This window comes from Cervus elaphus, chromosome 18 (assembly GCF_910594005.1).
Source record: "Cervus elaphus chromosome 18, mCerEla1.1, whole genome shotgun sequence".
Classification (NCBI taxonomy): Eukaryota; Metazoa; Chordata; class Mammalia; order Artiodactyla; family Cervidae; genus Cervus; species Cervus elaphus.
Genome location: NC_057832.1, coordinates 72,919,407 through 73,062,375, shown reverse-complemented (window position 1 = coordinate 73,062,375; position 142,969 = coordinate 72,919,407). Strand labels below are relative to the sequence as shown.

The 142,969-nt window shown below is 48.5% G+C and overlaps 1 protein-coding gene across 3 annotated transcripts; it reads left to right on the top strand.

Moving 5' to 3' along the window:
• The first annotated feature begins 31,238 nt into the window (after nt 1-31,238).
• ADCYAP1R1 (ADCYAP receptor type I) lies at nt 31,239-96,507 on the top strand. 3 transcript variants are annotated; one of them, XM_043873151.1, is made up of 17 exons: nt 31,239-31,686; nt 42,731-42,869; nt 44,609-44,714; nt 63,750-63,857; nt 65,920-65,940; nt 67,186-67,227; nt 69,683-69,792; nt 70,433-70,530; nt 71,019-71,151; nt 72,065-72,218; nt 72,642-72,702; nt 73,270-73,339; nt 77,563-77,654; nt 85,336-85,419; nt 88,779-88,908; nt 90,331-90,372; nt 91,592-96,507. In XM_043873151.1, exons 2-17 carry the CDS (start codon nt 42,768-42,770, stop codon nt 91,778-91,780), a joined length of 1,542 nt encoding a protein of 513 aa, XP_043729086.1. In that variant the 5' UTR covers nt 31,239-31,686; nt 42,731-42,767; the 3' UTR covers nt 91,781-96,507. The 3 variants fall into 3 exon arrangements, with proteins under 3 accessions (XP_043729086.1, XP_043729087.1, XP_043729088.1); XM_043873152.1 differs by having other exon boundaries at nt 31,331-31,686; nt 85,339-85,419; XM_043873153.1 differs by lacking the exon at nt 85,336-85,419 and having other exon boundaries at nt 31,331-31,686.
• The last annotated feature ends 46,462 nt before the right edge of the window (nt 96,508-142,969 follow it).

Genomic DNA, 142,969 nt, shown 5'->3' with positions numbered 1-142,969 from the left:
GCTCAGGGCTGGGCTGTATCCGTTTCTGCCCCTAGACTCCAGCACTGGGTCTCCTACCTGGCACAGAGTGGCCATTCGACCACTCATTGCCCAATGAGTGAATGCATCTGGTAGGATGAGCAGAGGAGAGAGGGGAGGGGCGGGAGCCCTGGAGGAAGGGCTGGGTGTGAGGGCCAGTTCCGTCCAGCTGGGTTCATTTCTGCCTGGCGGGAAATATGGGGGTGGTGGTGGGCTCTGAGGATAAGGCTCCCTGCTCTAGTGTGTGGAGCTTGCCCCAGGCTGACTGACAGCTCTGCCTTATTCCTCTCAGCCTGCCCGGGTCTGGAGGTGGAGGGCAGGGGTTGCTCTGGGGAGAAATGGGGGCAGGTGGAGGAAACCAGAGGGAGGACCAAGGGGGCCTGGAGACCAGAAGAAGAGAAAGAGACTCAGAAGGAGGGAGACTGAAGCAGGGATGGGGGATCCGGAGGGTTTCCTCTCCCATCCCCTCATGCCTGGGCTGGCAAAGCACAATCTGCCTGTTTGTGTCTCTCCTTCAGGAACCACTTCCTGTTTCACTGACTCTGGCCATCTCCTCTGCAGACGGGTGAGGACTACCACAGTGCATTCCGTAGGCTGTGGGCTCTGAGGAAGGCACCGATCCATGCCTGGGGTGTGGCTGACCAGATCCATTCAGGCTCACCCTCTCAGTCCTTAGACTCAAGGGGGCCAAGGTAGTGAAGAGCGTGGCACGCTGAGAGATCAGAGGCCCTGTGTTCTAATCCCTGCTCTTGGTAAACTGGCCATGGAGGAATCAGTGTTTGGATGTGGGGTACCGGGGTGTAAGGTGTGGGAGTGGGCTCAGTAGGTGCCTCTATGGGCCAGTTGCTTAAGCACAATCTGCCTCAGTTTGCCCATCTGTAAACTGGAGATAATAATCAGACCATTTCATGGTGATGTTATGACAGTTGAATCAGATAATCCAAGTAGAGCACTGAGGCTGGGACAGCATAAGGTCTCCATAAATATGCTCTATTTTTACTTGGGGCTCTCTGAATGGATTTGGGACAACAGGCAAACATTTAACATCTGCATGTTGGTGATCATATACACCAAAATTGAGAGAATGACCCTGGCTCATACTGCCTGCCAAGGATGGTGAGAGAACTCAAGTTGATGATGGATGGGAAAAGTAATAATTTCCAATAATTCCAATGGCCTCCTCCTTGGTTTTTTTATATTATTTCCAATCCTCATCTAATCCTTTGAAGAAGGTGTAAATGCCCATTATACAGATGAGGAGACTGAGGCTTGGGGAAGGTAGGTGGTTTGCCCAGGGTCACAGGCCCTGCTGGGGAGAGCAGGGAGGGCTCCTCTAGATTCCCACCTGGGGAGGTGTCTAGGGTGAGGGCAGGAGGAAGATGAGGGGCTTCTGCTTCATCCCTGCCCAGTAACCCTCTTCATGTGTCCCACACACTGCTCCCTGCTGATTCGGAACAGCAGGTCTCAGATCTTCAGACTAAAATGGTCTGGAGCGTTCAGCGTACAGTTTAGGAGTGGGTAAGGTGGGGAGGGATGATCAGGATCAAGGAGGAAAAGAGTAGCTTCTAAATTGATGTTCACACTGCCAGGGCCTCAGAAGGCAGCAGTCCCAGGCCCAAGTCCATGTTTGGGGAGGAGGTAAATGCCAGGAGTCAGAGGACTTAGACCCAGGCTCCCAGCTGTAAGACCTGAGCTCCCAAACTGCTCCCCCAAGAAGATGTGGTGCTAAACCCATCCAAGACCACTGGGATCCCAGAGTTTTCCTCTGAGAACAGTAAATGTAGTTGTCCAGGCCAAGGAAAGGTGGAAGGCATGAGCGGTCCCTCTGACTGTTGAAGGAGACCCTGCTCTACACTCCGTCCTCTAAGTCCTGGTCTTCACTTTATTGGACTCCTGGAAAGACTGGGATGGAGACCTGTGACCTATCCTTCAGGAAGCCCCTGGCTGGTGGGGAGACCAGCCTCACCAGCTTGTCAGTCAGAGAAGAGCCCAGACTGAGGTGAGAGCCAGTTTGGAAGGGAGAGCTCAGCCCTTTGGGACAATGGGATTTCAGAGAAGGGAGGCCCGTGGGGGTTGAGGCTGTTGGGAAAATCCTGTAGGAGGGTGGATAGAGCTGGTCTTTCAAGACTTGGACATGGGAACTGAGGCAGAAGAGCCTCATTGGAGGCTTTCGTCTTGCAACTTGAGTTGGGGCGAAAGTTGAGAATGAACTGAGAAAGGATGGGGGAAGGTGAAGGAAAGCTCCACATGATTGGATCAAGAAAGTTGGATTTTAGAGCAAGGGAATGGCTTGGTCAGATTAGCAGGTGGCAAAACTCATTCAATTCCTGGTGGGACAGTGGGTGAGGGTAGAGGCCTGGTACCTGTGGGGAAGATGTTGCAACTGGTAGGAGGTAACAGTCCCTGGCTTGTGAAATTCCTTATGGTCAGAAAAGAGAAACAAAATGCCTTTCTAATGTAAATGAGGGACAGGACTGGTTGGATTAGATCAGGATAGGAGTGATCTTCGTAAAAGAGGCTAATTCTTAACTAGGTTTCAGATTTGGGCAATTAGGTCATTTACAAGGACTGAGAATGCAGAGATGAGCTGGATTTTGGACTGGCTGACTGCCAAGTATCTGTGAGGCATCAGTGTGGAGATGCCCAGTAGACAGCTGGATAGAGAGGAGTGGGGCTCAAATGATGGATTTGTTCTCATTGGTAAATAGACAGGGATACAGGGTGATGCTCAGTGGAGTGGGCATGGGTGTATGGTATGGTATCAGAGTCCATGGGGGACATCTCTACCCGCTTCCACAGAGACTGTGCTATGACTCCAGTTTAAGTGCTGCTGCAGAGTGAGAAGAGGGTGGGGACACAGCCCGGGGCCACCATCGTTTACTGGGGGAGCAGAGGAGCAGTGGCTAAGAGGGAGTGGCTAAGAGAGGAGGGGTTAAGGAAGTTCAGGGTCCTAGTCATAGGTGTCTGTGTTGCCAAGGGGAGTGCAGTGAGGTGTGGGTTACAGCATGGGGTCAGCAGAGCCCATGTTCCAGAAGCCAAGTCACTCCCACTGTGACTGGCTCCCACTGGTTCTGCAAACTGTCCTGGAAGGAATGTGGGGTGCACTACTGTGGGCCCCCAAAGCCCCAGGGATGCCCTCCATCTTGTGCTCACAGGAAGAGGCAGCTGACTAGCCAGCATCTCTCCCTCTCCTAGCCCATTTGTCCCAGGTCTTGGCCATCTGTCTTCTCAGCCCTCCTAATCCCTTTCCTCCCTGCCTCACACTTTTAGAGCCAGAAGACTAGGCCACCCCGGGCCTGAGTGTGTTACCAGTTCCTGCACCCCACTCCAGGGCCCCAGAGCTCCCCCTTTCCAAGGGGGCAGAAGTACCACGCAGACTGAACCAGAATTTTATGCTGCAGTTCCAACCTCCTATAGCATAAACAAGCCATTCCTGGTCTTGTGAGGGAGTGGATAGACTCTGGGGGGAGGCATAGGCTGGGCCAGTTCTGAGGTGATGAAGTGTACTAGTAAGCTGGCCATCGGGACCCTGGCTGGGAGAGCGGATGGTCTCTGCCACCCACCCGATGGCTGAGGGAGGCAGCCAGCACCGGGGGCGTTGGGCAGCTGAAGGCACAGTCCCTGAGGTCCACATAGGGGCGCCTGGAGGTCTGGGCAGCGGCTGAGTCATCTCTGAAGCTGCCGTGGCTGGAACATCCAGTGCCCACTGGTGGACAGGAGCTTATCTGGGCCACCCGCTGCCGGCCTGTGTCTGACGTGATCTCCTGGAGGAGACTGTGTCCCTGGCACTGACCTGCAGCACGGATGCCTTGCAGAGATGGGTGGAGAGGGCGAGGAGGCCCCTGAAATCCGTGGTCTAGGACCAAGACACAAGACTCGGGTCTTAGAGGCACAGGGTGAGTTCTTATTCAAAGAGATCCAAAGTACCTTTGCTTCTATTTCAGCAACCCCTAACAGATAGCTCCAAACTATAGCTCCTTCCTTAAGGGACATTCATATCTCCCAACCTGAGCTCAACAAGATCAGAAATACCTAGCTATGCCCAGAATGGAGGCTTGCTGTGGGTAGGTGGTCTGGCAACATGGAGAGAGGTCGAGAGCTTTAAATATGGAATGATTTGGAGAGTGTCTTGCCTAATGTGGGTTTTCAAACATTTTTAGCAGTGACTCAAGTACATGAAAGTAATCACAGTGACTGCACCAGGGGGTGAGGGGCTGGGGTCCCTGTCGACCCCACAGCAGCCCCTGGAGTGTCTGTGATTAACACCTGCAACTCCAGGTAGCACAGTCTGAAAAGCTGTCTGTATCAGCTTCAATCTCTGCATGATATATTCAGCCTACCTGGTTTACAGATAGGCACGCTGAGACTTGAGGAGGAGGAATGATCTACACGAGGTTGTTTGTGGCAAAGCCGAGGACATGAACCCCGGTTCCTGCATCCCAGCCTGGGGCCTCCCAGCTGCCTGAGAGAACTCCATCTTCCTGACTGCTGATTGGATTCCAACAGCTCTGTTTTAAAGAATAATTTTATTGTCCTAATTATGCATCTCAATATTCTAAACCATCTTACATCTGCTTTGGAAGCAGGCGGAGTGAAGGTCGTCAATGCATATGTAAAATCATTATGCTCCTTTTTTTCCCCCCGTGGGAAGAAATAAAAGGATGAATCTGGTCTGTGCCCTTGATAAGCTCACAGTAGGGGTGGGCTGTTGGGGGAGAGAGGGTGGCAGACTCTAGGTCCACCCTCAGAAGCTGCAGACAGGCTGGGGAGGAGGGCAGTGTGGCAGACACCACCAGGGCATCGTTCTGGCTAGCTGCAGAACAGAGGCATAGTCATAGCTCCTGTGTCTTTGGCCCGAATGCTATTAAGAATTCTGCCACTTAATAGCTATGACCTCAGACAAGTTTGCTCACGTCTTTGTACCTCAGTTTCCTCATCTGAGTGTAAAGATCATAAAAGCACAAACCTCAAAGAGCTATTATGAAATGTATCATGTATCAATTCATGCAAAACACTTAGCACTGCACTTGGCAGGTGGTAAATGCCGCTAACAGTCAGCCGATGATGGTGATATGACTCGGTTCCTGTGGGCTCAGGTGGGGCATCTAGCCTGAAGGAGGGGCTGTGGGGTGAGCTGTCTCAGGGGCAGCACTTCTTGCCCGAGGCTTGGTCATTAGAACCTGATTGAATATAGAGGAAAGTGTGCTGGCCCCAGAAGCAAGAGGCTTGGAACTCAGATCCTTACTCTGCCACTGGGACAGGTCTGTTTCTTTCCTGAGCCTCAGTTTTTGCATCTGTAAGATGGGAAGCCTTATACCAAACACACCATGGTGCTGTGAGTGTTAGATCAGATCAATGTGTGAAATGCTTATCACTTTACCTGGCATGCTGGAAGAGGCATTTGGAAAATATTAGTTCCCCTCCCAAAGAAAACAGGTAGGAGAACCCTGGGTAATGTATCACACAAGATTCCTCTTTAGAGTTTGGGGAGAAGTTGGCAGTGGCAGCACCAGGAGCTAAAAGAGATGGGAGCAGGTGGAGAAATCCGGTGAGACAATGGAAACTTTCATTTTCATTCACTGAGCAACTGGACAAGAACTGTGTCTGGCCCCTGGGCTGGGTCCTGAGCAGATATAATCTCTGCCAATGGGAGCTCCCAGACTGGAGGAAGCTGGGTGAAGATGTCCCCTTAACTGAATACCATGTCAAGTGTAGCTATAATGGGGGCTGAGGGCCCTTTAAGCCGGAGAAGGTAGGGGTTTTGTTTTGTTTTGGTTGGTTGGGGTTTGACAGACAGCTTTTATAGAAGACATTTTGGTAGGACAGGTAGGTTGAAGGGCATGCCACACGCAGGGAGCTCATGGGCAAGGGGACTGGTGGGGAATTATGAAGAGTGTTTGGTAGACTGAATGTTGGTCTAAATTTCGAAGTTTTCTTCCCCAAAAGGAGGCAAGCCTGAAACTCTGCTCCATCCCCAAGGGTTGCTTAGATCACCATATTCAACCAGATCAGAATTTTTTCTGGAGGAATTTCTTAATATACAGACCAAAGCTGTAGGACTGCACAGGGGAATATGGACTGCAAGTTCATCACAGGCCTTGGGAGGGTCCAGAGAAGGCTGTGGTGAGCCTGGGTAGGGTCAGCCTAGGCCTGGAAGTCTTCTTGGAAGAGGTAATACATATGGAAACCTGCCCTTGTGTCAGGAGAAAGCCAAGCTAAACAGATGATCATTTACTTCGTACTGCATATCAGAGCTGAGAGTTTCCCTCAGATTACTTCTCACTAAGAAGACAGGCCTCTTTTCAGGCATGGCAGTTCTGTTTTCCCCAGATGAGGATAATCAGCTTGTTTGGGAGTCAGGCTGACAGCTCAGGCAGCAGGCAGGGGCTGGGGGCGGGAGGCCCTGGGCTGCAGGCAGCTCTGAGGGAACCAAATGATGCTGCCGTCTGGGTGACAACCTGGGGCATGAGGGGATTTCTCTTGGCACCATGCAGGAGTAGGCTGCAGGGCAATGAGCTCACTTACGTGAACCCCAGAGCCTGCCTGGCCGTCTCATGCCTGAGTCCTGCCACCCCTTCCTCCAAGAAAAGACACCCATCAAGATCTATGCTTGGAGCTATGCCAGGTCTTTTCACACCTCCTGCAGGGAAGGACCTGATGCCCCCTCTCCCTCCCCTTCTCTGGGAAGACATCCCTTGCTGATGGCCCCACCCATGTGCCCCCACAACCCTGAGAGGCCCAGCCTCAGACTCCAGCCCAGACAGGAATTTTCATGGACCCATCAACTGGGGGGCAAGGGGGGCACCTGCCAGACTTGGGGTCTCCATAAGCAGGCCATGGATGAGCCACTCTTCTGCTTGAGGGTCGGCTCCAGGCCCTTGTACTGCTCGGCACAGCTAAGCGCTTGACTGGAGAGCTTGAGTACTGAACACGGCAGGGCCGCGGACGGCTATCTTAGAATCACCTTCAGCAAAACAACCATATGTACCCTGAGGACGGCGACCTCGACCTCGTCTCTGCAGGTCTGTGGGAGGCCCCACAGCTGCTTCACCAGCTTTAAGGAGGCAAACCTGGCCATACAGCCTTTCTCAGAGGCTTGCACTTTCCCCTCAACCCAACATACCGTTTGATTTCCTGCTGTGTGGAAGGAAGGGGGTGGACTTGACTGGCTCCAAGGTCCCGCTGCCCCCATCTCAGCACCCCTTCTCTGGTTCCCCTCTCGAGGCCCAGCGTCCATCTCTCAGTGTTTGCTTATTCACTTCCAGGGCATCCAGATCTGGGAGATTTCCTCAGACTCGGTGGGTGCACATGCCGATGGTCCCAGGGAGCAAGGTTTAGTGGGGACCTTTAACAAAGCCTGAGGTCTTTCCGGAGGATGCAAATGGGAGAACTGGCCATGGAGACCTGTATGCCCCTGGCTGTGTGTTCTTGGGTGGTGGCCCCTGGAGGTCTGTAGAGTCCAAGGCTGAGGGGCGGGGCTCCTTGCTCTGTGCTGGTTCCCCCACCAGTGACCCTCAGTGTGTCCGTCTGTCAGGTCTTCCCCCATCGGTGCCTCAGTTTCCCCATCTGTCTCCTGCATGTGGAGGAGGGACCTGCATGGCGTCCCTGCGGCCGTGGCCCCCTGGAGAGGTACCTCTGGGACCAGCGGCCATTGGCCCTCGGTAGCCATGTGAAGCAACTCTCCTTCTCCGTGGTCTCCAAGGCAACACCGAGCTGCCTGCCAAGCTCGCTGCCGAGGGTTGGCTCGCGCACACGTCTTTAGTGCCTCACTGAGATGGCCGATGGCAGGAGCCAGGGCGAGGCCCAGCCTCACCAGCTGTCACAGGAGCAAATCGGACAAAGGCTGAGCAGGGTCGAGGAGGGCGGCGCCGGGGCAGGGGGCCTGGGAAAGCGACGCAGAGGCTGCGCTGCCCTCAGCCTGCCTCATCCTCCTAACACTGCCCTGTCAGTGACCCCTGCTTTCTAGAACACTGCGTTTGGAATCTCAGTTTCCCCATATATCAAAGGGATGGGGGCCAATCTGTAGCCCTTCAGACACTAATGGCCTGAGACAAGAGCCCAGTTGGGATGTCAGAGGTCTAGGGAATGGGCCCTGAACAGTCTCTGGACAGCTGCCCCAGCAGGACTTCAGAGGGTATATCTCTCCATGGCATTTACTAGACAAAGTCTCCAGGAGCATTTGCTCCAAGGTCCAGAAGCTACCCTCTGCTCCTCACTCAACACCCCTTGTGACGAGCCTTCTCCTAGCTGCCACTCCCAGGACTGGCAGGCTCTGGGGGCCAGATTCTTGTTTCTTAGAGTCACTCCTGCATTAAGGCCACTATCCCACTCCCGTTCTGGGAGGTGTGGAAGTTTGAGCTGGCCCAGGGAGTTGGGACCAGAGGGGGATGGACAGAGAGGAGAGTCTCCTACAGATGGTTGCCTTGGTATATGAATAGCTGGGGTGGCGGGAGAAGAGACCTCCCAGCATCTACAAGACAAGGACAGGGAAAGGAGGTGCCATCCCACCCCCAGCAGATTGCCAGGTTCAGAGCACAGAGGCAGGCATTCCCCACCCAGGCTGAGTGCCCTGGGTCCTGGGCCAGGCTTGGGGCACTAGAAGGGACCATCGCTGTTATGGAGAGTTCCACTGCGACTGGGCAGCTGACAGCATTAGGTCAGGATACTGCCAGCCCCAGCGGCCCCTTCGTGTGAAATAGAGAAAGACTCCTTCCCTCGGCAGACCTAGCCCCGCAGTGCATGGATTTCTCTCTTTGCCACGTGCGCAGGTGGCCGTTGCTCAGGGCTGAACCTGAATTGCCATCCAGAGCAGCTGGCCAAGCAGCAATTGGAGAGGCAGTGACGCTTTGACCAAACCCCTGGAGAGTCAAGGGTGGTTCCTGGCACAGCTGTGTGGGGAAGGGTTGGGAACTTGGCGTGAGGCTTGGAGGCTCAGAGAGAAAGGGCATTGGTTCCTTTAGTCCGAGCTGAGCACACTTACTCTGCTTGGCTCCCCTCAGGATGCTGGGAGGACAGTGGTCACCAAGACAGACAAGGTCCCTGCGGTCCCGAAGCTTACGTTTCAGAGTGAAGAAACAGACAACAGTAACCCAGGAAAACACCAGGCAGCGCGCAAAGACTTACACTCTGGGGATGGGGAGTGAGTGAAGAGCAGTGGGAGCTTGGAGGTGGGTAGAGATGTCTGACAGTCTCCATAGAGCCTGTCACTGAGGCCTGAGTAACGAGAAGGAAGGTGGGAGTGGGGTTGCTTCTGGCCTCTAGGGAGTAGAGGTCAGGAAAGAAAGAAAGTATAATCGCTTAGTCATGTCCAACTCTGCGACCCCATAGACTGTAGCCCACCAGGCTGCTCTGTCTATGGGAGTCTCCAGGCAAGAATACTGGGTGGGTTGCCATTCCCTTCTCCAGGGGATCTTCCCCACCCAGGGATTGAACCCGTGTCTCCCACATTCCAGGAAGATTCTTTATCATTGGAGCCACCGGGGAAGCCCCAGTAGAGGTCAAGGACACTGTTAAAAATCCCACAAGGCCCAGGACAGTCCCCACAACCAAGAACTGTTTGCCCCAAAATTTCAATAGTGCTGAGGTTGTGCTCCCCAGGCTGCTGTTCTTTTTGGATAATCCAGGGCCCCTGTACTCACATTTGCAGCACTTTCTCTATATACTCTGGGTTAAAATTCTGTCTCCACCACTTGCCCAAAAAATATCTACGGTGCAGAGGCTGAAAAACTCTGCTGTAGAGGAAGAGTGGAAGCCTTGAGAATACTTAGACCTGCACGGGCCTAGGTAGCAGCCACTGGCCATATGGGGCTTTAGAGCATTGAAATGGGGTAGGCCCAGCTGAGATGTGCTGGGAGTGTAAAACACACAGTGGATTTAAGAAATAGTACAAAAAAGTAATGTAAAATATTCATCTTTTAAAATTAATTATATGTTAAAATCATAATATTTTACATATAGTGGGTTGAATAAAACATTAAAACTAATCCCACTTCTTTTTATCTTTTATAATGTGGCTAGTAGAAAATTTTAAATCATATGTACAACTTCTGTTTGTAGCTCAGGTTATCGTGTTTCTATTGGGTGGTGCTGAGTTGGACAGCGATGATATTAATTGCTTCCTATGTGCTGAGCACTATTCTTTTTTACATACACCATTTGACTTAATTTTCATAATGACTTCATCAGGGATATATTGCTATTATTTTCACTTTCCATGTGAGAAAGCTGTGGCTCAGAGAGGTCAATTAACTTGTCCAAGGGCACACAGGGAGTAAGTGTAGAGCTGATGCACTGGGTTTGTTTTGAACAGCAGGTGGAGGGTGATGCTGACCACTGAGTTGGGGAAGTTGGGGGAGGAAGCAGGCATGGAAGAGGACTCGTGTTCTGAGCGGTCCTGCTAAGCTTGAGATGACTGTAGACATCCAACCGGAGACACCAAGAAGGCAGGGGGTTTACAGGGAGACATTTAGGGTAAAGATACACAACTGGGGGTCAGCAGTAGAAAAATGGAATTTAAAGCCATAGGGGGCAATGTGACCCCGTAGAGAGGGTTTCTTAGGATGGAGCCTGGAGCACACCAACATTCGAAGGGGAGATGTGGAGAAGGAGCCCCAACAGGAGGCTGAGAGAGAGAAACAAGTGAGGCAAGAGGAAAACTAGACAGGGAAAGAAGCGATCTCAGGAAAGAGAGTGGAATCAGGCCGACCTGGGAGCCTGGGAGCCTCTGGTCGGTGGGAGCAAGACAGGAGGAGAACTCACTGGCCCAAGGTAAGACATCTGGGGGACTGGGCTCACCTGTGAGCTGGAGCCCTGCAGGCTGGCCACACCCATGGGTGAGTTCCAGAACTAGACATCCCTGGTCCCTGGAAAGATCAGGGAGGGGCCATGCCAAGTGCCCCCAGCTAAAGTGAGAGCCAGGCCCTGGAGTGTGGGAGTGGGAGCCAGACAGCTCATTTTGTTTGGCAACCAGGAAGTCCTCTCTTATATCTGACTGTAATCCTAGGGGCTTCAAAGTTAGCCTAACAGTTCTTGGTAGCTCAGCTGAGCAGATGCCCTCATACACATCCTTTTTATGGCTGGAGACAGAAAATGCTTCTTCCCCCTCCACCTTCTCATAAATCCTTCTCTCCCGGGCTACTACTGCTTCTTTTGCTCCTCTTTGCAATAGCCCATAAATTTAGCTCAGAGCTCAGAGTTTGGCATTTAGGACACATGGGGAGATATAGGTAGAAACTGATCTGAGCTTCCAGTGTCCTGTCTCTTGTTCTAGAAGCTTCTGGCCCCCAACCTTACTTCCCACTGTCTCTTTCAGTTGATTTGAAAGTTCTCTGTGTCCAGGAATCTGTTCTCAAGAGCACTTGTTTCTGCTTTGGCAACCTCCTCGCTGGCACCTGGCTCCTGACTACAGCCTGACCTGGCTTCTGTTTTCAGTGTACCCACCCTGGATATTTCGGGCAGCCCCCGCCAGGAGCCCATGCCTAGTCTGGGCTCTCCTGTGGCTTCATCAGAGCCATCTCCCCAGTGCATCAGCCCCTGCATGTCCCCAGTCACTAATCTTTTCATCAGCAGCTTCTCTTCAACCGCATTGCCCACAGAACCAAGTGCTTTGTCGATGAAAAACTCCTTTGGGGGCAAACACAGGAAATTAAAGACTCTGAGTGCAGTAAGAAAATCCATTCTTTTTCATAGATTTCTGCAGTCTGATTGCTTCGGCTTCTGCTGAGTGGCTAGGATCTCTTGGTTGGAGCTCACACCCAAGGGGCCTGGCCAGAGGAGGTGATATCGCCAGGAGAGCAGGGCTCTGTTTGAGATTCCACCATCCATGTCCATGCCTCTGGGGCTGTAGGGCTGGCCACCTGGTCAGCAGGATGTCCTGGGCAGGAGGGAGCCTTCAGGGCACCATCAGAGCTCACACCTAGAGTGGATCTACCCATGGCCAGCTGGGAAAGAACATGTTCTGCCAGAGGAGAGCTTTGTGACTCTGAGTGTAAAGTGTCCAGGGATGCGAGGGGACCGTGGCCCTATCTCCTAGTCCCAGTGGGTTAGCGCTGCTCTGTGACTCCACGGCTCAGTCTGTAAAATGAGGGAGTTTGGATTGATGGTGTTTAAGGTCCTTTGGGTATATAATTGATGCAACAAATGCTAGTTGAGCTCTGTCCATGTGCCAGAACTTTCAGGAACCTCAAGCAACAGCTTCCAGGGCTTCAAGTCAATTGGCCTCCCCTCCCCTCCTGAGTCCGGCCACCGCGAAGACCAGATTCAACCTGCTGCTCAGCTCCCAAGCTCACTGGTCCAGACCTTTGGAAGTGCCTGTAACACCAGGGGGCCTCAGGGACACTGGGCTCAGGTGAGTATTGGGTATCTTCTCTGAGAGCCCCCGAGATTCCACCAAGGCCCTTCACTGTGGCTGGGCTCTGCACCCAGAGGAGGAGACTGGGTCACTGAGAAGGCATGCCCGGTGTGGAGTGATGGAAGCAGGGGATGCCCCGCAGGGTGGAGGCAGAGGGCAAGGAGACACAGCCTACATCCGGGACCCCAGCTCACCATCTCTGGGAGCAGAAAGAGGAGCAATGAATGCAGAGGGCCAGCAGAGCAGAATCTGGAGTAGGACGCAGGGAGCACTCTTCAGGTCACTCAGGCCCTGCCACAGGCCTGAGTGTGGGGACTGGGGGCTGGGGTTGCAGCTGGTCCTGGGACAGCCTCCCAACTCAGGGTTCCAGGGAGCGGCCCAGTCCAGACACGGGGAGAGCAACTCCCACAGGGTAGGACAGGCCACCCAGACCCCAGGGGTGCAGCTACGGTCAAAGACGGTGGCTGGACCGCCTGTTAACATCAGGGTAGGGGCTCAGCATCAGCTGCCCACGCCTGTCAGGTCTTCTAGTCCCAGCCAGACCCGGGCTCCATCATCCCATTCATTTGTCCACTGACTCATCCAGGGAACATTTCCTAGTTGTCCTGCTTTTGCCGCTACCACCCTCAACCCCACTGCCTCTTGCCCAGGGGGCTCCTTCCCCACTCACAAGCTGTCGATGCTATTCCCTGTGGGCCCTCCCTTGTGTCAGACAATACTTTCTGGTCGTGTGTCTGACCTTTCACATTTTCTCTGGACACCCCAGGTGGAGTAACTGATTTCTCACCTTGGAGATGGTCATTTCAGGTGTTGGATCCGTAAGTCCTCTTCCTGTCAGCCCATAATATTGCCAGAAATCTCCTGGTTATAGGGAACTCATAGTCCTCAGATTTTACGTTTGTACCACACTGAACAGTCACTTGATTAATGTAAAGGAAAAAGAACTGATAGGCAGCTACTCTGGGTCAGGCCTTTTCCTGATTCATTCACAATTTCCTCTGTGTAATCCTGTCAACAGCAAACATAGCTAATATTTACTATTGGCTACTGCGATGGTCTAAGCTTTATGCGAGGTGATTTGCAGATGAAGAAGCATCTTCTGAAGGATAAGTGCTTAGTAACTTGCTTAGTGTCACATAATCAAAGGTTGGTAGCACTGATATTTGAATAGGTCTGGTGTTCCTTGCCACTTTCCACCTTGACCTCCCAGGACAAACATGGGTCACATGCTGTGGGGGACCCAGACGAGGGAAAAACGTTTGATTTCAAGACAATGCTGCAGCTGGGACATCCTTCTGGGGGACTTCCTATCATGACCTCTACCCTCTTGAACTGCAGGCTCCTCCTGACCAAATGCTAAGGGCTTTCCCTTCATGGCTTTCACTGAAGTCAGGCGCGTTCTTCTGTAAGCATAAGGGTCACTTTCCCCTCTTTGTCTCTCTCCCTCCCTCTGTCTTCCACCAAACCTGGAGAGCAGCAGAGGTAGGGGAGATAAAAGGTGTTCATAAATCCTTATAATTTCATTACTGGCCACTTTGACGCTCACCAAAAAACTTACCGTCTTGGTAGGAATGAGTAGAACTAGGCTATTTTATAGAAGAAAAATCGGAGGCTCAGAAAAACAAAATGTCTGGAAAGAAAGGGAGCAGTAGGTACCCGGAGGGCTCCCTGTGTGTGAGCTCACAGAACAGGCAGCTGGGCCCTGCAGACAGGGAGCCCAGCGATGGCCACAGCCTTGGTGGAGTTCCCCGGGGCAGGGCCTCCACCCCAGCAGGGAAGGTGGAATTTCCTCCCTTGCAGCTTCTGGCCAGCTCAGCTGTGAGGACTGGAGCAGCTTCCTGAGTGGCGGCCAGGCAACCCCAGGAGGGAGGGAGGAAGGGAGAGATGAGAATCCATTTTGTCACTCCAGAGCCTGGTGACGTCGAGAGGGCTATTGCATCGCCTCTTTGCCTCTCCTTGCCTTGAGTCATGTAAGAACTGGGGTAGAGATGGCTGGGCAGTTGCTCTGTGTTGTCTGCTCTTTCGCTTCTCCCAGGGGGTCCAGGTGGTATGAGAGGGCCTGGAATTGATGGGACTGGAAGATGGATTCTTTTGTCATTCTCTACTCCTTCCCTTGGCCATCTCATCCATCCGCACAGCTTCATTACCATCCACACTACTGGTTCTCATCTCTGGCTGCACGTTAGTACCACCAGAGGGGATTTTTAAAGATGCCAAGCCCTGTCCCAGACTGAACAAATCAGAATCTCTGGGGTTGGGCCTAGGTATCTGAATTTGTTAAATGCCCTTGTGCAGTAAGAGCTGAGAACCGCAAATTCGTTCTCTGATCATACTTTCTTCCAACTCCAATCTTTCTTTTAAGTTTCCCACCTGCTCCCTGGACATCTCTTTTTGTTTCCTTCCAGGAAACAACTTGCCCAAGTTACATTCACAATATGGACAAATCCCACCTCGTGCCACCTTGAAGCCTGTTTCTCCCCCAGGATCTCTGTCTTAGTGAGCTTGACCCCCACCATCCAGTGGGGTAAGCCAGTGACCGGATAGCAGCCCTGTCCCTTGTGTCCATATTCTTCATGTCCAACCTGTCGTTCTATGAAGATATGATTCAGCAGCTGTAACAGAGAGACCCAAATAGCAGTGCCCACACAAAATAAAGCTTACATAAAAGGGTGGGTGGAAAATTCAGGGCTGGCATGGCCACTCCATAATCACCAGAGGCCCTGTCTCCCTCTCAATCATGTCTTTGCTCTCCAGCATGAGCAGATTTCTTCTCTTTGTCCAAGATGTTCTCTTTAGTTCCCACTGTCATGTCCCAATTCCAGCCATCGGAAAGGGGCAAGGGAGAAAGGGAGGTCACGGCCCTTTAGGGCACAAGTTGGATGTCATTCACATCACTTCTGCTCATATCCCATTGACCTGAATCTAGACACAGGCCCACACCTGACTGCAAGGAAAAGTGGGAAATGTATCTTATTGATTTCATTTGCTCAGATGGTCTCCGGCTGCTCCACTTCCTCTTCCACCATCCCCTTAGTCCAACCCATAATCTCCTACCTCATCTACTGCAAGAGCCTTCTAGTGGGTCTCCCCACATCCTCCAGCCTGGTTTTAAATGCAAATTAGTGATAAGCTTTAAAAGCAAACAAGACCAGATCATCTGTTCAGCAACTTCCCACTGCTCTCAGGATAAGTCCCAGAGGCCCTCATGATCTCACCTGGTTCTCTGGCCTCAGATCAAGCCTCTCTCCCTTGCTGTCTTCCAGCCATACTGATTTCAGCCCAGTGGGTTGAGAGCGGCTGGCTCCGTCTCTCTGTTCATGGTCCTGGTTCTTGTTGCTTTCTCTGCTGCAGTATTTTCTCCCCACCCTGACCCCCTACCTCCCCTCACTCCCAGCCCCGTCAGACCTTGTCCTTTAGAACCAAGATAAGTGGACCGTTTCTCTGGAAAGCCTCTTGGACTGCGTGGATAAGATCAAGCCACCTGTTACTTGGGCTTACTGTATCATTTTCTTTTATTTCAGTGTCACAGGTTGGATAATGTTGCTTGTGTGATCATTGTTTAACTTTGGTGCCCCTCATCTGACCCAGAGCTCCAGGGGGGCAGGGACTGTTGTGACCCCCGTGCCTGGCATGCTGCCTGGCCCACAATGGTCTTCACTAAATGTTGGCTGCCTGGGTGAATTATGAGGCATGGCAAAGTGTGAAGAATGACTCCCAGGTTTCTGGCTCACACTGAATACCAAATGTGCAGTCAGGGCCCAGGGAGGTGGGTGCAGATTGGAGTAGGATCCCATGTGCAGTGTTGGAAATGGTGGGCCACGGATGTCAACTAGGCTGTTGGATAGTGACCCTGGACTTCCATGAAGATGTATAACTTGAATCAACTGACATTGGATTCTCCTCTTGGTTGAAGGTTATCATGGGTCAAGTCTGCCACAAAAGCAGTCATTTGGTGGGGGCGGAGGGTGGTAAGAAAAGGGGTCCTGGTCTTGTGTCTAAGTTTAGACGAGAGGAATTGAGAAAGAGGTACCAGAAGAACTCCTTAATGCAATTTTCTCTACTGAATTCTATTCTCAAAAGAGCCTGTTCGAGGCCTTAGATTGTCAGGGAAGCTGAGGGTCTGGGTAGCAAGCACAGCGAGCATGGAGGGGCTGGAAAGGTGGGGACAGCGCACACTTCTCACCACGCTCTACACCCATGAGCAGCCTTGTTCAGCAAACACATACGGGATGTGGGATTATCCATGAGGTGGCAGGATCCCCATGAGGCCTGGGGATCAGCCATGATGGTGGCAGTGGCAGAATAGCATAGCTGCTCTTATAGAGCCTCACTCATATCAGACATCACCCTAGGCGCCAGGCATAGAAACACATTTAATCCCTAAAACAGCTCCATGTGCCATTATTCACATTTTACAGCTGGGGAAACCATGTTCAGTTGCTCAGTTGTGTCTGACTCTTGGCGACCCCACGGACTGTAGCCCTCCAGGCTCCTCAGTCCATCAGATTTCCCAGGCAAGAGAAGTGGGTTGCTGTTTTCTTCTCCAGGGGATCTTCTTGACCCAAGGATCGAACCCACAGTCTCCTGCATTGGCAGGCAGATTCTTTACCACTGAGCCACCTGGGAAGCCCAGGGGAAACCAAGGCAATAAAAAAGTCAAAACAAGATCACAGCTACTTGGTGGCTAAAAGAAGAACAACTATAGCCCCTTTGTTTAAAAATGCTTAGAGACGTGAGATTATCTTATACAGTGAGGCTAGATAGTATCACTCCCCTTAGGTAGATGGGGAAGAAGATCTGGAAGCGGTAACACTTTCTAGCTGTACTAATTCTCTCTGTCATTCTCTTGCCCTTTCCCTTTTGCACCCATTATGACTACTCAAGTTTTCTCTGGAACAGGAAAAAACTAGTTTTAAGAAGACAGCTGGTGGGCTGTCTGCATTTCAGTGAAAGGTGAAGGGTGATCATGGCAAAGCTAACTTTCAGCAACCTGCTGGGATAATAACCCTTCACAGAGCTTGACAGTTTAAAAGGTCCTTTATAGAACTCAATCCTGTGAGATAAATAGTATCATCTATGAGGCACATATGACTCCAAGAAGTTAAATGACTTGCTAGGACCGTGGGGCTGGTAAGTTGTGGATCCATTAGAGACGTAAACTCTGTTCCCCAGACTTTCTGTCCGGAGCAGTTTGTTCTGTCTGCATCACTTTCTCCAGATGTCCAGCTTCATTCCCACTTGCGTCTTTCATTTTCCTGGTGGTACATTTTTCTTTTGCCTTTCCCTACCAGGTTTTCTTAAAACCTACTTTTGCTAAATGTCAACAGCTCCATGGATGAATGGCTAATTCATACTAAAGTGTTAATGACTGATAATGGCACTCAGCTATTCCCTCTCCAGAAAGTTTTATATTTTAAGACAATAATGATAACAAAAGCTCCTCTTATGGGTCTTGCCTCTTGGAGTCTTCACAAACAGTTCCTATTGATTCATCTTATTTTTTATTTCAGATCCACCGCTATCCTTTCGCATCTATGTCCACTGTCATAGTCCAATTCAGCCCTTCATCACCTGTCCTCAGGACTACCTCAGTAGGTTCTTAACTGTTTCCCTGCCTCTCATGCATCCTCTATCCTCCTGTCCAAATGATTCTGTTTAGCATGCCTTGCTTTAAACCTTTCCCTGGCTCTATATCCTCCATAAATAAGATCAATCTCTTGGTGTAATTCTTCCTACACATTGGGCTGGGACATGTCTCTCGGCAGTCAGCTGTCAGTCTCTGTGCCACCCAATTTCAGCAAAAACTGCCAAGCTCTCCAAGAGAGTCTTTTCAAGCTCCTTTCATGGGGCTGGAATGAGGGCAAGTGCCCTCTTCTACGTGCCTTCCTTTGGGAGCCCCCACCACAAACACATCCTCAGTAGTTTTAACATGTCTTCCTCATCTTCTCTCATATAGCTTGGAGGTGGTGGTGGGCTGATGTTGGTTAAATAGGTTTGAGGCTCTTCCCTTTGCAGTTACTGCATAGACAATGTCTCTGAATAGTTCTCAAGCGGGTAGAGAGTGGGTAGTGGAGGGTTTTTAATGTCACAATAACTGCGCAATGCCGTTAGCATTTAGAACTGGGGACTGGACTAATGCTTAATGGTGTGCATTTCAAGGCAAAGTCTGGCAACAAAGAAGAAGTAGCCTAACCAGGATGCCCACCATGTGAGGTTATGTGGCAGAGGTATGGGTTAGAAGCAGTACTGTGATCCAGATTAGACTGCAAGGCCTCTCCTCATCAGGCCAGAGCTCTTTGCACTGCATATTTCCTCTACCTTCCAGAAGAAAATGAGTCTCAGTGGAGAGATTTTTGTGCAGCACTGAACAGGGAGGATGGCCCAGAGGATAGAGGGTTTTTCCTTGTGACCCTCATATCTTGTGGTCATCTGAGCCAAGTGAGGCTGGACCTTAGTAGAGGAGCTGCCGCAGCCCCCGGAATATGGGTGATGGTTTCTCGCTTCCTCGTCCAGCTGACTGCAGCTCCAACAGGTTGGTGGGTCCATCTGTCCTTTCACTGCCTTACCTTCCTGGGAGTGAGCAGTGTGCGTGTCAGACATTTTAAAGTGCCTAAGGCGGGGAGCCTCCAGTTCTGCTGGGCACCATATTGATGGGAAGAAGGTAGCTGTCCTTCCACCGTGGAGAAGCTAAAAGCAGAAGCAGGGAATACACAAAGACTCCAACTTATTTGTTATCTGGATTATTACAGAGTTCCTCCTCCAAAAGCACTGGGCTCATTAAGGAAAAACAGTGACCTATTCCAAGACACTAAAACCAGGCCAATCAAAACCAAGATGGTGAGTGACAGAAGGGCAGAGAGGTGTGCAGTTGAGGAAAGAGCAGAGAGGTTGGGAGACCTGCATGAGGCACGTGTCTATCACTAGACTTACAAATGTTCATCGATACCACCAACTTCATTTGTCAAGACCACCCAGGCAAGCATCACCACAGCTATCTCCACCTCCAATACCACCAGCACCACCTCTGCCGATGCTCCTCCGGCTCTCATGCCGCAGTTTGCATCTCCATCCCCAGCAGTGTCTTGATGGGGTCTGGTCCACCAACCTCCTTCCAGGTTCTTCTCATGTTGGAAAGAGCTCAGGTTGGAGCAGGACTACATCTGAACTGAAGCCCTTCCCACAGCAGGGAGGGGAGAGTCCACTTCGTCTGGGCTTTGACAGGGAGATCAGTCCGGGTCTTTTCTAGAAGACCAGCATGTTTTAGAAGCTGTTTCTAGAAGCCAGCATGCTTTAGAGATGTGGGGCTATTTTACGGTTTAAGGAATCCTCCTGGCCTTTGGATTATTTGAGGTGAATTCTATTTTCAGGGATCTGAGGACTCATGAAACATTGTTTGGAGGAAAGTGTAGCTGGGATCAGTGGCACTAGTGGTGAAGAACCCGCCTGCCAATGCAGAAGACATAAGAGACACAGATTCGATCCCTGGGTTGGGAAGATCCCCTGGAGGAGGGCATGGCAACCCACTCCAGTATTCTTGCCTGGAGAATCCCCACGGACAGAGGAGCCTGGAGAACCACAGTCCATAGGGTTGCAAAGAATCGGACAAAACTGAAGCTATTTAGCATGCACGCACGTAGCTGGGATCAGGGCTCAATCTAGAGGTTAGTCTGTAGCTGGGATAGGGGCTTCCTATGGGACTGGGACTGGGGCCTAATTTGAGAAAAGTTCAGGGTTCAGTGTCTAGCCCAGGTCAAAGGGCTGGCTGGGATTGAGTCAATATTCAGGGTAGAAGTAGTGTCCGGGGCCTATTAATTGAACCTCTGTTTAATATGCAGAATTTCTCATCAAGTACCATATAGTCTACCCTAGGTCTACCATTCTACCCTAGGTCAATCCATTTTCTTGAGGGATTCCTCCATTCTCTGCCCCCTGGCCACCTTCCCCCTTTTAGCCCTGGGTCTCCTGGGACTCATAACATAACCACTCTCCTGCTCTAGGGTGTGGACTTCAGAACAGGATGGGGCACCTGTCTGAACCCCAAGCACTGTGCAGCCGGAGCCTGCCTTTGGAGGGGAGGGCAGAGCCAGACCGGGGGCCCAGCCGGCCCTGGCAGCTGGATGGCTAGCTGTAATGGGATTAGGGCGGGCCAAGCCCAGGCCCTGCATGCTGCTCCAATCCCCTCCCTCCCTTTCTCCTCCTGCGTCCTCATTAGGATGCAGTCTTAGGCTCCACCTACCCGGCCAGCCTCATTGTCTCAGCCGGTGCCAGCGCCTAGCAACCCTCACAGGGGAGCCCTTTCCCACCGCTGTCCTGACCCCTCTCCCTGTCCCTCAGCTCTGAACACCAGCGCAACTTACGTTTGTTTTTATCACTGCAAAGAAGCCAACAACGCAGGGCCACATGGTCTCACCGGATTCTCTCAAAGACCTGGTTCTGAGAGCCTCTTCTGAAATTCTGGGTGTCCTCTCCAAGATTCCTGGGTTCTATCAACAAATCTCAGATTACATTCTGAGCTTCCAGAGTTCCACTCTGGAATTCTCCAAGGCCTGGAGTCCATTCTAGGAATCCATGAATTCTAGACTTCCAGGATTTTATGACATAGGTTTCAGACCATTTCATCACAGGGTAGAGTTTGGTTATTATGGGACAGAGTCGCCTTGTGGTTCCAGAAGTGAAGTCTGTGGTCATGAATCAGGGTGACAGAGGTTAGAAGATGATGGAAGTTGCATCTTTATTCTCTTTGAGAATTTCTGAAGTACACAGAGAGACATGAAACCTCTGCCAGAGAAGACAGAAGGTGAGATTCACTCATTGATTCAACAGCTGCTGGAATAAAGCAATGAGCAAAGAAAAGCCCTGCCCTCAAGCAGCTTCCATCCTCTTGGGGGAGACAAATAATTCAACAAATAGACAAATAATATGCAACATATTATTTGTTCCATAGCAGATAGTGATAAGTGCTAGAAAGAAAAAGAAGAACAAAGGAATTATTAACACTTTAGTGTATTTATTCTGTGTTAGACTCTGTTCTAATGTTCTTCTTATTTATTTTTGGCCACATCATGTGGCATGTGAGATCTTAGTTTCTTGACCAGTAGTCTTACCCAGGTCCCCTGCAGGGGAAGCATGGAGTCTTAACCACTGGACCTCCAGGGAAGTCTAATGATTTACATACATTAACTCTTTTACAATCATAATAATGTGATGCTACTGTTTAGTCTCACTTGATAGGTGAGGGAACTGAGGCACAGAAGGTTAACAATTTGTCCAAATGGCAGAGCCAGGATGGGAACCCAGCAGTCTGGCTCTAAAATCTGGGCTTACCCACTGTGTTATAACTCGGGGTCAGGAGCCGGACAGTGATGAATGCAGTGACATTTGACCAGAGCCTTACAGAAGGAGGGGCTTCCCTTGTGGCTCAGCTGATAAAGAATCCACCTGCAATGCGGGAGTCCTGGGTTTGATCTCTGGGTTGGGAAGCTCCCTGGAGAAGGGAAAGGCTATCCACTCCAGTATTCTGGCCTGGAGAATTCCAAGGACTGTATAGTCCATGGGGTCACAAAGAGTCAGACACGACTGAGCAACTTTCACTTACAGCGGAGAGGCAGTGATGCATGAGGACCTCTGGGGAAGGATGCTCCCCTGTGGAGTAAGGTAGGTCCTGTCTCCCACGATGCACAACGTGTTCTCTGTGCTCTGGATCTGGGGGAAAAAAAAGGCTCCCATGGGGATCTGGTGGGAGGGGTAGGCTTGGTGAGATACTTATCTCTGTGGTCATGAATGACCTGACTGCCCAATCCCAATCAGATTCCCCTGCATCCTTTCTCTTGGTTATGCAGACGGGTCCCCTCCTTTCTAGAGAAGTGTCCCCAGAACACAAAGGAGAGAGCTAACAGAGACAGCCCCATGTGACAGGACTAATCAGCTTGCTAATTATGAGTAATTAGAAAGACCTCCCTGCCTTGTCAGGCTCTGGGTGGCCCAGTGTGATGACTTAATCCCCACGGGAAGGAAGAGGGAGCGGCGGGCAGAGTCACGGGGGAAGGTGACCAAGCATCCGCAAGCATCTCCACACACATGGCCTCCTGGTGCTGCTCTCAGTCTATCCCACCTGCAGACACAACAACTCAGCATGGAAAACGGAACCCCAGGGACACGGGGATCAACTTGAGCGAGCTTGAGTCCTGATTTATGATGGTGCCAGCAGCATCTTTGGAAAAATTACTTCGTCTCCCTGAGACTTGGTCTCTTCATCTGTAAACCTGGGGTATTCATCATTCCTAATCACACAGCTTTATGACAATTCAATGAGCTGGTAAAATAACCAAACGTGATGTCTGGCACACAATAACTGCTCAGTTAATGGCAGGACTTATTGTTGTTCCGACTTTGCCATCGGTTGCCTTGGATGACTTGAAAAAGTACTTTCTTTTCTCTAGTCTTGGCTTCCCCACATGCACATTGGAGGCAGGAGTTGGTGATGCACTTATTCAATTGAAAAATATTTCCTGAGCACTGATTTCACGCCAAACACTTGGATGGAACAAGACTGACACAGGTTGTTCCCTCTGAGATCTTTGGTCAGTCGGTTGTTCCCACCCCATCTCTCACATTCAGTCTCTAGATGACAGGGACCTCAGTAGATAGGACTGTAAGGTGCCCTGGGATACAAGCCCACACAAGTCCCTCCTCTCAGATGTGGACAGGACATAGAAATAGAATGGATTTTACTTTCCTGGTTAGGCTAGTTACACGGCAAAGGGGAAAGGATTTTGCAGAGGTTGTTGGGCTTCCCTGGTGGCTCAGATGGTAAAGAATCCGCCTGTAATGCAGGAGACTTGGGTTAGATCCCTGGTTCAGGAAGATCCCTTGGAGAAGTAAATGGCTACTTACTGCAGTATTCTTGCCTGGAGAATTCCCGGGACAGAGGAGCCTGGCGGGCTACAGTCCATGGGGTTGCAGAGAGTCAGACACGATGGAGTGACTAAGCACTCACACATGATGCTTTGACTTTAAATTTGTCACAAGGGAGATTAACCCAAGACAATTTGAGATAATCAGAAGAGCCCTTTAAGAGCGAGTCTAGACTTCAAAGACGGAGGCATCAGTCTCTCTCCTCTTGGCCTTCAAGAAGCAAACTGTCATGTTGTAGAGAGGACCAGATGGGGTCCCGGGAGCTGACTGCTCTGCCCTCAACCATGTGGAATAGAGTCTGTCGACAAGCTTGGAAGAAGACCCTGAGCCTCAGATGAGACCCCAGACCTGACTGACACTTTGATTGCAGTCTTATGACACCCTCAGCAGGGGACCCCACTTGTACTCCTGCCCTAGGGGAACCATGACATAATCAATGTGCATTATTTTAAACTGCCAAGTTGGCGGGAACTTGTTACCCTGCAGTAGAAGCCTGATCTACATACCCCGCCCCTGAGTACCTACAAGGTCTTGGGTCAAGGTCACCCTGCCAGCTCTATCTTCCCAGCCCCCACTCAGGGCCCAGAGCCCCCAGCATCCCCAGCGAATTCCCAGCAGACAAAGCTCCCATCAGCCGTGGCAAAGAACTGTTTCATCAGCTGCCAACCTGCTCCCAAAGTTGGTTGTCAAAGAACGTTCTATTTGCCCTACTTTTAATATAATTATCAGCATCGTTTGCACCACACCGAGTCAGGGCTCAGCCCGTCACAGGCCCCCTATTATCCCAAGTTGCTTTTCTGGGAACGGCTGGATCCATGCCTCACACTTGCTGCCTCCTCCCACATGAATTATCTGTAATTTCCACACCTCCGTGCTTGCTTGCTGGGGTCCTGCGTGAAAGCCAGGACTTGCGCTGGGCCAGGTGCGCTGTTATTTTCCAGGCAGCCAAGTCAGGCTCCGAAGAAACTGGAACAACAGCAAGCAGGACCAGACTTTTTCTCTGGGACCTGCAAGGGGGTGGGGAGGGCCAGCGAGGGGGGTGGGTGTCCAACCCAGCAGGAGCTGGAGCCAGACTGAGGGCAGTGAGCAAGCAGCTAGCAGAGGGCAAGGCGTGAGCAACGTGGCTCTTGAACAGCAGCAGTGAGGCCCGTTTGTAGACTGCCCAGGAAGGGGCCTTTCTCACAGTGGAAGACCACACACCAACTCCAGGGTGTGCCAGTGAAGATGGGGAGGATGGACGTGCAGGGAAGAAAAGAAAGTCCGGTGAATAGAGAATTGGAGATGGAATGGAAATACGCATTCTCCTTCCACCAGAGTTCCCGCAGGGTATTCGGCTCTCGTGGGTAAACAGCTGAGTCCCTGGGGAGGGGACTACGGAAGGTGAATGGGAAACTCTGCTTTACGAGGCGAGCTGCCCGACAGTGATGAAGCTCTGCCTCTGCAGAGGGGCCCACTGCCTGGCTCAATTCTGCAAGAGTGAAAAGGCCTCTCTTGGTAGAGACGGTGTACTTTTGCCCGGCAGATCTGTGGATAGTGCCCGTGTGTGTGCGTGAGAGCATGTTTGGACCCTCGGCGAATGCACCTCTGGGCATACATCATGGGCAGAGAAGCACATGTGCGCCTGTGCCGTGAATACTCCCATGCAGCAATGCATGCTAAGTCGCTTCAGTCGGGTCTATCTCTTTGCAACCCCCATGGACTGTAACCTGCTAGGCGCCTCTGTCCATGGGAATCTCCAAGCAAGAATACTGGAGTGGGTTGCTGTGTTCTTCTCCAGGGCATCCTCCCCACCCAAAGATCGAAACCGTGTCTCATGTCTCTTGCATTGGCAGGCGGGTTCTTTACCACTAGCACCACCTGGGAACCACCCTCTCCACGCAGCAATAAGTATGTGTATTTGGGTGTGTGGGAGGCTTCCCTTGGAGCTCAGCTGGTAAAGAATCCTTCTCCAGGCCAGAGGCTGCAGTTGGGTACTTATGTACATGGGGGATGGAGATAGGACATTTGGCTCTTCACATGTATCTCTCACTTTTGCCTCTTTTTAAAAAACTTTTTATTTTGTATTGGAATACAGCTGATTAACAATATTGTGATGGTTTCACGTGAACAGTGAAGGGACTCAGCCATACATATACGCGGATCCTGCTGCTGCTGCTAAGTCACATCAGTCGTGTTCGACTCTGTGGGACCCCATAGATGGCAGCCCACCAGGCTCCCCCGTCCCTGGGATTCTCCAGGCAAGAACACTGGAGTGGGTTGCCATTTCCTTCTCCAATGCATGAAAGTGAAAGGTGAAAGTGAAGTTGCTCAGTCGTGTCCGACTCTTAGCGACTCCATGGACTGCAGCCTACCAGGCTCCTCCGTCCATGGGATTTTCCAGTCAAGAGTGAAGTAAGCCAGAAAGATAAACATCAATACAGTATACTAACGCGTATATATGGAATTTAGAAAGATGGTAACGATAACCCTATATGCAAAACAGAAAAAGAGACACAGATGTATAGAACAGACTTTTGGACTCTGTGGGAGAAGGCGAGGGTGGGATGATCTGAGAGAATAGCATCAAAACAGGTATATTATCAAGTGTGAAACAGATCTCCAGTCCAGGTTGGATGCATGAGACAAGTGCTCAGGGCTGGTGCACTGGGATGACCCAGAGGGATGGGATGTGGAGGGAGGTGGGAGGGCGGTTCAGGATGGGGAACACATGTAAATCCATGGCTGATTCATGTCAATGTATGGCAAAAACCACTACAATATTGTAAAGTAATTAGCCTCCAACTAATAAAAATAAATGAAAAAAAAAAGAGAGTACTGGAATGGCGTGCCATTGCCTTCTTCCATACATGGATCCATTCTCCCCCAAACTCCCCTCCCATCCAGGCTGCCACATAACACTGAACAGAGTTCATGTGCTACACAGTTGGTCATGGGTGGCTCTCCATTTTAAATATAGCAGTGTATCATGTCCATCCCAAACTCCCTAATTATCCGTGCCCCATCCTTCCCTCCCAGCAACCGTAAGTTCATCCTTTTGTAAGTTCACTTGTATCATTTCCTTTTAGATTCTACATATAAGAGAAGTCATACAATATTTCTCTGTGTGACTTACTTTACTCAGCATGACAGTCTCTAGGTCCATCTATGTTGCTGCAGGTGGCATTATTTTATTTTTTTAATGGCCGAGTAATATTCCATTTTCCTTTTACCTCTTTTGATGACTACTCACAGTTACCTACACTTTCCACCTCCCAGGAAGCACCTCTTCCTTTCTAAGAGTTATGGTTCAGGGGACAGAACTCAGGACTTGAAATCCAGAGACCTGGTATGTGGCCCCATCTCTGATACTAATTAGCTTTTATGACTTTGAGCCAGTCATTCCTGATGAGCCTCATTTGCTTTCTCTGTGAAATGGGATGCTTAACCAGTCAAGTCTGCACTTAGAATTTAGGATTCCCAAATCAGTGACCCCTGGTCTCTTTCTCCTCCTCTGACAGTCCTCCCCTTGCTCACCCTCATCCATCACCATGCCCCGTGGGCATGGAACAGAGAGGACGCAGAACTCCTGAGCTCTGAGGAGCTCCCAGGAGGCTCTGAGAACATGCTTTCCTCCTGTCTGTGCTCCAGGTTTCTGGTGAGGCAGCTTCAAGTATTCTAGAGTTCCTGGAGAACAGTCTGAAAACCATGGGTCTAAGTAGCCTGGTGTTTATTGCCTTGGTTTCTTAGAAAATTTCAAGGGTCCTTGGGGTAGCTGAAAAGGCTTTGGAGGGTACTGGTTTATCCACTGAGGATGCTGCCCCCTGGGTGAGAGGGCACAAGCCTGCTTATGGAATGGTGTTCTCCCTGGAGAGCCCAGGCCTGTACCTGGATGTCCCTACAGACTGCCTATCTGCTGGAGAGGGGAGCTTCGGAGGCACTGGACTTGCCCTACGCACCATCATGGGACTGACCTTCCGAAGCCTCCCTGCTCACCCCGCTGTGTCTCTGGGCCTTCCAGGGGCCACTCCCTGATGTACTTGGGTCGACTCAGAGCCTCCCTGGCTGTCTGACTCCAGCATAGATGCAGGGGGTGACCAGGGGCCCTTCAGTATCAAACCTTCCCCGGAACTATGCACTAGCTTGCGTGAGAAGTGGCCCAGGGTCAGCATTTTGCTCCTTCATAGAAAGAAACCCAGACTCCATAGCCTGCCATGCAAGGCCTAGCACATTCCCCAGATAGGAATTAGATGGGCAAATGCATGGAAGGCAGTTACTTTCCCATCCTTTTCATGGCCCGGAGCATGTAGAAAACAAAAACATATGTATATGAATAGTTCCCAGAGGAAGTAGAAGAGGCTGCTGACGGTTGCTGAGTGCACTGAGGAACGGTCCCTCGACACACCTCTCAGGGTTCCGGACGTGTGAGCATGCCACCTTGTGACCTGCACAAGGAAGGCGTTTAACAGAGGGCTTATGACAGTGGTTCTGAGCCTGGCTGCACATTACAATCCACTGGGGAGCTTAAAAAAAAACCCGTTTGCCCAGGCCTTATCACAGACTGTCTACTGATCTCGGTGGTGAGACCTAGGCACGGGGACATTTTTAAAGCTCCCCAAGGATTCTGTAGCACCGGAGGGTTGAGAAGCACTGGCTCCAGATAAGGTGAGCCCTCAGCAAACGTCAGCTGTTTATTGTACAATAAAAACGCCTCGGTGTCCTCGAATGTGCTGTTCTTCCTGCCGGCGCAGCTGGACTGGTGTGGCTGGCGTGGGGTGGGGTGGGTGGGGGCTGAGAGTCACGGAGGGAACCGGTGCCCAGGAGAGACGATTGCTGGGTAGGGCAGCCTGGCATCCATCTCCCTCTGCCACATCTCAGAAAATTGAATTAAAATCCATCTTTTTCAGCTGCTGCCCGCCTGGCTGGCTGGCTTGTGGAAGGGAGCTGAGGCAATGAGCACCTCAGGGGAGGGAAAAACTGTTGAGGAGACCCCAGTCTCCAACCCCAGGGGAGAGAAGGAAACTCCAGGGGTCCTCTGGGAGGAGTGGGTGGTCTCACGGGTGGTCCCTCAGCCTCCAGTCTCCCTGAATGAAGCCAGGCAGGCTGGGTGAGGAGGAAAAAGAAGGAAGTCTGGTCCTGTCCTTGGGGAGGCCCAGTCTGGGAGACCAGAATTGGCATAGCTCCTGCTGAAGGAGAACCAGGCTTGTCTGGAGAGACCAGAGCTGTATGCCTGCATGTGTGGAGAACAATCCGGGGCATGAGAGGTCAGCCTGCTCCAGAATGATCGGGGCTGTTAGCAAGGTCAAACAACACCAAACTGGGCACATGGACACAAACTTTAGTTCCCAGTCTAAGTGCGTCCTTGGGCTAGTCCTGTGGCCCCTCCAGGCTTGGGTGCTTCATTCATAGAGAAGGGGACTAGTCAGCCTTCCTGGATCCCAGCTCTGATGATACTCATTCCTGTGGCTCATCTAAGCTGATGTTATTAGGTACAGCAGGGATTAGAGGCCATCTATAAGGACTGCAACACCTTGGAGAGAGTAGAGAGGTGCCCTGTCCAGAGCCAACTATAAGAAGTGTCCCTTATGGTGGACCCTGTGTGCCTGGCTTAGCGGGCAGCAGGCAGAGCAAGAGCTGGATTTCTACCCCTACCTGCTCCATGCTGGGCATGGATGGCACAGTGGGACCCAGAGCCCTGGCTGACCCCTAGCTGTAGTCAGCTAGAAGCCTGCCCTCTGGCTAGGAGCCTGACAGCAAAGGGGGAAGAGGTGAAGGGAAGGGATGTGAGTGGAGGATTGCAGGTTAATTCCTGTCCGCTGGCTGCCCAGGCAGAGGGGGGAAGGGATGCTCAACCTGCTCACTGCCTACACCAAGCAAGACACACATCTGGGACACAAGACAGAGAGCAGGTGTTCCAGAGCCCAGAGGGGGACCTGGAGTATGGAAAAGAGAGTAAACATTGAAACAAAGGCTGACTCTGAGCCAAGGGTCCTCATCTAGTGGCCTGACCATGGACATTTCCAAGGACAGCTGGCTTGCCGCAAGTGACCTTCCTCACACTTCGTGCCTCTAATGTCCTGAGTTCCATGCTTCCCTCCTGACTCTGAGACTGCTGTAGCCCCTCCTTTCTCCTCACGTTTCACAGTTTATAGAGCACTTCCACACACAGCATCTCATTTGATCTTCAAACAACTGGGTTGAAGACCGATGAAAGGAAGCTGCCAGGGGTCAGGCAACAATCTAGAAAGGGGTCTACTCAGGTCTGGAGAGAAGTCCCGCTGGTCTTGTCTGTCTGACTTGACCAAGGCACCGAGCCCTCTTCTCTCCAGAGGGGTCTCACTCTTTATTGATACAGATAAGAACTAACATCCTCCTCTTCCAGGAAGCTTTCCTGGACTGAAAGAAATGTGATCCATGCAGACCAACAATGTGGCGTACCAGAGGGGGCCAGGGTTCACTGTGTTGTAGACAGAAACCATCAGTTCACTGAGCAGACTTTCTGGACACTCAGATACTTCCTTTAAGTTTCCCCTTATGGAGTCCTGCTCCATCCTCCAGTCCTCTCCTCCTCAGTTGGGCAAGAATTCCCAAGGAAAGGCTCGTCTCTCTCTCCCTCCTCCTCCTTCTTGAAGCTTCCTCAACAAGATGGCATACCCAAAACTCAAACCCACTTGGAAGGCGAACAACAACTTACTCGAATAAGGAAAGCCAGAGCCTGGTTGCAGAGCTGTAGGCTGGGGTATGGAGGGAGCTCTTCAGATGCTGACATCTGGGGTAGGATGGAGAAACCATGAGCAGGGGCAGGTGGGAGCAGTGGGTTGGCTGGTGGGGGTGGACAGAGGGTAAGTGCTTGGCATGGGAGCATGTAACTAACTGTTCTCAGTTGGGCTTTGGCTTTGCCACCAACTGGCTACCTGACCTTGACCCGATTGGGGCTTCCCAGGTTGCACTAGTGGTAAAGAACTCATTTGCCAGTGCAGGCGACACAAGAGACACAGGTTCTATCCCTGGGTTGGGAAGATTCCCTGGAGGAGGGCATGGCAACCTACTCAAGTATTCTTGCCTGGAGACTGCCATGGAGAGGAGCCTGGCAGGCTGTAGTCCTTAGCGTTGCAAAGAGTCAGTCAGTTCCCCTCACTAAGCCTCAGCTTATCCATCTGTACCAGGAGGAGGTTGAGCAGTATAATAACAGTTGTTCAGGCTCTAAGTCATGTCCGACTCTTCGTGACCCCACAGACAGCAGCAAGCCAGGCTTTCCTGTCCCTCACTGTCTCTTGGATTTTGTTCAAACTCATGTCCATTGAGTTCGTGTAGCAATAGTAATTAATTCATTAGTGAGGAAATAAAATCAGTGAAAACCTACTTAGTCCCGGTCTTGTTTAATGCTGTGAGGAGGTGGGGGGTGTGGGGGGAAGGTACTGTGATGCCCCTATACAGGGAAGTAGCTGGGGCTCAGAGACACCGAGTCCCTTGCCCCAGCTCACAGAGCTAACCCTGGCACAGCCGCGACGGGAGCCAGGCAATCTGACCCCAGAGCACTGTTGTTTTAAGCTGCTGGAGGGCTCCCCTGTAAGGCACCCCATCTCCCTTTTCTGGCCTTAGAGGGGATCACATTTGAAGACATTCGGACAGGCTCCAGGAAGCTAGCTGACGTTCCCAGGCCAGGGCTGTGGGGGCAAAGAAAAATCCCAAGGGGAGTCTGGCATTTGCCCTGTAAGGAAGGCTTCCTGGAGGAGGAGGAACTGGTTCTGACAGGGAATCAGAAGGACGTGGGAGGAAGAAGACTGATGGTTTCTCGCTCTGGGTATTTCGGGAGGGTTGAAAGGAGGGAGGTGAGCCCCGGGACTGAGTCCCGGAAGCCGGGCGACAGAGGGGGATTGTCGCCTCCGCATCCTCGCCCCCAGGTCTCCGCGCCAAAGCTCCTGCTCTGGTCTGCGGCGGGCGGGGTCCGGCTCCCCTAACCCCTCCCCCGGGCGCCCATTGGCCTGCACCCCACCCCCCAGCCTGCGAAGCACGGGGGGAGGCGGTGGTCGGTCGCCTCCCTCCTGCCCCCGGCCTGGCTTCGCTGTGGAGGCGGCGCCTCTCCGGCAGGGCAGACGAGGCTGGGCGGACGAGCGGCGCGGGGCGGGCTAGGGCAGGCCGGGGGCCCCGCGGTCGGGCCCCGGGCGGCGACTGACAGCGGCGGCGGCGGCTCCAGGCGAGCGTGGTCCCCGCGTGCGCACAAGCTCACGCCGCCGCGCAGGGACCCACGGACCCCGGCGCCCGGCGGACACACAGACGCGGAGATCCGGCTCTACGCGCGCTACTCAGCGCACGAGCTCCCCATCTCTGGGCGGAGCGGGGCGCGGACTCGCCGCTGCGCGCCCTCCCCGCGGAGCCTGCCCAGACCCGCAGCCCGCGGCCCCGCCGCGAGGCCCCTGGGTGAGCAGGTAAGCGCCGCCCAGCCGCCCTTGCCCCCCTACGCCCCGTCCGCCCTCCCCTGACTCCAGAACCTTCGCCCCTCTGGGGCCACGGGACCCCCTCCTCCAGCTCAGCTGTCTCCGCCAGCCGCGTCCTTCACCGACGGAGAGCGGGCCAGGGCCAGAGCGGGGCCAACCTCCCGAAACCTAAATGAAGCCCTCTCCCGCCGCTGCTTCCTTCCTGCGCGACACTCTGCCACCCTCCGTCCCGAGCCACCCCCCCCCCCTCCACCCAGTGTCTGGGATCGCGCTCCGGAGAGACCGATCCCTGCAGCCCGCAGGGGGTGGGATCGGCTAGCTCCCGGGCGCCCCTCCTCGTGCCAGAAGGGAGGACCCGGGGCAGGAAGGCACTGCGACCGGAGGGACCCGAGGGACCTGTCTACCTACTCCTGAGGCAGACGGACGCGGCTACGCGGATCCAATCGGGAAGGCAACGCTGGAGGGTTCCCTGGGGGCTGGGTACCGCAGTCTTCACGGGGTGTGAGGGGTGGGCTCGGGACATGCTGTGTAGGGGGTGAAGTACGGGCCAGCGTATATAACGTTCCCGAGTAGTGACACCTTCGCAATGGTTCAAAAGAGCATTGTCTCTGGGTTTCCCGCGGTGCAGAGGCAGGGGTCGGGATGCCTGGGTTTCTGCGGTTCCGCGAGGAAACGGTCCCTGGGAGCCTGTGGAAGAAACGTGTCGTCTCCCCTGGCTGGAGTGGGCCCGCCTGAGATGAGACCCCTGCCCGCTTCCTTAAAGGCACAGGCTCCCGCTGCAGCTGTGGGAGGCAGGGGCTCGCAACCTGGGCTGGCAGGACCTTTGCAGGTTTGCAGGAGGGGGTTCGGGGCGGGTTTGGGGGGGGCGGAAGCGGGGGTGGTGGGTTAGAAGCGGCCGGAGTGCCACTGGATGGAGCTAGACACTCGGGAGGGAGCCCAGCCAGGAACTGATTATATTTCATGTGGAGCTGGGAGTGGAAGCTCGCCCCTAGAAAGTGCTGAGACCCCCTTTGAAAGCTGCTGGGGGAGGGAGGGTGGACCCCTGCCAATTCTCCAGAGGATTTCTATGCTTTTAGTACAGGTGCATCAGTCTCCTTATCTCCTCCAGCACCCTCCTCCCCACTACCAAAAGGAAAGACATGGCATTTGGCTTTTCCAGTGAGCAGCCCTGCCGGGGGGTGGGGGGTGGGGGGGCAGCTGAGGAGTGAGAGGGAGCTACACAGTCAGAGAGGGGCAACTTTCCCTGGAGAGGGGCAGAAAGGCATTCTGAAGGTCAGGCTAGAGGCTTTTGAGTGGCTGTGGGCCTCTGGAGGGGTTAAAAAAACTATATGAGCCTTGGAGGGGTAGGGGGGAGTGGGGAGGAGCAGCACTCAGATTATCTCAGAAGGCCAGTTTGAGTTGGTGTTGGGTGCGGGTGGGGTTGGCAGAACCCCTAGTCCCTACCCAGATGAATCTGGGGCTCCTGCTGCCTTCTGACCTTGGGGAGGACAAGCAGAGGTGCCAGTCGGGACACCAGTCAAAATTTGAGTTTATAAATTAGAAATAGAACACACTGGGGCAGGCCCTGGCTGGATCTTCCAAACAGTTCATCAACAAGTGTGTGTGGGGTGACCAGGGAGGCAAACCCGCTGCCTTCCTGCCCCTGCCGTGGGTCATTCGTCCATGATTCTGTGCCTGGGACAGGATGTATGACTCTGCTCCTGTTTGCGATGAGAGGGAATGTCTATGGGGAGATTCCTGAAGGACCCTTGCCTACGTTCTGGGAACTCATCAGGCTGAAAGATCCATTAAGTGCTGTTTTCTGTCAGGTTCAGGTGGGCAGGGAGTTGATTGGAGAAACACTGGAATCCACCCCTTTTATGCAGCCACCCCTCTCTGCCATGCCCCTACTTTGGGACACCCTCTCAATTCGTGTTGAATAATCCAAATAAAACAAAATGGGGGTTTACAGATCAACATAGACATCTAGAAGGCTAGGGGAGACAAGACTTCAGGCCACAGAGTGGCTTTCTTCCTGGGGATGTGGCCTCAGGTTATGTGTCCCAGGTATCCGGTCTCACAGATCTCCCTGGCCAGGGCCGGCACTAGGTGGGGGACTTGTGCTGTCTGCTGGAGGGCAGAACCAAGGAGTGCCAGTCACAGAGCACAAGCTCAGCTCGGTGCCAGAGAGGCCTCGTCGCTTCCCCGAGAGCCACCCCAGCGTGGAGCCGACACTTGGGGGTGACAGTGGGTTTCCTGTCTGGGGAGGAGAGTGAGCAGAGATCCCATGTCGCACACAGGTAGGCCTGGAGCCCCTGGAAGCCTTGATTACCCCTGAATGGAGGAATCTATGAGTCTGGGGTCTGAATGGGCTGGGACTAGTGGTCTGGCTGCCTGGCAACATGCAGTCTGGAAACTCATCAGCTGCAGCATGCTTGTACTGAGCCCTGGATGCCGTCAGAGGCACGTGGTGGCAGCCACCCCCACAGTGACACACAGGGAGGCAGTGACACACCGCTGGGGTGGCATCAAGGCTTCCTGTGACACCTGCCAGAAAGCCAGGGCAAGCATGCAACAGCAGAGAGCAACATACGTAGGGACATGGGGACACACACACGGACATGGAGACACACCCTCTCACACAAATCTGGACACGCCTGGGGATGGAGGTGTCTGCTCCACGAAGATCACAGTCTTCCTTGATGAGTGTCCACGTGCACAGCATTGACACTGAATGGAGAAAGTGTGTGTGTTGCGTGAGGCTGGAGCGAGGGTTGGCAGGCTTTTTCTGCAAAGGGCCAGATAGTAAATTATTTTAGGCTTTTGCTGGCTGTACACTCCGTTGCAACTGCTTCATTCTGCTGTCATAACGTAAAAGCAGCCGTAGATGCTACTTATGCAAATGAGTGGAGCTGTGCGCTGATGAGCTTTATTTATGGCCACAAATTTGATTTTCACACAGTTTTCCTGTGTCATGAAATATGAGCCTTTTGATTTTTTTCCTGACCATTTGAAAATGTAAAAACCATTTTGGGCTCCCTGACTGTATAAAAATAGGTGACAGGCTGGATCCAACCAGCTGGAAGGGTTTGTGATCTCCTGGGCTATAGGTTAGCAAAGAGAATTTGGTTTAAGAGGTGGAAGAAGGGAGGAGCTTTAGTCCTGGGAGCCCACAGTGCTCTAGGGGGCCCTGGATGCCTGTCTTCACCCTGCCTGGAGCTCAGGGTACCCATTAACGCCTGACTTCAGCATCCTATCCTAGACAAGCTTCTGCTGGGTTCACGTTATACATCTCCCACGCTAAGGACTCCTGGAGACAGTGTTCATGCCTGAAAATGAAAGGATATCATGTCACTGGACTCACCAAACAGGTCCTGAGCCCCTCTCCCATTCACCCTGTTGGCCAAGGACATGCCCACCTCCACCAGGAGGAAAACCCGCAGGGAGACCTGGACATGCCCCTTGTTTTCAGACAAGACTTCAAACTCACAAAGACAAGGATGAGACCTGAAACAGCCCAGGCAGGGGTGAGGGGTTTCCTCATCTAGGGCTGGTAGTTGTCAGAGGAGAGTGAGGCCAGTAGAGGTGGGTGCAGCCAGGCTGGGCTTCCTGGAGGTGGTGATAGGAGGTTGTATTGGCCTTGTGGAATACCTGGACTCTCTCATCCCAGCTCCATGCATTGCCTTAGCTTTCACCTTTCTCCCATGACAAATGGGCACCACAGAGGGCTGGCTGGGGAGTAAAACATAAGAGTTCCTTTGCGGATACCTGTGAATGTTCCAGCTTCTGATTTAAGGCTGTGTGGTAGACTGGGTCCTATTCAGTTTCTTCTTATCCCTCCTGTCCCCTTCTGACATTTCTTTCCTGCTATTTCCCTAGAGGAGGGGCCTGGGAGATCTTTCCCCACTTTCTCAAGTCTCTGAATTCTGACCTCCACTTCCCATTCCAGCTGCCCTTCCCTGCCCAGACCCCCATCTCCTCTACCTGGATTCCAGGTTTTCTGTTTGTGTTTTCTCTTCCACTCAGCTCACCAGCCTTCTGAGGAATACTCCCTAAATGAGAAGCTTAGCACCTCAGTCCCCTGCGTGAAACTCTTCAGTGCCCCAGCCCTCTCTCCTGTAACTAGGCTGCTGCGTCCCTGGCATCCCAGACTGGCACCGACCTTCCACCGTCTCACCACCCCCCACCCTGCTGGGTCCCTCAACACTCTTCAGTCACCTTTCTAAGCTCATCACTAGGCACCCCTCAGAGTTTTAGGGTGCCCACCGAGTGCCTGACTTGTGCCGGGTGCCAGTCAGAGCTGGCCCTCCCTTCCAGGGGTCAGCATCCCCTCCAGAGGGACGGCTGGTTAGCAAGAAGTTGCACTGGTTAGCAGTGCAGATGGCCACACTCTCCATCCCACCTGCCCCGAGCCTCAGCCCCTGCCTCGGAGGTGCACAGTCACCCATCCGAAAACCAGCGCCTGCTTCCTGTTCCCGCTCCCCCACTACTGCCCTCTTTTCCCCACCCACCACCTCCCACTGTCTTCCATCGCTTCCCGCCCCTATTCATGCCTTCCCCTTTCTTTTATCTTCTTCTTTATTTCCATTCTTCTCTCTTCCTCTTCCAGGCCCTGGGGGGCTGTCCCTCAGAGAGGATTCCTAGGACCCTTCAGGGATAGGAGATGTGCCTGGACTAGCTAGTGTGGAAGGGTTTGGCAGCATGACCTTGGGAAAGACTCTGGGTCACTTTGGGCCTCAAACCCTCACCTGTGAAACAGGACATTACTAACAATGGGCGGACTTCCTTGGTGGCTCAGACAGTAAAGAATCCACCTGCAATGCAGAAAACCCAGGTTCAATCCCTGAGTTGGGAAGATCCCCTGGAGAAGGAAATGGCAACCCACTCCAGTACTCTTGCCTAGTGAATCCCATGGACAGAAGAGCCTGGCGGGCTACAATCCATGGGATTGCAAAGAGTTGGATATGACTGAGTGGCGAACACACACACACACACGTGCTACCGGTGCCCATGCGTGCCCAGCCTTTCCTGAGCCCAGGTTCCCTATGTGTAAGAATAGTAGGAGACCTTTTCAGGGACACGACTTCTGTCTCCTGCTGTGCATAGGCCTCTGGGAACCAGACTTTGAAAGGGGAACATCTGAACGTCAAAGAAGAACATTCGCATTAATGATTAATCTGTCCATTGCCAGAACACCCCTCACTGCAGCATTGGGCACTGACCTTTATCAGCTCTGACCTTATTGGTGAGAAAAGAGGTTCTTCTTTCCCAGAAACAAGTTAAGTTCCCTCCATTTGAGGGGTGAGCTGGAGGGGCAGTGTTTCATCTTCCAACCTTCCCTCACTGGTCCCCTGTACTAGGAGGGAGAGGAGGAAGTGGGGGGTGGGTGCTGCTCAGGTTTCATGAGTAAATGGAGCTTGTGTAGAGAAAGGGAGATGAATGGTCCACTTTCTCTGGGTTGTTTTTGATCTGGTGTCCAGGCTTGGCACTGCCCTGTGATGGGGACGGATGCTGAACGGCCAGAGGAGATGCCAATAGGAGATGCCTCAACTCCATGAGGACAGAAGAGGGACCCAGGGCTCTGCAGCTCCACGGAGAGGAAGAGTGAGATGCTGCCCTCCTCCAGTGGGTGCTCCCAAGAGGCAGAAGAACCTGTGCTGCTCAGGGCTGGCCTGGAAGGATATAGTGGAAAGACATCAAAGCTTCCCCTGAGGGCCCTAAAGAGGGCTGAGCTCCCCAGCCCAGGGACTGGACCATCTCAGCAGCGAGGGCTACAGAGAGGGTCGTGCAGGGTTGGCCAGCGTGGGAGATGCTGCAGGGTCTCCACGTCCCCTCCCGCTCCATGCGGAGCCCAGTGAGTCACCGCTGGCTCCGGTGTGCTGACTGATGATGCCGTCTTCCTGTGCGCCCGGCGCGGTGGCTGCTGGGGGACACCTGTTCCTGCCCCAGGCCAGTCACTGGGCTTGTGGGTCCTGAGGAGGGCAGGCCCTCCCAAGTCTGGAAGGGGGAGCCGACTCCCCTGTAGTCTGCATATTCGTCACTCATCTATTCCTGCCAGGCAAGGCTCTGGGACTCTCTTTTGGGTGACCTTGGGAAGTGTCTCCCCCACTCTGGATTCAGTTTCCCCACAGGAGGTTCAGTACCATGGGGAGGTGGCCTTCAGAGTCCATTTCAGGTCTGAAATGCTATGTCTGTCATGAATTCTTCCTAAGGAGGGTGCTTCAGACATAGAAATGTGGGTAGAGGGGTAGCAGATGGCCTCACTAGTCCCAGGGGCTGTGAGAGGGATTGCTATTAGGATACCCATGGATTCTGAGCTAGTCTTCCTTTTAGCAGTAACAGAGAGTGGTGGGAGCATAGGGATGGAGTGCACAAGCTTTGAAGCCAGGCTGTTTCGGTTCCCTCCCCAGTTCTACCACATGCTTGCTGTGTGACCTTGGGGAAGTTGCTTACCCTCTCTGTGCCTCAGTCTCCTCAGCAGTAGAGTGAGGATGATGACGGCATAGGTTTGGGGCAGGTGAAATGAGTTAATGTATATTTATTGTTTGGAAGAGTGCCTGGCATGTACTGAGTGTTTAATAAATGTTAGCCATTAGTGAATAAAAGTGCAGCAGACCTGATGTTCCCATTCTGAATATGACAGAGGGCTTCCCTGGTGGCTCAGATGGTAAAGAGTCTGTCTGCAATGCAGGAGACCCAGGTTCAATCCCTGAGTCGGGAAGATCCCCTGGAGAAGGGAATGGCAACCTTCTCCAGTATTCTTGTCTGGAGAATTTCATGGACAGCAGAGTCTGGTGGGCTATAGTTCATGGGGTTGCAAAGAGTCGGACACGACTGAGGGAATAACATGGGGGTAGAGATGACCGTAGGATGGTTAAAAAAAAAAAACCTGAACACAGGTGGTAAGATAATAATAGTTAAAAAAAAAAAAAAGATAATAATAGTTAACTATGGATAGTCCTTATTGGGAGCCAGGATATACTCTACTGTCTATGGTTTATTGTTGTTTAATTGCTAAGTTGTGTTCAACTCTTTCGGGACCTCGTGGATGATAGCCCACCAGGCTCCTGTGTCCATGGAATTTCCCAGGCAAGAATACTGGAGTGGGTTGCTGTTTCCTTCTCCAGGGGATCTTCCCGACCCAGGGATTGAACGTGGGTCCCCAGTGCAGGTGGATTCTTCATCACTGAGCACCAGCGAAGCCCTGTCTATAGTTATTAACTTACATGAATTGGTTGATGCCTCCTAGTAACGTCTATGAAGTAGGTATTATTATTCTCATTTAACATATAATCAAATTAAGGCACAGAAAAGTTAAGTGGCTTGCCTGAGGTCTTTAAGTTTAAAACTCTAGCAAAATGGTTCTCAAGTCCACCATACTAAATGTCAGTATGTAGTTTAATTGCCTTCAGATCAATTTCAAAAGCCGGTTTATCTCGGCAGAGCCTGGACCCAAGAGACAGAGCCTGGGAATATCGGTGAGCTGGTCATCCTGAGCCACATGTGTGGTGGGGCTGAAAGAGCCAAGCATCCATCCTGAGGGAGGGGAGAGTCCAACCCCAGGCTGCAGTGGCCAGGCTTGCCTGTGGCGCTTATGAAGGTTATTGACAACTTGGGGGAGTCCAGAAGAGGAAAGCAGCCTTGACAGGGAGCAGAGGACAGGGCTGGGAGTGGCAGACCCAGGGGTTACATTTGGAAGGGCTTTCCTGGGACAGAGGACCCCCCCCGCCCCCGCCATGTGGTCCAGATGTATATGAGGTTTGGGGCAGGTGGCCTCACATTGTAAGCTCTAAGCGTTGTACAGTGGTCTTGGGGTGGGGGGTCTGGGAAAAGAGGTGGGCCTGGGATTACATCTTGAGACCAGGTTCCCAGTTGAGGTTGGGGAGGGGGATGATCAAGGCCTGGGAGCCCGCAGGTTCCCTCTCTCCATGCCTTGGTGAGTGATGTCTGTGTCCTGTTGGGCAGAGGGTAGACTGTAGTTGGGGAAGGTGAACTAGAGAGGGCAAAAGTGGGAATCAGGAACCCAGCTCTCGTTGCAGAGGAGGCCTCATATTGAGAGTATCCCCTCTACCCTGAGGCACAGGGTGGGGGTGGGGTGGGGGTTACACCTCTCTCTTGGTTCTCATATTGTCTGAGCAGCCTGGTGACAAAGCAGAGAGCTGGGGGATGGTTAAGCAGTTAGGCTGGGGCCTCTGCTCCAGCTTGTTTTTAATCCACTGCAGGGATAAGCATCCTGCAAGTCAGGGCTTCGTGGGTATGTGTGTGTGTGTGTTTGTGTGTGTGTGTGTGTGTGTGTGGATGTGTTTGTCTATGTGTCTGTGTGTGCATGCTCATATACTCATGTGTGTGTACCTACAGTTCCATCTGAATCCAGATAAATCTGTTGCTTCTAAATAACTGAATGCTTTTGCAGAATGAGTGCGTCTGTGGTTATATGTGTTAATAATCCGATAAAGGTACCTGAAGATGTAAATCTCTGTGATGCATCTGCACATACCTTTGTTCTGTGCTCTGTGAGGGTGCCTTGGCATTTCTGTGAAGGTGTGTGGATTGTCTGTCAATCCCTGAAGGAGTCTCCACCTTCATTATTCCACACTTGGGTGTTTATATTGATGCCTTCAGGTGGGTGCCCTGGGGGTAAAGTCTCTCTCTGTGGAATTGATGTGTCATTATGCTCTTCTCTGTAGACCTGTTTCTCTGTGTGTGTGTGTGTGTGTGTGTGTGTGTGTGTCTGAGAGAGAGAGAAAGAGAGCACCAGTCCTTAAAAACAAACTCCTTCTGCTTGCCTGCTGCCACGCACTTGCCCCCTAGAACAACCACAACGGGGCCAGCCACTTGCTCTTCTTCCAGGCTAACGCTTTTGGTTCTATTAAGTTAAGGTTAAAGCAGAGGCTTATAATCCTGTCTCTGCATGAGAATCTCCTGTAGAATTTAAACAACACTGGTACCTAGGCCCAGCCTGAGGGAATCAGACTCAGTTGGGCAGGGGTATTTTTAAATGCTCCTCAGCGATTCTGCTGGACAGCCCAAGTTGAGGACTGCCATGGTGGTTGACGGAGGTGTGGGGGGCACCAGCCTTGTCCTGGGTGGAAGCCTCTCTGACCCCAGGCCCCATCAGCCGTTGCTCCGCATTGCAGCACATGCAGGAGACTCAGTCCAGATATCGGAGTCTTCCTGCCTTAGTAGCTTTTCTGAGCCCTTAGTCTCCAGCATCTGCTGAGGCACTGTGGGCCCAGCATCCTCTCTTCCAGCCAGTTGTGTAGGAAGCACCAGCTGTCCGAAGACAGGGCCTTGGCCTCCCTAGGGTTAGTGGAGATGACGGATCCCCCTGGGGACCACCAGTGCCAAGTTGTGCCAGAGGCAGCTGGTGGCCCCAGGAGTATGGAGGGTTCTGGGAGGGGGTACAGAGGCTGAAGCCTGTGCCTGGGGTGCTGGGGCCAGTGTTTCCCCAGCCTGCCCAGTCCTTCTTGACCTGCAGAGGAGAGACTGGGCCAGCATCCCTGAGGCCCCTCTGGCCTTCTCAGAGCATCTCTTGGGGATACCCGGGCCCCCAAGTATTTCCAAGTCACCCCCAAAAGGCAGAACAGCAGGTAGGTAGAGAAGGTCCCCCCTTCCTTGAACCTTCCTAAAATTGGTTTTCTTTCTCCTTTTTGGGTGCTTATTTGTCACCAGATTGAGATTGAAGAGGTGAGGAGAGGAGGGAGGTATGAGGAGGCAGAAATTCGGGGGCACAGAGGGCCCTGGAGTGATTGCTGCTCTGCCCATTGATGGGGGTGTGCAAGGACTCATGGTTGGGATGCAGCCCCTTGAGTCTCCCCATGGATGCAACCCCGGCACCTGTGGGTTAGTGGTGGCCCTGATATGGGCCTAGTCAATATTTTTAGTAATAATTTAATAGTAATAATAACTTTTAATTACTGTTTAATACTTCATTGTGTGGCTATGCAGGGGTCTATTAACAGTGCCTGCCTGATGGTTGGCTGCCCCATTTTTTTTTTTTGCTGTTGATGCTATTTTAAATGATGCTGAACATTCTTGCATATGCTTCTTTCTGTACAAGTGCAGTTATCTCCCTGGGATAGATACCCAGATGCCGAATTGCTGGCATGCAAGGCATATCAACTACTCATTGATTTTAGAAGCAGACCAAACTCTTCCTCTGGGCAGGTGCTGGGGCTCCCTCAACCTCCTCACTCGACCCCCTTTGCCCTGTCTCGTCCCTGGGAGCTCTGACGGGGAGATCCTCAAGGTCTGAGCACATCCTCCATAGCATCACGTTTTGTCTGTTGCATTGGTGATGGTTTTATCCTGGAAGCCAAGTGGGCTGAGGCAGGGTGAAAGGATGCTATGTTTGCTGGGGACCAGGCTCGGCTGCTGGAACAAAGCGGCCCTGTATGAGCCAGTGAGTTGGAGAGAAGAGCAGCTCCTTGTCATGTAGCAGCCGGCAGCTAGGTGGGCCTTCAGGCTGGCAGGAAGGCTCAGTGCCCCGGGGCCCACTCCATCATCCTGGCTGCCGCTGGCGAGTTGTTCCCCATCCCTCAGGTGTTATCCTGACTGATCCGTCCAAACAGGGTCTGAGGCGGGGGAAGAGCAGCAGGGGCAAGCACGTGCTGCCTTAGGGATAGGTAGTATTGAGGTGGCACGTGTCATGTCACCCACATTCCATAGGTGGGAAACTCATCACATGCCTGCACCCAAGAGCCGGAGGGACCCAGAAGTGTCCTCTCCGGGGGGGCATGTATGTGCCAGCTAAAACTTTGCCCCTGTGGAGGGAGATCCAGGGACACAGTCATCTGCTGCGGAGGAAAAAGCCATCCAGACCATGCTCGTAGTCCAATGGGCACCAGGGCCAGCGGGTTCCCTGCTGTGGCCCCAGTGCCCGGTACTGAGCAGGTGCTCAGCAGCTGCTTGTGTGTTAGAAGAATAAAGAACCGCACATACAAAGGCATGGATGGGGGTACCCTTGGAGGCTTTGCTGTGCCTAGGGGAGAGGGACTGTCCCTGCCCCTCCTGTGCCACCGAACCTGCGGGACTTATGCTTTTCCTTTCTTTCTAGCCTGTAGACACCTGGGGTTGAGCAGTGGCGGCTGTGAATGACAGGCGGGCGGCACTGGCCTGAGCCGCCTTCCAGGCTGAGAAGCGTCATGGCCAGCATCACGCAGGCCTCCCTGGCTGCTCTCCTCCTGCTGCCTATGGTAAGGACCCAGGACCCGCGCTGCCCCCGGCGCCCGCGTCCCCCCGCCACCGCCATGACCAGCCAGAGCCCCAGGCTCACTTGAGCCCCCACCTCAGATAACCTGTGTCTTTTGTGTCCTTTCAGCCAAGCTCAATTCGCATGGCTGGTATCTCTGCCTGTACCCCCACTGGACCATCCCACACCAATGTGTGCAATAAAAAGCGTGCTTCTTCCTCAAGACCGTGTACCAGTTTGACAAGAAATTGTTACATAATTTACAAATTGATTATGATAGTAATATATGTGGGCTTCCCTGGTGACTCAGATGGTAAAGAATCTGCCTGCAATGCAGAAGACCCAGGTTCAGGAAGATTCTCTGGAGAAGAGAATGGCTACCCACTCCAGTATTCTTGCCTGGAGAATTCCATGGACAGAGAAGCCTGGCAGGCTAATAGTCCATGGGGTCACAAAGAGTCGGACATGACTGAGTGACTAACACACACACATTTGTGGCAGCCTTTAGAGTTATGTAGTCTACAACCTGCTCAACTGTATTCACGGGCCCTCATGAGGGCTGCAGAAGGCAATTTTGATCCTGGTTCCCAGCCTACTAGTCTCTGGCAGGCTAGAACTCAGAAACCTCTCCCTGACCAAGAGGGATAGGGTGGACGGTTCCCAGGCGTTGGCCCCCTGCTCTTCTACCTGGGAATTCTGACCAGCGTAGATGCAGCTCTCTTCAGAGCCCTGGATGCCAGTCCTGCCTCTGGCCTGCCTTACTGTGTGACTCCAGAAGAGCTCAGCCCTTTCCCTACACATCTGTGGACAGTCAGCACTAGACTGGGTCCCTGAGCCCTGCTCTTGGCAGCCTGCGATGCCTGACACCTGCCTCCACACTTGCCAACATCCCCTTGTGAAACCATCCCTGCCCTGGAGTTTTAAGCAGAAGTGACAGCATAAGTATGCCGCTGTTTTGACAGCATTCATGGGCTTTGAAGTTATTTGATCCTACACTTAAATCCAGTATCTGCCGCTAACCAGCAGGCACTATGACCTTGAGCAGGAGTTGTTTTTAACTTCTTTGAGCCTCAGTTTCCTCTTTTGTAAAATGGGGCAGGAGTGAATGAGCGTGGTTAGTAAGCACCATGCAGTGCTATCACTGTCCTTCGCCTGCAGCTCCTGGGCCCCCGGTGGAGAGGAAGGATGAACTCTCTCAGCTAGCTCTCTCCTCTCTCTCACCTGCTGCTTGCTCCCCTAAAATGCAGTCATAGCCTCGGGGTCTCTGGAGCTGGACTGCATGAATTTGAATTCTGGCTGTTCAGTCTACTAAGCTCTGTGACTCTGAGCAAGTTCCTTAACATCTCTGTGCTTAGGTTTCACATCTGTTGAATGGGAAATGGTAAAAATAGTGCCTACTTTGTAGTACTCTTGATATATATGTATGCATGGATAGGACAGAGTAATGCACGCACTTTAGTATGGTGCTATCTATGTATTTGCTAATGTTATGATAAAATGTGGAAACAGAGCCAGGGAGAGGGGTGGGATCTGCCCGGGTCCCACATTGAGCTGGTAAAGTGGAAGAGTCCTCATGGCATTTGTGACAAAGCGGAGGCACCGCTGCTTCTGAAATCTCTCAGTCACTGTCCTCTTCCTGCTTCTTTTGCTCCCCACCCCCACTGCCCCTGAGGCTTAAGTAGCCGGGCTTATCAGTGAACCTCCCTGCTCCTCACCACCATTTATCCCCTGTGTCCCCTGCAGGCCACCGCCATGCACTCCGACTGCATCTTCAAGAAGGAACAAGCCATGTGCCTGGAGAAGATCCAGAGGGTGAATGACCTGATGGGCTTGAATGACTCCTCCCCAGGTGAGGATGGTGGTGGGGAGGGCCATCACCTCTGGCACATCTAAGGTCAGCCTTAGAACTGATGTCCCTGCCTCTGGCCACCTACAGAAACTGGTGGAGGATACAGGCCCCTGGGTCCTTCAGAAAGCCCTTTGGGGCGATGGAGCCCTGGATCTGCTCTGCGCAGTGATGCTGGGGTTGCCCTCCTTAGGGATGGCCTGCCTGAATGCCTCCCTCTGAAAGGGGCTATTCCAGGTGACTGGACGTGGCCGCCTTCTCTCCCATGGGGGCCGAGAATGAGTTGGTATCTGGATTGAGCAGCCAACGGCTGTCAGAGAGCTCATTAGCAGGCAACCTGGGTCTCGTGGCAGAAGGGACACAGCTGTTGCTGGTGGCCAAGCTAGAGAGCACCTGGTTAACTCAGAGCGTGGGGTGTGGGATCTTGCCCATCTCCTCTGCTCAGTCCATCAGAGGGCAGAGAACAGGGTGGCAGAGGAAACCCAGCCCTGTGTGTGTCTGGTGCTGCTGTTCTGGGGCTGCTACGAGCATTGGGGGCAGGAGGCTGCTTCCTTAGGCTGGATGGTGCCACTCATTGCAGGACATTTAGTGGCCCTAGCTCTCCCATTAGATGCCCCTAACACCCCCTCATCTCAGTGACAGCCCCCAAAGCCTCACATTACCAGATGTCCCAAGGGAGTGGCATGGCCCCTGGCTGCTAACCAGTGGTCCTGTGTACCCTTTCCTCCTCTGGGACACTGAGGCCCATAGAGCAAGGGCACCGTGACCCCAGCAGAGCCAGGAGGAGGGTCTGCCTGGGAAGCTGGGGACTTGAGAGTAGCGGGCATCACTGGAGAACTCAGACTTTCCCATGCCTCAGTCACTGGAAGGTGGGACTCTCTGCCCCCTCTAGAGGGATCTACTTTTCTCTTTGGTCCTCCCCATTCTCAGGGAGCTCTTCTGAGTACCGTTTATTTAAATACTTGGTTAGCCTGCAGATCAGTTAATTGTAATGGTCCCTCTGGGCTGAACTCCCTAGCCAGTCAGCTCAGCGAACAGTAACTAGTAATGGAGTCCCTCCCAGCCATGCTGGCCTTTCCCTCCAGCCAAGCTCTTGTTCAGCCCTGCCTGAGGCCAAAAGTGGATCTGAGGCCCCACCAGCCAGGGAAGCCAAGGCAGGGGGCCCAGATAGGCACACAGTTACAAGAGACCCAAAGAATAGCCGATCCAGGCCTTTTGTCTAGAGGATGGGAATGTGGAGCCCAGAGCGCAGTGATTCTTTGGAACTGTGGGAATAGGGAGTGTCAGGCTCAGGTGGGCCTGGAACCCAAGCATCCTGTCTCCCAGCACAAGGCCATTGTTCCTGAATCACAGATCTCAGATATACTTGGGACTGAGTGGTAGGAAGCCTCAGGTAGGGACAGGTAGAGATGGGAGGTGGGGTGGGGACTGGGCCCACAGGTGTGCAAGTGAATTGTGCCCGTGGAGCCCTGGGCAGGAGGAGGACAAGAGGCCCTGCCTGCAAGGGTATCCTGGCAGAAGCGTGAATGTGGGCGGGGCAGGTGTAATGATGGGTGCCACCCAAGAGCGGCAGGTCAGAACCGCTGGGAGGGGCTCTTACCCCGGGTGTTCTCAGGAGAGGACAGATGAAAGGAATTCTCTGTGGGGAAGGATTCATGGAGAAGGTGGCATTTAAACCAGATCCTTGGTCCTCACACCTGGCTGTGTGTGCCTCAGGCCAGGCAGCTTTTAGGAAAATGTAGCCAAGAACCAATCCAAACCAACTGAACCAGAACCTCAGTCTGTCATAGTCGCCATGATTTTTAAAGACTTCCCAGGCGATTCTGATGAGAAGCTAGGCTGAGAACCCTTGAGTTAGGCCCTGGGGAGGGGTAGCTCTTGAGGGTAGGTGAGAGCTGAGGGATGGCTGATTGGGGAGAATGTTCTAGGCTGAGGGAACCACAGCAGCAAGAGGCGGATGGGGAAGGGGAGTGAGCAGGTCCCTATGTCTGGAACCCTGGATTGGAGTCGGTGGGGGTGGGCTAGAGGGAGGTATGGCTGAGGGCCAGGGAGCAGGAATCTGTGTATTTTGTGTGTCCACTGCCACTGGAGCTGGACGGAGGAGGGGATGGCGCTGGGGGTCTCTTCCCCCAAACTACTATCTCTCCAGCTTTTCCCAGGATACCACCTGGACCTCCCTCCTCTAACCCTGCCTCGGGGACCCTGTGAGTCAGGTCACCCTCAAACCTGAACTTGAGCAAGGGATCTCAAGCCTCTGGAAGAATTCCACTGACCCACCCACCGGCTCATTCATTCCCTCACTCACTCATCCCCTCGCCCTCTCACTCATTCAGCTCCCACGACGAGCTGGCACCTTGGGTCCTGCCTGGTGGAGTGCGGGCAAGGTCAGGGGAAGGATGGGGGCCTGCCGAGAGAGAGGTTCACACACTGATAGCCCTACCTGTAGAGTTCTCCTGGGGAGTGTGGATACATCTCTAGGGAATAGGTCAGCGCAGTTCAGACCATCTGGGAAGGCTTTCTGGAAGAGCAGAAAGGGGTTAGGGACCAGATTTGGGCTTTGGAGGGCAGATGGGGAAGCCAGGGAAGTTCCAGGTGGGGGCTGACCATAGTAAAAGTAAGAAGGGGGCAGTGAGTATGGTCAGAGGGAATTGTGACAGCTGGCACTCAGATGCCAGGGGCCAGGTTCTAAATCATTACACATTCACAATTGCATAGCATAGCTCATTTAAACCTCACCAACCTACTAGCCGGGTAGCATTTTCCTCGCATTTTCTGGATGAGGCTGTACAGACTCACAGAGGGTAGGTCACTACCTGTTACACAGGTAACACACAAGTTACACAGCCTGGAAGGGTGGAGCCAGGACATGCCTTTGATCGTTCCAGAGTTCTTGCTCTCTGATCACTAGACTGCACTGCGGCTCAGAAAGGAGGGAGGAGTCAGCCCCGCCCCCGCATCCCCCTGGCTGCGGTGAAAGGTCACAGGGCAGAGAAAGTTGAAATGAGGCTGGAGAGAGGACTTGGGAGAGAGGAGAGCCTTACATCTGCACCCCTCACTGCCCACCCCCCTGAAGGCCTGCAATTTTCTTGGCTACTAAAGGCCAGAGGGTGTTTGCGTTTCCATTGGCCAGGCTGGCTGGGAGGCCCCAGCCTCTAGTGACCTGCTTGGCTAGGTCTCCCAGGCCCCAGCTTCAGCCTTGTGGAAGGAGAGGGGCAGGTAGAGGGCAGGCGTGAGTGTCCAGCTCAGCTCACTTCAGGGGTCCTTCCTGCTGGCTGAGGTTGGAGGAGCCCCACCTTGAGGGTCCTTCAGAGCAGGGGGCCTCTAGGCACTCCAGTGCAGATGTCCTGGGAGATATCGGCCATCCTATCAGCTGCCAGAGCTTGGGCTTGACTCAAGACTCAGGCTGGGTCCTCGGGGCATCCTCAGCTTCAGGTTAACACGCTTTTGAACCATGGGTAGCCATTCATCCCATCGCGCCTTGTAGTGCTTCCGGGAGCATTTAAAGATGCTGATGGTCAGGCCCTCCCCACAGCAATGTGGGGAGTATTAGGGCAGCGTGGCTTGTTGAGAGTATGTATTAAAAGCCTCTCAATGATTCTAGAGTGTATCCAAGTTTTAGAACCACTGGTTTGGTCAGAGAAGACCATCCTCCAGGGTGCTCATGTCAGCTCAGGCCAGAGAGCAGTGCTCAGGGTCCAGGCAAACCCGTCTGGGAGCCAAGAGTCCAATCTGACTGTAACCAAGGGCCAGCAGTTGTGCATTCTGGTATTGATATCTGTACCTGGGGTGAATGAAGAGAGACCAGCTCTTCTGCTACACCCCTTCTCTGCACCTTCCCTGCCCCTTCTGTCCCAAGCGGGTACGCTATGCATGGAGCATTGGTCAAGGGTCAGCCAGTATCACTGAAACACACCTGAACAAGGAAATCTGTCAGCCTGTTCCAATGACTGTGAGTGTGAATTCACGACAACAATTTTATATATGTTTTTATGCTGATGGCTCAGCAGTAGAGAATCCACCTGCAGTGTAGGAAATGTGGGTTCAATCCTGGATCAGGAAGATCCCCTGGAGGAGGAGATGGCAACCCACCCCAGTATTCTTGCCTGGAGAATCCCATGGACAGAGCAGCCTGGTGGGCTACAGTCCAAAGGGTCACAAAGTTGGACATGACTAAGCAATTGAGCGTGAGCATGTACTAATATTTATATATTTACTACTTGTGGGCTTCCTTGGTAGGTCAGCTGGTAAAGAATCCACCTGCAATGCAGGAGACCCTGGTTCAATTCCTGGTTCAGAAAGATGCCCTGGAGAAGGGATTGGCTACCCTCTCCAGCATTCTTGGGCTTCCGTGGTGGCTCAGACGGTACAGAATCTGCCTGCAATGTGGGAGACCTAGGTTAGATCCCTAGGTTGGGAAGATCCCCCAGAGAAGGGCAAGGCAACCCACTCCAGCATTCTTGCCTGGAGAATCCCCATGGACAAAGGAGCCTGGCGGGCTACAGTCCATGGGGTCTCAAAGAGTTGGACACAACTGAGCGACTAAGCACAGCATAGCATATTACTTGTACGTCCCCATGATCTTTTATATCCAGTAAAGTGAGTGCATTGGAATGAGGACACTGGTTTGTTAGAGACGAGAGGTGTCTGTGGCATGTTGTAGCTGTGTAGCTGTAGGTGGGGGGCTCCCAGGTGGGCATCTGCATCCACTTAAATCTTTACTCCTCACTGATCCCAGGATACCCACCCCCTACCCCCAAAGAGAATATGGGATGGTAATATATATAGTGGCCTTCAGAGTGGAAGCGGAGGGACAGTGATAGGCTGGGGAGGGGCATTGGAGCTCGGCAGAGGGCTTAAGCGAGTAGAAAATACAGGGAAGATCATGGAGAGTGAAAGCAAGTTTCTGACTGGGTGGTTTCGTCCGCAACATCCTTGGCAGGTTTTAAGGATGTTTATTGGGACCGTTGTTGAGGCGATATATTTAGTGGTTTTGACCCTCATTCCAAACCCCTGCGTGCGAACTAGATCTTGCGACAACACCAAGTCCGGCTTCCTCGTTGTGACGCGCGGAGAGGCCGAGGCCAGAGGTGGCCGTCACTGGCCAAGTCACACTGAGGGCCGGAGCCAGCTCTGGGACTGGCCCCAGGTCTGACGTCCCAGCCGGGCAGTGCTAGGAGACAGGGAGACCAGACACAAGGAGAAAGGACTCCTGTGCGTGGGAACCGGAGTCGCCTCTCTGAAGCGTCCCCAGGCCCGCGCAGGGCACAGGCACCGCCCGCTGGGCTGGCCGCTTTATTCTCTCCGTTCAGCCCAGGCAGCCCTGCCAGCCCCGGTGAGTCCTGCCAGCCCCTCTTCTTTGTGAGGCTGCGGGCTTGCATCAGTCTGGAGGCCTTCCCTGCATTTAAGTGGGCTGGTCAGGTGTGGTCCTCCTTGGGGGTCCCCCGCCCCATACTCTGGAGGAGATGGAAGAGGGAGGCCAGCAGTGGCTTTGGCATGAGCAGGAGGAAAGCGGCTTGGAGGAGACACAAGCAGCCTGTTCATTGCTATTCTGACCCAGCCGCTGAGGCCTGTCCAGGGTGCAGAGTGCATATCCCAGCCTCCACTTCCACCCTCACCAGGAGAGCGGCCTGAAGGAGGGAGGGGGAACCTCTGCAAGGCTGGGCCCAGGCTCGCCATTCTTGGAGCAAGATCAGCTTCTTGTCTGCGCCTCCCAGCAGCTCTGAGAATGAACAGACTCCCAGCAAGGGGGTCTGCAGGGACCCTCCCTCTGAGGAACTCACTTCCCAGATCTGACAAAGGGTTCAGTTTCTGTCCAAACCTGTTTCCTTTTGGTCCTGTAGTTCTCAGACGTAAGCCTGCATCAGAAGTTGCTGGAAGGTTTGTTAAAACCCGGATTGCTAGGCCCAGTGATTGCTGACCCAGTGGATCTGATGGGGCCCGAGTATCCGTACCTCTGGCAAGCTCCCAGTGGCGCTCCTGCTTGGGGGTCCACACTTTGAGGACCACTGACACCCACAGAGAAGGGCTGCGTCTTTAGTCCTCCCTCCACTCCCCTAGCGCTGAATTCACAGCTGGTCCTCATTTTATGGATCAGCAACATTGGCTGTAAAGTAAATTTCAGTATGTTGAATCATTTTTTACCCTTGAATCATGTGCTGTGATGAGGGACTTGTTCTAACAATACCCAGGCACCCTCGGGCAGCTTCTCAAAAGAGGGGACTGCGCCTTTGTGTCACTCCCCCTGGTCTCACAAGTGTTGAACGCTGTGTGGAACCGGATGGAATCATCGCCATGACAACCCGAGATTAGCTCCTTATTTTGTTCCAGTCAGGGCTAATGGCTCTTGCATTCTCTCTCCATTCAACCTGCCCAAGTGGTCTTTCCCCCTCCTGCTGTCACAAGGCACTGTATCTCCTTGGCCGCTGTGCGTATCAGTGTCTCGGTGGGAGCAGCTCCGAGAGTGTGCCCACCATCACCGCCCACCCCAGCAGAAATCCCTCTGGGCCTGAATTCTCACCGAGTCCCCATCGAGGCTTTTAGTGGGATAGACTGAGCCAGGAAGGCGTAGGCAGGCTTCATGGAGAATTGGGAGGCTTGGGGTGTCCGAGTGGAGAGTTCTCCCAGGGAAGAACACTGGTTCTGGCTTCCTCTGCACGGGGAAGAAGAAGACGGGAACTCTCTTGACCCAGAAGCCACGTCTGATGCACTTTACTGTCTCCTCCTTGAAGCAGAGTTCCTTGCAGCTGTGTCATCAGTATCTTCCAGTTTTCCTTGTGTTTTTGGCCACCTTTCCAAGTCTTCTTTGCCAACTTCTCTTCTGAGTGGTGACCTTCCTTTTGTTGGGGCCAGGCCCTAGTCTCTTCTCTCTTTTTTTCTTCTCAAATCTATACCCTCTCACTGGACATATTATCTGGGCCCATGGCCCTACATAACTTCCTTGTGCTGACCGCTTCTTGTTCTCTTCCTCCAGTGGCAATTGCCCCTCTGAACACTAGAATGTTATCTAACTGCCTATTTGAAATCTAGTTCTGCTTGGCTGTTTGCATCATCTCAAACTAAACATACCCCAGATGACACTCTTGAGTTCCAGCTTGCTGATTCCCTCCACCACCTGCCTCTCATCCAGCCCTCCCCACTGTGGCTGGTGGCTCAGTCAGCTGGCCATCCAGACACTCAAACCCAGGTGCCATCCTTGATGCCTCTCTCCCCTTCACTGCAGAAGTCAGGGTAGCCTAGACCATGGTGCAGTAGCAAATGAACCTTAACATCTCAGAGACTTAGTACTATAACGTTTATTGCTTGCACATCACAGGCCAGTGTGGTGGGCAGAGTGGGCAGGTGAGTTTGACTCTACTTGGTCCTTCAGAGCTCCATCTCGGAACCTGCCACACTGGATATGTGGCCTCCAGGGATGCTGCAGAGAGGGGAGAGAGAGAGAGTTTGCGGAGTCTGCAAGGGGTATTTTTGAGACCCATTTGTCATCCCCCGCCCCACTCACCATGAGTGAGTGCTCAGTCACATGAGATGGATGAGCATGAAGGGTCCCTGGCACACTCACCAGTTGTGTCCAGCCAGTCTGTCACCAAGTCCTGCCTCCAGACCTTCCTACACAGCACTCCATTCGATCTTGGCTGCCATCGCTCTTCATCAAGCCCCACCACCCTCCTCCCAACTGCTGCCACATCCTGACAGACGTGTCTTCATGTTTGCTTTCCTGCTCTTGAAGTATATTACCTTCCCACACAGCCAAATCAGGCCACGTGCCTCCTTGTCTTAAAACCCATCTGAGGGAGGTAGAATAATGCCCCCATCAAAGATGCCCACGTCCTCATCCCCCAAAGCCTGTGGACTGTGTTGCCTTAAAAGACAGAAGGGACTTGGCAGGTATAGTTACATTAAGATGGGTGAGTAGCCTGGATTATTCAGTATAATCACAAGCATCCTTATAAGTGACAGGAGGCAGCAGGAGGGTCAGAGGAGAGAGTTTTGAAGATGCTATGCTATTAGCTTGGAAGATGGAGGAAGGGGCCACAGGGCAAGGGATGTGGGTGGGCTCCTGAATCTGGAAAAGATAAGAGAACAGATTCTTCGCTAGAGCCTCCAGAAGAAATGCTGACACCTTGACTTTGGCCCCTTTCTGACTTTTGACCTCCAGAACCGTGAGACAAGAAATTGGGTCATTGTAAGCCACTAAGTTTTCTGTGTTACAGCAGCAACGGGAAAATGATACACCATCCAAGGTCTTCTTCAGCATTTGGCATTAAATCCAGATTTACTCCCGTGATCATAGACTATAAGCCCTGGGCAAGCCAAGACCAGGGGTGCTTATTCAACCCACTTTTGCTCTTCAGTGTCTGGCTCTTAATAGACACTTAATACTTCTTGAATATGTGAGTGAAGAAGAGGGAGGGAAGGAGAAAATGAGAAGATGAAAAAAAGGCAAAAGGAGGAGAGGGAGGAGGAGAAAAGGCATCTTGAAATCTTCCAGCCACAACAGCACTAAGCTTTGTTGGGGCTGGAGTCTGGAACAGATGGGGAAAGAGAAACTGGACGTATTGTGTGGGTGTGGAAGGAAGATGAATTGTCGTCCTTATTGAAAAAAAAAGGTGCTCTCAGGAGCCCAGACCCAGTTCTCATCTCCCTGGAAAGTGTTCTTAGGAGCACTCGGCTCCGAGGCTCCCGAGGCCAGAGCCGACCCATCGAGAATGGGAGAGAAGACAGACCCCATCTCCCTTCTCATCTGGGTCCAGCTGAGAGGTGATAACTGTAGGGAAAATGTGCACGAGGCATCCTGGGAAGCCCTGAGGAGACCTGCGTCTCTTTTGACCCCAGTGATGCCAGCCAGAGGGGTGGGTGGATGGCTGAGAGCTCCCTATGGATCGGGGACATTGTCCCATAAAGCAAAACTGTTTATCTATTCACAACATTTCCGACACCAAACGTGTGCGTTTTCCATACCAAGCAATTCTCCAGTTTTCTATGGACACTCACTGGATGTCCCTACAATTTAATTCAAATCTGACCCTAACTATCTAGAGTTAGCACAGACCCTACAGGTGAAGGTTCAGTTTCAGGAGACTGCTCCCCCATTTCAGATGCCAGTTGCACATCGTGGGTCCTCACACTTAAGGTAACCCACACTTCAGTCTGACTTGGCTACCGATCAGGGGTTCCCATGGCCTCCTTCTCACACTCAATAATTTGCTATTGTGACCCACAGAACACGTTTACCAGTTTTTTTATAAATGAACCAGGATTTTATAAATGAACAGCCGGATGAAGAGGTCCATAGGGTGAGGTCCAATAGAATCCCAAGTGCAGGAGCTTCTGTCTTTGCAGAATGTGCCACTCTCTGGCATGTGGATATGTTCACCAACCCAGAAACTCTCCAGATCCCATTGTTTAGGGGTTTATGGATGTTCCATTATGTAGGCACGATGGGTTAAATCGTTGGCCTTTGATGATTAACTCAATTTTTGGCCCCAACATGAGAGGTGGGGCTGAAAGTTCCAGTTCCTTAATCCCACAGTTGGTTGCCCTGTGGACCAGTCCCTATCCTCCAAGAGCAATGTCATGAGCATATACTCAGGTATGGCTGAAAGGGGCTTATGAATAGAAAGCTGCTCCTCTGACACTATCACTCAGGTTGTTCCCAGGGTTTTAGGAGCTCTATGCCCGAGTGCCGGAGAATTGACGCTTTTGAAATGCGGTGCTGGAGAAGACCCTTGAGAGTCCCTTGGATGGCAAGGAGATCAAACCAGTCAATCCTAAAGGAAATCAACGCTGAATATTCATTGGAAGGACTGATGCTAAAGCTGAAACTCCAATGCTTTGCCACTTGATGCAAATAAACTGACTCATTGGAAAAGACCCTGATGCTGGGAAAGATTAAAGGCGAAAAGAGAAAGGGCCAGCAGAGGATGAGATGATTAGATAGTATCACTGACTCAATGGACATGAGTTTGAGCAAACTCTGGGAGATTGCAAAGGACAAAGGAGCCTGGTGTGCTATAGTCCATGGCGTCACAAAGAGTCGGACACAACTTAGTGACTGAACAGCACCAAACAGTCAGGAATCCGGGATGAAGAACAAATGTGTAATTCTTATTATATCACAATATCATAGTCTCACAATATCAGAGTCATTGTGATTTATTATATCCCGATATCAAATTTATTTTATCACAATATCATAGTCTCCTAAACCCAGACACTAGACTTGGGCCCTAAAGTTTGGGTTCTACTTTTAGGCTTCCTACATGCTCTGGTGCCACAGGAATTATCCCACTAGGATCTTCAGTCTATGGAGGGAAGGCAGGCCAGGAACCAGGAGGGCTTGTAGAGCATGGTGGGCCATGGGGCAAGTGAGGGGACCTTGGCAGATGCCCTGTTGAGGATGTCTGTCCTGGCATTGGGGCCAGGGAAGGCAGCCCCAGCCTCCTGGCCATCCTTCCCAGATCCCAGCAGGTCCTGAGTGACTCTCTTCCAGATCTGAGCTCTAATCATTCAAGGAGTTGGGAGACCACTCAGTCGCCCAGCCCTTGATGTGCTCAATGTGAAACTGAGTCAGGCTGGAGGGTGTGGAGACTTGCCAGAATCATGCTGTGAGCCCTTGGCAAACCTCGAGTTTGTGACACCCTGTCGATGTGGAGGGGGTGCCTGTCCTTTCCCTCCCACTGCCCTCAAATGAGAACTTCTCATATTTGTTTTCTCCCCCACTGTAGCCCTGGGCCTAATGGGTGCTGGTACATGCTAGCTGCTCAGTAAACAGTTGTTGGGAGGATGGATCCCTCACTGCCTCCATGTCTCAGACCTTCAACCTGGGAACCCTCTCCCATTGTGCCACCTACACCTGAGCCCCTCGGCCCTTGTGACTATGTTCCCTCGCTCATCTAACAAGTTCTGGGCCTTGGGAACATCAGCTGGCAGAAGCAGCTGGCTGTGCCAGGGCCTAATGTTCCACATTAAGGAACATCTGTTGGCGAGGGCTCCCAGGGTGTGGGCCATACACAGCCACGCTCCATGGCCATCCTATGGTCAGTATGGGCCATGTTGCCCAAAGATGTACTGTTAGGTCTCTTCCAAGGACATGTTGTCATGACTAGCCACGTGTAGGGGGGAGTCCTGCTGTAATGGGTGGACAAGAATCATCAGTAACAGGCTTGGGGTCCATCTCCCTTCATGTGGCCCTCAGAATCGTCATCATCTTGGTTTGTCATCCTGAGAGCTTTCTGTGATGCTTCTAGCTCCCAAATGCAGTCATTCTGGAAGCAGTATACTATGGGCTACTGTGACTGCATGTGAGTTCTGAAGTTGTTGTTATTCAATCACTAAGTTGTGTCTGACTCTTTGTGACCCCACGGACTGCAGCACGACAAGCTCCTCCGTCCTCCACTGTCTCCCGGGGTTTGCTCAAACTCATGTCCATTGAGTCAGTGATGCTATCTAACCATTCTAAAGTAGCCAGGTCTGAATTCTAAGAGATAGGGTTTTTTTTGCACATTGGCAACCTTGTATGCTTTCTGATCTCAACATGACCCGAAAGTCAGCCATCGGCCCCAATAGAGTGGCTGTGAGCTCAGGAGGCCCACCCCAAGCCCCCACCCCTGCCCAATGCCTGCCAGGCTTCCTCTGTGTCTGCCCAGTGACCTTCCACTGGCCTTGCTCACCTGCTTGGGCTCTATTTCATCTCTCTGCCTAGGTCTGTCTCAGGGGAATGATTCCCAGGGATACCTAAGTGAAATAATGAGATTAGTGGTAATAACAATGGTGACCAGGCACTGTGTGAGTCTGCCTTTCTTCCGACAACTTTTCATGTATGAACTCATTAATCCTTCCCACAGCCCTGGGGGTGGGACAGGCACAGGCTGTCTTGTACCTGGCAGAGGAGCCCTCCAAAGTCCTGATTTAGAGCCTGATCAGCCAGGTGAGGTCCCTTTCCTGGAAGTCTGCACTCTGCCATCGGACACACCACATATTGCCTCCCATCTCTGCCTTTGCCCCTCTGTCATGATTATATCACTGTATGCACTTCCTCTGCCCACGTGGAACACGAGGCGTTCCCTGCTCCTCTCATGTGTCTTTTTCCTGATTGACCTCTCACCCCGTGGCCTCGCCCATGCCCCATGTGCTGGAGTATAGAGCAAGGACCAGGCTTCAGGGATTGTGTTAAGGAGCTGAGGTGATAGGGCCACTGGCTGGTGCTCACCCATAGTGGTGGCTGTGTGACCTGGTCAGATATTTCTTTGGAAGAGCTTTTGGTCACAGGTATGTGGGGATGAGTGAGGAGACCAGTGGGGAAGCTGTAACCAGGATCCTAGGGAAAAGTGGTCTGCTCTTGACCAGGTGGAGGTGCAAGGATAGAGAGTAGGATAAGTGAAAAGTGAAAGTGAAGTCACTCAGTCATGTACGACTCTTTGCGACCCTGTGAACTGTAGCCTACCGGGCTCCTCCATCCATGGGATTCTCCAGGCAAGAATACTGGAGTGGGTTACCATTTCCTTCTCCAGGGGATCTTCCCGACCCAGGGATCAAACCCGGGTCTCCCGCATTGGAGGCAGACGCTTTAACCTCTGAGCCACCAGGGAACACAAATATTGGACTCTCAGACCAGCAGGACTTGGTGACCAATTGGCTATGGAGCACGAAGGAAAAGGTGACAAGTGAGAGTGATTCCAGGGCTCCAACTGAGGCTGAGGCAGGAGATCAGGTTTTGTAGGAGACGCTCAGTTGAGTCTTGGACAGGCTGGGTGTGGATTGTCTTGGGCCTTTCAAGATGGGGATATCCAGCAGGCACCTGGCTGTGACAGGCAGCCCTCAGGTTGTGCAGGAGATATGCTTGGGAGTTGCGTGTATAATTCTGTCAGGAAGCCCTTGAGCCTGGTTCAGTTCAGTTCAGTTCACTGATTGAGGCGTGTCTGACTCTTTGCAACCCCATGGACTGCAGCATGCCAGGCTTCTCTGTCCATCACCAACTCCTAGAGCTTGGTTAAACTCATGTCCATCGAGCCGGTGATGCCATCCAACTATCTCATCCTTTGTCGTCCCCTTCTCCTCCTGCCCTCAATCTTTCCCAGCATCAAGTCTTTTCTGATGAGTCAGTTCTTCACATCAGGTGGCCAAACTATTGGAGCTTCAGCTTCAGTATCAGTTCTTCCAATGAATATTCAGGATTGATTTCCTTTAGGATGGACTGATTGGATCTCCTTGCAGTCCAAGAGACTCTCAAGAATCTTCTCCAACACCACAGTTCAGAAGCATCAATTCTTTGGCACTCAGCTTTCTTTATGGTCTCTCATAAAGAAGGCAATGGCACCCCACTCCAGTACTCTTGCCTGGAAAATCCCATGGGCAGAGGAGCCTGGTGGGCTGCAGTCCATGGGGTTGCGAAGAGTCGGACACAACTGAGCAACTTCACTTTAACTTTTCACTTTAATGCATTGGAGAAGGAAATGGCAACCCACTCCAGTGTTTTTGCCTGGAGAATCCCAGGGATGGCAGAGCCTGGTGGGCTGCCGTCTATGGGGTTGCACAGAGTCGGATACGACTGAAGCGACTTAGCATATCCGTATATGACTACTGGAAAAAACATAGCTTTGACTATATAGACCTTTGTCAGTAATGTCTCTGCTTTTTAATATGCTGTCTAGGTTTTCTTTCTTTAATTTTACTTGCTCCTTGGAAGAAAAGCTTTGAGCCTGTTGATCTCGTCTAAGATGAGTGGAGCAAAGGGCCGAGGGCAGGACAGATGCAAGCCCCTGCATTCAGTCAGATGGGGCCCAGTCAGTAAGGGCGATGAGGTCAGTAAGGTCAAGAGGCCTCCCAGTGGAGAGGAGTGATGAAGTCAGACGAGGGGTGAAGCATGAAGGGGATGTGAGGACAGAGTGACAAGGAGTGCAGAAAACAACACCAGGAGGCTGGTAGGGGCTGGAAGGAGAGTGGGTACAGGGGTAGGAGGATCTACTGAGTGCCCCAAATCTGAAAATCTAGCCTTCAAACTTGACCTCTTCCTCCTCCTGGGCAGGTCACGTGCCATGAGTCACTGTCTTAAGGATTCCTAAAGAGCTCTGAGTTTGTCCTTACTCCTCTCCATCCCTCGGTGCTCACCTGATCTGGGCGTGTGTCCCCACCATGGTGGCCTCTGAGGGGGTCCCTGCGTCCTGTCCCTTTGTGCTCCGAGTCCTTTCATAGTCCGGGGACTTGGCTGTGTAGGTCTCTATCTGGCTGACTCTGCTCTCCTCCCCAACCCCATCTGACCAGTTTGTGCTCCTCCTTCAGGTTCCTCCTTCATTTTCACTCCATCTCTCTGCTCCAGGCCTGTCCTGAAAGGCAGTGGGTGGCCGGGGCATGGGGTAGTGGTGGCAATGGAACATCCTCAGGCCAGCCAGTTCCTGCCTCTCCCTCCACCCAGGAGGTTGATCTGAAGCTGGACCTCACAGTGATGTGGAGCCTGGGGGTGTGGAAGAGCTTGTGCAGGGTGCTGTGTGTGTGTGTCCTGTGTGTGTGTGCTCCATTTGTGCTCTGTGTGTGTCTATGCTCTATGTGTGTGTGCTGTGTGTGTGTCTGTGCTCTGTGAGTGTGTGTGCTCTGTGTGTATGCTCTGTGTGTGTGTGTATGCTCTGTGTGTGTCTGTGCTTTGTGTTTGTGAGTACTATCTGTGTGTGTGCTGTGTGTGTGTGCTTTGTGTGTATGCACACTCTGTATGTGTGCTCTGTGTGAGTGTGTGTGCTCTGTGTATGTGCTCTGTATGTGTGTATGCTCTGAGTGTGTGTGCTCTGTGAGTGTGTGTGCTCTATGTGAGTGTATGCACTCTGTGAGTGTGTGTGCTCTGTGAGTGTGTGTGCTCTATGTGACTGTGTGTGTTGTGTGTGTATGCTCTGTGTGTGTGTGCTCTATGTGAGTGTGTGTGCTCTATGTGTGTGTGCTCTGTGTGTGTCTGTGCTTTGTGTTTGTGTGTACTATCTGTGTGTGTGCTGTGTGTGTGTGTGCTCTGTGAGTGTGTGTGCTCTGTGTATGTGCTGTGTGTGTGTGCTCTGTGAGTGTGTGTGCTCTGTGTGTATGCGCACTCTGTATGTATGCTCTGTGTGTATGCTCTGTGTGAGTGTGTGTGCTCTATGTGAGTGTGTGTGCTCTGTGTGTGTGCTCTGTGTGTATGTGCTCTGTGTGTGTGTATGCTCTGTGTGTGTGTGTGCTCTGTGTGTGTGCTCTATGTGACTGTGTGTGCTCTGTGTGTGTATGCTCTGTGTGTGTGTGCTCTATGTGTGTGTGCTCTGTGTGTGTCTGTGCTTTGTGTTTGAGTGTACTATCTGTGTGTGTGCTGTGTGTGTGTGTGCTCTGTGAGTGTGTGTGCTCTGTGTGTATGTGTGCTGTGTCTGTATGCTCTGTGTGTGTGTGCTGTTTGTGTGCTCTGTGAGTGTGTGTGCTCTGTGTGTATGCGTGCTCTGTATGTATGCTCTGTGTGTGTGTATGCTCTGTGTGTGCTCTGTGAGTGTGTGTGTATGTTCTGTGTATGTGTGCTGTGTCTGTATGCTCTGTGTGTGTGTGCTGTTTGTGTGCTCTGTGAGTGTGTGTGCTCTGTGTGTATGCGTGCTCTGTATGTATGCTCTGTGTGTGCTCTGTGAGTGTGTGTGTATGTTCTGTGTATGTGTGCTGTGTCTGTATGCTCTGTGTGTGTGTGCTGTTTGTGTGCTCTGTGAGTGTGTGTGCTCTGTGTGTATGCGTGCTCTGTATGTATGCTCTGTGTGTGTGTATGCTCTGTGTGTGCTCTGTGAGTGTGTGTGTATGTTCTGTGTATGTGTGCTGTGTCTGTGTGCTCTGTGTGTGTGTGCTCTTTGTGTGCTCTGTGAGTGTGTGTGCTCTGTGTGTATGCGTGCTCTGTATGTATGCTCTGTGTGTGTGTATGCTCTGTGTGTGCTCTGTGAGTGTGTGTGTATGTTCTGTGTATGTGTGCTGTGTCTGTGTGCTCTGTGTGTGTGTGCTCTTTGTGTGCTCTGTGAGTGTGTGTGCTCTGTGTGTATGCGTGCTCTGTATGTATGCTCTGTGTGTGTGTATGCTCTGTGTGTGCTCTGTGAGTGTGTGTGTATGTTCTGTGTATGTGTGCTGTGTCTGTATGCTCTGTGTGTGTGTGCTCTTTGTGTGTTCTGTGAGTGTGTGTGCTCTGTGTGTATGCGTGCTCTGTATGTATGCTCTGTGTGTGTGTATGCTCTGTGTGTGCTCTGTGAGTGTGTGTGTATGTTCTGTGTATGTGTGCTGTGTCTGTATGCTCTGTGTGTGTGTGCTCTTTGTGTGCTCTGTGAGTGTGTGTGCTCTGTGTGTATGCGTGCTCTGTATGTATGCTCTGTGTGTGTGTATGCTCTGTGTGTGCTCTGTGAGTGTGTGTGTATGTTCTGTGTATGTGTGCTGTGTCTGTATGCTCTGTGTGTGTGTGCTCTTTGTGTGCTCTGTGAGTGTGTGTGCTCTGTGTGTATGCGTGCTCTGTATGTATGCTCTGTGTGTGTGTATGCTCTGTGTGTGCTCTGTGAGTGTGTGTGTATGTTCTGTGTATGTGTGCTGTGTCTGTATGCTCTGTGTGTGTGTGCTGTTTGTGTGCTCTGTGAGTGTGTGTGCTCTGTGTGTATGCGTGCTCTGTATGTATGCTCTGTGTGTGTGTATGCTCTGTGTGTGCTCTGTGAGTGTGTGTGTATGTTCTGTGTATGTGTGCTGTGTCTGTATGCTCTGTGTGTGTGTGCTGTTTGTGTGCTCTGTGAGTGTGTGTGCTCTGTGTGTATGCGTGCTCTGTATGTATGCTCTGTGTGTGCTCTGTGAGTGTGTGTGTATGTTCTGTGTATGTGTGCTGTGTCTGTATGCTCTGTGTGTGTGTGCTCTTTGTGTGCTCTGTGAGTGTGTGTGCTCTGTGTGTATGCGTGCTCTGTATGTATGCTCTGTGTGTGTGTATGCTCTGTGTGTGCTCTGTGAGTGTGTGTGTATGTTCTGTGTATGTGTGCTGTGTCTGTATGCTCTGTGTGTGTGTGCTCTTTGTGTGCTCTGTGAGTGTGTGTGCTCTGTGTGTATGCGTGCTCTGTATGTATGCTCTGTGTGTGTGTATGCTCTGTGTGTGCTCTGTGAGTGTGTGTGTATGTTCTGTGTATGTGTGCTGTGTCTGTGTGCTCTGTGTGTGTGTGCTCTTTGTGTGCTCTGTGAGTGTGTGTGCTCTGTGTGTATGCGTGCTCTGTATGTATGCTCTGTGTGTGTGTATGCTCTGTGTGTGCTCTGTGAGTGTGTGTGTATGTTCTGTGTATGTGTGCTGTGTCTGTGTGCTCTGTGTGTGTGTGCTCTTTGTGTGCTCTGTGAGTGTGTGTGCTCTGTGTGTATGCGTGCTCTGTATGTATGCTCTGTGTGTGTGTATGCTCTGTGTGTGCTCTGTGAGTGTGTGTGTATGTTCTGTGTATGTGTGCTGTGTCTGTATGCTCTGTGTGTGTGTGCTCTTTGTGTGCTCTGTGAGTGTGTGTGCTCTGTGTGTATGCGTGCTCTGTATGTATGCTCTGTGTGTGTGTATGCTCTGTGTGTGCTCTGTGAGTGTGTGTGTATGTTCTGTGTATGTGTGCTGTGTCTGTATGCTCTGTGTGTGTGTGCTCTTTGTGTGCTCTGTGAGTGTGTGTGCTCTGTGTGTATGCGTGCTCTGTATGTATGCTCTGTGTGTGTGTATGCTCTGTGTGTGCTCTGTGAGTGTGTGTGTATGTTCTGTGTATGTGTGCTGTGTCTGTATGCTCTGTGTGTGTGTGCTCTTTGTGTGCTCTGTGAGTGTGTGTGCTCTGTGTGTATGCGTGCTCTGTATGTATGCTCTGTGTGTGTGTATGCTCTGTGTGTGCTCTGTGAGTGTGTGTGTATGTTCTGTGTATGTGTGCTGTGTCTGTATGCTCTGTGTGTGTGTGCTGTTTGTGTGCTCTGTGAGTGTGTGTGCTCTGTGTGTATGCGTGCTCTGTATGTATGCTCTGTGTGTGTGTATGCTCTGTGTGTGCTCTGTGAGTGTGTGTGTATGTTCTGTGTATGTGTGCTGTGTCTGTATGCTCTGTGTGTGTGTGCTGTTTGTGTGCTCTGTGAGTGTGTGTGCTCTGTGTGTATGCGTGCTCTGTATGTATGCTCTGTGTGTGCTCTGTGAGTGTGTGTGTATGTTCTGTGTATGTGTGCTGTGTCTGTATGCTCTGTGTGTGTGTGCTCTTTGTGTGCTCTGTGAGTGTGTGTGCTCTGTGTGTATGCGTGCTCTGTATGTATGCTCTGTGTGTGTGTATGCTCTGTGTGTGCTCTGTGAGTGTGTGTGTATGTTCTGTGTATGTGTGCTGTGTCTGTATGCTCTGTGTGTGTGTGCTCTTTGTGTGCTCTGTGAGTGTGTGTGCTCTGTGTGTATGCGTGCTCTGTATGTATGCTCTGTGTGTGCTCTGTGAGTGTGTGTGTATGTTCTGTGTATGTGTGCTGTGTCTGTATGCTCTGTGTGTGTGTGCTCTTTGTGTGCTCTGTGAGTGTGTGTGCTCTGTGTGTATACGTGCTCTGTATGTATGCTCTGTGTGTGTGTATGCTCTGTGTGTGCTCTGTGAGTGTGTGTGTATGTTCTGTGTATGTGTGCTGTGTCTGTATGCTCTGTGTGTGTGTGCTGTTTGTGTGCTCTGTGAGTGTGTGTGCTCTGTGTGTATGCGTGCTCTGTATGTATGCTCTGTGTGTGTGTATGCTCTGTGTGTGCTCTGTGAGTGTGTGTGTATGTTCTGTGTATGTGTGCTGTGTCTGTATGCTCTGTGTGTGTGTGCTCTTTGTGTGCTCTGTGAGTGTGTGTGCTCTATGTGTGTATATGCTCTGTGTGTGTGCATGCTTTCTGTGTGCATGCTCTGTGTGTGTGTGTGCTCTGTGTGTGTGCATGCTTTCTGTGTGCATGCTCTGTGTGTGTGTGTGCTCTGTGAGTGTGTGCATGCTCTGTGTGTGCTGTGTGTGTGTGCTCTGTCAGTGTGTGTGCTCTGTGTGTGTGTGTGGGGACTACTGGATGTGCTCTCACCATGGTTTTCATCCCCACAGGGTGCCCTGGGATGTGGGACAACATCACATGTTGGAAGCCCGCCCACGTGGGTGAGATGGTCCTCGTCAGTTGCCCCGAACTCTTCCGGATCTTCAACCCAGACCAAGGTGGGTGTCCCCCGGGCCTCTTCAGGCTGCACTCAGTCCAGCCTGTTCCCCCAAGTCAGACCCCAGGCGTTCTGGGGGACAAGCACCGAAGACCGGGGGCACCCTGCGGGGAGGTGGTTCCCGTTTCGGAGCCCTGTGCTGGTGAGAGGAAATCAGGGACCCCTGTGCACAAAGGAACACAGAAGCACCCTTCACACACAGCAAGGCCCCGTAGAGGCACGTCATTGTGCTGGGGCAAGGCTAGGCGCTCGGATGTGGGCTCCATCACGTAACCCAGCTGGGGACCTTGAGCAGGGCAGTCACCCCTCTGTCCCCCCATTTCCTAGTCTATCAGATCGGAATGTGGAATGGTGACTGGGAGAATTTAAGTGGAAATCCCTTAGCAGGACTGGGTGCAGCTTGATGGGCAATTATAAGTGTGAGCTGATGTTATCACCATGATCACTCATACAGGGAGGCCCAGGTGACTGCTCTCCATGGGGAGGGAACTAAGGGGAAAGTGTTCGGAGGGATCTCTCCTTTGGATGTGAGTCTGGTGGGTTCTCCAGGCCTATTTCTGCCTTGGCAGAGACTCATTTGCCCCCAAAAGAAGGTTGGTGTCTGCTTTTAGTGAACATTGACACTGGGAGGGGCCTGGAGCCAGACTGGGCCTCCACCCTGTCTCTGTGGGTGTCCCAGGAAGCAGGGTGGCAAGCTGGGGGTCGCTGAGTTAGGCTGGGCAGAGGGAGATGGAGGGACTGGGCTCCAGGCAGGTGATGTACTGAGAACCACACGTGGACCACCGAGTCCTGGGTTGGGGCCTTGGTTTGAGGAAGGAGGGTAGGGACCCCTGCAGGGACAAGAGGGTCTGAGACACTTGTGTGGCCATGCACGAGTCCCTTGAGATCTGGGCCTCAGCTTCCTCCCTCACCTGCCTAAGGTCTTGGGGAGTGTCCGTCTAGAAGTAGAGAGTCTCCAAGCTGCGTTTCACTCCACTGTCCTCTAGCCCATGTGTCAGAGGCAGAGGCAAATGTTTTCACACCTGAAAGCCCAGCAGCCTTGTTTCTGCCTGCAGGGGAGTCTGCGTGGAGGAGGTGGTGCAGGGAGATGGAGGCAGTGTGTTGGGGATGCCCGGCCCCGTCTCTGGCTCCCCACCCAGGACTAGAGAAGGCCGGGTCTAGCTATGCTGTCCCCATCTCGCCTCCCCGACTTTCTGTTTGGGCCCGTTAGCCATACCGCCCACCTCCAGAATCTCAATCCAGGCCAGTCCAGTTAAACTCTCCCATCCTGACAGTGGCGTGAGGACTGGATGCAACCCAGAGTAGAACGGGAAGTGCTGAAAGGAGAGGCACAGTGTGAATGGTGGGGCGTCAAGTGGGGTGGCAGCCCAGTGATTCAGCCCCGATTTCTAATTCATTCCTATAGAGACCAACTTAATCACTTCCTCCATTCACGTACTCCTTTCATTCAGTCATTTATTTAAAGTTGACAGAACATCTACTCTGGGTCAGGTACCGTGGCAGGACTACTTTTCCACCACGCACAGAAAAGGTAAAATGAATCAGCAGTAAAATAAAATTTTCTTAAGATATGCTTTCTTTCAGATTCTATGCCTCCCTCTGGCAGTTGCACAATGAATGTGTTATTTACACCTGCCTCTTAATGGTTCATTAAGGCAGGGCCTTTTAGCATCTCCATTCACAAAGTTAGACTTGACTTAAATACTTAGAAAGCTGAGAACTGCAGTTTTCCTTTTATTTCCTGGTTCCCAGGGCTGAATCTCGTGCTCATTGTAATAGTTGCTGCCTTACAACTGTTGGAGATGCAGGAATGCGATCTCGCTCCTCCTTTGGAATGCCTCTCTTTCTCAGTAACTGTGCCCTGTTCTTGCAGGAATGGTAGAAGTCTCTAGTAGAACAGTAGAATCCCAGCTTGTAGTTCTCAGGCCTCTGGGGCCCCAGCACAACCTCTCTTCAGAGTCTGGGATTGGGAAGGAGGAGGGCACCATCAGCAGGGCTCAGAGAGCAGATTGACTTTAGCCGACCTTGCTCACCTCTGTGTTTTCTCTCTCGCTCTGTTTCAGTCTGGGAGACGGAAACCATCGGTAAGAGGAACCTTGGAGAGGACAGACTGCTGATTATCTGTCCATCTGTCCATCTTCCCATCCAGCAGGAGCCCAGCTGACTATTAGGAGTGGGTGGGGGTGGAATGAGAGGTTCATCAGGGGCTGGGCTCATCCCTCCTTTCCCTGTCCTCCCCCCTTGGCCATCTGGAGGCTGGGGAGACACAGGGAGATGGAGAGATGCAGCCCTTCCTTGGTCTCAGGGTGCTCACGGGCTTGTTTGAGAAGATGGGACTCACCTATAGAGGGCTCAGCAAGCAAAGACATCTGTGTGCTTTGGCATGAGCTTCTGTGTGTGTGAGCCCATGCCGATACTGACATCCCCAGGGCCATGGAGTCAGAATGCTTGGCAGGCTCCGGAGCAGAAGAGACCTAACCAGGTGACATGCAGGCAAACCAACGATGGTGTCAGGGAAGTCTTCCTGGAGGAGGTGACGTGTCAGTTGGACCTTGAAAACAGAATTTTGAAAAGTAGAGGGAAATGGGAGTTCATTGCTAGCAGAGGATTCAGTCTAAAAAAAGGTGGAAGTGGAAATAAAGAATTGGGAGAGAAAGAGAAAAATATGTCTGAGGAGAAAATCTTTGGAGTTTTGGGGTTCCTTTGATGGGAGCGGTTTGTGGGCTGAGATGGAGGGTTGAACACCAAACGAAAAACCCAAGCTCAGAACCCATATTGCTATTTTTTGTCCTTTTTCCTGAAAAGAGCCGGTTAATGAGCTGTTTTTTTTTTTTTACAAAATAGAAATAGACTCAGAGACAGAAAACAGACTTATGATTATCAAAGAGGAGAGCGGAGGTGGAGGTAGAGATAAATTAGGAGTTTTCCACGAACATATATGCACTATTTTATACAAGTTAGACAAACAACAAGGACAGACAAAAAGAGAAAAGGCCAGTCACCCTCTTCCAGTCCTCTCTCACTCCAGAGGTCCTCCCCTCCTCCGGACAGTGTCTCATTTCCATACCCTGTCGTCCAGTGGGGAGAACTGAGTCATGAGCCACCATTAGCATCATAGAAACACAAAGCAAATGGGATGGCCCTGGAAGGTGCAGTGTGTATGTGGCTGCTCTGTGCGACGCTTCCTCTTGGCTGAGACCCCACCTCCCCCAGCCCCCCATCTCTAGACTAGGGGCAGCTTTGACCTTCCAGGAAGCAGAGTAAGGAGTGGATAGCCCAGGCAAGCTGATGGTCAGGTGTCCTGACTCATGCCCACGTCTGTTTTGCAGGAGAGTTTGGTTTTGCAGACAGTAAATCCTTGGATCTCTCAGGTAAGAGACGAACTGATATTGACCATGGGCTGGCTGGAGGGAGGTCGTCTAACCTGTAAGGTCACAGGGAGGTAACCTGTGAGCTTGGGGACCCCCTTCCAGGATGGGCTATGCCTCTCTGTGGCTCTGTGATCTTTGTTAGCTCACTTTCCTTCTCTGATGAAGCTGTGGATTTTCTCCATGGAAATTTGCATGCAAGTGCTCAGACAGAACACTGCATATAATTTCAGGGAAGGACAGATCTCAGTAAAAGAACTCCTTTGATGGAGTTTAAATGGCCCGTGATAGCTTGGAGCTCCCACAAGTAGAACAGTGGTTCTCATACTTTGTGATCACAGTCACCTGTGTGCTAAGTCACTTCAGTCATGTCTGACTCTTTGTGGCCCTGTGGACTGTAGCCCACTAGGCTCTTCTGTCCATGGGATTCTCCAGACAGGAATATTGGAGTGGGTTGCCATTCCCTTCTCCAGCACAGTCACCTATTGGGCTTGTTAAAACAGATTCCTGGACCTCGCCCCTGGAGTCTCTGATAGAGCAGTCTGGGTGGGGCTTGAGAATGTGCATTTTGGCCAGTCTCCCTGGTGATGCTAATGGGCCCGTCTAGGGAGGGCACCCACTTTGAGAACCTCTGCCCTAAGATTCTGTGCTTCTATGAAGTTGCCGGAGCAAAACAGCCTAGTGAAGTAGGCGCAACCACTGGAGGGTGTTGGCAGTCTGGAGAGTACTCCATCTTCCGGAGATTTCTATCAGAACAATAGACTAGCAGATTCATGGAATAGTTCTAAACAAAAAGGTTTATACTTTTCTGAGCCCACACTATATTTTGAAAAGGGTAAGAAGGAAAATAAAAGAAAGGAAATGGCTTGTATCTCCAGGATACTTTTTTAAAAAAGATGTTTTTCAGCGCGGCTTCCCTTTCCTCTTCCCACCACCCTGATGTGGGCAGAGCAGAGAGGAGACCCAGGGAAGGGAAGGGCTTGGCCACTGCCATGGTCCCCTAGGACGTGCAGACTTTCTGAAAGAAACGTTCAGAGGGACTTGGAAGGAGGTTGCCAGCAGCAGCCTGAAACAGATTTGCTGGAAGAAAAAACCATTTGGCATTAAACTGTGGGACAGAAGTGACCTTGTCTCCCTGGGTCTGCTAGACGTCCTCCTTGTGCTGGGTCACATACGACCCAGAATCTGAGCTGCAGTAAGAGACCAGTCTCCCCGCTTTGGGCAGAGCTCTCTTTATGGCAGGATCACTCACCCTCTGCTGCTTCCCAAAGCCCCAGGAAGTGCATTTCTGACTCTTGGTTGAAAAGAACTGGCCTTGGATCTTCCAACTCAATCAGAAGGACATGAGGTTGGAAAAGTGTTGGAGTCGCCTGTGTTGGCTGCTGCTCTTGTCCCTGTCCAAGTTCCCGAGAGATGGCCTTGGACTCTGAGCAGGGGTTCTTCCAGCAGCATGGATGCTGGAGCCCCTTTTATGCAGATGTCTCTTTTTTATGATTTCCTGGTCCCTGAATCCTGTGAAAGGAAGAGCCACCCCCAGGTGTCCTAATACACCAGGTAAACTCCCAGGAAGCCAGTCGGGGAAGAGGGGTCAGCCTGGGGCCACACTTAGGGGCTGGGCTGGAGGCAGAGGGGGCTGCTGCCTTTTCCCCTCCCCTAGACATCGTGGTTCACCCTTAGACAGTCAGGAGCAGAGAGGATAAAATGAGCAATCATTAAAGGCTAAAAGGCCCCAGGCAGGGTGAAAACCAGACTGGACTCCACTCTGCAGCCAACAAATGACTCCTGCCTCCTCTGGTGTCCTACAAAATGGCCTTTAAAGTCAAGCTAAAGAAAATGAAAGTACATTAGTGATAGGAAACAGACCTCTAAACTTGAAAAGGCAGAAGTCTTTTTTTTTTTAGCCTGAATATGTATCTTAATAAGATCTGATGCTAGGTTAATGGAGGTCTGGTCCTTGTTAATTAAGCAAGCCACGTGCCCCCTGGATACCGTGGAAGCTGCTGGAAGGCCCAGAACTCCCAGTGAAAGCCTCACCTGGAGCTTCTCCAGATATGACGAGAGCTCCTGCCACACCACTGCCCAAGGTGATTCCTGGGCCAGGAACTCTGGGCCTGGAATCTGCATCTGTGATCCCAGGTCATTCTTGTGCTATTCCAGGGCCTCCAGGAGAGGGTCAGGCCTTTTCCTAGAGGGAAGGAGGCTGGATTCATCCTGGCTCAGTCCTCTCATTCCTTGTTTAGAGATCAGCTTTCATTGGTCCCCCCTGCATCCCACGTTCTTAGTATAAAGGCTAAGCAAGTATTATTTTCACTCGGACACTGGAAGCTGTAGCTGCCATGCTTCTCAGATGGACATGTGGATTTCCAGGAATTTCTACTTAAGGAGTAATAGGCCATTAAGAATTTTAGACCCCTCTTACATCATTTCTGTGCCTCACCACGTTTTTGTTCTGCTGCAGACATGAGGGTGGTGAGCCGGAATTGCACGGAGGATGGATGGTCAGAGCCATTCCCTCATTATTTCGATGCCTGTGGGTTTGAGGAGTACGAGTCTGAGACTGGGGACCAGGTGAGTATCTGCTGCCCTCCTAAAGGTGGAGGGGTGGGCCCGAGGAGGCAGGTGGAAGCACGTGTCCCCCAGGGGCCCTGACTCCTGATGAAACTGCAGAAACTCGAGTCCCCAGGCAGCATTCATGAGTGCCTGCGGTGTAGCCAGATGCATGCAGGGCAGGACTTTCACTCACTCATTCTAGGCTGAGAAACAACTGTCTTGCTGCCTGAGCTCCTCCGGCCCCCACCGCGTGTCCACCATCTCCCTGGTGGCTTTTCCAGGACACCTGCCTTTCTGTGGTCCAGCCATTGTAGGGTTAACGCGGGGCTCAGCAGGGGGCCCCCTGGATCCTTCTCCAGGCTAAAGGCTGGCTCATTCTGGCTGGTCAGTGCTCCTGCACTGGACCAGCATGTAGCTTCTGCGCAGTGCAGATGGACAGAGGAGGAGGTGGCTCAGTGGGAATGGGCTTGGGGAGCCTGGGGTGGTGGAGGAGCTGATGGGGGAGGGAAGGAGAGGTGATCAACTAGAGAAGAGGGGAAGGAGGAGCTGGGTAGCATGCCCAGAGGTGGGCAGGCCTGGCCTGGGAGACTTGGTGCCGTCCCCGGGGGCCCGGGGCAGGCCCCACATGGAGCCCTGCATGTCTTGCGCTCTGCTCCAGGATTACTACTACCTGTCAGTGAAGGCCCTGTACACAGTTGGCTACAGCACGTCCCTCGTCACCCTCACGACCGCCATGGTCATCCTGTGTCGTTTCCGGTGAGATTCCTGACAGCCTTCAAGCGACTGCGGCCCACTCCAGCACAGAGCCCTTGCTCTGCGCCTCCCACCCCCGCCTCCTGCCCTGGTGTCAGCCCTGGAGGTCTCTTGGAAGGCGTTTCCCCCACCCCTACGATAAGAGATAGGAAACTTGACCCCAGAGAGGACAACTGACTTGTCCAGGGCCACACACAGCAAGGCAGACCGTGGGCAGTAGACCTACGCCCCTCGCTTTATCTTCCTGGGATAGGTGGGGAGAGGTCACAGGAGGGCGCAGTATGGCCTCCCTCCCTCACTGGAGGAAGCAGGTGGCGGGGAGTCTGGGAGTGAGTGAGGCTTTAGAGAGCTGGGAAGAAGGGGTGGTCTAGGTGGACGGCCCCCTTGAGACAAAGCTGTGGAGTCAGCCCGAAGCGGACCCCAGCGTGGAGGGTGGAAGGCTGCGGGGTTCCTGACCTCAAGGCGTCTGTCTTCCCCGCCTGTGGGTGTAGGAAGCTGCACTGCACCCGCAACTTCATCCACATGAACCTCTTCGTGTCGTTTATGCTGAGGGCCATCTCCGTCTTCATCAAAGACTGGATCCTCTACGCTGAGCAGGACAGCAATCACTGTTTTCTCTCCACTGTGAGTGTGCTAAGCCCTGCCACGATTAGTCCTCCCTGCAACGCCCCGCTGTCCAGGTGTTTTCCTGCAGGTTGAGGTGTTGGCCCCCGTGAACACAGAAACCCAGGGATGACCATGAGGTTACTAGCAGCCAGTGAGACCCCGGCTTGACATCACTTCCTGTTCCTTGGCCTGTGGGTGTACTTGGCAGAGCAGTTGAGGCAGGTCAGGTGGAGATGTCAAGTCCCACTTGACTAAGGAGGGAACTTGGCTCAGAGAGAGGACTGGCTTGGTCAGTGGTGCTTTGGCCCAAGATGGAGCCAAGGGGCTGATTGACTGGAGTTCCCTCCATACCACCTACCCAGTTCTGATAGCTTTGGAAGTAAGCAGAAAAGACAGGCTTTGATGGGGGCAGGATGAGAGAACAGCCCAGAGCCCAACGCCTTGGCCTGAAAGGGCACATGTGGAGGCAAGTGTCTATGAGACTTCTGGGAGGGCCAAGGGTACCCTATTTACCTATGTGATATCTGAACCCTTTATTGTACCAAGGAGGCTCCTTCAGTATCCTCTTTATTCTCCTCATCTATGGGGGCTTTGGAAGAGGCAGAAAGTGGGGCTGGGGAAGGGGCAGAAAGCGGGGCAGAGTGAGCCTGGCGAGAAGAGAGGGTTCTGTGTGCACCCCTTGACCCCACCCCATCCCCATCCTTTTCTTACATACGCAGAGCTGCCTCCATGGGCAGCTTTGATTCAGACTCAGGATGCTGCAGTTTTAGATTCTGAATCCAGGAATGTTGAGTCTTTCAGACCCGTGGGATGTTTAAGCCGGAGATGCCTAAGCTAAGGGCCCTCAGGATTCCCCCTGGTCCTGCTGGGCTGGATTTTCAAGGTTCGATGGGGACTTGCGCCCCCCTCCTCTTCCCCACTCGCCCTGCAGGTGGAATGCAAGGCCGTGATGGTTTTTTTCCATTACTGCGTCGTATCCAACTACTTCTGGCTGTTCATTGAGGGCCTGTATCTCTTCACCCTGCTGGTGGAGACCTTCTTCCCTGAGAGGAGATATTTCTACTGGTACATCATCATTGGCTGGGGTAGGTCTCTGATTGTGGCCTGGACAGGTTCAGGCCCCATGACCAGGATGTCCTTTGTCCCGCCATCCAGGAGTATCGGTCAGAGGAGGGAAGCAGAGGGAGGTGCTGCCCTGTCTCACAGCTATGGCATACTGCTGAATCTTGGATACTTTCTTGCTCTTCTCCGTGTAGAGAGCTGAGGGAGGGGATATGCTCAGGGAGGCAAGGTAGCCCAGGGTCTGAGGGAGATATGGACCCCCAGAAGGCCTGGGTATGAGGGACAGTTAGGGTCCCCAGGACACCAGGTCTGAGAGGGAGATACGCCCCATGGACCAGAACCCCTTGTCTGAGGGGTCCGTTGGCCCCCGGAAGCCCCAGGTCTGAGGGGGATCCTGGGCCTATTAGTTTTCCTGTTATCATGGGGCTCCTTTTCTTTCTGTGCAGGGACGCCGACGGTGTGTGTGTCCGTGTGGGCTATGCTGAGGCTCTACTTCGACGACACAGGGTGAGTACATGCTCAAAGCCAGGGCCGGGGCCCCAGGCAGCCTGTCATTAACGCCCTGAACTTCATGTTGACTGTCTGAGACAAACCATCCGACGCCGGGCCTGGCTACACCACCAGCCCTGGGCACTGACTATGCCCTGAACCCACTGTGGCTGGACCCACCCGGCCACATCTCAACTGGGGCCCAGTGAGGGAGTGCACAAGGTTTCAGAGCCCTGCTCTGCCTCTGGGCTCCACTCTGAGTGACTGCTCTCCTTTCAGGGAGGAGGGGAGGAACATTGAGGCTACGATAGCATCCCCAAGAACCTGAGGTCTCAAGGGGGAATGTGACCCTTGCCCAAGAGCCCATCAGTGCCCTGACTCCTGGGGCTCTAGTCGCTGCCTTGATAGTGGAGCAGAAGAGAGGACCAAAGCACTGGGACCAGGATTGGGCTTGGGGGTACAGTCCCTCAGCACTCCTTTCAGCCAGCCCCCCTTCAGAGCCACAGAGGGGGACATGCCACCCCGTTGTCTTGCACAGCTCCCCGCTTCCAAGCATCATCTCTCTTCTTTCTGCCTGTCTCACAGCTGCTGGGATATGAATGACAACACGGCTCTGTGGTGGGTGATCAAAGGCCCTGTAGTTGGCTCCATAATGGTGAGTGTGCTTGGGACAAGAAGCAGGAGAGAGACAGAGGTCTGGGCTGAAAGGTCCGGGGGAGGAGAAATAAAGTGGTCACCATGCAAACCCACCTCCTTTATCACGGCTGCGTTATATTCTGCAACATGGATGTACAAGTTTTTTAGCTATTCCTCTAGTGTTGGACATTTGTCTTTATTCCATTTTACCTCATTATGAAAGATGCTACCATGAAGAGTTCTGTGCATAGTTTTGAGAATGTGTGAATATTTCTTTAGAATTAATCCCTAGAAGTAGAATTGCCAGGTCAAAAAGGATATCCCATATCATTGTCTGCACTTGTAGTTTCAATCATTTAAAATTTTGCACAGCTTTGTGGGAGATAATGTAGCTCATTGTTTTAATTTCTCCACATTGCTTGTGCAGCAAAGCAATTTTTTAACACATTTATTGACAATTTGCTTTTTTTCTGGTTACTATCTGTTTATTTCTTTGCTCATTTTTTCTAGTTCATTTGTTATCTTTCTTACTGTTTGATACTTACTTACTGCTTCATTTGTAACACATATTGTAGATATAATTCCAGCATTGCGTGGTTTTATACAGTCAGACCATCAGGCCTTTTCATCATGAATTCTGAGGCTTATTTCTTATTTCTGAAAGTCTTTCCCAACCTGAGAATATAAAAGTATTCTTAATTGTTTTATAACAATTTTATAAATTGGATTATTACATGTATGATGGGCTTCCCTGGTGGCTCAGATGGTAAAGAATCTGCCTGCCAATGCTGGAGACCTGGGTTTGATTCCTAGGTTGGTAAGATCCCCTGGAGGAGGACACAGCAACCCACTCCAGTATTCTTGCCTGGAGAATTCCATGGACAGAGGAGCCTGGCAGACTATAGTCCATGGGGTCACAAAGAGTCAGACACAACTGAGTCACTAACATTTCCACTTTCTTTACATGTATATCTTTAATCCATCTGAAATTTTATTTCTCTGATCTGAAATGATATCTAATCTTATCAAGTTTTTTTTCCCCAATGGATAGACATCCCACCCTCTAAATATTTTTATTAAATAGATCATCCTTTCTCCATTATGTAGAATTGCAACTTTATTGTAAACACTCGATGTACTCTACTTGTGTTTAGCTCCAGACTTCCTACTCCATGTTATAATCTATGCAGCTGTTCTTTGGCGAGTACCCCATAGTGCTGGTTACCATAATCTGGCAGCATGTTTTGATATCTGCTGTGGCTAATATTCCTTACCTTATTTTTTCCCTTCAAAATTTTCTTGCACATTTACTTTTTCACATGGACTTGCACATTTGTCAAGTTGAAGGAAAAAGACTGGTTGAGATTTTTTATAGGAATGCCACTGAATTTATAAGCAAATTTGGAGGAGAAGTGGTTTTCTTAAAATACCGAATCTTCCTTTCCAAGAATATGGCATGATTCTCTATTTATTTAGTCTTTCTTACGGAGTCATTTTGTATAGTGTTTTTTAAGTTGTCTTGGTAAGTTTACCTTTATGGTGCCTTTCAGTTTGTGCTCGTATGTAGGAGTTATTCTTTTGTTGTATTTTCTAGTGGGTGTATTTGTGCTGGTGTTTAGGGAACCTATTAGTTTTTGTGTATTTTTTCCTTTCTTGGTTACCTTTGAAGCTCTTTTATTGGTTCTTATCCCTTTTCAGTTGATTCTCATGGAAAATTATATAACCTATAAATGAAAATATTTTTTCTCCTTCATTTCCAATATGTATACTGTTTATTCCTTGGTTTTGTTGAGGGTGATGTTTGCTACACTTTTGGGCGGCTACCCTTCACCGAATTAGGAAAGTTCCTATTTCTGACTTGTTTCAGTGTGTATTTTTTAAAATAAGGAATAGATGTCAACTTTTATCAAATGTGTTTTGGAGACATTAATTGCTCATTCCTTTAGTGATGAACACTGGTAATATTCCAGTTTATCTTCATGATGAACAATGCTGCTGTGGGTATATTTGTGCATACCATTGAGTATGTATGAATGTGTCTTTAGAATATATCTCCAGGAATAGAATTTCTGGGACAAAGGATATATACATTTAATATTTTCATGGACATCAAATTGCCCTCTACATGTGGAGTATAAAAGTGCTCATTTCTCATGTTTTCATAGGTGTTTTGACTACTGAACTGTTCACCAATCTTATGGGGATAAAGATAGCTCATTGTTTTAATCTGTTAATGTAACAAATATTGGGCTTCCCTGGTGGCTAAGTGGTAAGGAATCTGCCTCCAGTGCAGGAGATGTGGGTTCGATCCCTGAGTTGGGAAGATCCCCTGGAGAAGGAAATGGCAACCCACTCCAGTATTCTTGTCTGGGAAATTCCGTGGACAGAGGATCCTGGTAGGCTCCATTGGATGACAAAGAGTCAGACATGACCTAGTGAATAAACAGCAACAATAAATGTTACTGGATTTTTTTTTTTTTTTTTGCACTCTTAGCATAAAACCTTTATGGCCCTGATCTGTTTGTCCTTTTAATGCACTGCTAAATTTTTTGTTTGTTAATATTCAGTTTATAGCTTTTGCATTGTTCTTTGTAAGTTCTCTGGTTTTAGACATGTGCCTGATCATGTGTGTGAATATGATTTCTGTCCTTGTCTGGGTTTTGTAGCAGGGTTTTGTTCACCTCATAGGTAATTTGGGAGGTTTTCTTTTTATTTGCTTTTAAATAATGATGTAGCATGTAAATTCTATCTTCTCTAAAGGTCTTATGAAACTGGCTGGTCAAATGATCTGGGCTGGTGCCTTTTAATACACGCATCTTTGATTACTTTTTAAATTTTTCCTGAGGTCATTGTGCTATTCTGATTTCTACATCTTGATTTGACTTAATTTATATTTTACCATGTTGTCTGATCTTTTTCCTTGTGATGATTCAAAATACTCCACACATCTGTTGTCTTGTCCTCTTTCTCATCCTTCAATTTGTTTAATTGCATTTTCTCCTTTTGGAGGGACTAACGTATGCAGTTAGCAGTATTGACTGTGCTAAATTCCAAGTACTGATTAGATACTGAGCATGTAGTAGAAGGCAAAACTGACAGAAGCCGCCCTCCAGGAAGGCCCTTTATCATTCTGCTTGATCTGTGAAAGCAAAACAAAACCAGAAATTTTATATTTATTGATTATCTACTTTTTTTCCTATTTCTTTAATGAATTTTTATCTTTAACTTCCTTCTTTAAAGGAAATAGAAATTAAACTTGTGGTACTCTTTCCCTAAATTTTGATTTGAATGCTTAATTATTTTATTTTCAATATTTCTTATCTTTTAATAAGTTAGTGTTGGTCTCTACCTTTTTTCCTTGAGCCCTGCTTCACTTCAGCCAGGCGTTGCTGTGTAGTCCCCATTGTTATGTTCCTGTTAGTCACTCAGCCATGTCCGACTCTCCGCAATCCCTTGAACTGTAGCCCGCCAGGCTCTTCTGTCCATGGGGATTTTCCAGGCAAGAATACTGGAGTGGGTTGCCATTCCTTTCTTCAGGGGATCTTCGCAACCCAGAGATTGAACCCAGGTCTCCCACATTCTTTACAGGCAGATTCTTTACCATCTGAGCCACCAGGAAAGCCCATCGTCTCTATTTATTTACTCCCCGCCTTGTCTTTATTTATTTACTCCCCTCCCTCCTGCTCGCTCACCATCCACACAGCTTCCTACTTTGTTTAGAGAGCTTTTGTCCCTGACCTTTGTCCGAAGGTAAATGCTATTGCTATTCAAAGGCAGTCCTTTAATCAATAATCCTTATTGTTCTCCTTTCTGGTTGTCCGTATTCAGTGACTCTGAACTTGGAGTTTTTCCAGAGGACAGCTCTCACCTCTGCAATAGCCTCTTCTCTGTTTTGCACTGTCGTTTTTCCATCATCCAGACGCTGTTTGTTCCGTCTTTTCCAGAAATTGCTCGCTTTTCCGGCTCACTCATGACAGTTTTTGCTATTTCTCAGTACTCTCATGGAATTCTTTTCATCCCTCTCTTCTGTGGTTTCAGTGACATGGAGGGAGGCAGGGGAGGTGAATGAGTGTTCTCATGCTGCCGTCTTATGTGTACTTATAATGCTGCCATTATAAGTCTAGATGGGATCTTGACTGATGGGGAGAGGGCCTTGTTGAGGGAAGAACAGCCAGTGTGGTGGCGGGGGTGTGCAAAGTCTTTGCTCAGAACCATGTTCACTGCTTTTTCTTTGCTTCTCAGGTTAACTTTGTGCTCTTCATCGGCATCATTGTCATCCTTGTACAGAAACTTCAGTCTCCAGACATGGGAGGCAACGAGTCCAGCATCTACTTGTAAGTACCACTGGGTGAATGCCTTGGTTAAATTCCAACAGCTGGGTGGGCCCTGCACTCAGGACACAGAAGGAGAAGGCCTGGGCATTGCTAATTGGGTACCCTAGCATGGGCATTGGCAGGACTTCTTTTGGATTAAAGTGACTTGAAAATATAGTTGTCCATCTATCCTTCAACCAACCCAGGAGCCCCTAATCCTCATAGTGATAACATGGAAATGAGAGAGAAAAAGATGGACAGATCCTGTGTCTTGCTAGGAAAATCAAGATGGAAAAGGCAGATTCCTTAAGGTAGTGAGGGCGGGTCTTGGTGGATTAGAAATTGGAGTTGTTTTGGGGATCTTGGTTCTCAGGGGAGCTCATGACTGCTGCTGGATACAGTGTTGCCTGAAGTCCCCATTCCCAGCCCAGTGGGTACAAGTTGCTGAGTCCCCACTAGTGAGTGAATTGGGCAGACAGTCTCCCTGGTCTGGGTACTGGAAGAGAAATTCTCTTTGCACCTTCTCTCGGGGCAGCTCTACTTCTAGGTCTGGTCATCTTCCTGCAACTGCCTCCTTCCTGGGCAGAGGAACAGCTGACATGTTTGGGATTGATGGTGTTCGGGGGCAACCTCTTACCGCTGAGTGTAGGGTTTCTCCACTTCCACAGTTTCTTTCCTCACAGTGTCTCTGCAGCCAGGTCCCTCACAGCTTATCCCTGCTAGCTCTGTCTCACCCCTCTCCCAGCCCTCCACCTAGGCTGAATCCGACCAAGCATCTTCCATCTCACCCTTCTTGCCTTGTAACCATGACCAGCTTGGTGTGTGGGCTGTGGGCGCACTTCTGATGCTGGGGAGGCAGTTTGGTCCCCTGTGGTTGGCTGGAGGGGCCAGAGAGGGGCAGACTGATAACAGTCTGTGCGGTGGAAGCCCTCTGTGTTACTTCCTCGGTTTGAGAAGAGAGCAGGCTAGAAGGAACTTCGTCAGAGACCCCAGCCTGGGGTTCAGAACCTCGATGGCTGCCCAGAGGACAAGTGGGACAGCAGAGAGACTCCAACAGAGGCTTCCCCCACCCAGCCATTCTCCTGGAGAGAAGAAGAGGCAGGAGTGCTTGGGAACTAGCCCCGGACCCTTCTCTCAGCCTCCTTGAGACTTCCCTGGGTCAGTGGGGCTTGTCCTTGGTCCCTGCAGTCAGTCTGGGACCTCTTCCATGGCAGCCCTTCCCTGGGAGTGGGGATCAGTGCAGGGCCTGGCTCGGTCAGGCTTGTTTTCCCTGCATGTAGGATAATTACACTGACCGCTGCTTCCTCTCCTTTTTCTGGCTATCCATTCATTGTCTTTTATTTTTTCATGTTTTTGTGAACATTTACCAACCTTTGCTTATATGTGTGTGTTACGTAGTAGAAAATTGTTCATCCACATAAAGTCCCCTGCACTGAGGTGCTGCGGGGGCCAGCTCTCTGCAGGTAACTGGCCTGGAAGGATCATTCCTGCCCTCGTCTCCTGGAGCCACAGAACAGGGCCCTGCTGCTCCCCCTACCTTCTTGTCCAGCGTCAGAGACCACGTCCTTGTCTGGTCTGTTTCTCCCACTTGAGGGTGGTTTTGCTCAAGCATTAGCAGTTAGTTATCTCAAATGTCCTCTGAAGCTGGCAGGGAGCTAAGTCAGCGTCATCTCTCCTTTGAGTTCTTAGCAACCTTGGCTCCCCTCCTTGCCTCCCTGCCTCCTTGATTCCTAGTAGGATCTGTTTCTTCTTCTGAGGTCCCTGGGACTTGTCCTCCTGGGGCTCCCCTAGCTTCCTCTCTGTCTGTGCGGGGACACACACGGACTCAGCTGCAGCCTGAGTAAGGACACTCTGCTGACCCCAGAACATTCTTTACCCAGGGTTTTGAAGGTGTATTGTAGACTGGGAGCCATGGAGTCCTATAAGACCTTCCGAATGCATGGATCAGAACAGTCTATAATTAACACAGGGTTTATACACTTAAGTACAAACGCTTAAAGAACCAGCTGCAAGCATACCTCATTTTATTGTGCCTCACTTTACTGTGCTTCACAGATACTGCCTTTATTACAGATTAAAGTCCTGTGGCAACCTGGGTCTGTGTTGAACAAGTCTGTCGGCCCCATCTTTCCAATAGCATTTTCTTACTTGGTGTCTCTGTGTTATATTTTGGTAATGCTCACAATAATTGAAGCTTTTTTAAAAATTGTATTTGTTGTGGTGATCATTGATCTTTGTTACTGCTGTGACTCACGGAAGGTTCAGATCATTAGTGTTTTTTAGCAATAAGGTGTTTTTAAATTAAGGGATGTACATTTTCTTAGACATTTTGCTATTGCACACTTAACAGGCTATAGGATAATATAAACATAACCTTTATATGCACTGGGAAGCCACAAAATTGATGTGACTTTATTGCAATATTCGCTTTATTGCGGTGGTCTGAACTGAACCTGCAATATCTCAGGGGTATGCTTATAGTTGGTTTGCTCTTATTGTGTCAAAAATCCCCATGAAACTTCAGCAAATTCTTAAAAATATTTTTTTTTAGAGAAATCTAAGCTTGAGCTCATCTCAAGCCCTAAAGATTAAACCTCAGGAGGATGTGGTCTGTAAGCCAGGTGGGATGGCTGACATAGGACAAGGGGGATCAGTTTTAAGTGCAGCTGCATGTTTGAGTGTTGTCAGGGTCAAGGAGACTCTATTGGTGAATGTAAGGGGTAATCAAAGCGGCCATGCTGCCGAGAATGGTGGAACATTTAAAGACACTTGCCATTCATTTAATGCCCACAGACACCCAGTAAATCTGGATTAAATATAATCCCCATTTTACAACTGAGGGAACTAGTTATCAATGAAGCAGGATGAATCCAGTGGGAAAGAATGAAGCCGTAGCTACAGTGCAGGCAGGCAGGCCCTTGACTCCGAGCTTGCTTCCACCATCATTCCTCCACTCAAGGAATTTATAGGCAAGATGATAATATTAAACAAGACTTCCTGGAAGAAAAGGCCCCAGTGGGTTCCAGCCTTGTACAAAACTGCCCTACCCGGACTGCTTTGAGCTGGGAGGTGTCTTCTGCGGGGTGAGGAGAGGAGGGGACAATGGGGGAATTCAGAATGGGGCAGGATGTGATGGGAGAGGGAGATTTCAGAACTGTGTCTGAATCCCCTTGGTCCCCAGAGTTATGTGTTGGGCTGAGATCCTTTCAGATCTGCCCACAACAATTTTCTGGTTTTTCCCTCTGTTCCCAGAACAAATTTAAGCCTGGGAGTCCCCAGGAGGAACTGAGAGCACCTCCTGCCCATGCCCACAAACCCACACTCACTCTTTTTCCTGTAGATTTGTTCCAGCTGCTCAGATGATGACGTTTGCCTCCTCTGGAGACCAAAGTGGTGCTCCAGACCCAACTCAGAGGACCTGTTGGGGGCTGGGGTTCCTGCAGGGGGCAGCAGCCCTGAGCCACCTCCACTCCCACTGGCTGCTGGGAGAAGGAGTGGCTGGGCTCAGAACTTGGGGAGTGGCCAGGCATGGAGTGTGGGTCTGGGTCCAGGTTAAGCCTGTGCTTAGGCTCAACGAGGTTTGAGGACAGCGGTTAGGGCTCAGCCCCATTCTGGGGTCAGGGTTAGCCTTCCTTTTCTTGGGACCAGAGTTTACCTCTGTGAGAAGCTGACTGGCTCAGAAAAAGGAGGGTGAGGTTTCTGTGCTGAGAGCATCTCAGGCCTGTCTCTGCGGGGAGCTGGCTTTATTCCCAGCGGTCTCCTCATTGCAGATGGGCATTGAAGCCGCCTCTTGAGTCTGGGTCAGGGAGGGAAACCTCATCTTTATTCCCCTCAGGGGCCCCACAGAGCAGAGCTTCATGGCCCCTTGGGGTAAGGGAAGGAGGACAGACTCTGTGATGTAGTACATAGCTCAGCAGGGCTGTGACCTACTCAGTGTCGGAGGCACAACATTCGCCTCTGAAGACAGACTCTTCCCTGTCTAGGCAGAAGTGCAGCCAGGAAGCTCTTAGTCCAGGAACTCAGCCCACAGCCTGAGGCTCCCAGTTCACATGGGGCTCTGTCTTCTCCTTCCAAAACACCCTCTCCCCATCCTCTAGCTAGGAGTACCCTATCCTAACAACTCCTGTTCAGTTCAGTTCAGTTCAGTCGCTCAGTCATGTCCGACTCTTTGTGACCCCATGAATCGCAGCATGCCAGGCCTCCCTGTCCATCACCAACTCCCGGAGTTTACTCAAACTCATGTCCATCGAGTCGGTGATGCCATCCAGCCATCTCATCTTCTGTCATCCCCTTCTCCTCCTGCCCCCAATCCCTCCCAGCGTCAGGGTCTTTTCCAGTGAGTCAGCTCTTCACATGAGGTGGCCAAAGTACTGGAGTTTCAGCTTCAGCATCAGTCCTTCCAGTGAACGCCCAGGATTTACTTTAGGATGGACTGGTTGTATCTCCTTGCAGTCCAAGGGACTCTCAAGAGTCTTCTCCAACACCACAGTCCTGTTATGGATTGTCAATAGGGAATGGTTGCCCCCATTTCACAGGTGGAGAAACTGAGGTCCAGAGAAGGAAAGTGGCAACACCTAAGATCAGCAAGTCAGTGGCCAAACAAAGCCTTGTTGAGCTCAGGTCCCCAAGCCACAGGTTAGGCACGAGGCACAGGGGGATGACAGGTCCTCAGTGGTGGGGGGAACGAGGGAGGTCAGGGAAACTCCAAGATCTGCTGAGCTGGGCTTCTGGTTGGAGTTTCAGTGTGGTGGGGAATGCTTCTCTGGGGACTGGGCCAGGCTCTGAGGGGGCACAGCATCTTAGCAGCAGGAGGGACCCTATGGAGAATGTTCACTTCAGGTCCCGACATTCTGTGGGCCTGCTGTGTGTCTAGTGTTATGCTGACCAGTAGGATCAGTAGGATGAGATAGACAAGGATCCTGCCTACAAAAGCTTCCCCTGCAGGGGTTTCTGTCTAATATCTGGGGGCTACAGTCCAGGCAGCCTTACATACAAAAGGCAGTACAACATGTGTGGAGTTTATTTAGCTTGAGACCAAATCAAGTTCAGAAGAAACCATGTGCTACATCCCTGAGTTATAGATGGCAGTGCTTGACCTTTCTGCAGACACCCAGCAAAGCTGTGGCAGAACCAGGCCTGGGAGCCAGGGCTCCCTGACCTCCATATGTGGGTGTCAGCCTTGCACCCACTGTAGGGGTCTGTTGCCTTCTGATTCAGGCTGACAATGCTGCTCTCTATGCCGCCTCCACCTGGTATCCTTGTCTGAGTTGCTTATCCTCCCTTGGATCCAAATCAGAACTGAGCTGATCATCCCACCCAGGTTAATCTCTTCCTCTTGATTGAATTTCTTTTCTTTTTTTTTTTTTTCACTAATTGTAGTGACTTTTCAGTGATTTGGACATTTTTCTCATGCCTGTCTCTGGCTTTTCTGCCACACTCTTTCCTTTCGGTTTCTTTTCATTGGATCCTTTTGAACAGTCACTGGAGGTTTGGGGGAAGGAGGGTGTTTGGGAAGAAGATCCTTTAACTTCATCCCTTCTCCCGGGAGCTCTCCCAGGCATCAGGTGTCCCCTTTGATCCACCCTCCCTGCCTCCCCTGTAGAGACACACATCTTTACTGGGGTGTGATTTCCCAGCTTACTTGTTGCTAAATGGCCTTTAGCAACATTTGAAGAAATCAGAGGGCCTATATTTACTGTATGCAGGGCCCAGAAAGAATAGGGACAACTTGGAAACTCAAGGAGAAGAGGTCTCGGAGGAGAACAGCTGAAGCTTTAGAGTTCGGGGTGAGAGTTTAAGCCTGGTATGTATGAAGTGACCTGTGAGGTTTGGGCTCTCAGGCTCCCTGACTCTGAAATTTGTGGCTCACCTAGGCCAAGGTTGAGGGGTGAGGCCACTTGCCGTAGGCGAGAGTAGTCAATGTTTCAATCTGGGCAAGGTAGAGAATAGATTTAAAGACTAGAATGGCTTCCATTTCTGAATATCCAACTAAGCTCTTTTAATTATTGAGAAAAACATACTTAAGTGTCCATCTGTCTCTTTGTACATGAAACAGACCTTTGATATTCACTGAGGCACATGAAGAAACTTCTCAGATACATGACTTCCTCACAACAGTGTTCTGGAACTTTGATTTGCAGGGGGATTGCCTAAGGATTTTGTTGAAATGCGGATTCTGAGGCAGTAGGTCTGAAACTCTGAATTTCTGCATTTCTAAGAAATTCTCAGGTGATACTGATGCTTGGTCTGGATAGCAGAGCCTCATACCATCCCTCATCTGTAGAAGGATCTAGTAGCACCCATCTCAGAATCTGGCCTGAAGTGAAAGATGTTGTTAATTAAAGGAGAACCACACACCTGACTGAGGCCGGGATGCTGGGTGGACCTCAGCTTGCCTCATCTATGATGTGTGATTCAGCTGTCCACCTCAGCAAAATGATGTGTGAGGGACCTTCAGACTTACTCTTACAGAGCTGGGATCACACACTCCAAATCCATGAATGCCAAAGGTCTGGGCTCTTTGGGCGTATCTGTTCTCATTTGCATCAGACCCCTGCAGGTCTGTCAGTTCACCAGCAGCTACTAGGAGCTCTGCCTCACGGTGCCTGACGAGGCTGTGTGAAATGGGCCTCTCCTTTGCAGTCTGACAAGATGACACAGCTCTTACTCCATCTCTTACATGTTTGGCAGGGATGGGGAAAGAAAATGGGTTGTGCCAGCCCCAGGATAAGCAGGACTGAGAGGGGCTAGAAGAGGTGGAAGTTGAGCCTCTCTGAGGAAATGACTCTGAGGAGACAGAGGTCTGTGTCTCCCCCGGGGACAGGTAGAGCTGGACAGGCATCCTGGGACAACCTGTGGATGGCTCCTTAAGGTGACTCGTTTCTGCAATCAGTGGAGCAGAGCCCGAAGGGTGTCCCCTCAGCCCTCAGTCCCTGCCTGTTGAATTTTTATGAAGAAGTCTAGCCAGCGCTGTGCAGTAGAACCCTCAGCAATGTTGGCAATGCACCCAATCTGGGAACCACTACCCACCTGTGGCTGTTGAGCTGCTGCGGTGTGACTCAGGCCACTCAGAAATTGGATTTTTCATTTCATTTCAACTTACATGGTGTATGTGTAGTATTTATCACATGCATCTGCTCCATCCATCCTACCTCTTCTCCACTTAGGCCCACACTGAGGTGCTCAGGGTTCGGTCAGAGGAAGGGGCTGGCAGAGGAGGGAGAGGGTGGAGGGATGACCAGTGGATGTTCCAGTTGGTTTTCACAAGCAAGCCCACAACTGGCCTGATTCCAGCGGTTTCCAGCTGCCTGTCTTGCCATGGGATATCTGGCAAGGCTATGCCCCGAGCCTGGAGCTAACTCTGGAGACCACTCCTGGTCCCGTGTTGAGACCCAGCCAGGCCCCACTTCTAAACACACAAGTTCTCCCGTGAACCCCACCACCACCTTTTGGTTTCCCAGTGTGAGTGCTCACGTACGCCTGTGTCTGTGTGCACACGTGTATGTGTAGGGGTGTGTGTATTTCTATGTCCAGAGCTGACCGCATCTCAGCCCTCAGCTTCCTCCATGTGACGCCCCTGCTCCGTCTCTACACCCCAAGCCACTCCACCCACCCCGTGAACCATATCGCTCTAAGTTCCCACCTCAGTTTCTCATAGCCCAATGCCCCCAGCTGACAGAAATGCTGATCTTGTCACACCCAGCAGCTGCGTGCAGAAATGCTACTGCAAGCCACAGCGGGCTCAGCAGCACTCTTGCAAGATGTCAGAACTGTCCACCATTACTCTGTAAGTGTGCGTGGCGTGGCTGTGGCCGGGTGTGCTGGATGGGAGGGGGACGCATGCTGCTGCCGCCTCCACCTGCAGCTCCTGTCTGCCCAGGCTGGAGGAGAGTGGGGAGTGAGCCTGTGCCTCCAGCCCTGAGCCCTTGCCCGGCTGTTGCATGTTGACATCTGTGCGTCTTATGAGTTCTCTGCAACCCTGTGGCCTGGGGTGTGAGGGGAGGTGGTGGGGATGGGGCTGTGGACGTCATGGGAGCAGCTGGGGGGTGTGCAGCTGGTTCTAAGGAGGAAGCAGCTTGGAAGCCTCTGCCGATGCTGCTTCGACTCGTGGTCTTCCTCCAACCCCCCACTTCTCTGGGTTCTCAGCCTTTGCAGCTGTCAGATTATTTCTAAGAGCCTTGAGCTTGAATTCACTTAGACTGTCCTCTTGCGGGGGGCGGGACCCTCACCCAGGCACCTCACTCACACTTCGCGTGCTGAGTGACTTACTCCCCACACAAGCCTTTGAGATGGGTACTTGTATTATCCTCTGTTTACAGATGAGGAAACTGAAGCACAGAGGTGAAATGACTCACTCAAGGCCAGTAGTTGGCAGGGCGAGGAATTGAACCCAGGGAGTCCTAAGCACTAGACCCCGAGGCATCTCTAGCTGGAGCTTCAGCCCCTATTTGGAAAGCCCTTTAAGTGGGGGATCCCACTGTCCTTTGGGTGTCTCTGGCTGTAGGAAGTTCTCCCTTGTGTTTCTTAGGCCTCTTCTGCCCATCGATGCCTCCTTGGGGTAGGAGGACAGAGGCTAAGGGCCTGTGTCACTGTCTCTCTGGCTTAATGAGATCATAGGGTGATTCTGTGACTCTCCAAAGAGGGGTTCTAAGGTTCAAACCATATGTCCCCATTCCATTCCTCTGGTCCCCACTCTGAAGGACAGAGGTCCTCAAACTCTGAGACCCAGGGCCTTCCTCATCCACCTCCACTGCTGCATCTATCAGAAGGAGTCATTGGGATGCCTGGGTCGCTGGCAGAAGTCCCTCATTCTTTCTGGGCCTTCGCAGAGCTGCAGGGGAGGGAGGGCAGGGCCCTTGGGTTGCACTCTGGGATGCTAGGGGCTGGGAAGCGCCCGAAGGCTTGTTTCTCACATACTGAACCCATCCCATCCACTGCCACCACAAATGCTGGAGAGGGTTGGCCTTTTGATTTCCAGGGCTTTCCTGGTGGCTCAGATGGTAAAGGATTTGCCTGCAGTGTGGGAGACCCAGGTTCAGTTTCTGTATCAGCAAGTCCCCCTGGAGAACAGAATGGCAACCCACTCCAGTATTCTTGCCTGGAGAATCTCATGGACAGAGGAGCCTGGCGGGCTACAGTCCATGGGGGTCACAAGAGTCAGATATGACTGAGCGACTAACACTTTCACTTGTCACACTGCACAGACAGATCCCTGGAAACAGACCCATTTGGGGAGAGGAGACAGGAGGCCAGCTGCCTTCCCTCCTCAACTTCTTCAATTAAGCTGCTCTTTAAAGTAACCTCTTTAGTCAGGGTCACAGAGGGGCCCTCAAGATGTCCATGCTCCTGTGTTTCCAGACCGCTTTGCTTTTCATTCTTCAGCCAACACTCCCTGCTGTCCTCTGGGGCGAGGCTCTGGGTGCCTGGAGATGCGCAGGACCCGGGCTCCCAGGTCATGCCCAGTGTCCAGGGCCCCGAGGTGTATCATCTCAGGCCTGTGTGGTTGTACCTTCATGGATGCACACTTTCTGAGCACGGGCCCCATGCCTGGCAGGTGCTGGCCAGGGTAGATGACAGATAAGTGAAGCACCACCCCTGCCATCAAGGAGCCACTTCTGAGAGAGGAGAGGGGAGGTGAGAGGCCAGGGCGCTCTGAGACCACGGCCGGGCTCTGAGTGGGGTCCTGTTGGCCCCCACTCTGGTCCAGGCACCCCCAGGCTCCTGCAGAACCGGCTACCTGTGAGCATGTGGAAAATTGGTGGGTGCTGGGCCGTCGAGGGGCTTTTTTCCAGGACTGAGCCGTGATCCACCTGGAGGTCTCCCCAGGCTGTTCCTTCCCCTTTCTTAATGTACCTCCCCTCTGCTTCTCTCTCTTCCCCTTCCCCATCCTTTCCCTCTGAGTAGGCGTCACTCAGACTCTGTGGACTCTGCTTCTCCTGAAAATCTGGAGCCCTCACATTCAGTGGAATAGTCTCTCCCAGAAAGGCTGGGGTCGGGAAGAGGGAGGGCACCTGGTGTAATTGCCCCAGATTGAAGGGCTGCCCCCATCTCCTGCTGCCCACCTCATGGACTGACCTCTGCCAGGAGAGGGTGAGGCTGAAGCTCAGAGGGCCCCAGGAGGCAGACTGCACCTGCAGGGTGGGGCTGGCTCTTCCAGGAGGCCCAAAGAGAACCAGTCTGCTGGGGTGGGTGGAGATGAGGTCCCCCTCTTGGAGACCCTCTGGGTGCCCCCCTGCCCTGGGCAGGACCCACAGGAATACACGTCACCATGCCTCCTCTTGATGTTTTCCCATGGCTTCTGCACCCCACCCTCTCAGACCACAGTCCCACCCCACTGGGCCCAGGAGCCAGATGCAGTCAGAAGAACCGAGGAGAGCTGGCCGCAGGCGGGTAGTGATGTTCCTAGGGCCGTTTCTCTCTTCCCTGTTCCACTCTCACCCCTGCAGAAAGCTTTCTTCACAACCTCTGACTCAGTTTCCCAGGTGGCAGGTTCCTCCTGCTAGATGGTGGTTGTTTACGTTCAGAGTCAGTAAATCCTTCCTAGCATCCCTCCCATGAGTCTCCCTCTGTGCTCTACCCTCTGGGCCCATATCCTCCCAGTGGTCAGCACCTCCCCACCCCTCTCCATGAGGATCCCTGGCTAACCCCAGACTCAGAGAAGCTGACTGTCTCTGTGGTCCCCTAGGGCTGCTCTTTCCAGGCACAGAGAGCTTCCTTTCAGAGCTAAAAAACGTTTGTTTTGCTTGAGGATGCATCATGTTGTCTGTCCAAATCCTACTGCAGGATTTTGCCCTGACTTCAGTTTTGCAGAGGGCTTCACACCTCCCCAGAGAGGTTTCTGTCAATCACATACTCACCTGTGCACGTTCAGTGGTTCCACGGGACACTGGTGTGGCCTAGAGGGATAGTCACCCCGCAGACTGAGGGAGGCATCCCCAGAACTTCCCAGGAAGTTCTGGAGGCTGGGGCTCTGTTGACCATCTCCCCCAGGACCCACACCCTGGGAGAGAATCCTGAGGGCGTCCATGGGCAGGGGCTCCAGTGCTGGGGGAGAGGATGGGCTGAGACTGTGGTTCTCTGCCCTGCACGGCTCCAATCCCAAGCCCTGGCAGCCCCCGGAGCAGACGGCTTGCTCTCTCCTGACAGACGGCTCGCCAGGTCCACCCTGCTGCTCATCCCACTCTTTGGAATCCACTACACGGTCTTTGCTTTCTCCCCGGAGAACGTCAGCAAGAGGGAGAGACTCGTGTTTGAGCTGGGGCTGGGCTCCTTCCAGGTAGGCGTGGTGTGTGTGTGGTGTGTGTGTGTGTGTGGAGGGAAGAGCTTGTGGGGAGCCAGGTCCCTGGCCTCTGCCTTGTTGGTGGTCCTAAGTCATTAACCTAAACTCAGCTCTGAGTTCCCCCTTCTGGAATAACAGTACTAGATTAGAAGAGACCTGGGAGGGCCCTTCGTACTATCTGCCCTCTAGGTTTCCGTGAGAAGACATGCCAGTGCTTTCATGTTGCTGGTGATCTGGGAGTCCTGAGCCAGGCCTCCCTTGGGCCATCAGAGACAGCAGACAGCAGCTCCCTCTCCCTCAGCGTTAGCCCTGGGGATGGGTGGAGTGTCTTCAAGAGACCTCTCTGTCCACATCTGACTTCCTCCTCTGAGTCCTGGAGCTCTGAGTTATCCAGGTTGAGGTCTGCAGCACAGAATCTGGTCCCAGGGAGCTGAATGAGCTGAACAGGGGGATAAACACACAGTTACATAAATAAGTGATCCAGGGAATAAGAAAACTGGAGGACTAGTAAGTCCGTTCTTGAAGGAATCAGCAGACAGGGCTGTAAATGAGTGAGTGAAGCAGAGTGAGTCAGTGCAAGGATGCATAGTGAGTACGTGAACAGATGGGTGCATGAGTGGGTCAGTGAAGGCAAGGTTGGCTTCCTTGAATGTCCCTAGGATACAATGCCTCTCCCAAGCCCAGCTCGTTAGAGGAGTATTTGACCTCAATAGTTGAAAAGTTATTCTGTGTATCTGACTTGATTCTCTCCCTCCTCCCATTTTAACTCAGTTGTTTTACCTCATCAGGTTCTTAGCCTGGCAAGGCTGAGGGGTTTATTGGCAAAGCCCCAGACTGGGAGTCAGAGCCTGGGTTCCTATCTCTTTAGCACAGGAATTTTAAATGCACAGAATATAAGTCAAGAATATATGTAGAAGAGCCAAACACCTACTAGGTACCAGGAACTGCATGGTGTTCTGTGTGTTCCATGTACTAAGCTGTCTGGCCAACAGAGTGGGGAGGTGGTGGAGGATAAAGACAGGGCTGTTCTGTCCTGAAGGAGTGCTGCCCTCAGGGGGCTTGCAGGCTGGCTTGGGAGCCTGGAGAACACTTTGGGGTATGTGGCGAAGGCCTCTTCTAGAAAGTGGGACAGAGCCGGCCCTTGAGAATGGGAAGGATTTGAGCAAGGGAATGTGGGATCCAAAGCCAGGGCTGTGGGTGAGAGGGAATGCTGCCACCAGCCACTTGGCTTCAGGGGTGTGGCCATCTCGGTGGAGAACTTTGATTGTTTTACTGCAGGCTTCTGGGCAGGTGCTTACATCTCTGGTCAGCTTATTTTTCTGCCTCCTGGTGTTGCTCCTGCTCCTGCTGCCTCCCACACACCCCACGTGGGAGGTTCCTTGCTAGCATTCTCAGGTTCTGTTTGTTCTCTCGCCTTAGGGCTTTGTGGTGGCTGTTCTCTACTGTTTTCTGAATGGAGAGGTAAGTAAGATCCTGGCTTTCTTAGCCGTGGAGGTGCAGCTTGCTGGGGAGCAGACAGGAGTGTGACTGGCTGGCCACACAGGGTTGATCCTCCAGACCAGGGCTCTGCAGACTTCCAGCACCTATAGGAGGAGGATGACAGCCTCCCCCCAACCCCACCACCTTTCCTGGTGCCAGATTCCCTCCCAGTTTGCTGAGGCCCAGCCTCAGGAGCAGAGACCTTCCCATAAAGGCATCAACTTCTGCTGCAAACCCGCCTGGGAGGGCTCACCCTAAGACAAACCTTAGGAAAGGTGAACTGAAAGTGAGGAAGGACAAGGCCACAGGAAATGGTACCTACAGTTCATGAAGCTGCTCTTGGGCAGGGGTGCTGAGCAGGGAGCTGTCCAATACTCGGCACTGCCCCAGCACGCCAGCCTGCCTGCTCAGACCTGTCCCCTGTAGAGTGGACTTGATTGATTCTGGGGAGAGGCCTGGAGTCTTCTAGTAATACTCCCTTGTCAGGCCTCCTGCTTTAGCCTGTTAGGATGATGTTTTGAGCAGAACCAGAGCAGAGATGCTGAGATGGGAGAGGGCGTTGAATGGGTGGGTGGCTTTGGAGAGTGGGCAGAAGTCATTGCACCGAGCGCTTGGGTCTTGGCTGCATGACTGTGGCAGGCTTCCCCTGATTTTGTATCTGAGAAATAAGACTTTCTCAGACAACCTACAGAGGGGTTAGATAAGGATAAAGAGAGACAGACAGGGCCCTGCAGGTAGCGGCTGCGAGAAACAAGAAGTCCAAGCAGCTTGTCAGGGCCAGTGGTGGAAGTGGGAGCTGGAGCTGGAGGCTGTGGGTACTGGTGCCGCACAGAGGTGTTGGCCGGAGGAGGTTGGCATGTGGACTCTGACACTGGGCTTGCCCCGCATGCACCATACTGAGAGCAATGTGTTGGGAGTTCACCCAGAAGGGTGCTTTATTTAGTGATCCTCAACCCTAGCAGCATATTGGAATCCCCTCGAAAGCCTTAAAACATGTGGGAGCCCTACCCCAGAGATCTGGGTGTCACGGTTCAGGGGAATGGTCTGGGCATCTGGGTTGTTAAAGCTCTCCAGGAGATCCTCATCCACAGCTGCTGTTAATGGGCGTGCCCTCCTGGGAGGGCCCCAGGGTGCCCAGATGGGCGGGTGGGGTGTGAGAGGGTGTCCACCCGGAAGTGACCGCCTGAGTTGCCACCCGCAGGTGCAGGCGGAGATCAAGCGGAAGTGGCGGAGCTGGAAGGTGAACCGCTACTTCACCATGGACTTCAAGCACCGGCACCCGTCCCTGGCCAGCAGTGGGGTGAACGGGGGCACCCAGCTCTCCATCCTGAGCAAGAGCAGCTCCCAGATCCGCATGTCTGGCCTCCCGGCCGACAACCTGGCCACCTGAGCCCACCCTGCCCCCTCCTCTCCTCTGTACACAGGCTGGGGCTACGGTCGGGTGCCAGCCCACGCATGTTGTGCCTCTTCTCTCCCTTCGGGCAGGCCCTGGGCTGGGCGCCTGGCCCCCCGAGGTGGGAGAAGGATGTGGGGCACAGGTGGGTGTCTAGCCTCCCTGTTTTGGCGCTGGCCCCACCCACTGTGGGCCCCTGGGCCCTGACCCCAGACATGTAAATACTCCTTAATTTTGGGAAAGTCATCCCATCCCTCCCCCTCTCCTCAGGGTCCCTGCTAACCTCAAGCAGGTCCCCAGATCCCCCCACCCCATCCCCACCAGCCTCAGTGATCGCCTGGCCCTGCGTGGGAGGCCTCCCACGAGCTGAGGCTGCTGACCTGGCTTTGGGGGCCTTGGGCTGGGGCCTGCCTGACAGCTCCCTCCTGCAGTGTCTGATTCTCAGTCTGGACTCTGAGTCTACTTGCAACACCGTGGCCCTTTTCAGGCCTGGTCCAGTCCCCCAGGTTACCGGAAGTCCAGCTTGGGTGGCCAGACAGCTTTTTGGTGCCGGCAGACCCACGCTTACCCAACATCTTGGTGTCCAGCTGTCCAGATGCCCAGCTCCTGGGCATCAGACAGTAGGAAAGCTCCAGGGATGTACCATTCAGAGACTTCAGTTTGGATGTAGCGCTAAGGCCAGAGAAAAGTTCTGGTGCTTTTCATTTGGCCCAAGAAAAAATTGCCAAGATCCAGAAAAGTGGATGTGAGTGGAATTCTGCTGCAAAGAGCTTGGAGGGATCCATGAAAGAAGACATTCCCCACCTTCATTATTTTACCCCGACTCCAGGTAGGCAAGGGCTCTTCTGGAAGCTTCCCTCCTCCCCTTCCTGTCCCCAGGCATCACTTGCAGAAGTTTGAGAGACAGATGCCTCAGAGAATCTGCTCCCCAACCATACCTACCACACAGAGCCCCCAAGCCCTCCCCTTTCCCATTTCCCTTGAAGTCAAGCCATTACTAGGATGAACCAGCCGCCTTCCTGTGAATTCTGAAGCACCATACACCTCCATGTGCCCAAGTCCAGGGACTGGGGCTCTGCTTCATGCCCGCTCACCCTCATGGACCATGAGGAGCCCCAGTTAGCCTCCGACTTGGGTTTAGCTACTGAAATCTTGAGACCTCTGCAGAGACTTCCCTCTGGCCACTGAGTCAGCATGGACGCCAGTGTGTCCTAGGGCTTGAGGGGGAGCTGGGAAACCCCACCCACCATGCCTGTTAGCAGAAGCTGCTGATGGGAGGGGTGACTGCACCCTGACTCCTGTCCTGATTGTCTAGCTGCAAGTCACCGGACCACGGCCTGAGAATTTAAAACGGGGCAGAGCCAGGTTCGGGGAAGGTGGAGTAACGTGCTAGAGCGCCGTGGCCTCTATGTGGGACCCGCCTCACTTGTATCAGCTTGTGGGGTTGCTGTCCAAGTGTTTTGTCGGCTTGTTTTGTGGTTGTGTTCTGAAATGCTTGGAGAGTTTGGGAGGATGGGGAATGTTGCTTTGCTTGGCTTTACGAAGAGGAAGGGGCCCAAGGGGCTTAGGGACCTGTTCCTCAGTGCCTGTGAAGTGACTAGGGAAGGGCTTAGTGCTTGCTTTAGAGATGAGCCCCATATAAAGAGGGAGAACCGGCCTGCTTGCCCTGCCCGGGCATACTTGGCAACTCAGGCTGGCCATGGGGTATGTGGCAGCCCTTCCATCCTGCACCTGCCTCGTGACACCCTTCCCTTTGTCTGAGTGCCTCGTGTATTACCGGAGGGGCTGTTCTCTGGCCACCTTGCATTTAGGGCCCTGTTGGGAGACCTGTTCCTGTCAGGTTGGAAGGATTCACAGGCTTCAGTTCAGAGAGACAGCATCTGTCCCACTTGGGCTCAGGCGGCTGACATTGTGGACGTAGCGCTCCCTGTTCTGGGCCTCAGTTTCTGCATTTGTGGGATGAGGTGGCTCCCAGGGCTTCTCCTGGCTCTGTGCTCCAGTAATTCTCCGGTTCAAAGCCAAGGCGGGTAGAAGGGCACTCATCACTGTTGTGTGTATCGCCTATGGTTCTGACACGTCTGTGTTTGTGTACGTGTGGAGGGAGGGAGGAGTTCTGTATATTTTCTCTTTCTTAGAAAAGGGACACTTGTCCCTTCCATTTGGACCCCACAGTGGAAGCTGGCGGCCCGGAGGGAAGGCTCAGGCCAGGGACAGTCGGGCAGGCTCCTGTGGCACCGTATGCAGACTCCTCCGTGTCCCGGCCGGGCCAGGGTGCCACGGTTGGATGGGCAACAGCTCCCCCCAGATCCTAGGAGCAGTCCCTGAGTGTGGACCCTGTTTCTTCATCCTCATGCCCACCAGCAGGCCTGTTTCACCATGAAGAGGAGGCTTTGATTTTATACATCTATCATCACAAAACAGCAAAAACAAAATTCACCCCGAATCCCCATGCCAGGCTGCCACCTGAGCCCTGAGCCCACATCCTCGTAGAGGCTCCAGGTTCCTGTTGGTTGGTTTTTCCCTCTGAACAAATGCCTGCCAGCCTTGCGAGCAGAGGCAGTTGATGTATTTTGACTGCTCCAGGAGGATAGGCAGCTGTCCTTCAGGGTCACGGCAGTGGGGGGATAGTGTAAGGTCTGGGTATAACCCTTCCCTCTCTGACCTTTTTTTTTTCTTTCAAATTTGTATAATGGGCCAAAAGACTAGACAGTTTGTGTAGCCCACTGGATCTCTGAAATTCTTGTCGAAACACCAGCTATCTACTGGGAATGGCTCCAGGCAAAGACTGCAGTCTTTGCCTGGGCCTGGAACAGGTAGGGATCATGTTGAAGGATGAGGGGCTGAAGGGCCTTGGGAAGGGCCAGGCTGGAGAGGAGCAGAGTTATCCGACTCCATGTCTCTATAAGGGGGCTGTTTTTTTCTGTGCAATCCTGAAGGACAGAACTTGTCCAGGGGAGGCTGTTTTCCTTGGGATGAAGAAACGACTGTCCCCTCAAGGAACAGGCAGTGTCAGGAGAGAGACTCCAGCCCTGGGGGAGACGGGTCGCCAAGTAAAGGATGCTGAGCCTGTCAGGGAGCCTGTGAGGAGTTGGAGAGTGGGTATAGGGGTTCAGGGCCTCTCTGGTGTTTCCCAGCATGACAGACTTCATGACTCCCCACCATGCCTAAGGCCAAGCCGCCTTCTCTGTCTCCGTGGGCAGCTCTGTGACCCTACGCGACACACCCAGTGGCCCTCAGTGATTCCATCTCTAACCCCCACCCCTCCCTGAACCAACTTCCCTGGGGTACAGGACCAGAGAGCTGGAGCCAGGCTCAAGGCTCAAAATACTCCCAAGTCCGTCATCACCCACCAAGAGTGCTGACTCACCGCCTTCACCTGACACTCTCCCTTCCCAGGAGGAAAGCTTGAAGAGGCTTTCTTTGTAACTCTCTGAGTACTCTTGACCCACTCAAGGCCACCCTAGAGTCAAAGCAGGGAGTACTTCATCATAAATTCCTGCTTGGGGCCCAGTGACCACGGATGCCTGCTGGAAGAGCTCTGAGCCGGGAATAGGGGACCTGGGCATCTCCTGGCTCTGCAGTTGATCTGCTGTTTGGCCTGGACTCCTTCCTCATGTATCTCTGGCGAGACTCACAGAGCACTAGAGCTGGGAGGAAATCTGGCAATCTGCAGGTCAAGCCTCCCCCTCGGGCTGCTGAGAAAACACTGACAGGTGGACTTAATGTGGTGCCTGTGCCATGCTGGGACCCAGGATGCTTTACAAACCCGAGTGGGGAAATGGGCCTGCTGATGTGTGTGCCTGCCCTGCACGTGAGCCAGAACAAGACACCCAATAAAGCTTCTGACCAGAAAACATTCAGCCTTGCGCAGGAGAGGGGCTCTGGCTATGGAGGTTGTGAGGACTCCAGACTGCCGGAGGAGCGTGGAGTCGGTGTCATGACGGGAGACCTGTGTTCCAGCCTGGCTTCACCACCTGCCCTGTGCTCCAAGGCTGAGCCTTTCTGGGCCTCTGCTTCTTGATCTGAGAAACGGGAGGACCTGATTTTCAGTCTGACCCACAGGTCAGGAGTGAGGTTCAAGTGAGTTGCCTTGCTGTGTAAAAGGGAAACTGCACAGATGTGAGCTCTTTCTGGGGTGAAGACCTCTGAAAGGGGGACCCTATGCTGTTTGTCAGCTGCTCTGAGCCCTCCTGGATTAACCTTTGCCTCATTTGTAAAACCACCAGCACTTGGCGGGGGGTGGGGGGTGGGGGTAGGGGAAGGCCAGTGGGCTCTGATGGACACAGAAATTCCAGGTTTATTCCCATCAGCTGGTAGGTTTTTCTGGAGATAGAATGAGGAGACTCCCAGTTGGGTGATGTCAGTGTTTTCATGCCACCCCCATGAGAATCCTTCAAGGATCTGGGACATCCTTCAAGTAGGCTGTGTGCCTGCCTTTCTCCTTCCCCTGAACTCGACGTCCTGGGATGTGTCCATGCTTGGCCTTGTGTGTCTTGTCTTATGTCTGTCTTCTGTAGCTTTGCCCCTGTGAGGGCTAGAGTGGGGACGCCACTGGCAGCCCAGACTTCAGGCTTGCTGTGGGGGTTGCACCCACCTGGGTCTCGTCTCTCACAATAAAGATAAGCCCCACAGACCTCACTGCTACTGCTGTGCGCACAGCCTTGTCCGGGATTTTAAGGATGTCAAACTGCTGTAGATGACTCAATAAACGTCTTCTCATTTTTCCTGGTGGCTGTAATTGGCAGATGTGGAGGGCGGAGAGGAGGGGAGGTGGAAGGGGAGGAAGTGTGATCCCCCAGAGGAATCCAGTCTTCAAGGTCCTGTGGCCTTTTCCAGTGAGCTTAGAATGGACTTGGAAAAGTAAAGTCCTGACCTCAAAAGGACCTGCAAGGATCATGCAACCTGAGCGGAATCAAGGTCACTTGGATGTTTTGGGGGCTCCTGGAAATGGAAGCAGCTCACCTCACAGTCCTTCTTGCCTCATGGCCTTTATTTGTATGTTTTTTTATGAGAGTGGCCCCCGAATATCCCCAAAGATTGCCTGAACTGACGCTTCATTAGCACTATAGGTAACCACAGGTTGCCAGAGTCCCAACCCCTAATGTTTCTGGGCGCTTCAAATCATCAGCCCCGCCAAAACAGATAAGCAATTCCATGGAACCCCCATTTCCTTGAGTTTCTATTGATTTTCACAAGTTCCAATGCCCATAGTTATATTAGACTTTTTAGTTTCTAACAACAGAAGGTCATGTTGGCTGATAAATCAGAAAAAGAGTTCAGCAGAAGAAATATCGGGCAGCTTGTAGAATTCTTTTGAGGCTGGGGAAACCAGAAAAGGGTCTCAGGCCTTCCTGTCTCCTGGAACTGACGGCAGAGCTGTTGACCGCTGCTGCTGCTCTCAACCCAGGGATGGCTCTTCCGTGCTGGGGACCAGCCTCACGTTGACCAGTTTTGATAGCAAATGGCTTTGCTGTCACTGTCTCTAGCAGCTTCAATTCCCCATCCAACCCCTTTGCCTCCAGTTGCTCATGTCTGAATCCAAGTCTCACATGAGTCCATCAGACTGGCTGTGTTCTCTCTCCAATGAGGCTGGAAATTTGACTTTAATGGGTTCTACCTTGGGGAGGTCAGCCTCATGTATCTGGAGAATTTCTAGATTTAACAATGGTGCTTTAAAGTCCTGAAATGATAAATGCCTACCACCACAGGCCTGAGATCTGTGGCAATTGCAGAGCCAGCTCCCTCCAGTGTTCAAGTGGGCCACTCTGAGGAAGTCAAGTCAATGGAAGGATAAATCCCAACCCACCTGCATATGGTTCCTACAACCAGACAGACTCCTCGCTGAAAGCTCCCAGGTCTCTGGTGGGGGTGTGCCGCACAGCTGGGGGGCAGGCTGGTTCTGCTGTCTGGGGTCACCCCTGCTCTTTCCTCTCCAGGTCCACACAGATGATTCTCCTAGAGCTTAGAAAAATATTCTCACTGATGTGACCATGATGCATTGAGACCCTACGTGTTTCATTCTCAGAGAGAGGTCACACTCAAGAAGTAAAGATAAAGGCTTGAATTCCATCTTAGACTTGAATTTCTTGGCAACTGTGAAGATCACCCAAAGACTTAGTTCAGATGAGCACTTATTAAATCCTATTTCCTCTATCCATTCCCCCCAGTTGATCAACTATTCCAGCTCTCTTTTCTCCCAGACCCAGTAAAGTGTACCTTCAACCCCAGTTATTCCTGATGATGCTCTCTGCTCCTGGTAATATGAGCAATTCCTTTTGGGAACTCAGTGGTTCTCAAGTTTTAGCATGCATCAGAATCACCCAGGAGGTTAATAAAATACAGATTGCTGGGCCCACCTTCAGAATTTCTGATCCAAGTTTGAGCTAGGCATGATAATTTGCAATTGTAAGAAGCTCCTAGATGTTCTACCTGTTCTACCTGAGGACAGGAGCTGGGCATCTTAGCCCTTTTTAGGAAACCTTGGAGCTTGACAGTGATTAACTTCCCCCTAAGGGGAGGACAAGCAGGAACATCCACAACATGAACTTTAATTGACTTTTTCTTCCCAGGCCACTGTTTTAAGGACCAAAAGCAGAAATCTCCAAGAGAAAATCAGCCCATGAATGTCCATTTATTTTCTTTTTTCCCATTTATTTTCAATTAAAGTAAGTATAAAACCATCTCTGACTCAACTAGGATTGAGTTCAGTATGCTATAGCAGAAAAACTCCAATGAAAAGTGACTTTGAGAAGATAGAATTTAATTTTTCTCACATCAAAGTAGTCCAGAAGAGGCATTCCAGAATTGTACAGTGGCCATGTGGTCTCTCCAAGGACTCAAGCTTCTCCCTTTCTGCTCCTCCATCCTTAGCATATGACTTCCAGGCTCAAGGTCACCTCATGGTCCAAGAATGTCTCCTGGAGATCTGGATGTCTCCAGACTCAGGGGAGAGTAGAACAAGGCAAAAGGTCCTTCCTTCTAGTTTTTGAAATTTTCTTTTTGGAAGAAGCCTCACATCTGCTTACATCTCATTGGTTCACAGTTAACCACACGGCCACATTTCAACACAGGTGATGGTATGCCCCTCCTAGGAAAACTTGGAGAGAGAATGGATGCTGGCTGGAAAACAGTAGTTTTGCCATAGTCTCAAAACCCCAGGTCTTTCAGAATTTAGGTGGTGGTCACTGAGCTCGTCCACATTGTGAGAAACTGGAGGCTAACTGAGAACTGTCCCACTGCGAATAAACTGGAGGATGCAGTCTCCAACCTGGACCAAAGAATACCTCGCAAGGGTCCCCAGTCAGAATTGAGGGAGCTGCTTACACCCACTCACAGGAACCTACTCTGGTGTGAAGTGTGAGGTATGAGGGCATGTTTGTGTCACTTCTGGTTTCCTCCATCCTTCTTTCTCTCCCACGGCTATGTTTCCTGAGTGGATTCTGCTCCCTTGTGGCCTCTACGTTATTTCATCTCTTTTTAATTTGGAGGATCATCACAGTGGTGATGTAGTTCAGATTTTTTTTTTTTTTTGGTCTTTTAATTTTTGTCAGTTGTCCTCGAGTGAACCCAACTTAGGAGCTTCTGAACTTCTCAACTATCTTAGACTGCCCCCTGGTGGGTGCCTGTCATAGCCATTCTTCTGATAACATCCCCTTCCCCTCTCCCCAGCCCAATGCTAGATATGATTGAGAATTGGATGTGTGAAACTCAGTCATCAAGAGTTCTTCTAACTTTTAGGATGTGGTCTTGTAGATGCTCATATGAAGATAGTTTTTCTTGGCCTCTTGAATGGCACCCCACTCCAGTACTCTTGCCTGGAAAATCCCATGGATGGAGGAGCCTGGTAGGCTGTGGTCCATGGGGTTGCTAAGAGTCGGACACGACTGAGCGACTTCACTTTCACTTTTCACTTTCACACATTGGAGAAGGAAATGGCAACCCCACTCCAGTGTTCTTGCCTGGAGAATCCCAGGGACGGGGGAGCCTGGTGGCCTGCCGTCTATGGGATCACACAGAGTCGGACATGACTGAAGTGACTTAGCAGCAGCAGCAGCAAACTTCTATAAAGCATAGGCTTGGGGTGTCAATATTTTTAGAAGGAGGATGGTGGCAATAAGGCTTGTACCTTTCATTTACTCAACAAGAACCTGTTGAGCATCTAACTTTTCATTCACCAATTATTCCTTGACCGTCTACCATGTGCCAGGAGCTGTTCTGTCATTGGTGAGCATCACTGGTGAGATGAGGGCCCTGTTCTCAGGAACTTACATTCTAAGTAGAGAAGAAAAGAAAAGAGACAGTTTCAGATAGAGGGAAATGTTATGAAGAAAATTAAGCGGCTAGGACCCACCCTAATCCAGTATGACCTCATGTTAACTCATTACATCTTCAAAATCCCTATTTCCAAATAATGTCACATTGATAGGTTCCTAGAGTTAAGACTTCAGTGTGTCTTTGGGGGGTGGGGTGGGGACACAGTTCAGTGCCCAGTGATGGGAAAGAGAGTCTGAAGCTTCACAAACTTCACGATGCTTTGACTGAGATGATATGGAAAAGATGGGGGTTGATGATGGATATGTGGGGCAAGATAAAGTGACAGCCTCCTCTCACCCACAGTCACCTCCTGGCACCACTGATGGGTTTCAATAATAATAAAGGAAAAACATGTATTAGCCCTAACTCACCCTGGCCCTGATTTGGTCTCTTTTTGAGTATTTCTCATGGAAATTGACTGGCTCCTAGTATTCCATCGCCTGCTAGATCACAAGCCACACAGCAGCATCCAGATCCTTAGAGGGCTCTGTCTCAGCTGGTGAAGCAGGAAGAAGTTCATTCAAGCAGGTTGAACACTGACCTTCTCTCACTGTTCAAACAACCCCAACTGTCAGAGAAACTGAGAGCCCATTTCCAAGCAGAACCAAAAGCAAACCAAAACAATGTTCTGATACTCACATACACTCGTGGATGCCAGAAGACGCATATAGAATCATCATTCACATCTTTTATTCTGACTTACATAGACTCTCTTAGGGATTGGGAGTGATGCCTCAGCTTTAGTTGGCTTATCCCCCACAAACTCAATGGAAAGCATCTTTGTTCTGGAGCTCAGGGCTTTCTCCCAGGCCACCCCACTCAGTCACTCTCCTCTCTCTCCCCCTTACAGACATCCCTTCCTCCCTCATCCCGGGTCCTTCCTCTCTAGATCAAGTGATCTAGACTCAGGTATGGCTGGGTGGTCGATGTTTTCCTTGAGCTGATATTTTTTTGGAGCTCCTTTCTTTTGAGTTTCCCTGACACTTGGGAATTTTCTGTGGTTTTATTCTCAACCTTATTCTCTTTAGACACTTTCTCCATGGGCAGAAACATCCATTCCTATGCATTAACCTTGATCTCAGTTGGTAATCCTGACTGTTTATTTACTGGTGCAGGCAGGGGCCGGTGCAGTTAGTACCATGGAGAGAGCTGAGGGAACTTGGCTCCAGCACCACAGACAGTTCCTGGACACTGTACCTACTTGAGAGCAGATTGTGGCCAATTTATCTTATGTGAACAAAGACACATCTAAGTTTTATGGAGCCTGAAACATGTAATTTGGGGAGGTCTTCTTTCATAAAAAATGTAGAATTTTAAATTCAAGAGTAGGTGTAACAATGAATTTTTTTAGAAAGAGAAGAGTTGACAGCTATCATAAATATCACAAAATCCAGAAAAATAATTTTTATATTAATTAAAAATTAATTAAAATAATTATTAAATTAATTAAATTTGTATTAATTAAAAATAATATTTGTGTTAATTATAGTTTTAACCTACTTTTTGGCAGTATATTCTTTGACTCCATCCTTTTTGGACAAAAGTTTTTATATTGTTTTCTAGACACATAATTGAAATATAATTCAGTCATATGATTAATCAAAATATGTGTTTTATTATTCATAGTTTTGACTCAGCACCAAGAACAGAATCCTTCACCTAAAATTTTATATATCTGATGACTGGAAAATTTTTCCAAAGCCTGGCTCTATATATGTCAATATTTGTGTCTCTACCATTACTCAGAGTGCTGTACACTGTAGAATATTCCATGTTATGATCTCTGCCCTTCTGTCTTTGTATGTAATGCTAAGTGGAATGTAGGATATTAATAGTCTATATGATGAAGTAATAGTATACTACTTAATTGTAACCCAAACTAAAGGTTATCTCCAACGTAACTGCCCCTTAGCAGATCTCCCAAGCACTCATGGTCAGTTCAGCACTACCACACACGTGAGATGGTGTTCAGTGTTCGGTCTCTTGTCCCATATTGTGTCTTGACTGTTAGAGCCATCTGATGCAGCTGCAGGAGGGGTTTGGCAAGTTAACTTTTCCATGAGACTTTGCTCTTAGGCTTGAGTGTTAATGATGGGGAAAAAAGAGGAAAGGAAAAAAAAATTAGAGGCAGAGAAATTATAGCAAAGACTTCTTCACTTTCTTCCAAACAGCTTTTCATGAGCTCAAATCTGGTTAAATGCCTCTTTAATGTTTTTCCATACAATTCTGTACTGAAGCCACATTGAATTCTGAGCATTTGTACAAGAAATATTAATGGGACATCTACTAGGGTTTATGTGTTTTCGATGCCTGGGACTAAAACTGTGAGTTAAAGGTAAGAATTTTTTTTCTTATCGGGAATACATTCTAATCAAGAAAGCAGAAAATACATAAGCAAACAAATATGTCCCTAAACTGTTACTATGTATGCAATTTAGAACAGACGCCAAAGGCTGACTGGGAGGAGGAGGGGTCTGTTAGAAAGCACCCCTCACCCCATGCTCCACAGGGCAGATGGCAAGCGGTTTCTTCACATGCGAGCTCATCCCAGCCTCCCAGGGGTTTATGATCTAAAAGTCACCTGATGGTGGCAGGACAGGCAGCTGATCACTTTGCAGTCTTTATTGACCCCGGTTATTACAGGCAGTTTCCAGTACCTTTAGGAACCATGAGCCTCTCTCACCAAAATCCAGGACTTGTCCTAGCCTTCCCTCTTGTTAGAGAGCTGAGTCCAGTGAGCAGAAAGGGCTGGGTGGGAAGAACTGGCAGCTGGCTCAGGGAAGGGGCTCAGTTAGGAGTCCTATCTTCCTCCAGGATGGGTTGGGTCAAGCCCAGTGTTGGTAGAAACCATGGAGAGTCCAGTCTGCATCCCTGCCTCTTGAAGGAAGGAAGGGAGACTGCCAGGTTGAGAACCAAGCTCTGGATGAACCAGTGGGGATGGTGGTGGAAAGGCCTTGCTGGCAAAGGGACTGGTCCTTTATCAGTCCTTATTTTCTCTCAGGAAGGAACTTTGCTGGAAAGCAATCCTTTTGCTGGAATGAAAGTGATGCAGAGTAACAGATGAGTTGAAGATTCAACAGGTTTTGTCTTTAGGCAAGTGCAAGGAAATGCTGCCTTATTGACCCACTCAAGCACTCAGAACACTGGCTCCAGCCCTGGCCCCAGAATGTCTGCCTCTTTAGCTTCGACCAGAACCCCAGGACCAGCCATAGCCCATCACTGAATGCAACCACACACCAAGGTTTCTGCTCTGAGGGCCTATGTGACGCCCAGGCTGCACCAGGCCTCCCAGTGACCCGAGACCTGAGGCTGGGCCCTGGCCCACAAGTAGGCCATGTGGAAGCACGCAGAGGGGAGAGGATTGGCATCATGGGCTCTGCAGACAGCCAGTGGTCCTGCCTCGTCATTCATTTGCATCACAAGCACAGAAAAACTGAAAACAGGTCCTGACACAACCAGTCATTTAACCTAAATTAGGCGAGGCAGCAGCAAATATAAAAGGCCTGGGAACCAAGAGCCAATCCTTCCCCATGCCAACTAAAATGTCTGCGGGCGAGATCTCCCATCTTGATTTGTCCTGGTGAAAAAATCGGTGCGCAGGTCTGTGCTGCCCTCTGTCGGTCACTTGGTTATTGGCATGGGCAGCCTTTCCCTAACCTGGAAAAGGCAGGAACTCTTCCCAGCACCGAGTGCTCTGCTCACCAGGCTTGTTTCCATACAGTGACTCATAAATGAGATCATGTGGGCAAGAGTAAGTTAAAATATTTACTATAATTAACATCAGGTGGAAAAACTTATATCTTAAGTCTCCTGTGGAAAGAATGTGGCCTAGAGAGATTTCTGAAATGGGTTTAACCCTCTGCATTCCCTGCAGATGAAGCATGCTGCTGCTGCTTAATTGCTTCAGCCGTATCTGACTCTTTGCAACCCTATGGACTGTAGTCCGCCAGGCTCCTCTGTCGGTGTAATTTTCCAAGAATACTGGAGTGAGTTGCCGTGCTCTCCTCCATGGATCTTCCCAACCTGGGATTGAACCTGGGTCTCCTGTATTGCAGTTAAATTCTTTACCACTGAACCACCAGGGAAGTAGGTGCGGCATACCCTTTTTTTCCTGATCATACAGAAAATTTATTTATTTATTTCTGAAGGTCACATAAATATAAGAAATATGTTTTGTGTTATTTAGGAAGTGAATATGTGTCTAAGAATTTTCACATTTCATTGTAAGCATGAGTGGTTGCATATATCCATTCATACCTTCCTCAGATTTTCAGTGAGATGTTTGACATGTCCTCCCCCCAGTGCTCTGGGGAGCACAAAAGTGAAAAAGATAAAGATGTTGGTGTCGAGGAACATCCTGTTTGCAGGAAGTTAAGAAATATCTAAAAGAAGGCAAGCAGAGACATCTGTCCAGACGCCATTGGTGCCCGGCTGGTCTCCTGGCCAGTCCAGCTGCTGCAGGTGTGGGCTGCTAATGGCACACATCTGTCCCCTCTCCAGATGCTCACTGAAGGATGCCTGAGGGGTAACACTAACCCCACTCCATACTTCCTATCCATGGTTGCCTGTGGCGGGAGACTGATTAATGTAGGGGTTCCATGGCCCAGGCCCCCGAGTGGAATAGCCTCTGTGGTGCAGTGTACACTGCAGGGTCAGGAGGAGGCTGACGCTTCTGAAACAACATCCTTGCCTGCCTCCTTCCTCTTCCCCTCCCTGCTTTCCTCATCCCTCTCTAGCTTTTCCCCAGGCCAGCCATCCATGAGTCACTTGCTGAAGAATCTCTGTTTCAGGCTTGACTTCTTGGGAATCTAGACAAAAACATGTGCTATCAAAGAGGCCCAGGAAAGATGATGTCTAGTGTCAGGATCAGGGAAGACGTGCCTTGAAGATTAGTTGAGATTTGAGCACACTCGACCTATTCGTTCATTCCACAAACACATATTGACAAGTGCCTTCCATGACCCGGGCTCTCTTCCAGGCCTTGGGGACACAGCAGCAAATATGACAGTCTTGTTATCACTGGCACTTACATCTGATGGGGAAGGAAAGAAATAAGAACACAGATAATGGACGATTAGATGAATTCAGGTAAGTCCAGCAGTAAAAAATAAAACATGACAATGTCTCCAGCTCTCTTTCCTAGCATTCTGCAAACACTTATCCAGTGGTTCAGATTTCAGTCAATGTCAACTCCCACTGAGTACACTTGTTGTGGATGGTTATTTTAAACCTTAGCATTGACCCCAAACATTTTTTCAAACACTTCCAAAGCCTGCATTTGGGGTCTGGGAGCATTCTTTAGGCTTTCCACAATTGAAGCCTTGAAGAGTTTCATTTAGTCTGATTTCAGAGCAGAGAGTCCCCTCTAGAGGACCGGGAATGCTGTAACTGTAGGAGGCAAGCCCCTGGTGTTGCTGGAGATGAATACATGTAACTGCCTGACAGATGGTTCTGGGGATGAGAAGTTGGCTTTCCTGGGAGCTCAGGCTTGATTGTCCTGCATGACTCAGGTCTGTTCTCTGCACCAGTGTTCCAGGACCACCTTTGATCCACTGTGCCTTCCCAAGGCCTGTAACCTTAGGCGCTAACATCTCCTCTTTCTGGCCTATGAGGTCTCCCCAGGCAGATAGTGTTTGATTCATCTTCCTGTGTCCCAAGGGCACAAACAAAGCCTGTTGCACAGCTTAACCAGTGACATTTGTGGAAATACTTGAATTCCAGGCCCCTTTTAAATCCGTGCCTTACTATCCATGGTCTCCTATAGCCAGGCCATCATCCTTTCTCCATTCGACAAGTCTCAAGCCCTCTCTAGCCACCGTGCCTTTGTGCAGCCTGCTTTTCTGCTCAGAGGCTAACTGGGTCACTGAAAGGAACCTCTGGGCTTTTAGGGCAGCCAGGCCTGCCCTGGAATCCCAGAGCGTGACTTAGAGCAGATGACTCCTACAGACACCTTACACCCAGTGTCCACTCCTGCCTGTACATAGTAGGCCCTCACTGTGTGTCTTTCTCCAGCTCTCCCATCTTCTACCCAGTCTGTTTTTGAAATGTCCTCTATTTTCATAACCAATCAGCATCTACCTTTCAAATCTCACCCCCTTCACAAAGCCTCCCATGATTGCTGTGACACAGACTGACCTTAGAACCAGTTATTTTTCTCTAAGTTGCATGGGACAGGCTCTTCCCAATGCTGTGGCAAACACTCCTATGAAAGCCAATATTCCTTTTACATAACGCCGTGGGTGTTAGGCTTTCCTGAGTATCCTGATCCTTCTGTTTCTGAGAACAGAGTTGGATGGCAACTGCAAAGTCCCTGAAGTCAGGCATAGGCATGTGACACACCCTGGCCAATAGACTGTAGCAGAAGGGAGCCGGGCCACTTTGCCACTGAACTTCACAGAGTCCTGTAAGATTTGTCGTCTTTGTGTTCCCTCTGCTGGAGCAAACAATATGGACCTACAATTTGCATTGGACATAAACTTGGGCTGTTTTAAGTCACAGGGATTAACCCAGAGATGCTCATTTCTGCCACCGAATGTAGCTCATAATGACTGAAGCACCCATTTTAGTCTCCTAAAATGAAATTAATAGTATACATGTGTGTCTATATGTATATGTGCTGTATTGCGCTTAGTTTCCCGGTTGTGTCCAACTCTTTGGGACACCATGGACTGTAGCCTGCCACGCTCTTCTGTCCATGGGATTGTCTAGGCAAGAATACTAGAGTGGGTTGCCATGCCCTCCACCAGGGGAATCTTCCCAGCCCAGGGATCTAACCCAGGTCTCCCACATTGCAGGCATATTCTTTACCATCTGAGCCACCAGGGAAGCCCCTATATGTATGTATATCCACAAGTCCCATAAGAGTTAATGGCTCAGTCATATCTGACTCTTTGTGACCCCACCGGGCTCCTCTGTCCCTGTTCTCCAAACAAGAATACTGGAGTAGGTTGCCATTTCCTTCTCCTGGGGACCGTCCCAAACCAGGGATCAAACCTGGGTCTCCTGCATTGCAGGTGGTCTCTACTGACTGAGCTACCAGGGAAGTCCTATATACCCATGTACATATACATACACATATACATATAGTATGCATATATATTTATTTAATTTAAAGGAGTTATATAATGGTCTAGCTGCAATATGAGGGTGAAATAAAGGGGCACTAAACTGTAATGATACATGTTCAATAGTAAATGCTCTCAGCTGACACTAGCTGACAGAAAGAGGGAGATGCTTGTCCTTATCCCTCCCAGCACTAGGAATACAGCAGCTGCAAACGCAGGCTCTTCGAGTTGTGCCAATGACTCAGACACCACTGGCGGTACTATTGTCGTTGACATGATTATCTAAAAATAGGAACAAATCTCAGTAAAGTTTTTGGTGAGGCTTTAATCCTCCCTTGATTAACAAAGCAGTTGGCTTCCTGAGAAAATGCAATGTATTTTGAAATTACAGTCCAAATACTTTGTGTTTAAGTATAAACAGGAGTTGTGTTCCTGGTCCAGGTTTAAATGTAACCTACAGCCAGCCCAGGTTTTAAGTAAAAGCCTACATGTTTTGCCTACATAACAGAAGGCAAAAGGTCTGTTAGGATGCTGGAAAGTGGTGCAGGATATGGGACAATTCATTTTTAGTGTGCACCTGCCCTATGTATTACAGGATGTCTACTGTCCCTGGCCCCCGCCCAGTAAATGCCAGTTACACCCCAACTCCAATTGCTATGATGATAAAAAATCCACCCCCCTCACCCACCTAAAATTTCCGAAGTTGCCCACAGATGCTGGTTTTTCCCTCTGTGTTTCTGAAGGAGTCTGTCTTATACTTTTTCAGAATCCCTACCACCCAGCATTGATTTATTAATAGTTAAAAGTAGATTTCTCTTAAAAATCTGTTGAGCTGATTTTAAAAGCTGATTCTGTTAAGCTGATTTCTTTCTTAGCACCTGCTGCATGATTAACCTGACCCTAGCTCAGTTGGTAAAAAATCCACCTGCAATGCGGGAGACCTGGGTTTGATCTCTGGGTTGGGAAACTCCCCTGGAGAAGGAAAAGGCTACCTCCTCCAGTATTCTGGCCTGGAGAATTCCATGGACTGTATAGGCCATAGGATTGCAAAGAGTTGGACATGACTGAGCGACTTTCACTTTCCATGATTCTATCTCTGATGGCAGCACAAGGACCTGTGATTCAGGGCTGGATATGCAGATGCCCTCAAATGCCATGGATGTTCTGAGTGTCCCTAACTTTTCCTCATTTGGTTGTTAGAGTTCATCACACAGGTCCTTCCCCATGATCATCTCTGCAGTTCCCACCCCATCTCAGTGCCTTCCCATTGGCCTTAGTTTCAGATGGTCAGACTGGTTCAGGAGATGGTGGTCCTAGGGCTGGGCTGGCTCAGCTGAGACTAGTCGTCTGTGGTAAACAGGCGCACATTGCAGGCAGCTCATGTTCTTCCACGCTTCTGGAAAGGATGGCGCTCCCAGACCCTTGTGGCCCTCTTTGCCTTCCTCCTCCCTGCGACCCACCATTCACCGTCCCTGGCCGACCTCAAGCTCTGCCTAGGCGATCCCCTCCTGCCTTGTCTTCCACGGCTGCACCCGAGAGCGAGATTCAGGAGGTACCTCAACCAGGTCCTGCAACACTTCAGCCACTCACTTCCTGTTGGCATTGTTTTGGAAACCAGGGGCTGATCTTGAGGATAAGTATATCTTGACCCCCATTTCCTAGTGTTGGGATTCTCTAAAATACTGATTGACAATCTGATTCCTGGAAGCTCTGTTCTCTGCTCTTCAGTTCCACAAATCATGCTGTATTGTGGCCTCTGGGGCTTCCCTGTTGGCTCAGATGGTAAAGAATCTGCTTGTGAATGCAGGAGACCCAGGTTTGACCCCTGGGTTGGGAAGATCCCCTGGAGAAAGGAATGGCTACCCCCTCCAGTATTTTTGCCTAGAGAATTCCATGGACAGAGGAGCCTACAGTCCGGGAAGTAGCAGAGGGTTGGACATGACTGAGCGACTGAGTATACATACATCGTGTATACATGTCAATATTACTCTCTCCGTTTGTCCCACCCTCTCCTTGTTAACTTTTCAGGTGACCTTTCGGGTGACTACTTTCTTGATCTCTGCTTCTGAAAGTTGCGTCTGGTGGGTGGAGTGCAGAGCTTATCTGTTTCTTGTCTTCAGACACCAGTTCTGACTGGCACTCCACGATGGCAACAGGCATTATTTCTGGCAGACAGCAGGGGTGGGAAGGAACTAGGGGTATCATCTCCCCCCATTTATTAAATTCCTCTCTGGCCAAAATATTTTCTGCCATATTTTCACTTTGTGAAACATGATTCAACTATATTCTGCTTATAGGAGACACAGTTTAGGTTCTAAGAAATAAGCAGTTTGAAAGTAAAAGAATAGAAAAGATGTGCTATACAAACGCAACCACAAGAATTCTGGAGTGGCTCTACTGATATTATCTAAATAGACCTATAAGGAGGGGCATAAAAGGGTCAATCAGGAAGACATAACAAGGATAAACGTATGTGACCTTAATAACAGAATATCAAAGTATATGAAACAAAATTGAAAGAATTCAGGGAGAAAGAGACAATTCAGTAATAGTAGTTGGATATCACAATACTTTATTTTTTAAACTGAATTGAATTTAAATTTAATTTGAAAATGAAAAAATTATAGTTGATATACAATATTATGTAAGTTACAGGGGTACAATATAGTAATTCACAAATTTTAAAGATTATGTTCCATTTATAGCTGTTATAACAAATTGACCATATTCCCTGAATTGTACAACATATCATTGTAGCTTATTTTATACATAGCAGTTTGTACCTCTTAATCCCTTATCCCTATATTGACCTGCCTCTCATCCCTCTCCTCATTGGTAACCACTAACTTGTTCTCTATGAGTCTTTTTATTATATTCTCTCATTTGTTTTATTTTAAGTGATATATCATACAGTACTTTGTCTGATTTACTTCCCTTAGCATAATACTCTCTAAGTCCATTCCTGTTTTCGCAAATGGTATTTTTTTTTTAAATGGCTGAGTAGTATTTCATTGTACACACGTACTACATCGTTATCCGTTAATCTGTTGATGGACACTTAGGTTGCTTCCATACCTTGGCTATTGTAAATGTGCTGCTATGAACATTGGGGTGCGTGTATCCTTTTGAGTTTTAGTTTTATTTTGAATTCATTTTACTAGGTGTGTAGTAATATCCACTAAAGTTTTGATCTGTATTTCCCTAATGAATTATCCTGACAAACAATTTTAAACATGTTTATTTGCTATTCATCTCTTTCCTTTGGTTAAATATCTGTTTGTATCTTTTTTCTCCTAAAATTGGGATGTTTTCTTATTATTCAGTTGTTAGAGTGGTAAAAAACACATATTTTTCAAACAAATCCTTCATCAGATACATGATTTAAAAATGCATTTCCCAGTCTGTGGCTTGTCCTTATTTTCCTAATAGCACTTTTAGAAAAACAACCAATTTAAAATTTTTATAAAGTCCAATTTATCAATCTTTACATTTATTTTTACTAATATTATTTTCAGAGGGATTTCATGCAGAAGGAAACGGCTTCTGAAGGATTTTGTGCAGGTGAGAAATATCTTAAAAGAGATATAAAAACAAAAATTGGTCTGATAGTAGACAATGATATAAGTTGCAGTCCAAATAATTCTAGAGTAAGAAAAATCACCTGTTACAATAAATAAGGTATGAAATAAAGAACAATTTTGGTAAGTGTAGGAACGACAGGAATTGTAGTTTATTAAAATTTTCTCTCTCTGCTTAACTAGAATGTACTAATGCTTACATAGGGTTACTCCAGGCCAGGGTGGGGTGACTCCAGAGGGAAATCAGGAGTCCTCTGAGAGGCGGAATGAGGAGGGCCAACTTCCTTCAGCCCATCTGGTCCATCCCTCAAATGTCTTTTCCTAATGATTTCCTATTCAGCCAGGAAATATAAATTTTCTAAGATGTAATTTAGCAATAATACTTATGAGTTAGCTACAACTGTATCACAAATCACTCCAAAAGAATTTTAAAACAATCAACATTTGTTTAGCTCATGATTCTGAAGACTGGCAATTTGGGTTGAAATCAATTGGGTGGTTCTTCTGGTTTCTATTGGGCTTCTCTGGTGGCCCAGATGGTAAAGAATTTGCCTATAATGCAGGAGACCCAGATTCAATCCCTGGGTCTGGAACACCCCTTGAGAGAAAGGAATGACTACCCACTCCAATATTCTTGCCTGGAGAGTTCCATGGACAGAGGAGTCTGGCAGGCTACAGTCCACAGGGTTGCAAAGAGTTGGACACAACTGAGCAACTTCACTTTCACTTTCTGGTTTCTACTGGGCCCTCCCATGGATTTGTGAATGACTTTGCTCATCTTAGGGTTCTCCTATGTGTCATGGTATTCTGCTGGGATGATTGTCTCTGCTCTGTGGGTTCTTATAAGTTCCAACCAGGCTGCCTGCAGCTTGCTTGGCAGTTGGTAGGGTTCCAAGAGATGGAGGTGAAGCACACAAGGCCTTGTAAGATCCAGACTCAGAATTGGCAAGTGTTTTCCACTGAGTTTTAGGGGGACAAAACAAGTCAAAGCCAGCCGAGGCTCAAGGAATGAATATAGGGAGAAGAGTAATTGTGACCATTTTTGCAGACAACCTATTTCAGTGTCTATCTGATGTCCTGATATAAGGTCATTTTTGTGACATTTCTTGGGATGAAAAGCATCTTAGAGATCCTTTATCTGAGAGTTGATGGTGAAAGGATTATTTCTAAGACAGACTTTTATTACACTCATTATTGCAGGACCTGGGGCCCTTAAAAAGAACCAGAGTTAAGATTTAAATGGGAAATCCCAGCTCTTGTTGTTTGCCTTCCACAAGGGTAAGAAACAGCCACATTATTAAGTGCTGTACTTTGCTGCAAATATTAAATAACAACAATTGACCCTCTATGGGATTTTCCACTTAGTTATTTACTGGAAGCTGTTCCCTGTAATTTCCAACAGTGCTGTTATCTATGAGATTATCTTTCTTTTAGCTGCACTGGGTTTCCAGTTGCATTAATACAGCTTAATATCTCTTCCTGTTGCTTCTCTAATTAAAAGCTTGTTGGATATCCAAACAAGAACTATTATATCCTGGCACTAGTAATAAAGACTGCTAATAATCAGGAAGAAAACATCAGAAAGGGACAACATCAATCAGACATGAGTAATCTTCTGATCAGGCAAAGATAAGGGTGCAGGGGTCTGGGGCGGATATAAGGCAGTGATAGGGCTTCCCTGGTAGTTCTTTACTGTCTGTATATGCAGACAGTAAAGAATCTGCCTGCATTGCAGGAGCCATGGGTTTGATCCCTGGGTCTGGAAGATCCCCTGGAGAAGGGAATGGCTACCCAGTCCAGTATTCTTGCCTGGGAAATCTATGGACAGAGAAGCCTGGCAGGCTACAGTCCTCAGGTGGCAAAGAGTCGGATGCGAGTGACTGAGCACTCATGCGACAGGGCAATAATATAGCTCTGAGAAGCCAGCCTCCCAAGGGAGGGGCCGCTGCAGGCGGGAGACACCCAGTGGGCAGCCAGAATATAGTTCAGATGCCCTATTCTGAGCTGGATGTGTGAATCCTGGGTGCCTGAAGAATATCTCATGTCTGCCTCTCCAATCACTTACATCTCCTTTGTTGCTTCCCGAAACTCCCGCCTTCCTCCCCTCTGGCTGCCTTTGCCGGCTTCGGTCCTCACAGCAGGCATCAGTCCCACTAGTTACAAGAATCAGCCACAAGATGGCACCAGCTATTCAGATTAAAGTGCTATATTGGGCCGGCTCTGTGGGTCCTTCCTCAGAGAAAGAAGGCAGGATCTGAAGACAGCTTCCCTCTCTGCCTCTGTCATTCTTTCTCTGACGTTTCCCTCCATCTTCTCACTGCATCCCAACCCCATTTAAAATATAGGTTTATTCCAGCAGCAATTTTTAAATGATTCTGAAGGCAGAAAAGAATGTGTGTGTGTGTGTGTGATGGAATGGGGTGGTGGGGAGGGAGAGGGAATTTGTGGGCCCTCTAAGGACATAGAATCAACTCTGGACAAGAAAGGAGATAAAACGGCAACTACTCACTACTCTCAGCTCTCTTGAGCACCTGCACTGGGCTGTTCCACAGGTGCCTCTCTTGTTTCAAAAACTTGACTCGTTATTTCCTTCTGCCTTCCTCTCCAACCTCAATCTTCTCTTTCTAGTTCCCTCCTGATTTATTACACTCTCATAACCCAATCATTTCAGGAACCTCAAACTTATCCTATTTTCTTACACAACTCTCATCCTCCTATTCAACTTGCTACCAATCACCCATTCACTTCGCATCTGCCTCCTCAGTCCTCCCATCCTGTGCATTGGCACGGATTGACACTGCTCTTTGTCTGATCACCTGTGTGTTTAAATGTGGCTGTGCTGTTGACACTGGGGATTCAACAGTAACATCTAACCTGAAATCTTAAAGAGGAGTAGAAGGTAGCCAGGCAAGTGTGGGTAAAAGCATTCTTAACAGAGCAATGGATCCCAGCCGGGAACAAGAGGAGATTTTGCTGCATAGGAATCTTTTGGTAATGTCTACAGGCATGTTTGGTTGTTACATCCTGGAGGGAGGGGGAGGTGGTCCTGGCATCTGGTGGGCAGAGGCCAGGGATGCTGCTGACCATTCTACGACACACAGGACAGTCCCCAAGACAAAGAATTATCCACCCTCAGAGGTCACTAGTGCTGAGGCTGAGTACCCTGTAAGAGAAGCAGCAGCTGAGGGGTGAGAGAACATGGCTTTTCTAGGCACTGGAAGGGTTTTATTATGATGGGAAAGAGCGCTGGGGAGAGGTGGCCAGAGACTCAAGTGTGCAGATTGCACTCAGGAGTTCAGACTGTCCCCATGTCTGATGGACAGTTCTCGAAGCCAGTGGTACCACTGCAGACTTTATTCTCAGGGTCACTGAGAGCCAACGGTGGGAACTTTGGAGCCTCAGAAATATTTAGTGAGTGAATAGACCCAGTTTCAGCCACTGATCTGAACCAGGCCTTCTTGTCCAGGCCTCGTGTAGAAAAAATATTGCTATGCTGTGATCCTTCCAAAATAAACTAGAAGTAATCATAGTCGTTCTTTTCCTTAAACAAATAAAGAGATGAATTAAACTTACATACCAAAGCACTGTTGTAAGCTTTCCCTAAGATTTTTACCTTTCATCTACCCAACAATCCCTATGTAACAAGAATGATTATGTTTCATAGCCTTGTTTTTTCAGATGAGGACACAGAACTTGAAAGAGTCATCTCCCAAATATAAGACAGCAGGGATTTAGGAAGGTCCCTAAGTCGTACTCAACTCTTTGCGATCCCATAGACTGTAGCCTGCTAGGCTTCTCTGTCCATGGGATTTCCCAGGCAAGAATACTGGAGTGGGTCCCCATGCCCTCCTCCAGGGGATCTTCCAGACCCAGGGATTGAATCTGTATTTCCTGCATTGCAGGCAGATTCTGTAACCACTGAGCCACCAGGGATGCCTCATAGTAAGGCCCGTATATGTTAAATTTCAGGAGATACTGCCAAATTCTTTTCCAAAGTGGCTGGCTGTGCAATGTAACACTCCCACCAGCAGTATATGGAATTTAAAATTGCTCACCAACACTTAGCATCAATCTTTAAAATTTTAGTTATTCTTGTGGGTATATAACAGTATACTTCATTATGGTTTCAATATTCATTTCTCTGTATAATAATGACACTGAGCAGATTTTTATGTATTTCATTGGACAGTTTGGATATTATCTTTTTTCAAATGCTGGCTCAAATCTTATATCTATTTTTCTATTGAGTTGACAGCCTTTCTTATATTGATTTGGAGGTGTTTGCAAAATATCTTCTGGATACAAATCTCTTGATAGTTATATATATTCGATAATATCTTCTCCAACTATGTGACTTTCAATTTTACTCTCTTAATAATATAATCTTTTGATGAATAGACCTTCTTAATGTCAATGTAGGCCATCTTACTAATCTTTTTCTCTTGTGTACTTTCTCTTGGTTACTATCAGGGTTCTATTTAAGAAATCTTAGTCTATCTGATTTTCATAAATGTGTTCTCCTACATGTCTTTTTAATGCTCTTTTAAAAATCATTTACATTTAAGATTTTGATTCATCTCAAGTTTATGCTTGATTATAATGTGAAGTCAAAGGCAACGTTTATTGTCTTTCCATGTGGCTATTCAGTTGACCCAGCAGCATGGCTAGGATTTTGACTGAAATTCCTTGGCATCTTTAGGTCCATTTGGGAGTGAGTAACTGACACCTTCAACAGTGTTGAGTCTCCCAAAACATAAACATGATAATATTAAGCCAATTATTCTTTTTTAAAAAATATTTTTCAGTAAAATTATATAGTTTTCAGTGAAGAGATGACATCTTTTCTTAGATTTGTTTCTGGTATTTAGTTTTTTGATACTTTTGAAGATGGCATAATATTTTAAAATTGTACTTTCTAATTTTTGTTACTTAATTATCTGTAAATTTTAAAATATTCTACATGTAATCAGGGCTTCCCAGATGGTGAAAAGAGATGTGGGCTGGATCCCTGGGTTGGGAAGACCCCCTGGAGGAGGGAATTGGCTACCCACTCCAGTATTCTTGCCTGGAGAGTTCCAAGGATAGAGGATCCTGGAGGGCTACAGTCCATGGGATCACGAAAGAGTCAGATGCTACTGAACACACACACGCACGTGTGTGCATATGTATACACATATACACACATATATTATATATATATGTTATATATAATAATATATAATATATTACATATAATATACACACACACACATATATATACATATATACACATATATATATGTGTATGTATATATAATATATGTTGCTATCAACAGAACTTTTGAGTTTTAAACTTTAGTTTTTAAATTAAAATTCTGTTTTTTCTATTGTACAATTTACATTTCCCTAATTAAACCTACCATCTTGTCGCTTGATTTCTTGAACACCAATAATCACTTATTTTCAAAACAGTGTCTGATAAAACCAGTATTGAGTCACCTGTGACTCAGTGTCTGTTACCTGTTTTTCTCCCCCTCCACCTCATGATTTAAACCATCTGGATTTTATTTTCTGATGTAGCAACAAGTTTTTACTAAGTCCTTACATTGAATATAAAAATATTTTGGAGATGGTCTGGATGGTGTTGTCTATGCCTAGAAAGGGTTTGTTTTGCCCTGATAGACATCCAGGGTAGGATAGAATTATGTCAGTCCAGTCAGGTAATGAGTTAATTTGAAACTAGTCTTCAGTCTCTGTAAGGGATGGACTATTTTCTGGGTTCATCTCTACTTCTACAACATAGATCCTTTAGGACTGTCAACTGAAATTCCTGGGTTTTTATTAGGACCCCTCCTTGACTTGTTTTGCCCCAAGTCTTATGGAAGTGTAGGAAATACTTGCTCAGTCTCTCTGTTCTTAGTGACCACTTGTGAATCATCAAATTCCTTGATCAGAAAAGCAGTATGAAATTAATGCCAAGCTCACCTCATTGCAAACTCATTCTTTCCAGGATTTGTTTTTGCAAATCTTCACTGTTTTGTAGCTATTCAAGAACTTTCAAATACATATTTTAAAAGCATATTCCAAGTGTTGTTTTTGGTTGATTTTAGTGGGAAAGTTGGTTTGAAACCAGTTACTCTGTAATTATCAGAAGCATAAACCTCTAATTACTAATATTTGAAGTATATATCGCTGTCCTGGATGGGATGTTTAATAAGGTTTCCGTGGAGAATAAGTATGGGTTCTGTATCAAGGTAGATTTTTCTTTATGATTCAGGATTTGGTATATAAATTCATTTTACTTTTGTCTTTTTTCCTATGAGCTGGATAGATATCTGTAAGGTTTTTCTCTGTATCCACTGCTACAAAGAAAATGTTTATGGTTTCCGTGTTTGCATTTCCTGTTCTTTTTACTTTACAAAGACTTCTGGGGAGATGAAGGAAGAAATTCTAACTCTATAATGCTATCTTCAAATCAGAAGTCTGATCTCATTTTCATTTTAAATGAATCACATTGGCTTTTGTCTGGAACACTTTATTTCAAATAGTGAAAGATTGGAATAAACCTAAATGACGTGAATACAGAATGGTTAAATAAATTATGATAAATTCACATAATAAAACATCATAGCCATTAAAAATAATTAGGTGGCTTTCTATGTAATGATATGGAACTATTCCAAGATGTATTGAATGAAAATATCAAGGTGTGAATATGACATTACTCTTACAATTAGTGTTTAAAAAAATGTATATATACTTTTTATAAATGCATTAACTGTCTGGAATACATACAAAAACTAGTTAAAAGTTACTATTTTCTACAAAAGTTACTTCTAGGGAATGAGACAAGGTTACTGAGTGACAGATTCAAGGCAGACATTGAACATATCCTCTTGTATGTTTTGGATGTTGTACTATGGGTATGTATTACCTATTCAGAAATGTAAGTACACTATTTTAAAAAATAAACCATGCATTTTCCTATTCTCTAGTAAAATCATTTTCATTTGTAGACTTTACTGACATGCTTATTTCCTTTCATTATTTGCTTTTCATCATACATATTTTATATAATTGTAATCAGAATTTATTAAGACATTTTTCATATTTTATAGTCTTCAAAATTATTTTAAAATTTTGCATAATATTTTGTTTAGCTCATGTACCATAAATTTGCTTATCTTTTCTCCAGTGTTGGTCATTTATATATTCACATGTTTCCTTATCATGTGTAACAAAGTAATAAGTGTCTTTGTGAATGTATATTCATTTGGTCTCTATAATTATCTCTGATACTTTATGGTTATTTGGTAGGGCTGAATGAAAATAAAGTAAGCACTACATGGAGTAGATAAAAGGTCAGAATTGATTATAGATGATCCTCTAGATACCAAGGGTAAGCATAGTGATTTTCATTCTTTTTTATATTTTCATTCTTTTTTAACATTTATCTATAAGGGTAAAACAAACAGAGTTGTTGCTCTTGAAATATACATACAGTGAAAATTGAGCTCATAGGAAATAATGCACTTAAAGAATCATTAATTATTACCTAATTACTTGCACCACTGTGGCATGGACAGAAAAGTGCTCTGCGATGATGAAGTTGTCAATTACAGTTGATAATTAAGGGGCCAGGTGCATGTTTAACTTAACAAGATAAATATCTGCCCAGATGTTGTTTGTCTGCTGCTTCATTACCAGGTAGGTTAGAAGATTTTCATAAACTAGAAAGACTATTAAATTCATAACCTTGCTACATCAAAAAATCTTTAACAAATCTGTTACTATAGCCAATATTCATTTAAATAGGCTGTCCCTCAGACTTCCTGGAGAACTGAAGAAGTATGTGTATGCAATACCATATTTGCAAATTCTCAGTGAAATGGCTATTTGAACATAAAATAGGGCTAAAATATGACTATTTTGGAAACTAGAGAAGATGCTTTCCCATGCCAGAAACATAAAGGAATTTTATGCAAGATTTAAAATGGCAGATTGTAAGAAGACGACAAAGGGCCAGCCCATGTTTAGGTCATTCCCCAAACCCCAAGATCCTTGTAGGTAAGAGATGAAGATTTTGGTAGAGTTACAGTGAGATGTCCTCAATTGAAGGGGGAGGTGGGTAAGAAATGACTGCCAGCAGAAAACATGGAAGTCAGGTCATGTCACTCTTGTGTTAGTTTGCTTGGGCTATCATAACAAAACACCGCAGACCGGGTGGCTCAAAGAACAGAAATTTGTTTTATCAGAGTTCTGGAGGCTGGAAGTCTGAGATTAAGGTACTGGCAGGGCTGATTTCTCTTGACACCTCTCACTGGCTAGCAGATAGCTGCCTCTGCCTCTGTCATCACCTGGCTTTTTCTCTGTGTGTGTCTCAGGTGTCTCTTCCCCTTCTTATAAAGACACTAGTCATATCAGATTAGAGTCTCATCCTTATGATTTCATTTAATATTAATTACCTCTCTAAAGGACCCTATCTCCAAATACAGTCACATTTAGTGCTTCAAAATATAAACTTTGAGGGAACATAATTCAGTCTATAACACTCCTCTCTTTAAAATCCTCCAAAGGCCTTAAAATGACCTGAAAAGGCCCATATAATCTGGTTCAATGTACAGAGGGTTTCTCCCAGGGTGTACAGAGGGTTTCTCCCAGGGTGGGGACATGGCTTGGACCGACTCAGGGGCTGTAGCAGAGAAAGCCACTACGTGCTTACTACTCTGTGGCCTCTTCCTTGCACAAAGGACTATGACATTCCCCAGCCTCCTTTGCGGTTAGTCTGGGGCCATGTTGTCAGTGAGCTTTGCATGGAAGACACACAAACCACATCTAGCTGGAGGTACTTAAGAGTTCTCTTCTTTTCCTCTCCTCCCCTGCACAGTGACCCAGGAAGTGCTTTGTTAAGAAGCAAAGCTACAGGGATCCTTAAGGTACAAATTGTGAGAGGTTTCTCTTGAGCACTATGGACTTGCTGAAAACTTTATCTGAGTGAGAAACAAATTTTGAGCTTTGTTACCATAGTATGCCCTTCCCTGAGGACTCAGCTGGTAAAGAATCTGCCTGTAGTGCAGGAGACACAGGAGATTTGGGTTCAATCCCTGGGTTGGGAAGATGTCCTGGAGGAGGAAATGGTGACCCAATACAGTATTCTCACCTGAAAAATCCCATGGACAGAGGAGCCTGGTAGACTACAGTCCACAGGGTAGCAAAGAGTCAGACTCGACTGAGCAACTAAGCGTGCATGCATGCACGCACTATAACATAACCTCACCTCATTGAAGTGAGTCAAATACTATAGTGACTAGGATACATTCCCCAGAGATAGAGAAAATCCAGGGGAATTCTGATGAATCCAGACTGGCTTTACCTGGACTAATCAATGTGGACAGGAGGATGAGTTAACTGGATGGGTTGAATTCTGTGCAGAGTCCTCTGACCAGGGGTTGGGTCTGTTATAATAATGTAAAATTAATAATCTTACATTAAGAACAATTACAGTAATCTCTGGGAAGTGTCTGGAGTTGTACACATACAGCTACTATTGGGAGTCATGAAGATGTCCCAATTTGTGGCTAGTTAATTAAGGCAAACAAGAAAATGATAATAAACATGAATATAAAAATTAACGTTCTTTATTGAAAATAAGCAAAACCAATAAACAAGCCCAACAGTTATTTCGCTGAAAAAGTAAAATAATTAAGTCTTTGGCTGATTTTGTCAAGAAAAAAGAAAACACAGAGACAGAGTTAGAAATTAGAAAAGAATATTGGCCATCAAATTCAAGGGGAGCTGATTAATAATCATATGTTTGAAAAGTTTTATGAAATACGTGCCTTTTTTGGAATGTGACAACATAATCTTGAAAAATCATATATAATAATAAGTGGAAGGAAATTGCCAAGAAAGTTTTGGTAAAGAGAGACAAAAGGGAATGTCTTTATTCATTACTAAAATATACAAAATAGTAATGATTAAGTTATACAGAAATTACTGGGCTTGTTCTTATTGTAAGATTATCAATTTTGTGATTTTAATATTTATCAGTAATAACCACATATATGATTATTGAGTAAATTGATTTATGATCATTTTATTTTTACTACATATCTTCTCTTTTAAAAACATCATTTGTATTTCATTTTCTACCATGTTTATACTTTATAATTCACTAAACATTTGAAATTGTGTAATTTCAGGGTTCATGGCTAATCTACCTTTCCTACCTCTTTATTATTTTTAAGTTTTTTATTTAGTCCATTTTTCACCATAGCACTTATCATTACTTCTGTGTGTGTATGCACACACACACACACACACACACACATATATATATATATATATAAAATTTTTGCCTAGTACTTTGTTAATATTCATCAATATTGTTATGTGTAGTAATATTTTATTCATTTTCATTACTATATGGTATTCCATTAAATAAACATACTATAACTTATCCATTCTACATGGATAGACAATTGGTTATTTACAATTATTGTGGCTATTATGAATAGTGTTTCTATGAATGTCATTATATATATATATACATATATATATATATCACACATAAGCATACATTTCTGTAAGGTATAGGAATAGAGTTAACACATAATAGTTTATTGGTAGTGGAAAAATGCAACCTTTTTCCCAAAGTGGTTGTACTTCATTTTAGAGCAATCTAGCAGATGTGTAGTGACATCTCATTGTGGTTTTAATTTGTCCTGCCCTGATTACTAATGAGGTTGAGCTCCTTTTTATGTGTTTGTTAGCCACTTGAATGTCTTCCTTCCTTAAGTTCCATTTCAAGGCTTCCAGTCTTGGTCAACTGACATTTTCTTACTGACTTAGGAGTCCTTTACTTACTCTGGATGTAATAGTTATTGCAAAAAACTGCTTCTCTGTAGCTTACCTTTGATTCTTTTAGTGATCTTTTTTGATAAATATAGTTTGCTTTATTTTTGGTGTTTAAATCTTTTCTTTAATAGTGATGTTTATGTCTCTTTTAAGAAGTCTTTTTTTTCTGGGACACAAGAGCCAATCAGATGGTGCTCCCAATATCCAAAACAGTTTGAGCAACAAAATAAATAATGATCATAATGGATTATAACCCACAGAATAAAATAAATATTAACTCACACTGATACAAATAAATCATTGGCTCAATTAAAAAATGGGAAGATTGATAGCTCTTCCTTATATTGCAGAAGAACACTAATTTTAAAATGTAGAAGATGGGACTTTCCTGGTAGTTCAATGGCTAAGACTCCATGCTCCCAATGCAAAGGGCCCAGGTTAGATCCCTGGTCAAGGAACTAAGATCCCACATATTGCAACTAAGCCTGCATGCCCTGAAGACTCAGCTAGACAAAATAAATAATAAATATTGAAAAATGTAGAAGACATAAGGCAATAGAAAGTTATCATTAGACAAACACCATAATGTTTACTGTAAGCAAAGTCTCCAATGGATGCTAAAAACAGTGGATGAAATTTGAGAGGAAACAGGATATTTGCTTGTCTCAAAGTATTTTCCCCAAGAAATTTATTGATTACAAAGGGAAAAGAGAGTGACTTTGTAGTGACCTAGTAGACACCAACTTAATCAGGGAATCAGTTAACAAATAGGTAGACATACTGACACCTTGATAACCCTTGATATGATGCATTGAAAAGAGAACATTATCACTTCTAAGTGTTTTTATAAAAATGGATAATCTCAGCATAATCATGAGAAATTACCAGACAAACCCTACATGGTAAACTTCAGACAAAACAACTGACCAGTTCAAAATGTCCAAGATCATGAAAGACAAAGAAAGAATGAGGAATTATCACAAACTACTGGACAATAAATGGACATGAACCAATGGAGGATCCTGGAATGGATCTCAGAATAGAGAAAGGATTTTTTCCCCCCTCTTTGACTTCAGTTCTATCTCTTTCTGCCATGACATGTACTATGTACTATGGGCATCTTGCTAGCTAGTAAGCTTTAAAAGAGCAAGAAGTATTTATGTTTAGTTTTCTTAAGTAGCGGCAGTGTCTATAGTACCAGATCTAACATAGAGTACTGAGCAGTCACTCTTCATAGAATCAATAAATCAATAAGTGAATAAACACAGTTTTAGCTGACAGGCCCTTCATATGCATTATCTCATTTGGTTCTGTTAAAATAAAGTTCACTTGAAAGGGGAAATGCATGAGGTGTCCCACTGCTGCATTCAAGTCATCCTACCAATTGTTTATACAAAGATTTAATAACAGCAACGAAATTAAGAGTTTAGGATTTTTGTGTTCTCTGCAGAAGTGAAATGCCCTTCTTTTTCATACGTGAATGTGAATTTGTCTTCTCTCAACTCTGTTTTTACCATGTCATGTGGACACTCTTCTGTCTTGCTTGGTTTAAAGCCCCTTTATTCAGAATTCTCTTGCCAGTGATGTCTTCCCAGTTTCTGTTAGATGTACTCCCGCCAGTAGTCATCATGTTGGCATTGTAGGAGGCACCTTAAAATCCAGTCCAGCTGGTTACTTACCTCAGCCTCCTTTCTCTTCCAGACTCAAAACTTTCTAGGGAGGAGGAGATGAAAACACCACCTGAATTCCCTTCTGTTTTCCACTGAGATTCCCTGAGGTTGCACTCCGCGTTTCTCCCAGCTCTGTGCTTGTTCTCTGAAATTGTGTAAGTGAGAGGAGTCCGTGGGTTTGAGGTGCTTCGGTAACTTTTCCTCACAAGGTTTATGCACAGACTGTAGGACAGCCGATTTTACTTCTTCAGGGTCTTTGCTTTGGCCCCCTCCGGGGCTGCCCTTAGCCCTTCACCCACCCCATGGAGGGTCACACCTGCCACACCCCATACTCCTCTCTCACGCAGCCACAGTCACACAGAAGCAGCCTGACTTCAGACCTCCCGCTGGTTTGTAGTTTGACCTTGAAGAAGTCAGTAGACCTTCTTTGACCACCTGGGAAATGGAACTTACTTCAGAAAGAGAATAGTGAACTGAGAGTTGTGGAAAAGCTTAAAAAAAAAACACAAAAAACCCAGCAGCTAAATGAGTTAATTATGCTAGTGTTTCTCCACCCATTTTGTTGATGAAAGAGCTTCTAAAACATTACCTGTCAATCTGATCCTTCAGATAAAAGACTCTCCCTTTGGAAACCGTCATCATGTGAAAATGTGAGGGCCAGTATCAATATTTATTAGGGAATGCCCACCCCTCCTGTCCTGTCGTATCATGGGTTTACAGCACACCAGTTATCCTGAGCTCCCTAAGCTCTTTTAAGGATTGTGCTGAAATTAAACTTGTCGGCTCTTCCTTGGGAGAATCGCAAAGTTTCAGGCATTTGTGTAGCTGACTTGCCTGCAGAAGTATGGAAGCAGGGTTTTGTTTCTTTTAATTTCAAGTTAGCAAAATACTTCTCCTTTTATCTCTCCTGACCTTGTCATTCCTGGTGATTAGTATTCAAAGGCCAAATTTCTCTGGGAATGGCTGCCATCTTCTGCCACTACATAGGTCAAAAGGGAGGATGAGATAAACACTGCCATCAACTGATGGGAGAAATAGAAAGCTTGACAACTGGAAGAAATTAGACATAGAAAGGAATAAGAAACAACCGTGAAAGGAAGAAAACAAACTTTATTTTCTTAAAATTAATTTTAGAGAAAGATTAGGTCAATCAGGAAAGTTAAAAAAGCTCAGTGCTCAAAGCAAGGAGCAGCAAATGAAATGATGGTCCACGTGAGCTGAAATTCATGCCAAGACAGATTTAGAAAGAACTAGGAGAGCTTGTGCCTAAAGGGAATGCAGAGATACATCAATAGTCAAGTGTGTTGGGCTGTATTAGATACAATTCCCATTTTTAGAACTCCAAGAATTTCTTAGGGACAGAAATAATAAGTGCAAGTGGATGGATGAAGTGAATAGACCAAGGATGTTGATGTTCCTTCTCTGACCTGGCCAGACTGCACCTGGAATGCTGTGCTTAAATCACAGGACCACTGAGATGGTGGTGGTCTAGAAATCGTGTTAATGAAGAATTTTGAAGAAATAGGAAAGTTTGATTTCAAGAGGGATACTTAAGGCCATGGAGGTATCTCATAGCTACTTCCAAATCTTTAAAACCTTAGTGAATTAAATAAAAATCTGAACACCAGCTCACAGCCCATCCTGTACATGGAGCCTGAGATGGGTAGATGAATATGGACATGTGCTGCTTTCTGGACACTTCTCATGCGGGAAGGAAAATGAGACTGATTCTGCATGCTTCTAAAGAGACACTGGTGACTCAAAGACAGGAATATTTCAGTTTAATAAAAGGAAAATGGCCCTTATAAACACACCTGTCCCAAGATGGAAAGAAACAAGTCTTCCTGTTGTGTGACCTCACGGTAGGGTAGCTTTGGGTCTCATGGCAGGGTAGCATGACCCCTAGTTGTCCTAGGGGAAACATTGAGCAGACAGGATGACCCCATGCTTTGGCTGTCCTTGGACTGGAGTCTCCATTCCCTTCCATTTCTCATTAATCTGTGTTTCCAAATCTTAAGATTTAGGAGGAGAAAGAGAATAGAATAGCCAAGTAATAAAGGAAGCATAGGTTGAGTTAATTAAAGCGTATATAATAATGGCAAACTTTTATACGGTGCTAGCTTATCTTCTTTTCACAGCTGAGGGAACAGCCGAAGTAACTCGCCCAAGGGGCCACAGCAGGTCAACTAGCCTGGGAACCCAGACTCATGCATTAGCCTCTGGGCGGTCCTGCCCCATTTACTCACACCTACTGTCGTTTCCTCACGCAGACCTGCACTTGTATGCCTGCGGGAACGATCCCAGCAAGGATTCTAGAAATGTGTTTTGTTGCAACTTGTATAAGCTTATAGGAATGCACACCAAACATATGAAGCTATGAAAATATGAGGAACTGGGGAAAATTATTTGCAGCCAGAGTTTTTTTACATGGAATACATGTGTGTGTGTGTGTGTGTATGTGTGTGTGTGCATACCACTCTATGGAAAGATCTGAAGAGTCCTGAGATTTAGGTTCTCAGAAAGGTGACACATTACCTCACAGAAGTTTATGAAATACTGCTTTAAGACCTCCTCCAGCTTCTGTGCAGAGAAGAAAGCTGGAACAGATAGAAACATTCATTCACAAACAGGAACCAGCTAGTTTAAGAAAGAAAAACAAAACAAAGCAAGACAAAAATACTCTTAACAATTAAAGTTATTAAACCAATTCATTCTGATTGTAGGAAGCATCTAGATCTAACCTTTGGGGATTCACTTTACTAGGTGTTTCAGACTCTGCAAGGAGGCCCTGAGTGGATGTTTCTTTTTCCCTAAAGGAGCTTGAGAAGATAGGAAGAATACAGCATCTGACTGGGATGGAGGGATGAGGACTCCTCGCCGGCTTTTCTTAAGCACCCCTCCCCTAGAGTTTTGCAGTATTCAACAGGGAAGTCTCTGAATGATCATTTTGTTTTCACAAACCTTCATTTCTCTTGCCTTCGATCCTGGCCTAACACCATCAAGTACTACAGAGCTGCAGAAACAGGCAACAAAATGGAAACCACAGAGATCAAAAGCAGTCACATTTCCAAGCACAAAAACTCATCTGTTTCTGAGCATCCAAAGCCACTCTTTCCGTTCCCGCTGAATGCTTTTGATGTCAGCTAACTGCAGGAGTGAGCCTTGCATAGTAACGGCATACTTCTCGGTACTATCTGTTGTGATTGTTTTTTGGCGGAAAATTTCTGAAAAGCTATTGGGAAAAGGGAGGGTTTGGTTTTATTAACTAGTCTCACATTAAGCATTTAATGATTACATTTCTATATTTCTGTTAACACTACATAAAATACCAGTACCATCTTGCTGTTTTATTAACAGTCCATTCCCTTGCAGGAAACGACCCAGAAAAAAGAAATAAAATCAACACTTTCTACTAATGAAAAAAATGACTTCTATTCTGACTCAGCTTTTTTCCCCCACTTGCTTAATTCTCAAATCTGCTTTGGAAGGACAGTCTCTTTGCCTAAGTGTCCAATATCACTCTACATTAACTTGCTGTAATCTCCTTATGTAACTTGCTTGGGCTTCCCAGTGTGGCTTTCCCAAACTGAGGTTTCTTAGTTGTTGTCAGCAAAGGTTTGTTAGCTATGAGCCTGTAGATTAGTGTGTACTGGTTCTGTTGATTCCTTTAAGATGCTAATAAGGGAGCAGTAATGTTAAAGAACACACCTGCTAATGCAGGAGATCTGGGTTTGAACCCTAGGTTGGGAAGATCCCCTGGAGGAGAAAATGGCAACCCACTTCAGTATTCTTGCCTGGAAAATATCATAGATAGAGGTGCCTGATGAGCTATAGTCCATGGGGTCCCAAAGAATTGGACATGTCTGAGCACATACACACACAGTTTGATTGATCTATGAATAGTTTATCACAGTTTATAAACTGCTTTCAGATTCAGATCTCTCCTAATCCTAATGAAACATGTGATTGTCTTTGCAAAAATGTGCAATATATATATATATATATATATATATATATATATGTTCATTTTCTCTGGAGAACTCTTACTAACACATTACCTCTATTCTCTCTCTGTCTGTCTGTTTCTCCTGGTCTCTCTCTCTTATCACTCCTCTCTGGAATTACATTTCCTTCCTACTAGTGAGTGAAGTAACTGGGACCTCTTTTCCATTAAGGGGAGACTCACCTCATATACTCACTGTATGGCTGGGGGGCTTCCTAGTCCTGATCCTGCCCTACATTCTAAGAGCCAGGGTCAATTTGTTTCCTCAGCACTTATTTGTTGACTTTTTTGGTTGTATCAGCCTTATAGACGAGTGACCATGTTCATTACCTATGGGCTGAATTGGCTGGATGAGGGGTGAGGAGAGGGTAGCCTACGGTTATGGGCCAACAGTGCTAGTAATAATGGAAATCACATAGCCGTTGTCCTTACTGTATTGGCATCAATTTAAGAAAGTCAATTTATTTTTTAATAGACTGTATTTTTTAGAACAGTGTTAGATTTATGGGAAAACTAATAACATAGTACATAGTTCCTATACACTGTACACCCAGTTTCCCATTAGTAACATTTTACAACAATATGGTGTATTTGTTATATGTAAATATATTTGGTATATTAATTAGTGAACACATATTTGTATGTTAGTATTAACTAAAATCCATAGTTTACTCAGATTTCCTTGTGTCGTTGATGTTGTTTAGGCTCTAAGTCATGTCTGACCCTTTGCAACCTCATGGACTGCAACACGCCAGGCTCCTCTGTCCTCCACTATCTCCCAGGGTTTGTTCAGATTCATGTCCATTGAGTCCATGATGCTATCTAAGCATCTCATCTTCTGCTGTCCCCTTCTGTTTTCTCCTTCAATCTTTACCAGCATCAGGGTCTTTCCCAATGAGTTGGCTCTTCTCATTAGGTGGCCAAAGTATTGGAGCTTCCGCTGCAGCAGCAGTTCTTCCAATGAATACTCAGGGTTGATTTCCTTTAGGATTGACTGGTTTGGTCTCCTTGCAGATTTCCTTAGTTTTTACCTAATGTCCTTTTTTCTGTTCCAGGATTCTATCCAGAATACTAGATTACATTTAGGTATCATGTTTCTGTTGGCTTCTCTTTGCTATGACCATTTCTCAGACTTTTCCTGTTTTTGATGACCTCGAATGTTTTGAGAAACAGTTGCCAGATGTTTGGGCATTTGTCTGATGCTTTCTTTGTGATTAGACTGGGATTATATGCTTTGGGAGGAAGATAGTAGAGGTAAAGTGCCATTTTAATTACATCATTACCAAGGTACAGTCTATCAATGTGATTTATGACTGTTGACATTCACCTTGATAACTAGATGAGTCAGTGTTTGTCAGATTTTAGCACTGTCAAGTTATAATTTTCCAAATCCACTATGCACGGACCACAGCTAAGGAGTAGGGAGTTGTGCTTCTCCTCCCTGAGGGCCAGGTATCTACATCAGTGATTTGGAATTCTTTTGTATGGGAAATTTGTCTCTTCCCCCACAGAAATCACTTTTCAAAAACTATTAAAGCAATAGTATAAAGGCTTTTAAAGGAAAGCTATGGTATCACTTGTCCACTGTTACTAATCTGTCCATCTGAGGCATATATTGTGAATCCATAAATCTAAACCTAAACTCCATAAACCCAAACATAAACCTAGACTACATAAACCTAAACCTAAACTCCATAAACCTATCCATAACTCCATAAACCTAAAATTCAGTTATGGCTACAGATGTGCCAGGCATTGTGTGAAAAAGCTAAAGGGTAAAGAATATATGTGGTTCTCAATTAGTGGAGAAATGTTGCATGAATCACTGGGAAAATTTCTAACTGGGCTCTGAAACCTCTGGGGGCAGCCCAGAATAGGCAGGTAGAGGTAGAAACAGATAATCACATACAGTATGGTGAGAACTGGTGATATCAACGCAAAGACAGTATACAGAGTGTGTGCTGGGGGCCCTAAGAAGAGAGTGACTTTCCCTGGGAACATCTGAGGAGGCCCCAAGCGGGCAAAGGTGGAGACACAGCCAGAAGTGGTGGTTGACCAGAAGTGCTTTTAGAAAGATCAGGAAGAGGAGGAGGACAGGAGGGAGATGACTGGGATGGTGATGCCAGTGAAGTGAATGAGTTTGTGACAAATTACCTACCCTCTCACTCTGCCCTTTGTTTCCTAGCTTTGTTACCTCTTGTTGCAAGGATGTGAGGTAAGGGCCACAAGTGAACAGAGCTGAGTTCATCAGACTCCACAGTTCATGGCAATGAACATCATTGGTCCACATGAGGCATCTCTTTGGTTTGGTTATTATTAATATTCCAGCTCCCCTTCATTGTTTTCTTCTTACGGCACATGTGCGCATATTCAGGCTCTGTCCTTTCAGTGTACTCTCCTAATATTCTTTAAAAATAGGTCCTGTTGTTTTGAGTTTGTCATTTTAAAATTTACTTAGTAGAATTTCTTGTTCTAAATCTAACTATTTCTTGCTTTAAATAACTTTTTCTTACTTTATTTTCACTCAATAATGTTTTTAAAATCTATCCAAAGTGCATACACAATTTAGTCCATTATTCTCACTGCCATATTGTATTTCTTCCTGCTTAAACTCCTATTTTATTTATTCATTGTCCTGTTGTTATTGCCAATTCCTTGTTTCCCCTAAATGTTGCTACAGTGAGAATCCTAATAAAAGTCCCCATGTGACAATGAGGGAACTTCTCTGGGTTACACACTATTATTATAAGTGAAATTGCTTGACTTTCTGTGTGTGTAAACAAATACTTACTTTGATTAAATATAACCAAATTGCCATCAGGATCACCAAAGAACATGATGCTGAATTCAAATGCCAGTTCTAAGTCATCCCTTAATAATATTTGTCAGAATTATCGTTGCCCATCTTTTGAATTCCTTTTCATTTTGGTTTCATTAAATGAGGTGATTTCCCCTTTCTTCACTGGCCACCACATATTTCCATTCTCCCTTGCCTTTTGCTGACCTGTAGATAGGGGCTCTGCTTATTTAACTTATATGCAGAGTACATCATGCAAAATGCCCGGCTGGATGAAGCACAAGCTGGAATCAAGATTGCCGGGAGAAAAATCAATAACCTCAGATATGCAGATGACACAACCCTTATGGCAGAAAGTGAAGAAGAACTAAAGAGCCTCTTGATAAAAGTGAAAGAGGAGAGTGAAAAAGTTGGCTTAAAATTCAACATTCAGAAAACTAAGATCATGGCATCTGGTCCCATCACTTCATGGCAAATGGATGAGGAAACAGTGAGACTGTATTTTCTGGGGCTCCAAAATCACTGCAGATGGTGACTGCAGCCATGAAATTAAAAGATGCTTGCTCCTTGGAAGAAAAGCTATGACCAACCTAGACAACATATTAAAAAGCAGAGACATTACTTTACCAACAAAGGTCCATCTAGTCAAAGCTATGGTTCTGCCTGTAGTCATGTGTGAGAGCTTTTCTCTCATTAAGAAAGCTGAGCACCGAAGAATTGATGCTTTTGAACTGTGGTGTTGGAGAAGATTCTCGAGAGCCCCTTGGACAGCAAGGAGATCCAACCAGTCAATCCTAAAGGAAATCAGTCCTGAATGTTCATTGGAAGGACTGATGCTGAAGCTGAAACTCCAATACTTTGGCCACCTGATGGGAAGAACTGACTCATTTGAAAAGACCCTGATGCTGGGAAAGATTGAATGTGAGAGGAGAAGGGGACGACAGAGGATGAGATGGTTGGATGGCATCAGCGACACGATGGACATGAGCTTGAGTAGGCTCCGGGGGTTGGTGACGGACAGGGAAGCCTGGCGTGCTGCAGTCCATGGGGTCTCAAAGAGTCGGACACTACTGAGTGACTGAACTGAACTGAGATGGGGGCAGCCCTGGAAATCTGCTCTAGCAGACTAACAGCCTTCTTTTCACTATTTGTATGCAGGATGGTGGGTGTGCTCATGCATTTCCCTGGCTGTTAATACCATATCCATGTTAGTGCCTTCAAATACATAAGCACAGCCCTGATCTTTACTCCAAACTCCAGACTCACTGGAGCTAACTGTTAGCTAACTTTAGCTAACTGTTGACTCAGTGTTTCCATTTGAATATCAGCCTGACTTTCCCATGACAGGTCCAGGGATGGTTAAGGCAGGGACCTGGAAACACATGCTGATAACCATCTTGTTTATCTCATTTTGAATTTGAATGGAGTCTTCTCTCCTTGCAATAGATTATTGGTTTTAGAAACTCAGAATCACTCTTTTCCCTTGGATGCTTTGAGCACTAAAGAACCCTACTCATCTTAAGCACTGACCCAGTCAAAGCACTTCTTCGATGCAGACTGGGAGTTCTTAGAGTAAGCAGGCCACCATTTAACAGGAGCGCTTCTGCCTGGGCAGGTCACTAATGGGAACCAGAGTCCCTTAACCTCTGTCCCCCCACTCTGGGCCTAGGCATTTAGACTTGTCTTTCTCAGAAGGTGGTGCAACAACTTCTCTTGGATATTCATCTGGAGTCTTCCTCCCTTCAGACATCTACGCTCAAATATTGGCTCCTCAAAGAAACTGTCCCTGATCATCTGAACAAAAATAGGCTCCACCCACACCATCACTCTGCCCACTTAGCCAACTTTACATTTCGTTATGTAACTGTCATGATGGTATACATTTTCTGTCTTCCTCACAGGAATGCCTACACCATGATACCCAGACTTTGTTGTTTTTTGTCACGGTATTCCCTACACTTGGCATACTGAGATCAGTGAATAAATGCTATTATTTGGCAGCTTCTATGCATGACTATCACGAGGGAACATCCACAGTCTTTTTATATTCCACTTCTGTTTTTAGCTCTTTTTTTCTGCTGGGGTCACTGTGGGAACCAGGATGGCTGGGTGAGGCCAGAAAAAAATCCAGACAGAAGGGCGGGGAGGCCCCCATTGTGACTGTGGGACTATTTCAGCTCGAAATGCTATTCTGATGGAAAGTTTGACCCTGAGTCCTCCAATGCATTCTGAGCACGTGGCTGTATAAAGTGCCAGAGTTCAAGCTCTTGGGAGTAGATGTCTTTGAAGCTAGGAGGAAAATTTATAGAATTCGGATCATATGCTGTTTTCCAGCTTCAGTTACAAATGAGTTAGCAAAACAAAGTTTAAAGTTCCCAGCTGAGCATTTAAAATAAAAATAGAATTTTTCAGGGAGCATAACAAGAAGGGATAAGGAAGTAATGAGCCTTTTCTGAAAAATGGCATGACAGAACAATCCAAGCTGGTTGCCCAAGGTAAGTGGAAATTTGTGTGGGAAATGAGAAAACTCTGGCTACTGATAATCTCCTTCCTCTTGCAATAATATGAAGTGAGATGGTCAGGATATGTGCTTTAGATTTTATATTCAGATCTACCCTAATCCTAATGAAATGCCTTTACTTGACCACAAATATTTCTTCTCCTCTGATGCATCTAAGGGCTGACTGGAAGGGACTTTAACAATGGCTATTTTAACTCCATGGGCTTCCCTGGTGGTTCCGTGTTAAAGAACCCGCCTGCCAATACAGGAGACACGGGTTCAGTTCCTGCCCACTCCAGTATTCCTGCCTGGGAAATCCCACAGACAGAGGAGCCTGGCAGGCTACAGTCCATGGGGTCACAAAGAGTTGGACATGACTTAGTGACTAAACAACAACAAATTTTAGCTCCATACCTTAAAAGTTTATTTTCTTGTACTTTTGTAAGTTAAAGGGAGGATTTATAATATCTTGCTCATTCCATTACTGGCCCATAAATGACTGATTGTAAGAGGTGGCACGAACCAAATAATTCTTATAAGTGACCTAAAGCATATTTTTGGGAGGGACAACAATCAGAGCTACAAGTCATCTGATAAGGAAGGTTGTGTAGTTACAGCGAAAGGCTGTAGATGCTATTCCTTCTGTTTCCAAGCTTGTTGCATCCTTGCGCCTGGGAAGGATATTTTGCCCAACATGGTGAACTAATCTCATATGAGGTCTACACATATGTCACTTTCTTTGTGCAGCCTTCCTGACCATTGCTTTTTCCCCAGATAGAGTTAGCTGCTTTCTTCTCTACGTTGGCACAGAATGTTTTTTTCATGCCTCTATTGTGGCCCCACCATATATTGTAAACAAGAGTTTATCTTGATTTGCTAGATCATTGTCACCAAAGAAAGTGGCCTAAGTTTTCTTCATTCTTGTGTTTCTGGTATTTAGCACAGTGGCTAGCCCAGAAAGTGAATGAATGAGTGAGATTAGTCTTCTATTATGTATATTGACCCCACCTCTCTGATTTTATGACCACATTCTCCCAAGGCACAATGTAATAATTTCTGATGCTGTCCCCTTGACCCATGGATGGGGTCATTGCAGTGAAAGTCCTCTGCAAGTCTTAGGGGTGAAACTGCATGGAGCAATCAAGTTGTAGAACCACACTGACTCCTCCTGATATGACTGATCAGTGACGCTAGTACACTGCTGTGTGTTTCCTTCCCATTTTGTTGTCTTCCCAGCAGATCCCAAAGGCTAATTACTCAACCTGCCCCAGATGTAGAATTGTGGTTTGACAGGAAGCCTGGATCCATTTCTTGGTGCTCTCTGTCTGTCTTTGATGGCACTCACATTCTGCTGAGATTGACCATCAGCAGCAGAGCACTGCTCATCCTGCTCTGTTGAATTAATTTCCCCTGCTGTTTGGAGTCTCTGCCTTCTCAAGAGAGTGACCAGATGTCTCTGAGAGCTTCTGGCAGGCTTGGCATCTGAAGACAATGCTATCTCTCCCAGTGTACCTCCATCAGGATGTCAGGCCAAGCGGCTGGAGCAGGCTCTATGGCCTGCCCTGAGTACGGGGAAATTTCTAACACCATCTGAGTTCTCAGATGTCTGTCTTGGGCCTAGTAAATCTGTACTTGTTAATTTATCAACGGGCCTTTAAAATAAACTAACATTCCTTGCTAAGATCATCTTGTCATAGGGTGGAGACATAACTATGTCAGGTTTATTCTCTTAGAATCATGTGTTTACCAAGTAGGCATAGATTATGTCTATGATGGGTTGGTGTTGTGCCTGGAATGAAAGGATTAAGGTGTACTTCTCAGAATAATACCAATTAACATGTTCGTCCCTGTTAAAATTGGAGAGTGGACAGTTATAAAGTCCATTTATTTACCAACCAAGTCAGCAGACTATTACCTTGGCAGTTAAGCTGATTTTTGGTTTCTTAATTTGAAAGCTATGAGAAATTACTAGTTCATTGGAGGAGTTATTAAGTGTGTTTCTATTGCTCCTAAGATGCTGTGTTTTAGAAACCTCAAGGCCCAATGGCACACACATTGCATGAAGCAGGGCAGCAGGGGCCCTGACTTCTAGCCCTGCCTCTGCCAACATCTAGCTCTGTGACTTTGGACATGTCACCCCAGCCTTCTGGGCTTCATACTCAACTTTTGGGAGTGAGAGTTCCTTCCATGTCTAATAAATCAAGCATGGGGAGATCGTTGGGCAGATTTTCTGCCCAAATCTGTGTGTCAGCCCCCTTCTTTATGTAATCTGTGTCAGTCTACATTCCTCACTGTTCCTTCCAGCAGCCTGGATGTTCCTACTTGCGCCCATGTATGTTCTTTCACCTGGATTCTTACTTATCCATAGTTAGATCAGTCATTCATAAAAATATTATGGAAATTTTCATATGAATATTTTTGACCCTTGAACAGCTCAGGGGTTTGAGGCATTTGACCTCATGCAGTGGAAAATCTGAGGCTGACTTTACAGCTGGCCCTCTGGATCTGAGGTTCCTCTGTATTGTCAGTCCCGCATCCGTGGATTCAACCAAACATGATCGTTAGTACCATAAAATGCATTTATTGAAAAAAATCCATGTATAAGTGGGCCTAAGCTCTTCCCATGTTTTTCAAAGGCCAACTGTATACACTAAATAGAAGAGTAAAATGAATTTTCATGAACCTGTCACCCAGCTTCAAAAATAACCAGCACATGGCCAATCTTGTTTCAACTGTACCCTTAATAGATTATTTTTATTATTTTTGAAACTTATTTTATTGAACTATAGTTTATCTGCAATGTTGTGTTAATTTTTACTGTACAGCAGAGTGATTCAGTTATATTTATATACATTCTTTTCCTTTATGGTTTATCACTAGATATTGAATAAAGTTCCCTGTGTTAGACAGTAGGATCTTGTTGTTTATCTGTTCTCTATATAATAGCTTGCATATTATAATCCCAAACTCCCAATCCATCCCTCTCCCCTCTCCCCCTTGGCAACTACAAGTCTGATCTCTACGTCTCTGAATCTGTTTCTGTTTTTTAGATAAGTTCATTTGGGTCATATTTTAGATTTCGCATACAAGTAATATCATATGGTATTTGGTATCATATGGAATTTGCCTTTCTCTTTCTGACTTACTTCACTTAGTATAATAATCTCTAGATCCATCCATGTTGCTGCAAATGGCATTCTAAGAGAATTTTTAAGCATATCCCAGACGCCATACTGTTTCATCCATAAGTCCTTCAATAAGTATCTCTAAAAAAAAAAAGACTCTTATAAATCATAACTACAATACTATGACCACACCTAACAAATGAAAAGTCATTTTTTAACATCAAGTATATATAGTCGATGCTTAAATTTCTCCAACTGTCTTATAAATGTTTAAATACTATTTTATACTTGGTTATTCAAATCAAGATTCCAACACAGTCCAACATTCTTTGAATGTATAGATTAAAAGAGATTTAAGAGACATCCCAACCAAATTCAATGGGTGGACTTTGTTGGAATCTTGATTTGAATATCAACTGGATCATTTGTCCTATAGAATTTGTTACATTCTGCTTTTTGCTGATTGTATGCTTAACATGTTCTGCTGTCTTCCGTATTACTCATAAATTGGTAGGTCTACAGACTTGATCAGACTCAGGCTTGAAATTTTGGGTCAGAAGCCTTCACAGGCAATGTCAAGAACCATATCTTGGGCACTGAGCCCTGGCACAGTTCCTGGTGTACAGCGGCATGAGACGCATTTCCGCATCAGGATGTGGAACCCTTCAAGGTCCACCTCACTGATGTGTGTGTGCTTAGATGCTCAGTTGTGTCCAGCTCTTTGTGACCCCATGGATGGTAGCCCACCAGGCTCCTCTGCCCATGGGATTCTCTAGGCAAGAATATTGGGTGGGCTGTCATTTCCTACTCCAGAGGATCTTCCCGACCCAGGGATCAAACCCGGGTCTCCTGTATTGCATGCAGATTCTTTACCATCTGAACCATTAGGGAAATTTTTAGTTCACTGATATTTTCTTATAAATAATTTTTTGCCTGGTATTTCAGCTTTTTACATAGTGGTGCATGAATCAAGGCAAATTGGAAGTGGTCAAACAGGAGATGGCAAGAGTGAATATCAACATTTTAGGAATCAGCGAACTAAAATGGACTGGAATGGGTGAATTTAACTCAGATGACCATTATATCTACTATTGTGGGCAAGAATCCCTTAGAAGAAATGGAGTAGCCATCATAGTCAACAAAAGAGTCCAACATGCAGTATTTGGATGCAATCTCAAAAATGACAGAATGATCTCTGTTCCTTTCCAAGGTAAACCATTCAATATCACAGTAATCCAAGTCTTTGCCCTGACCAGTAATGCTGAAGAACCTGGAGTTGAACAGTTCTATGAAGACCTACAAGACCTTTTAGAACTAACACCCCAAAAAGATGTCCTTTTCATTATAGGGGACTGGAATGCAAAAGTAGGAAGTCAAGAAATACCTGGAGTAACAGGCAAATTTGGCCTTGGAGTACAGAATGAAGCAGGGCAAAGGCTAATAGAATTTTGCCAAGAGAATGCACTGGTCATAGCAAACATGCTTTTCCAACAACACAACAGAAGACTCTACACATGGACATCACCAAATGGTCAAATCAGATTGATTATATTCTTTGCAGGCAAAGATGGAGAAGTTCTATACAGTCAGCAAAAATAAGACCAGGTGCTGACTGTGGCTCAGATCATGAACTCCTTATTGCCAAATTCAGGCTTAAATTGAAGAAAGTAGGGAAAACCACTGGACCATTCAGGTATGACCTAAATCAAATTCCTTACAATTATACAGTGGAAGTGACAAATAGATTCACGGGATTAGATCTGATAAGAGAGACTGCCTGAAGAACTATGGACAGAGGTTCATGACATTGTACAGGAGATGGGAATCAAGACCATCCCCAAGAAAAAGAAATACAAAAAGGCAAAATGGTTTTCTGAGGAGGCCTTACAAATAGCTGTGAATAGAAGAAAAGCAAAAGGCAAAGGAGAAAGGAAAAGATATACCCAACTGAATGCAGAGTTCCAAAGAATAGCAAGGAGAGATAAGAAAGCCTTCCTCAGTGATCAGTGCAAAGAAATAGAGGAAAACAATAGAATGGGAAAGACTAGAGATCTCTTCAAGAAAATCAGAGATACCAAGGGAACATTTCATGCAAAGATGGGCACAATAAAGGACAGAAATGGTATGGACCTAACAGAAGCAGAAGATATTAAGAAGAGGTGGCAAGAATACACAGAAGAACTATACAAAAAAGATCTTCATGACCCAGATAATCACGATGGTGTGATCACTCACCTAGAGCCAGACATCCTGGAATGCAAAGTCAAGTGGCCTTAGGAAGCATCACTATGAACAAAGCTAGTGGAGGTGATGGAATTCCAGTTGAGCTAATTCAAATCCTCAAAGATGATGCTGTGAAAGTGCTGCACTCAATATGCCAGCAAATTTGGAAAACTCAGCAGTAGCCATAGGACTGGAAAGGGTCAGTTTTCATCCCAATCCCAAAGAAAGGCAGTGCCAAAGAATACTCAAACTACCACATAATTGCACTCATCTCACACGCTAGCGAAGTAATACTCAAAATTCTCCAAGCCAGGCTTCAACAGTGCATGAACCGTGAACTTCCAGATGTTCAAGCTGGATTTAGAAAAGGCAGAGGAACCAGAGATCAAATTGCCAACATCCAGTGGATCATTGAAAAAGCAACAGAGTTCCAGATAAACATCTACTTCTGCTTTATTGACTACGCCAAAGCCTTTGACTGTGTGGACCACAACAGATTGGAAAATTCTGAAAGAGATGAGAATACCAGACCACCTGACCTGCCTCTTGAAAAATCTGTATGCAGGTTAGGAAGCAATAGTTAGAACTGGACATGGAACAACAGACTGGTTCCAAATTGGGAAAGAAGTATGTCAAGGCTGTATATTGTCACCCTGCTTGTTTAACTTACATGCAGAGTACATCAAGAGAAACGCTGGGCTGGATGAAACACAAGCTGGAATCAAGATTGCCAGTAGAAATATCAATAACCTCAGATATGTAGATGACACCACCATTATGGCAGAAAGTGAAGAACTGAAGAGCCTCTTGATGAAAGTCAAAGAGGAGAGTGAAAGTGTTGGCTTAAAATTCAACATTCAGAAAAGTAAGATCATGCATCCGGTCCCATCACTTCTTGGCAAATAGATGAGGAAACAGTAGAAACAGTGAGAGACTTTATTTTTTTGTGCTCCAAAATCACTGCAGATGGTGATTGCAGCCCTGAAATTAAAAGATGCTTGCTTCTTCGAAGAAAAGCTATGACCAAACTAGACAGCATATTAAAAAGCAGAGACATTACTTTGCCAGCAAAGGTCCGTCTGATCAAAGCTATGGTTTTTCCAGAAGTCACATATGGATGTGAGAGTTGGACTATAAAGAAGGCTGAGTGCCGATGAATTGATACTTTTGAACTGTGGTGTTGGAGAAAACCCTTGAGAGTCCCTTGGACTGCAAGGAGATCCAACCAGTCCATCCTAATGGAAATCAATCCTGAGTGTTCGTTGAAAGGACTGATGCTGAAGCTGAAACTCCAATACTTTGGCCACCTGATGGGAAGAACTGACTCATTTGAAAAGACCCTGATGCTGGGAAAGCTTGAAGGCAGGAGAAGGGGACGACAGAGGATGAGATGGTTGGATGGCATCACCGACTCAATGGATATGAGTAAACTCCAGGAGCTGGCGATGGATTGGGAGGCCTGGCGTGCTGCAGTCCATGGGGTCGCAAAGAGTAGGCATGACTGAGTTTCTGAAGTGAACTGAAACTTACGAGCAAGGTTAGTATTATCACTCTAGAGATGAGGAAACTGAGGGAGAGTTTCAGAATTTCCTCCAAAGAAACTTTTAGGTGATGCCCCAAACAACTGGGATCAGTTTCCAATGTCGAGTCCTTCCCTATGGCAGTGAGCCAGCCCTGTAGGTAATCCCACTTCTTTTCATCCTCTGTGAGAGAATTTGACTCGACTTTTCCTTTTGAACCTGGAGTGCTAGCTTACTTAAGTGCCAATAAAATTTTGCTATTTGCTGAAGTCATTGAGTGTGTAAATTCAGGTTGGAAAGATGCCTTGAGAGCTGCAGTTTAGGAGGGATTGCAGTATCGCAGTTAGGGAAGGCGGCTATGAATGGAATTCTAACAGTGACTTGCCAGCTCTATGACCTTGGATAAGTCACTTAACCTTTCTCCGCCTTCCTAACTCATAATCCAGTGCATGCTAAATGAAAGCAATGAAGTGCCTAGCATATAGGAAGCAAGTGTTACCTGCTACTGGTTTTAAATTATTGTCATCATTATCCCAAGGATTTGAGTAATAACCAGGAAGACACAAATAAAAAGCTTGAAGGTAATTTATTTTGTATCTCCTCTTGTGAAAAGGCCAATCCCCTTTCCCTTTAACTAGTCATTTCTTTTTCATAGAGGATCAGAAGTACTGAGGTCTCTCTCCACCCTCCTCCCGCCACCACACACATTTTAATTAAGGTATCTTTTGAGAAGGAATACTTTAATCCAAAGTGATCACTTTGATACTCAAAGAGACACATTTGGAGGCTACTTGGCGAGGGGGAATTAAAGACGGGGGAGCTGAATAAATAGCAAGCAAAATGTTAATGTTTTGGCTTTGTGGTGTCTGCATCTGAGAGCACTCGCTGCAGATTTGTTGGCCGGCTCCAGCTGGAAGCTTCCGCGGCTCCTTTTGTGTGCCCGAGAGCCCTGGCTGCGGATTGCCGCGCTGCCCCTAGGCGTCAGTCTGATCCAGGGATTGTCCGGATCCGTGCCGCTCCGGACGTGAGAGGAGCCGGGCGCCAGGTCCACGCGCTTCCCAGAACCTGCGGGGCCAGGAGCAGATCTCTGTGCATCCCCAGCCGCACAGAAGGGGCATCCCGGCGACCCCTGCCGCTGCGCGCCGCCCCTCTGCCTTAGTCCCTCCCGCGGTTCTCCTCCTGAAGACGTTTTTCCGAAGGCAGAAGCCGTCAGATTTTTCTTCAGCATCCTGAGTGGCTGGAGTTAGCCTCAGTTCTTAATGGTAAAAAGCAAAAAAAAAAAAAAAAAAAAAAGGCTATAGATGATTTAGTAATATTTTCTAATAAACTCTAATTTTTGCTTGTGCTACATTCACCCTATTGCATCCAAGAGTCATAATATGTTAGAGCTGTGAGAAACCTTACATACATTTTATGTCAACCCTTTATCTACAAAGAAACTGAGGCCCAAAGGAGAAAAAAAATAAACAGCCCTAGTTATCACACTTGACATCTCAACTGAAGGTTATTTCCACTGTATTTGAACTTGTTAATTAAAAAAAAACTTCATGAATGATTATTAATTTTAAATACCGTGAAATGATTGAAAAAGTGAGTTGGCAAGCATAGAAATTAAGCTAGTTGCAGATTAAATTAATCAGTTGCAGATTATCTGTGTTCTAATGGGGATTGGGTTATGGAGGCAAAGTGTTACCACTAATAATTTGTGAGGTCCTAAATCCTTAAACTCTCTGTGCCTCAGTTTACTTGTCTGTAAAATGACAATAAATTGAGAGAATTCACTTTTTTAAAAGTTCCTACAAAATAATCCTGTAAATATTCAGTGAGTGCTGCTGACATTATTTAATACCAGTGGAAACATTGGTATTGCATTTTCAGGGAGAGATGGGACTGCCCTGGTTCGTCTTGCTGCTACTGCTGCTGCTAAGTTGAGTCAGTTGTGTCTGATTCTGTGTGACCCCATAGACGGCAGCCCGCCAGGCTCCCCTGTCCCTGGGATTCTCCAGGCAAGAACACTGGAGTGGGTTGCCATTTCCTTCTCCAATGCATGAAAGTGAAAAGTGAAAGTGACATCGCTCAGTCATGTCTGACTCTTCAAGACCCCAGAGACTGTAGCCCATCAGGCTCCCCCGTCCATGGGATTTTCCAGGCAGGAGTACTGGAGTGGGCTGCCAATGCCTTCTCCACTGGTTCATCTTGGGAGCAGTTTTACTCCTTCCAGTCTGCCCCCTACATGACTGCCAGAGTGATCTTTAAATACATGTTGTGAGTCGCTTCTCCCATCCCAGTATGAAAATGCAATGTACAACTAAAGCAGAAGGAATGTCCCTTGGGAATTTGCTGAAGGAGCCAAGAGTAGGGTGATAACAAGCAGGGTGGCAGGTGTTAGAAAGAAAAAGTCTGTCCCTGGACACATTTTCAAGGAAGAATTATCAAGATTTAGTAACCCTTTCAAGTTCAAATTCCAAAGGAACAAGACCTTAATGCGAACTTTGGATATTTTATTTCTTGCTCTGTGGTTCAGTTAGCTGTATGTTGTTCATACTCAGGTCATCCTAGAGGACAGAAATTCTCTCCCCAACCTCCACTTTCACTTCATGTGCGAGGGATGCTTATGAAAATGCTTGCTATGGTGTGAATTGCTGGACATGATGCTTACTGCAGTCTTCTCCTTGTGAACTATCTTGGGTACCTTTCTTTCTCTGCAAACACCATATATAAATAGTCAGAAAGTTAATACAATAGACCACTGCCTTTAGACTTTTCTGTCTTCTTTTTCCATTGATTTTTCTACATTTATGGTATTTGAAGATATTGCCATGTACATTTTCCTCCCATTAGTACTTAGTTTGCCTTTGGAGAGGGGCTAGCATCTAATCCTTTCTTGCAGTTCTGGGGATATTCAAAGACAGTTATCAAGGCTCCTGGATTCTCTTTCACAGATCTCCATCCATCTTCATGGAGCATGATTCAGAGTCATCATTATCTTGGTCATTATTACTTCTATATCTCCAATTTGTAAGCATCTCTGATCACTGCTTAGATTTTGGTACCCAGAATGAACCGGGAACTGTGGATTAGATCAGATTTTCCCAGAGAGCTAGTTTATCCCTTGCTTTATTCTAAATACTACACTGTCTTTAGCACATTCCAGGAATGTGTCTCTCAGAGAAACATTTTGCTCTTGAATTGTGGATCTTGTGGCAAAATTAACTCCCAATTTTTTCACATCAAGGGTCATTGAGCCAAGTTATTCACCACTCCCTATCCAGTACTTGTTTGACTGTTTTGAGTTCAGAAACTGGATTCTGTTCTTGTTTCATTAACACCAACTTGTTCATTTTGCAGACTGTTAGACTCTTTGGCTATATTATGATTTCCTTGAGGTCAGATACTTTGTCTCAAGTCTGCTTCTAGTGGCTGCCCATCACAGTGCATGGCATTTCATAAGTGCTTAATAAATGCTTGTGGAATAAAAGAATGAACCTATTGAAAGTCTTTGAATCTTTAGTTTCTTATTCATAATTTTTACAATATTATTTGTAGCATGCAAATAT

Coding starts and splice junctions, on each gene's coding strand:
- ADCYAP1R1 (XM_043873151.1), top strand. CDS start 42,768: ATGACAGGCGGGCGGCACTGGCCTGAGCCGCCTTCCAGGCTGAGAAGC. Junction 69,793..70,432: donor AGTCTGAGACTGGGGACCAG/GTGAGTATCTGC, acceptor GCTCTGCTCCAG/GATTACTACTACCTGTCAGT. Junction 72,703..73,269: donor CTCTACTTCGACGACACAGG/GTGAGTACATGC, acceptor CCTGTCTCACAG/CTGCTGGGATATGAATGACA.